This window comes from Manduca sexta, chromosome 8 (assembly GCF_014839805.1).
Source record: "Manduca sexta isolate Smith_Timp_Sample1 chromosome 8, JHU_Msex_v1.0, whole genome shotgun sequence".
NCBI lineage: Eukaryota > Metazoa > Arthropoda > Insecta > Lepidoptera > Sphingidae > Manduca > Manduca sexta.
The window spans coordinates 8370702-8496829 of record NC_051122.1 but is presented as its reverse complement, the minus strand read 5'-3'; the positions used below and the strand labels follow the sequence as shown (position 1 = coordinate 8496829).

General features: G+C 38.2%; 5 protein-coding genes and 1 long non-coding RNA gene across 18 annotated transcripts in view; 4 read left to right on the top strand and 2 right to left on the bottom strand.

The window, feature by feature from the left end:
• Positions 1-8048: 8048 nt before the first annotated feature.
• LOC115440075 (protein groucho) lies at positions 8049-65491 on the top strand. 2 transcript variants are annotated; one of them, XM_030164232.2, is made up of 16 exons: positions 8049-8296; positions 15596-15693; positions 17704-17767; positions 18534-18578; positions 37123-37260; positions 44438-44636; positions 47908-47933; positions 60250-60351; positions 60464-60585; positions 61333-61626; positions 61838-62084; positions 62265-62444; positions 62898-63058; positions 63776-63858; positions 64485-64684; positions 65080-65491. In XM_030164232.2, the coding sequence occupies exons 1-16, from the start codon at positions 8228-8230 to the stop codon at positions 65185-65187; spliced, it is 2136 nt and encodes a 711-aa protein (XP_030020092.1). In that variant the 5' UTR covers positions 8049-8227; the 3' UTR covers positions 65188-65491. The 2 variants fall into 2 exon arrangements, with proteins under 2 accessions (XP_030020092.1, XP_030020091.1); XM_030164231.2 differs by having other exon boundaries at positions 47893-47933.
• A 530-nt stretch (positions 65492-66021) lies between these two features.
• LOC115440076 lies at positions 66022-67830 on the top strand. Its single transcript, XR_003938331.2, has 4 exons — positions 66022-66332; positions 66668-66755; positions 66896-67003; positions 67109-67830. It is a non-coding gene; the product is annotated as an uncharacterized LOC115440076 (long non-coding RNA).
• Positions 67831-76144: 8314 nt separating this feature from the next.
• On the top strand, positions 76145-78155 carry LOC115440130 (zinc finger protein 675). The gene is made up of 2 exons (XM_030164316.2): positions 76145-76461; positions 76541-78155. The coding sequence occupies exons 1-2, from the start codon at positions 76274-76276 to the stop codon at positions 77361-77363; spliced, it is 1011 nt and encodes a 336-aa protein (XP_030020176.1). The 5' UTR covers positions 76145-76273; the 3' UTR covers positions 77364-78155.
• Positions 78156-81267: 3112 nt separating this feature from the next.
• Positions 81268-113404, top strand: LOC115440100 (unconventional myosin-IXa). 6 transcript variants are annotated; one of them, XM_037436451.1, is made up of 33 exons: positions 81268-82133; positions 84115-84258; positions 85353-85468; positions 86531-87444; positions 90624-90804; positions 91856-91995; positions 92334-92580; positions 92932-93067; positions 93539-93687; positions 93884-93991; positions 95440-95655; positions 96427-96621; positions 97009-97256; positions 97624-97795; positions 98145-98346; positions 98786-98871; positions 99218-99289; positions 99417-99527; positions 99624-99765; positions 100524-100648; positions 100899-101020; positions 102713-102923; positions 103263-103397; positions 103518-103926; positions 105280-105549; positions 105759-105920; positions 106097-106201; positions 106498-106635; positions 106929-107111; positions 107771-107886; positions 108212-108353; positions 108707-108891; positions 109208-113404. In XM_037436451.1, exons 1-33 carry the CDS (start codon positions 82098-82100, stop codon positions 109353-109355), a joined length of 6066 nt encoding a protein of 2021 aa, XP_037292348.1. In that variant the 5' UTR covers positions 81268-82097; the 3' UTR covers positions 109356-113404. The 6 variants fall into 6 exon arrangements, with proteins under 6 accessions (XP_037292348.1, XP_037292347.1, XP_037292346.1 ...); XM_037436450.1 differs by having other exon boundaries at positions 98786-98874; positions 100527-100648; XM_037436449.1 differs by having other exon boundaries at positions 98786-98874.
• LOC115440114 lies at positions 113390-116033 on the bottom strand. Its single transcript, XM_030164283.2, has 2 exons — positions 114870-116033; positions 113390-113964 (listed from the first exon to the last, which is right to left on the bottom strand). The coding sequence occupies exons 1-2, from the start codon at positions 115937-115939 to the stop codon at positions 113424-113426; spliced, it is 1611 nt and encodes a 536-aa protein (XP_030020143.2). The 5' UTR covers positions 115940-116033; the 3' UTR covers positions 113390-113423.
• A 2522-nt stretch (positions 116034-118555) lies between these two features.
• LOC115440101 (probable phospholipid-transporting ATPase IM) overlaps positions 118556-126128 on the bottom strand; it is a 49607-nt gene continuing 42034 nt past the window's right edge. For 3 of the 7 annotated variants that reach the window (XM_037436528.1, XM_037436529.1, XM_037436522.1), the window contains 14 exons: positions 126090-126128; positions 125522-125632; positions 125270-125443; positions 124826-124997; positions 124511-124615; positions 124231-124383; positions 123835-123994; positions 122471-122635; positions 121970-122121; positions 121484-121707; positions 121077-121302; positions 120449-120552; positions 120199-120372; positions 118556-120027 (listed from right to left, as the gene is read on the bottom strand). The exon at positions 126090-126128 is cut by the window's right edge and continues 141 nt beyond it. In XM_037436528.1, coding sequence (XP_037292425.1) covers positions 119632-120027; positions 120199-120372; positions 120449-120552; positions 121077-121302; positions 121484-121707; positions 121970-122121; positions 122471-122635; positions 123835-123994; positions 124231-124383; positions 124511-124615; positions 124826-124997; positions 125270-125443; positions 125522-125632; positions 126090-126128 — 2355 coding nt within the window. In that variant the 3' untranslated portion in view covers positions 118556-119631. The remainder of the gene's footprint in view (positions 120028-120198; positions 120373-120448; positions 120553-121076; positions 121303-121483; positions 121708-121969; positions 122122-122470; positions 122636-123834; positions 123995-124230; positions 124384-124510; positions 124616-124825; positions 124998-125269; positions 125444-125521; positions 125633-126089) is intronic. The other 4 variants (XM_037436523.1, XM_037436524.1, XM_037436525.1 and 1 more) reach the window with 4 other exon arrangements.

Genomic DNA, 126128 nt, shown 5'->3' with positions numbered 1-126128 from the left:
GACAAATCAATAAGGCAGTCGATAGCTAGCGAGCGAGTTTAATAGAGTGAGCGAGCCGAGTCGAGCGCCCTCATTACCCCCGCAATTAGCGCACGGCGCGCTCCCGACGACGACGCACCCCGCGCGAAAAACGAATAAAAAGAGCTGCCCTCAAAATGGCCGCCGCCTCCCCCCCGACCCACCGGCCCGACCCCCGCGCCGCTTCGTGATTGCATCCCCGCAGCTCTTATAAATATGGCCGTATTCCTCCCGCCTTTACTGATTGCCCGTATACCCCCCGGCCTCCCCCCGCGACCGCGCCGCCGGCGTCTGAATAGATAAACGAGTCCACGTGGACTAGCGCTCTTATAAAAATCCACTCGACCAATGGAACGCTTCTAGCGCACGACTCCGACCAACCGCGGCGCGAAAACGCGTGTAACTCCACCCTTAATAAGCGATCTCGTCGTTTGGACCAATCCGGCGCACGGATTCACAGAATCGTGCTCGCCGACAACGAAGCGGTCCACGTGGACTCACGCACACAGACGCGAGTGTATAATGCCTCGAGTGGAAATAGCTATGACGGCGAAATGTGCGACAGCGAAAAAATAAAATGCGGTCGGTCGGTGCGGCGCGGCGGCGGCGGCGGCGGCGAGCGCGGTGCGAGCGAGTGGGTGTAAACAGGGGATATTTCGGTGCGGCTCGTTCATTATTATTGAATGCGCGCCGCTAATGGCGAGGCGCGGGTCGCGCTCTGCTCTACATGTGGCTCTGCACGGCGCTGCCCGCTGCACGCTCAGCGCTGCAACCTACACGCTGCACGGCACTCGTTTCCTACTCGATATGCTGCGCTAATTTTCTAATGACATCTGACGGTCAATTTACATAAGTAGTGAACGAATAGTACAATACCTGCCCATCTCGCGAACAAAGATTTACTTAGAAGCGCAATTGGATACGATCTGAATTCTAAAAACTATGCGGGCGTGCCAAAATGTGACATGAAAAAGGGCGAGTGAAGCAGGTAGAATTACCTAGGGCAGTGGTTGTGCGGATGGTCGTCGGTCGCGGCGGGCTGTCGGCCTCCATCCGATAAGGCGCTTGTCCGGTAGCCGCGAGTCGCCATTCAACACACTTCTTGCCTTCTTGTGTAAAAAAAGAGCGTACATAAGCCCGTATCGCGGCCCGCACTGCCCTCACTTGTCTGTACTGATATAAATTAACGGGGATTGTCTCTACTTTAAGACTTCTTTTATCGAGTATATCCAACTTAAAATATATTTTTTATCTACTTGATTTGTTCAAACATGAAGCAGAAACCCCAGTGTCATATCAAATAGGATTTAAGACTATAATATACAATATTAGTTTTATTTATTTTTCAATTATTGCGATAGGATTAAGTCTTTGTTAAAGTATGATCACTCGAAAGGTTGAGGACGCTCTAGGGGCTTTAAAGGGCCAATTGAATAACCTAGAGTGTAAGTCGTGGTAGAGCAAAACTAGTCTTTTATTTATTAACAACATAATACCGTCCTATAAACTTGGCAGTGTATCAATGTTTATAAAGATGTAATTATCTAGTATTTATATTCCTTAAGTCTAGATTAGCCACATGTAATATAAGAATAATTTGAATACTTATATATTTAAGTTGTATTTATAATATTAAAAATATTTTAACTATGTTTTGATGAGTTACATTTTTTCTTTGTTGTCATTCTTGGCTCGTTTGTCGGTAAAATTATATAACATGTCTATTATATGTGTCATTAATGTTTAACTTAAATTTTGGTGGTTTTATTTTGTTTTAAATATTTGTTTGAAGACAAAATATTTTCTTATTACAATGTTTTCGTTTTCATTAAGATAGGTAGGTAAATCATGCCAACTCTTATAAAATGTAATAAATGTCCCATCATTAGACTTGCATAACTAATTTTACATTTTTTACAAACAAATATGTTAATTCTGTCCTCGTTTGTTTGAATTCTAGTTCCAGAATGTTCCAATCATCCATACGATTTCTGACTTGCCTCAATTATTCTTTGACGAGAATTGAAACTGACGGTTAAAGGCTCTGAGGCTCGTGGACTTCGTAATTTCGACCGCAAACCTAACATCAAACATCATTCGAATCCGGGATTCAAATTCAAACTAATTCGATTTACAGAAGTCTGTAATCTCTAGTACATAACAACTACTTACAACATTCCTGCCCATATTTGGGAATTAAAAAAAAAACACAGACTTATAAATTATCTATATAAGGCACCATTCAATTTAAGACTTTGTATCTGTATTTAATGCCGAAATGCTACTCGCCCACGGTTAGAATACTATTGCTGCCAGCGGTATAATACCCTAACTATATCATTTTTACTTTCATCTATTAGCAACTTAACTTAAATTAACTGTAGACTAACGAGAGATTAAACAAAACACAACAAAATTAAAACCTTTCTCAAATAAGTGTTAGGCTTTCTATTACTTAACATTTTTATTTATTCATTGCAACCTTTAGGTTTTTACAAAAGAATTCCAAACTATAGAATTGATTTCACTCTTATTTCTCAGTTTAATTTGCCTCTATTCAAAGCGAAATGTATTATAAAATTAGCAATAACTAACGAGTGACAACGTAATCGATGCCACTTATTGTGACGGCTACAAATTGCTTTGTGAATGTGATTTGCGCTAGTTTAGTGATGTTCATTGTCAACAACAGTTTACGCCTCTATTACTTTACAAATTAGTTTAATGATTTCATAATTATCATATTTATCTTCTTGGTCAAAAGGGTATAAAGGTTCTTATGTCTATGATATTTTCTATTTTAAGTTTAGTCCACTAATTGATTTAAATAAATAATTGAATAATAGTTGCATTTGCTAAAGTACAGGCACTTAAGTCTCTAAGATAAGATTAAACTAAAAATATTTGTAAATCGAACGAGACAATGTTGATGTTTAAAACGTTTTATAGTTTCCATTTATGTTTACGTATCTGTAAATAGTGTATACATGTTTAATCACCAATAAAAACAAACAAGTTGTCGATATGTAAACGTCGTCTTATCCTAATTGTTGGCAGCGGATTGGTTTATGACGTCTGTGGAACAGCCGCCGCGCCGCACCGCTGTACCACTCGGTGCACGTCCCACTCTACGACTGTACTCCACACATTGCGTAACGCATAATAAACAGTTTTATTTCATTGTACAATACATCGGCACTCAACATCGAGTGGCGTATCAACAAGCGCGGTACCTCCACTCAGATAATGTCGATGAACCACTCACAATTAAAACGCGTCACCTAATCAAACGCTTATCGCTGCACGGTGCACGCTGCACGCCGCACGCTCTATACAAACACTCCGCTCTCCGTGTCAACAGACGGAATCTCCGCGTCGAGCGAGCCGCAAAAGTAAATAAAGCGTGATATCTAAAGCGCCCATCGCGTGCAGCTCTAACTGCAGCGCCATTAAATATTAATTTCCGAGCAAAAAACCTTCGACTCGAGACTCTACAACGACAGAATCCGAGAGCGCGCCGAGGCGGCGAGCCTTCTGGGAAACGGGCTTTTAAAAAAATAGTCGCTTTTACGCGACACAATGGGAGGTTATACAACTAATTGTTCGCGCCGGTTAATTATGCAGGTTGTTTTGTTTGCGGAGTTTGTTTGCAGCCGGTGCTCCGCGGTGGCCGAGGCGGTCGGGGCAGGCGCGCCCGCCGCAGATAACGCGCCGTCGCTCTGTCGCGCTGACCGCTCGCTTTCCAATTAATCGCTTGTTATTTATGTTGGCGCGATACTTAAGTAAATGATCTTTAACACCGCTTTATGCAAATAACCACTCGTTATTGTACATACACGTTAATTAACATACGTAATCTGATCAGCGCGCACTGGGAAACATTTTTAATTATGCATGTAAACTCTCTACGTTTACAATCATAGCCAACGGCAGCGTCGACTAGACGGTAATGCACCACCGCCTCCGCGGGTCTCGTCGTCTCGAGTAAATTTCATCGTCAAATAAAACTTTTAAATTAGGCAATCTCGATGTAGGTGTTTATAACAGTCATCAACTGTGTAAGTTAAACGGATAAGAAAATAAAGGGTCGATTAAACCGGCCTACCTAATTAATTAAAGCTTATCTTGCGGCGCGGCGCACGGATACGATCGACGCGAACGCGATGGGATCGTAAAAATTTTGTTTCACTCAGGTAGGTAGATAAATGTTGAAGTGCGGAGGCGTGCGGCGGAGAGCGGCGGAGAACGGCGGTGCGGCGGCGGTGGCTCACGGTGTCGCGCAGTGTGGACCGATGTCGTGGCGATATCGTGTGATTGTTATTTACGCGTTATCGCGCCGATCGGCCGCGAGACCGCCTGCGCAGGGAGCCACTATTACTGTACCTATCACGCCGATCTCCTCCCTGCTACATAAATAACAGACTTGTCCCTTAACAGCCTGTTAGCCGGATAGTTTATTTTTTAATAGTAAATAGGAGAAATGTCTACGCAACCTCAGCGTTTAATAGACGATCGTTTAAACGCAATTTTATTAAGTACGCGCGGCCGTAATGCGTTTTGAGCACTATTTATTGTGAAGAAGTTTGTTTGGTGTTATTTCATGAGTATAATAGTTTCATTGTCAATTCGGAGAAACAAATTACGGGATTGGAGTTTCAAAAGGACGGTTCGGTTGAAAAATTTATCGTGAATACAAGTCGCGTAACAAGTCTTTAAAGAATGAAATAACTTTAGTACAGGTAAATCCATTAAATTATACCGCATCCATTGTGACGTCGGGTCCCCCACATCGGTGCGCGCGACATGTGGCCATCATCGAGCAAAACGGCTGCATCGTACAAAACAAGAATTATAAATAAACGGTCAAGCGTGCTCGCTCAGCATTAACGGGTTCTGTAGAAGTGCGCTTATACAATCTCCATTATTTACATTTGTTAATAATAAAAATAACAAGCATCTGTAAAAGCATATAACTTTGACAATTTTTATGATAGGTCAACTAGCCAGATGAAGTTTTAACCCATTGTAAATACATCTCAGGAATCAACCATGACCGTGCAGGTGTTTATTCCCCCCGAGGTGATAATACAGTTTCAATATAAGCCATTTATATAAGGTTGTAAAATATATTCGGAGTAACAATTTTAATATCATAAAGATCGCGCTATTGTTTGAAAATAAAATATTTTTCGTTTCAAACCATATTTGCCTCCATTAACTCAATATTTAGATTAAAATCGGATTACGTAAATGTTGACACAAAGGTCCTTATTATCTTTGGATCTTTAACAGGTATGAACGTATATTTACCGAGCATGTAAATATATGTTCATCTAATAATGACTGAGCTATAAATTATGGACATTTTTGAAAGTCAATTCCACTCAAACTAACATAAGTCGACATCAAACTTATTCTATTAACCCGAGCAAATACCGTTCCCCTTCGCGGAACCACAAAAATAAAACATAAAAGAAACGAAACGAACAAGCGTCGTCGACTGCGTGGTTTTTTGTCGCGGCTCGTTACCTCCTCCGCTCGTGAATACTGCGTAAATTACACTGGAGACACTGTGAGTGCATGCACTCAGATGACGCGCTAACTTGCCGAGTTACTGCCGCAGCCCGCTCTGACACGAATCTGAACGAGCTTCCGAGGAAGCGAATTCGTTAATACTTGTGACTATAAATTCCCACATAATTAATTAATAGCTGCCAGATATTTTAGGTGGGTAGAGCACATCGCTATTTGCATCCTGAGATGACGTGCTCACTCGCCGAATTGCAGCCGGGCTGACGTGAAATAACTGAAGATGTGAGATACTGTTCGAACTAAAAGAAATAATAAATCGATGAACTAATACATTTCGTCACGATTAATTGAAAAGTATAATGCTTGACAAATACCTAAACCGCTTATAAATGTTAAACATCAAAGGGGTGTGAAGCGATTGACATTTCCGTCGTGAATTCTTGAAATATGTTTTAATTTAATAAAATTATGCATTCGCCCGCTCCTTAACAAAAACCGCGCCTGCACCGCAACGCGTCGAATGAATACATTTTATAGCGACTTTACTGTCGCCCTGTGACTTCGTTTGGTGAATACGAAACAGTATGTTAAAATGGCCGTGTATGTTACATTTTGGAGGCCAAATCGATTGAAGGAATTAGTTCGATCAGTGTAATATTAACAATAAAATCTAGTTATGGAACTATTTACCTATATGCTACATAGTTTTGTTTTTAGGCCTGTTACTGCTAATAAAAATTTTCATCGACCTTTAACATACCTTTTCAGTATAAACTTTAATATTTTTATGTATTCATACATACACCTCTTAAACATTACTGCATGTGTAATAGTATAAAAAAAACCTTAAAAACGTTTCATGAAAGCTGAAAGCGTTCCCTAAAATTTTTAAATATTATCAGCATTATTACAATTGAATTCAAGTGCAGATGAACGGACCTGTGTAACTTTTTGTATTGTTGGCGTAATACGGATTACTTTTTCATACAATGTATTAAACATAAGACTTTTTCATACATAAAACGCCGACAATATGCCATTGTGTGCCATGAAGTGACTCCGTCGGATTAATTAGCAACTTTAGAGGTTATTTTTTGCTTCATTTTGTGTTAATAATAACTTTTATTTATTTATTTTAATGATAGTATTACTCATTAATAATTCATTATCAATTAATAACTATTTCGTGATCGGGTTATTAAATCGATGCCTAAATGTATACGAGAGTGAGTAGGGGGCAGCACAGATGTTATTTTTATTATAAAATTTTTGACGGAGTTTTATAACCGAGCCTAAATTCTTAAGAGTGCAGTTAAAATCGGGTAAGGAGGCGAGTTGGTATCGCAAACATGGTACTTGTACATAATGTCAATATGAAGCGGCAGGCGCCGTGTTGTTGACACTGATAACAGTTTACGGAACTCAGCAGTCGCCAGCAAGTCACGCACGACCCGAATTTTTTATATGTCTCCACATATCCGTTATATTTAGTGTTCAGTGTACACTGGATGACTGTACATTGTACACTAACCGCGTGTTAGTGCCGAGCTAACAACGCGGTGCCGTCTCCGTAATGGCATCTCGGGCACTAAGTGCAATTATCGCAGAACACGTGAGTAAATAGATTGAACACGGACATGAGCCAGTTTGGTCTCATTAAACAGGGCGCCGGTGGCCGGTGTGCACCCTCTCCCCCCTCCAGCCCCCGCCGACGTCCCGCACGCCTCCTCCCACCACTACACCTAAGCCCATCGGTATCAATTACCCGCAGTTGACCTGCCCCATTGCGGATTACCGAATTAACCACCCACATTAATATTTTAATCTGCCGCCACAGATGCCGCGCGCCCCGGTCCTTTTAATAACAATACATTTTTGGGATAAATGTTGTGTAATTAAGTAAAGACGCTCTCGTTATCTGTTTACCTGTTCGTATAATGAATGTTGGTAGTGCGTTGGGTGTTAATAAATGTGTGTGTCGGCGTGTCGGTGCTCGGCAAGTCCCAACTCTTACAGTCGCGCTCGGCGCTCACGGCACATGGCGTGGTGATGACATCGTTACTGAAACAATAAGCTCGTTAACTGTGGAACTGCGCTGTGCGGAGGAGCGTAAACTTGTTATAAGTTATTAGTTTTATCGTACATCTGTGACACAAGCTGCACAACCTCTAAACACCCAACCCGATTATCCCCCTCAGCCCGGTTAAAGTAGGTTACATAGTTAAAATTGTATATTGTTTGCCAAAATAACACGACACAAGTCGGACGGGCACCGCGGCGGAACGTCACCCCGCCACCCTCGCACAAAATCCCCAGATAATACGTATCTATTAGAGCGTATATCTCCGATTCGACTAAAGTATTCCTCAAACATGAAGATAGTCGACGAAAAATTCGAGTGGAGAAAATATGTACGGCAGCGGCAATCGGCATGCGAGGGGTCGCTGGGTTTGGACGGGGGTCGGGGCGGGCGCGCGGGGCGCGGCGGCCCCCGCGGAGCCGCGCGCGGTAGTTCGCTCGTTGCGCCCGCCGCTGCTGGACGTGTGTTACGGGTCGTTGGAGAGTGCGCGCGTGCGACCGACCGCGTGGATACGTGCTGCTGTGTTATTGTGTGCAGTGTGTGCTGTGTTTTTACTTATAAGTGTGAAGACGATGACCGTCTGTGTTTGACGTGGGGATGTATCCGAACGCGGGCGCGATGAACGCCGCCGCCGCCGCTGCTGCCGTGGCGGCCGCCAGGCATCCGGTGAGCTTCACTACATACTACACAACGACAATCAACACTCGACACCACAATTCACGCATCCAATTGCATAAATCGGCGACAATCATCTCCGCCGCGCGCCGTCCGCTGGCCTGTCATCCGCCGCGACCCGCGTACGATACGACACGAGAGAAAGTGTCGGTTTCTCGACAATTACGAACTTAATTATATTCAAATTTTATGCAATTATACGCCTTACAGTGTATAACAAGGGAAAACTTAATGCTATCAAACAAAGTAGTAGTTAAACTCTTTGTTTATGCTAATATTTTTTGTTAATGTTCGTGAGATGCCATTAACGATAAGCGCGTTGAAGTCTTTTCTACTTAACTCATAAATAAAAAATGGGACTTACAAATATAACGTTATTTATTATTATTTGTTACAATAGATTTAAAGAAAGATGCGGACTCACAATAAAAGCGTAAAAGTAATAATAAACAGCTGAATGGGGCAAACAAATGGGTGAGGACGCGCGAGCGAGAACCACTGCCCCCTCGCCCCGTGCCCGGCACCCCGCCGGCGATCATTGTCAGCCACTCAATTACCCGTGAAATTGCCTGCAAAGGATTTTATCATACTCCACATCTGAGGGACGATTTGCTTTTGACAAACCTTTGGCACTTCGTCTGAGAAAATAAAAAAGCTTGGGAATATTACCATCAAAGATGATCATTTACTCGACTACTTAGGGAACTTATCCATATTACTCACTTAGATTCTATGTATGGCTACAAATGTAATTTACGCCTGTTAGAAGTTAAAAAAATTATAATACAGACACCGTGTTATGGGGAATGGGTTGGTCATACATTTTGAGGCAGCACTCTATTTTTATAGAGCACTGGCCGGTTTAAAAATGTATACAAATATTCAAAATAATTTGTCAAAGAGAATCGGAAAATTATTATTTTTACATTTTATTCATTATATTTTCTGCAATTGTGTACGGACGTTTTATTTAATGTGGGAAATATCTTCCCACAGTATCTTAAGAACGAACACAAACTTATAGTAACTGAAATAATCGTGTGATGTAACTTACGGGTGTACGTAGTAGTAGTACGTATGCTGTATATTTTAAACGGTTTGTATAAAGCTTTGTTTAATTGAGAGCGTGTTGCCATGTGGTGGCCACAAGCCGCAGCGCATCTGTCGCCTCGCCGCTCGCCGCGCTTGCCGTCGGACACCTAACCGCACTCAAAGAACTGTTCAAATGAAATTCTTTCATACATTTATATGTTTATTACACAAATTAGGGACTTGTAAGGCCCATTTCTATAAGTCGGCAATGTACCGACGATTTCTTCAGTTACTCTTACTGCTTACTTGTTTGTTTACCTGCTTACCTATGAAAAAAATAAAATCGCTAATGTTGTTCATACATGAAACAAAAATAAACATTCCAAATTTAAAAAGCATTAACGAACTGTTCTATTAAATGACTAACATAAATATAATCGGCAAATCTATAGATAAAAACGTTGTAATTAGTTATATCGTTCGAGATTTAAAATCTGAAACGTTCGCCGATTGATTCGGAGATAGTTAAAACACGATTACCTCGTTAAATGCAAAGGAAATTTTCGGTAGTAATTCGTCATATCTGATTACCGATATCAGATCCGGTAGAATTGGTATGATGATAAAAAACGTCGTGTATATCAACTACCGTGTCTGAATGACGTGAAAATACGTCTGTATTAGCGGATAAAGGTTAATTAGATTGTTGTCGTTTGAATAAGGAACAATGTCTATAAAAAGCAGGTCTCGAATAAGAATGCTCGCGAACGCGGTTTAATGAAGACGAATGAATGGAGTTTTATCACCTGTTCATTTTTGCTTCGTAAATTGTGTTGAAGCTATTGAATACATTGTGTCACGTAACACTATATTTATTGGAAGGCGTTGCATTGTTATTGGCTTGTCTATAAAATATGCTTTAATTAGCTTGACTAGCTTTTTACTAACAGCGTGTACCTCATTGGCAAAGCGTCCATACAATCCGATTCTTACCGGCTTCCTTTTAGGTTCATTTATGTTTGTCTTAGTTATTGTTTATCAGTTAAATTGGCCGCGATATGTAGACTAAAGCAAGCTATTTTGCCTCCGGTTGCCTTTTGAACAATTACACTCTTCGCCACTGGTGTATCTATAACAGAAATGTATTGAATATGAGTAAGTTACATGTAAAGATTGTCATATTTGGATAATAATAAAATAGGTAGTCTCAATTGTGACGTTTAAGGGAATGATAACATCTAATTTGATAAAGACTTTAATTAACGCATGCGAAGTGTGAAAGGATGCTCATCATTCTAATTTTATTATACAAAATCCATCCATAATTATAATAAATATAATCAAAAGCATACCTTACAAATCACGCAATACATTAAAATAAATAGACCGTCGAATGGGTTCCCTATTTCTCTTCTTTTCTCGTGCTTAAATACATTTGGGAGTCACATTGCAGCGGATACAGGATGTAGCGTATCGCGACGAATTCTTAATTGATGCGCTACTAAAGAAATGCCTACCTCTTTAACACGTAGCGCTTCTTACTTTTCGCTCTCTTAAGAAAATAATGACCTATTCCAAAATAGTTAATTTGTGGGAATCGTCAAAGAAACGAAATTATTTGCGACCTTTTTTTAGCGTTGCTATAAAATTGAACTTATTAAAGATAGGTCAAAAATGATACCTATGGCGTGAAAAAAAGGAAGAAAAAGTAAAAGTCGCCAATAGAAATTAGTTTTTAGACGATTCCCACAAATTAACAATTTTGGTATAGGTCATTATTTTTTTAAAAGAGCGTTATTAAACAGATATAATTTTCACAATGCGTGTACAGTAACGTGTTATTACGCAAACTATATTCGTTTTATTTTACGCTCTGGAAAAAAAGTATATTACATGTCAATCTTGTTCAGTCGATGTCATAATTGGCTCAATGCGCAGTTAAATTGTAACGTGTTTTAAATCAAAATGAAATTCTTTTTATCGAAAAAATAAATCATATTGACCTATGTTGCGCGATAATTGACAGCTTACTGCTTACTGTCTTGTTTTCTTATTTCAATAAAAGATAATTAACAAATAGCTGTGTAATGTTAAAAGTTATCACATGTTTCGCCGTGGGTAAGTCTCAGCTACTCATGAGATTAGCGTGGCCTGTCGTGCGGTTCTCCCTAATTTATCCTAGTTTACACAGCGCTTTGATAATGATCGCCTTTTTATAAAATTTTGTGGTAATCTAAACAAACCATAAATAAACGATGGGTTGAGGGAGAAAGATTTTAATCAATGAATAAAGTCCCCGTCTGTTTTGAACCCACATCACTCCAGCAGTGGCACGAAATGCGTGATAGATACCATTTGAACTCTGAGCCCGCAATAAAACGTAATTGTTATTATCGCTACCAACATTAAACCGTCCACATTTTAATAATTAAACATCCAGTTAACTATACACATATTCCCCGTAACCTATCTAAATAAACACGAAAACGTTACATATCAAACAATATTATCGTATTTTTATCATCCGAACTCGCATTTTCTCATGTTGACTATGTATGAAACGCAAGAATTTTCTTTTACGACGGCGAGTCACTTCGGTTTTATGAGTGCGCGGGGCTGAAGGGGGGCGGGAGGGGGCCGCGGTGGTGTTAATGTGAATGCCTATTTGTATGTTTGTACAAAATCCGTGTCGCGTTCTACCAAGTCAATATTTGAATGACTGAAATTACCGCTACGAGCAAACGAGACACTCAAACACACGTTCAAAGATTTCCAGAATTAATAAATCTATGTCAATGTCGATTGTTGTGATACAGTGCTCTAGTGTGGCGTGCCTTGTCTGGATTATCAACTTTGATAAGTGGAGTGCCTTGAGTCAGTGTTCACCTAAAATAATTGTCGACATTCGTACCAGATAAAGCGGTATCAGTTTGCACAAACACGACATTTGGAGTATGCAAACAATGCTTCGTCATGATCAAGATTCCGTCGGGCTGCCATAGAGGACGGGGGGGGGGGTACAAATATTACAAACACATCTTCTGATACGTTTTGTTATGTAACACGATTTATGAACATAAATATGAAGAATACAACATAGAATGTCGAAAGTAAATAACCATGCAACGACATAATAGAGTTAGTAGCAAAAACCTAATTAACACCTATATTATGCTACGACGTGACAGTGCGTACGCTAAGCCGATCTTCCACGTTCTTTAATTAAACCTCTATTCTTAGAACAGTCGATATTTAAACGAGCGACCAAGCATTACCCACACTACACCTCGGGTGGCGGTCGGTGTTGTGTTTCTGAGAAAATAAAATCAGCTTTTCGATCCCTGCGCTACCATATTAGTTTACTAGCATTTTTTGTTTTTTATTTGGCGTGAAAGGCAATAAACCCGCCGCCGTATATAGCTTTTATCGACTCTAAAGTGATCGAAATAGGGCGTAGTTTGGCTCGACTCGTTCTGACATTGGAACATTACGTTACAAAGCCAATCTCGATGTTCAAATATTTGTCTATGCTTGTTTGGTTTGTAAGTGCGAATGGTGTTTAGATGTTTGCCGAGCCGCTGAACTTGTGTACGCACTCCGCGCAGCGGCATACGTTCTACTATTTCTCATAAACATTACATCCGTCTGCGTTTAACAAATCGTATCCATCAATATGACATTCTTTATTTAAAGTCTAGATCAAGAAAAACACATTACCAATTCTAAACCTGGCCGAATCCATTCAGCCGTTTCGAAATTCTAATTCCAAAAAAAGAAATAATCTCCGAAGTTGTACAGCAGGTAGACGTGGGCAGACAGACGTATTCAATAATTTGAAATAAGAACACGTATTTCTTTTTATATCCGTTTAAACGCATTCTGTTTAGTTTTGTTTTTGTGAGCGGTTGCCGCTGGATGCGGGCCTTTCATCCGGGCCCTCTACACAATACTGCCACTCAAAAACTGTTCATTGTATTTTAATTTGACCTTTTCGGCGATAATTTATGGGAATCTTTTTTTTCTGTGAAGGGGAACGTTTACTCAGTCTATTATTGCCGGGGATCATTTACGTTTCTTTTGTGATCGACTTTAAGTTTAGATCGATCACGGAACCATTAGTTATTGAAGGGAGAATTTGGGAAATTCGTGGGAACAAATTTATTAAATGCGCAAACAAATCTCAAATGAACATTTAAACGTTACTCAATGTTTATTCAATTAATATTACTTGTATTCAGTTAAATTAACTTTTTAATCGCTTGCACCAAATCGATAGATATTTACGTGTTTAATTATATAGTAAAATTTTATTGATCAAGTACACGTATTTAATTTCATTTACGTAACCGTGTAATACTATTGATAAAATAAATAAAAACCACAAACGATTACGATTTACGACGGACAGTGTACGAACGGACGCACCGATTGCCATGTTAAACAATTTTATAACAAAGGTATTCAATTCAGTCGTAACATTATTTAATACGGTGATATAATCGAGATCATAAAACACTTACCTATAATACCATAACAGCGTGTCGTTCCTGTCCGCCGTGAAATAACAGAATACCAATAAAACAACACGGCTCGCATTAGCGGCCGCAGATAAACCAAGATAAAGCCGAGTAAAACAAATAATTAAAACTGCGCGACGCCGTAACTTATTGACGAAGATAAAGCCGACCGCCGCGCCTTGGGCCGCGTGCACACGCACACGCGACAACATATTTTTAAGTAATTTATTTTTATGTTCCAAGCTTTTAAACAACTCGATAATATGTTAGAAAAATATGATAATCGAAATTTAATTCGATGTAAATTTTAATGGAATTAGTGCCGTTTTGCATATTAATGTTATGTTTGTGAAACTAAATACGTGCGGGGAAAACGCGTAGTCGAATGTGAAGGCTTTATTATGACGCACAAAAAATTATTCGATATAAGGTGCGTATTATCGTGAGTGCCGCGGAGCCAGTTTCGCGCGAATAATAATTGTCATGCATACCACACGCGATTGGTTGCACCGACCGACACCGCTACTGTCAGCGACGTTTTGCTCCTGCCTTCTCAGAACATACGTTACGTTAGCTCGTAACTTACAATTCCTTTTTTTATTTTTCGATTCGACGATATGAACACGGATAAGTAATTGCTCGAGTCAATACACATCTCAAACTAAAGTGCTTTCAGCGGTGTTCCATTTTATTGCTTTAATATCCTCTTCTTAAAACAATTTGCGGTTGCTGCTGAATCATTGATTCACTTATTAATATAAATGTAAAGATTAAGTGTGCTAAACGCGTCAATAAAATGGTTTCTAAATTAGTTTTCTTACTTGATTTTTCTAATTATAATAATATCCAATATTGTGAATGTATGTAAGCATTGATCAAACCTTATGTTGCGCGAGTGAGTGACATTTGATGTGCGTGGTGGTAGTTCGGCAGTGCGGTGGTGTGGTAGCGAGCAGGCGCGGGGCTGCGGTTGTATTATCCCGACGTAGTATCTATTACGTTATTAAGTGCGATAGCCCATTACAGCATCAGACAGCGGCGCGGAGTGGCGGCGTGGCGGAGCGGCGAAGGCACCGAGGCGCGCGACCGCAAGGCTATCTCCCCGGCGGTTACATTCACTAAATTCCCGGCCACATTTTTCCCGAGCCCGATTGTCCGCAGCTCCATTTACAACGTCTACACGCCGCGCCAGTTCCTTTTACGCTTTTATTTACGCTCCTTTTATTATTTTTAAAGTCCGTTTGTTCCTCGCGCCGGCTCCGAGCGGCTGTTATTTATTTTTTGCTGTCGGCCTCCCGGCGACCGTGTGTTGTTGTGTCCCTCGCTTTATTTTTATTTTCGTGCTTCTTATTATGGAGTTAGTTTTTTTTCTTTATTATTACGTGCTCGCGTGTTCGCGTTACTTTATTTTTGTGTTAAGAGGCGAGCGCCCGCCGTTGTTTTTTTTATTAATCGAGACTCACACCGAATTATGGTCATTAAAGGATAATTTGTATTATGGTAATTTGGGATGCGTGTAATTTTTGTTTCGTGATAGGAATGTTTTTGTGCCGGGACTGAGATTGATGACTCGTATTTTGTACGCTTAATATTTCAAACTTTGCGTGTCGAGCTAAACGTTTCTAAACGATTTGTGAAAACGTTAAATCTTACTCGACTCGATTGTTTAGATTTTTTCTTGGAAGTATTTATTTCAAAATCGATTACGTGACGACTAAATCAATGTTTTGTTTGACTGCAGGGTCCACCGCAACCTGGGCAACCGATCAAGTTCACCGTGGGTGAATCCTGCGACCGGATCAAGGAGGAATTTAATTTTTTACAAGCCCAATATCACAAGTGAGTATCGAATCATCTTTTTCTTCTCATCATTTACATTAATGAATAGACATCTTTAGATTATGACTTATTGTCGATTAATAACTCGCTTCCGGCTAAGATAAAATGAGTGCTCGAGATTTTTTGTTACGATTATGAGCGCGGCTAAAAAATAAAATACGAACGACTTAATACTAACATATTAAGGTCTTATTTCAAAAAATACATTGAAAAAATCTTACTAGAACGAAAGAACCCTCTCGATGTACTTTTACACAATGTCAATAAGCGTTTAAACATGGAAACGGAGATGACCACGAGTGATAAACAAGCTGGTACTTACAAGGAAAACATCTAAAGGGATCATCCCGGCTCGGCCCGTCACCGGGAATCAGTGGAATCATCCCCTACCTGCCCCTCAGAACAAGGACCTTTTTTATCAGACCTTTTGTCATTTCACTTCATTGTTATCTTATCTTTAAAATGGATACAATACTTTTCTTTTTATTTAATATGATTTTTTGTTAGTTAAACGTGGAAAAAAGAAAACATAAATTTTTTATTGCCCGTTTTACGTGTTTCTGGTTTTAGGTTCGTAATAAATACAATATTATACTCTGAATATAATCTGGTTTCGATAAGTGTCAATAAAATCTAAATTAAATTTCGTTCATTGTAAGTCAGATTTATGCAAATATCCGATACTTAATCTCATGTTACTGTACGATACTATTCCGTATATTTAATAAGGTAACATAAATATAATGAATTTCAATGTCGGATTATAACGTATTGGTTTCCACTCCAGCTCAATTATGACATATTTAAATATGTATAACGTATTATACAAAATAAAAACGTAATAAACTGTGTTTTAGTATCACAAACGACTCTTTTTATTTGAAACAATATTTTATTGAGTCTATAGATACTCCATATCCGGCATATTCAACCCGCGGTCTGGAGAGCTTTTGCAAATCGCCCATCCGTCAATAAATTCACTAAAACAAAAAAATCTTCCCAATATTCACCTTAGCTGTATGATAACTCAGAGAATAAATTCATTCACCTAATTGTGAATATTATTATTTAGTAAATAATATTTTATTAATTACGGTAATTTTCATAGGTAGGTCAAATAACTTTGTGGCGCAAAGCATTATAATAGAGACGTCTTCGCGGCCCGTATAAAAAAATCTACCGGTTCATGTCTAATATTAGTCATTAATAATTGAAATACCACCGATTTAAAGCGCTCAACTTCGTCTATTGACTATTACCTAGCTACTAAAATTATTATGTCGTAAACCCTTATCGCTTATCGTATCGTTTTCAATATGAACGTTAAGTATGTAGGTACATGAAAGCAATAATCTAGAATTGAAATTGAACTGGCCAGTTATGCGACGATAAAAAACTTAAGCGTAACAAGTGCGACCTACTATACACACGATAACAGCTGTAAAACAAGCTGTTTATTATAAATACCTTATCTTAACATTATTGCAAGTACTCCTTATGTAGAGCGTTAAGTGCGATACAATATTTTACAGTAAGGGTTATTTAACTATTTAGATACGGATGTTATAACAACTACGTCCTTGTTTCGTACGAGACAGTGCTCTTCGTGTGTGTTATTATCAGTAAAATTGTGGTCGAGTGTTTGAGAGTAAAAAACATTTTTAAAGAAGGAAATTTCTTTGACAAAGGAAGCTTTTACATTATAAAATTGTTTTATAATGACTTCCATACTAAGCTTAGCCGTTATAGGATAATGATTTACAGAATGTATTGTTTTAAGATAAACAAAAAGCAATAGGACAGAAACGTAATTCTAAGAATATTTTGTGAAAAATGCTAATCTAAATAAAACATGATTTGACATTTTATTTTAAAGAATTTTGAAAAGTGATATAATAATTCTTGTCATAGTTATTTTTATATTAAAACTAATATATTACAATGTATTTATACGTATGTCGCGTAACAAAAAATTATAAAAATAATAACTCTACGTCTCTATTGTTTCAGTTTAAAATTAGAATGCGAAAAGTTGGCTAGTGAAAAAATTGAAATACAGAGGCATTATGTTATGGTGAGTAAATTGTTTGTGTTGTATTTGACATCGTAAAACCCCATTTTATTTGGAAAAGGCACAACTGACAAATTTAATGGTCGACAAGATGTTTATCACCCATGATGTTTGTTGGCGTGTGAAATCTATAAATGTGTTCCCTTTGTTCGACGCCCGCATATCGCTTATTATTTTTCTATTGGATTGATTGCGTCGCTTAATGTGGGCATTTATTTATGAAGTAATTGTCCATGGAGGTCGATTATCTTTATAGAATTGTTTGCGTAGCCACAATGTATCGCACACGCATCAAGTAATTTAGGAGGCAGGTTATATCCACCGTATTATTTGAATGGAAATGTGAGATAAGAGCGAGCGGCGGGCGCCATCAATCACACAGCCAACCGTTCTGTCAGAAGCATGCGTGTGTAAACATATTAGCGTCCCGCGCACCAACAGACTATATATTTTAAACGAACAGATATTTTGGCATGCCTTAATCCCCGCATGTTCGCTCCATTCAGATATGAATCACAATTAAGTGTTGCCAAATCGCTCGCAATTTATTTTAATACGCTCGGGAGGAAATTTTCGCGAGAAATTTTTATGTGTCGGAAACACTTCTGGCGGCGGTCCAAACTGCGCCGCTGCGGATGTTTAGTCATCCGACTCCTATAATTTGAGGAAGCTAATCTGTGCCAAAAGCTTTCCGTGTCACACTACGCACGTTACATTTTCGCGCATAAACTCTAATCGCTTTTACTAAACTGTTCTATTTATGTTTCAGTATTATGAAATGTCGTACGGACTCAATGTGGAAATGCACAAGCAGGTACGTGTTCACAATATTCTTTATTTATAATTCAAGTTAACATTATGTTTATCCCACCCCTTTGTTTATGTCCAAACTGAATGAAGTTATGAAGTACAAAGCGAGGTGCTTATTATAATTTAATTACTCGAGGCGAAAATGCTATAAATCGAAATAATGTTTCCACGTTCCATCGTATAACGCTTAAACACGAGATGAAAGGGAAATGGCTATATTTTACAAAGCAGCGGTGGCCGGGATTGGCGCACGGGGAAATGTTGTAAAAGTAAAAAATATGTTATTGCGCTGCGCTCGCTTGTTGGATAAACGTTGTTTGACAGCGAGGCCCGGGGCCGGGGGGAGGGGGGGGGGGGGGCTATTGTTCGGTGGGGGCGAGGGGCCACGGCGCGGTCAAACCACTTTGTTGACATTTCGGTTTTTAATTTTCACCAACTTTGCAAAGTTAATTACTTTCTGTTTTGCTGTAAAAATGCTTATAAATTTACACTTCGTTACGAATTTTAAAGAAACAACAACTAAATAGTGCATCGTACGTAAGTGAAGCTGTGACTTTGTCAGTATTTCAATACATCATTACAGCTTCATAATAGACGGAAGGGGATTAAAAATTGGCCGACCTCTACTTCTCCGGACCCTCTAATGTATACGAATGAAACGGCGAAAATATTATAATATCTATAAATTAGAGGCTTAGCAAGATTCACAAAACAGGGACCCTCTTAGGGTTGATGCAACAAGATTTGAAGGGATTTATTTTTTATAATTTAATCATGAAGTTGCAATTTGTTGCTTCTTTGATCAAGTGGAAATCTATATGGGCTGTGGACCTGGATGACCAAGGTTTGAATCCGGATTAGAAGACTAATTTAAAGGCTGATGGATTTAAAAAGACAATTACTACAATTATTTTTGTCTATATTTAAGCTTCACTTCAATAACGGACCCAATTAATAAACTACGAGCGTAACACCGCTGTTGAAACATAATAAAGGCCATTAAAACACACATAATATTAATTTCTGTTTTGTGAACACGAATGGAAACTATTGTGACGTTTGTTGCCAGCCCTGGCACAATAGCTATCCCAACAAATAAGTGTACATTATGCACCGGGGGTTACTTATGCCGAGGGCTATCCACGGGGGGTTTCATGGTAATCTGTTGATTTTCCGCTCGCCAGCCCGTCGCGCCGCGCCGTCCGTAGCTTAATGAAAATTTAACAAAAACTTACTTTAAATATCTCTGGAGGACCTTTCGATCTTTTTAATTATGATCATTTTTATTTAATGTTCCTGTATTTGTGATGAGTAATGAAAAAGTAACGCGATTAAATCATAGAACCCATTGATTCATAAGCGTTTTTTTTATTAAAGTTATTTATAGATACGAATTCATGGCATTATTACTGACTACAGTTAAATATGTAAGCAAAATCAACTTAACTATTATAAGTTATTTAATGGTTGCTTTTAAATATAAGTTTCTTTTTAAAAATGCAAAATGCATATCTCGTTACAAAAATACTTAGATAACAACAAACTAAATGTTGCATTAGACTCCTCATATTGTTCACAATTGCCTATAATAGAGTATTTACTTCGAAATCACGACAAAACAAAATCATAAAATGCAGATAGATACATTCAATAAAACTTGTACGATAATCGTTTAAATCCATGGAGCTCGGAATACATTAAACTCAGCGGTAGTAAGCAATATTTGTTTAGGGTCTGGAAAACTAGTGGCGAGGGGTGATTGCGGAGGGTCGCATTGTTTGCCAGCGCGGAGCGGCGCGGCGGACAGATGGCGGGCTCGCGAGCTCAAAGCTTGAATGCGCTATTTAGCGTACACTGGCGCGCTTCATTGTAATGGATTATTACATTAGCACTTAACACGCTCAGTCGAGCGAGAACCAGAAACGTACCCCTCGCACTTTGTTAAGCTTTTATTGCACCGGCAAGCGTAATACAATAACAACTTATGTTTTCATGTTTTTTGTTCGCCAACTTGCTTGTTGTCTATGTTGCATGACGGTCGTCCACGTTAAACAATCAATTTAATCTGTGCCCGTTGTTTCGATACAGCTTCGAATACATTTTTTATAGCATTACATTGAACTTGTGACGTTTCAAGGCCGACTGCGGGCTGCGACGGCGGTTATGTCCGAAGCTCTAAATGCACAGCACAGAGCGCTCGATTCATAAAGTCGAATTTGTCGGGAAGAGTTGGTCGTGACCGCGACTAACGCGCGTTTTCCGCTCTTTCTGACGACGACTAATTGCTTAGATTTTCTTTTGTTAGTCGCGGGGCCAGACCGTAGAGAGACCGTGCCGAATCACACCTACTTACGCCGTGAATTGATTGTTTCGTCTTTGTGTGGCTGTATCGACACGGAGACTTATTGTTCTGTGCTTCGAGTCATTATTCACGGCTGAACTGACTTTCACGCTGCTGATTATCGCAACGGTTTCCTTGCTCAAAAATTACAAGTAGACTTTATTGTGAGAACAAATGTTTTGCACTAGGGTGAAAGTAATGGCGTACATATAACGCTAGTGTAGTGATTCCATGAAGTGTCACCGATGTCGATAGACAATAAGGTCGTGCACTCGCCCGACGGGATGTCGATAAAATACTTTGTCGAGGTTTACGAGCGTCGACACCCCTGCAGAGTTCGCTTCGCTGCGTGCATTCGCCACCCTCCAGTAACATTCGCTTGTTTTGAAATTAAATATCAATAGCGCTGACTCGGCGCTTCGCTGAACATTCCCGCTGTGTACACAGCGACCGTGCCTTCCACCTACTGCCTATGTGCCACCAACTAATGTGTTGTGTTTTATAAGGATTTATAGTAAATATTTTGTGTGGGGTTAGAGACGTAAAAGTTACTTAATTTATTGTTCGATTGGATAAAATAATTGGGACCATTTGGTAATGTATTTTTTATTTAAGTTGCTTTACTTTTAAAGGTTTTTGCGTGAGAAAATTTTATTATTACTTTACCATAATTATTGGAATTATTTTATCATCATTATTAAATCGCCCGTCACTTATTGCCTAAAAGTGTGATAACGGTCCTCATGTGAAAATAAATGACCACCGATAAATCGTTTACCAAATAAATTCACAATCTAATTGGAAAAAAAACCATTTCAACAGTTTCCAGTACGTTGGCGTGTAATTTAATAATCTACGGGTTATTGCAATTCTGTCCCTCGCCCTTGACACAAAATAAGTGCGTCGTCGTGCGACAGAAGGGTCGCAACAAAAAGCGACACACACAACCGCCTTAATTGGGATTCATTTGGCGAGGGTTTAATTGAGGACTTCAGTGGCCCTTCTGTATTCTGGTTAGGTTATTTTTTGTCTGTGACACGGTAGAATTATTCATGCGTGGGGCGTAGGATTGTTTGCCCTTGCATTAGGGCGGCCGCGCCGAGCCGCCGGCTCTCGCAGATAAAAGCATTGCACGTGCCAGATCCGCTTACCCAATGTTTATATCGCACGGTCTCCGGCTAATATTTTTAATTTTGTTTGTCTCCGGCTTTAGTTGGCACGGCGCTGCCCGCGGTTTCTGTTATATTTATCAATTCGTCGAACTGATAAAGATTACAGGCCTACCGTGTTAATCGTTGATCAATTACTTTTTTGTGAAGTGTATAAGTTTTTCACGGAACACTTAAATCCTATTCTGTATTTGTTGAGTTCGTTCTAATAGCTCTGCTATATTTACGTATCAAGTTAATACATTTTTCAATTCGAGTGTAGAACGCCTTGACTAATGCCATTTGTGTCATAAAAATCAAAGTAATGATTCACTGCAAAAGAGGTATATTAATTCATAAAATGTTACACATAATAACAATAAGCGTTCAATTCAAAATAACGACTCGATATAATGAGTAGATACTCATATCGCGTAGCGGCTCGGCGCGGCGTGCCTTATCAAATTATAAGTATTGAGTATTCACATGAACATGCAGGTAGTCGTTAGGGTCCGTGCACAATGGCCGCGCTATCTCACACATCTACAGGCGGATACGGCGGATACAGCGCTGTGAATTGTCTAAACGAACTCAACAACTCACAATGAACGCTCCGCCGCGCCGCTCTCTTCGCCCCCCCAGTATAAAAGCGGAATTATCTCTCGTCGAACGACGTACGTACAGGGTGCGTCGCGCAGCAGATGGCGCTTGCAATAAAACCACTAAACGCGATATCGCCGTTCGCTGCCCCTCCGTACGCTTTATTATTTGATCGGGGAGCCAAATTAAAGGATTTGCCATAACCCCTCGGCAGCGACCCTCGCTCGCCAACAATCACCTCTGTATTAAGTCTAATTGTGTTTTCAAATTCGGCCCCTATAATGCCGGGGGACCCGGTATGACGTACCACGTGAAAAAATAGGGCGTACGCACCCTCGGAGCTTTATTAAATTCACTCTCACCCTCGACGTACGGCGCGTATAAAATGTAATGTTTCGTTTATAAAAAGAATATAAGTAAATTACTGGAATCAATGTTCATGCGCTGTGTTCCCCCGTGTAATGCGGCCGTGAACACTCGTGACTAATAAACACGGTTTTATGGCCCGCCTAAACCACGCAATGAAACATGTCTAATAACGTGTGTAGCACTTAGTAGACGCTCGAGGCGCAATATCTCACTAATACACACATTAATCCCTCTATCTTGTTCTTGTTCGTGTCGTGATACATTATTCTAGTGTTGTAATAATTACGACACATCGTAATTGATCGTACCATTACAAACACGGACAACGTGTAAGTAATTAAGTTCATATTAACAATGGCACAGTTTTATACCGTCGCTAACGTTCGGCCGCGCATCGGGATCGGCTTGTATATTATGTCGGCCAGAGGGCGCAATAAGCTCTCGACGCGCCTCACGTTATTCGTATACGTAAAGCGTTTCTCGTTTATTTATCGCCCCTCGGCGTCGGCAGCAGCGACGGTGTGAAACTAATTACAGTGAATACGGCCCCCGTTCCACGGGCCACCTTAATTGCACTGATTGAGACACGGATATTGATTTGGAAACAGTTTGCGTTGATGCCGATGCGGTGCGGCGCGAAGCAGCGCTGTCCGTGGTCGCACGTGAAACGGCCCTCATGAATAATGGACGCCTTGTTCGCTCCTTGACTTTTCATTTAAAACAGACGATTTCTATTCGACTCGTAAACTACACGCCTATGACTCACTCATTTCCCATTCAATGTAATAACCCGTAAAACTGCAGCTTGGGCGATGAAAGAATTTTAAGAAGCCGCGTTTTTACTTTGCATACTAAACAACTTAGAATATTTGAATAACATGAAATATTTTTTGTTTTTCCAATTCACCGCCCATATGTTTGTAGAGTTACGGCATTGGATTTTCAATGAGTATAATATGATGATTAGGCTAAATTCAAAATAAAGTTGACAATGTAGTTTCTATGCATTTTAGAAGCAAAAGAGATTTTAATCTCATGCACAATTAAATTCATGAAACTTAAGATTTATAGATCAGTTAAGAGTCGTTAAAAATTTACACCTAACCCTTTTCCGTATTTTAATCTAACGATATATTTAAATGTTTATTTGGCGGTTTGTTTACTTTACTTGCTAATTGGCCTGATATAAAATATTGATTATCACTAAAAAGATCGGCATCCTTTATGATAGATAATGGTTTTACGACACTCTAGCCCAGTATATTACTGATCAAAATTGTGATACTACATAATATTGTCGTAATAAGTAAATAGCCAGTATGCACGGAAACAATTTAAAACTTATAACATCAAAATCTTTAGTTATCAATATAAATTATCAGATTGAAAATAACAAGTTTGTGTACTTACCAAAAATAGAATTTAAATCATTTTATACATGATAGGTACAAAGGTGCACATTATCGCTTATCATTAACGGATAATGAGATAAGCAATGCGCATTATAACCATATTACTTTAATAATACACGTACTAAGTAATAAGTGATCTAAAGCCCGGTCGCATAGCAACGTTCGTACATAGATCGTATCATTAAATCTGGCTTACATTATCATGAAAACGGTAACAGTTGTACGATGTTGGGAGCCGCGTCTATTCAAATACTGAAACAATGCAAACAAGGCGAAGGGGTTACAATGGGGGGCGGCGACCCCCGCCGCTATTGACGACCCTCACAAGCTGACAGTGTGCACTGCACAATACACTTGCGGGGTTACCATTAAAGTGCACTTTGCGTCTGTTACTGAGTGTCGCGTTCAAATTTAATGTATTAATTTGATAAATATTTACTGTAGTTAATGTTAAATATTTGAGTTTTTTTTTTATTCTGGGATGATATAGGTTATTTTATTTTTTTTAAAGTTTTTTTTGCCAGACTTAAATATAAAAATACAAAATCTAAATTCTAAAGAAATCTAACGTCATGCTCAAACTATAAATATATATAATTGTTATCTCTACGTCATTATCTTTTAATAAACGTTATCATGCGTATTAATCTATTTTAATATGTAAATAATATCACGCTAAACTCACCGCAAGTTTTATTTAACGCTTTTCAAAACAGCCGGATCCCTTTATTTGTATTGCAAGGTTCATCTTAAGAAATCAACGGACCGTCAACCCAACTTTATGACAGTTTAGGGGAGCGTGGGGACGTGTGGAGTATGTGTTGCATGTATTAAATGAGACATGGCGAATACAACAGATTGAAATTTATAGCTCTATAAAAACATCGTATCATAATCTACCAAATTGTACTTTGAACATCGCTACCGGACATTTAGGAACATTGGTCCGTTTAAATAACAAAGTTAATGTAAAAATAAATGTGCTTTATAAAACCAATCATCCACGTGTCTTTGTGTGTATACTAAATTTAAATAATTTTTGTAAAATACTCGGTAGCGTAGTTCTATTGCGTGCTCGGTACGACCACTGCTCTGAGGTCCTGGGTTCGAATCCCGGATCGGGCAAAGTGATACTTTAGTTTTACTGCTCACTATCAGCCCAGAATAACGAGTCAAGAATTTATGCCCTATATGGCAATAGACTTGCCCCATATTACGTGTGTTTAAGAACTTTTATTTTTTAGTTATTTTTATCAATTCAACATAACAGGTAATTACGTATTCGATTCTAAAACAGTCAAGTCATAGAGTTTTTTAAGGCAGCATTTAATGAACTGCGCGTAAACCATTTATGGACACAAACGGAATACTCATTAACTCGTTAACTGCGACGCGGTCAGCATTATTAATAAACATCACATATCGACGATTAAACTAATCATATATTATAGCTATACTAGTTTATTACCACAAATAGGTTGCATATGCTTATAAATATTAATACAGGATATCTTGCGACAATAATTGCATCAGACGTCTACTGAATCATAAATATCTTGGCCTAATGGTAGTACGCCGCGCCGTCTCCAATGTAAAACTGTCTATGGATTATTACTAAACTGGCATAATGCATTGCACATATTTATTAGCTCTGGATAATTTACCTTTAAGCCAAAAATGCATTAAAGAATGTAGGTGTTGCCCAAAACCGTATAGAAATACATATATTCATGCATTAACCGCTGATTTAATAAATTCTTCTACATATTATGAATATGTAATATATGTATCCGGTTCGAATAAATATTCGTGGCTACCAGGAATTCAAATATATTCAATATGTGAATGCCTTTTCTTTTGGTTCGCGGTATCCGGCTGAATGTAAATATTTGCACATAAAATATTTTACTTTTATGTAACTATTAATCCTTTGATATTTTATTGTACTTTATCATATGGTACTTTTGTACTTTAAATTATCTTACGATTTGTAATGTTACCGATACCGTAATTAGGGTTTTATGGCATAAACACTGATATTAATTGGTACATCTAAATCCTCAAATAATATAATCCGGTTAGATCGTCCTGCTAAGTCTTTTGATAAACAATTTATATCTATTGAGAATGTTAAGTATTAACTAATCTCTATTAAGGATATTTCTCATGGGTTTGGTATGTTGTTGATTTTACTTCCACGTGTTTCCTCTTTGATTGCTGTCAATTCCGGTTATGGTACAGGTGGTCAAAACGCTTCGCTGCTTTGCAAATCGTAAAATTCCATTGCGTATTATTGCGTATTATTCCAGTATACGCATACTAAATAAATACCTCTATTTAATTCTTTATTTTAAGCCACAAAGTACTGCGTAATAAATCATTACATTAATATACAAAAATATTTCTGGACTTCATTTATAAAATGAATAAGTACAATATTAATTGATTTTGTTATTATTATATATTAGCTTGTATAATGTTTTGCGTTAGTATTATGGCCTCTTGTGAAATAAAGATTATTGTAAAAGCCTTAGACATTAATCTACGACACACGATCATCTACCAGCTGTAAGTGATTTAAATAACATTTATAACTGCACTGTAGTACTTAAATTATACCATCATGATAAAGAGCCTTGTATTATCATTAAATGTTCTCAGAATTTATCGTTACATAAAAATGGAAAACAAAAACACACAATAAACATATTTCAGCATGTTTACACTTCAGTGTGTTCGTAACATTCTCTCTTGTAACTCGTAAAGAAGTTATCGAGGCCTGAGGGCGTAATGTCCCATTTTCCACTTAGTTTAATGTTTATAAAAGTATAAAAAAGCGATGGCCCGACGCCTTTTAATTAGCCAGTCATCGTACAAGTTTAACATGTTATAGCGTGCACCAGTATTCAAACTAACCGTTTACGAGGTTGCTTTCTTTATATACCACGGCTGTACGACCGCAACCGTAGGGCTGTCAAAAGCGTTCACAACTATAAAATGTGTGGTTTCGGCAAAACTATGAGTTAAACCTGATCTACCTAAAACCTAACCTAACCTAAGTTACATATATGAGTATGGTGTTTCGTGTAAATACGATGTAATTAATGTCTATTGTTAGACGGGTTTAAAATAAACTTCTAGGTATTGCTATTTTTCCCTGTACATACAAGTGCACCGTATTCTAAATCAAAGTATTGTACAGTTAACTTTCCTGTTCATAAATAATTACGGTTTCGTGTGAACTCGATCATTGCATATACCTAATGTATTACAAAGACTAAGCCAATTAACTAGCGATTAAAAATGTTAAGTCATAATAGCAGCCAGTCCACGAAATAATTAATAAAGAGTTTGATTGTTTTTCTTGGACAAACTGAACGTGATACGTTAGCTGTAGCGACCGATCGCGTGCGGCGCCAAGTGTCGTTATTTCAACAAACATCGACGATACACACGCGATACGCCGCACGATTATAATTTCGCCCACTAATAACTAATTAAATGGTGTGAGCCGACAAATCCCCTGAATGTTATAATTTATAAATTAATTAGTTATTTATTCATGTCGCATTTACTGTCTGTTTGTACACCGTTACGCTGAGTTTGAAATTTTTTGAACGGCTTCCGACTTTGAATTTCGAATCTCGTAACAATGGCCTATATGGGATCTTAAATAATCTTATCTTACCTATTAATCAAAATTATATGTAATACATAATATATGTAATTATAATATGTAATACATAATTATTATAATGAATACTGTCTAAAATTTACTTTAAGTTACTTCACTTTTACGTATAAAAGTACGTCTAGCATGGTAAAACATGTCCACTATGTTTTCTTGTTACATTAATTTGAATTTCCAATGTATAATGACCTACACATTTTTGACACATAAATGCATATTGTATCGTGTAAATAGGTTGAGGTAGCGGCGTACCTGTTACAGTTTTACAAGTACAATAATTAGGTGCGTTTAATAAACTGACCAAATATTTTTAATTAAGGCCCTTAATCCTTACAAAGTTGTACAGACGAGGGGCACGTCCAGCTTAACATGAAAGCGGCGTGGGGGCCAGGGGCGGTGTGCGGCTGGACCGCGGTACACCGCCACGCTGCGGTCGCGCGGTTGCCGTCCGCCGCGTCGTCCACCGCGCCGCCACCGCCCGCGCCCCTTTTCACTTGCTACGCTGAAGCTACTCGCGTGTTTATCTCGAATTTCTACGATGTAAATACGTTTAAGTAGGCATTATCGCATAGTAATTTTTCTGGGAACATATTTTTTTTATGGTTGAAATTCCCAATTGACTTACATACATTCTCACTTTTGACATTCAATATGTATGTCCTAATTACAAAGGAACCCCCACGGATTAATTTCTCGCTTAATAAACGATTCAACTCAACCTTTGTTGGCTTAACGATCATTTTGTTGCAGTAAACGGCCAAGTTAAATCAACTAAGTTATTCCAGGCATCGACGGAGGAATTCCGTGAACGCTGCTTATTTCCAAGAAGCGTGAAATTTTACTTAGTGTGTATAACTCTCGAGCGGTCGCCGAGACCCGGCACTCGGCGCATCTACCAGATTAAACAATATTCATAGGCCACGATATGGGCTCGGTGCAGACTACAGACGCTCACAATAAGCATCGAGCTCGCAAACAGGTTGTGTAAACACAGGCTGTGTAAACTCCACTCGCAAACTCTATCCCTCCACTCTTGCTCCGTTGCGACTACGCACAAATACTTCTTATGTGTGCTTAAATATTTAACACGCCATTCTTATTTTGCTATAGTTAAATATATTTTTTCCTTGTACATACGTTGACGTGTTTTATGTTAAATTATATAAGCGAGGACGGTTTAAATACATGTATTTTGCTGTAAATTTATCGCATAGCGTAATTCAATAAGAGACTATGTGCAGTCAGCGCAAGTGAGTAAACAACTGCAGACTGCATCCGTAAATAAGTACGGTTCTATCTTGGAAGTGGACGTCAAAACGGAGCCAGTGAACGTGGCCGTCTGTAGGTACACGATACATTGTTATTGAGTGCTATCTGTAACATTGCTATACAATGTTACTCATATCACATTTAATGCTTTATGGTACACGCAACTTGTACTCTTTATCTGACAACACTAACTTATAAATCATTTTTCCCTGTCCAAGCAGATTAACTGGCAGACTAGCTGATATTTCTTCTTATATCAAATGTTTATCACGAGTTAACACGTCCGTTATCATGCATTCTTATCGCCAGCTTTACTAACCATACAAAAATAATGCATACAGATAAATGAGTACATACATATTTATCGCGGTCTTTTCCTAATCAGCTCAATCAATTTTAGTACGAAATCCGTGATAAACACTATCGCGCCTGAACAAAAGCAAGACAGCTCAGTATGAAAATCATACGAGATAAAGCCGAGTCGATAACGTTATTTATAATGATAACAATCGAATTTTAGGATGAACTTATCGAGGTATTAAGTGTTGTTATTCCGTATAAGCGGCTGATATGAGACTTGTTAATAATCCGTGATAGCGTACAGGTAATCTGCATTGCGACACAAAAATAAGTCGTTTAGTAAATATGTGCAATGCACGAACAACAATTATCGCAGGCATACATATTCAAATTAAAAAAACGTTTCAGCAGACACTTATTTACATTTAAACATTATTATAATGATGAGCTGCTAGGTCCTAACGGTGCGTGACAAATGTGGCTATAGTGCGAGCTCGCTTCTGTCACTCCACTTGTCAAGTTTTTTTTAGGGTTCTATAGATAATGCAAATGATTAAGTTCCGGCTCGTTCATTCGTATATTTTACGAATCTATAATCGTCTATTTAAATTCGGTAATTACTTAATAGGATCAGTAGAATAAACCTCGATAGATAGCCATAATGTTTACCTAATAAACATCGTTAAACTAATTTAAGCTTGTAGTACGTGGCACGGAGTCTTGAGCTCACGTGTAGCGCGCACTTGTCCGTTTTTTATTGCAATTTGCATGTATCAACTGCTGGCCTCATTAGCGTGTGACCGTTTGTCTTACACGTACAGACGCGTGTGTGAGTCTCGGAGCCTCTGTCTGCTCTGTAGACTACTGTCCGTTGTATATTGCATTAATTAGGATTGTATTAACAGCGCTAATTGCGCTCCTATAACACCGTTCTATACACTTGTATTTGTGTTAGCAACCTGAATTGTGCTTTTCTACAATAGCAATACGATCCACACAAACCGCCAGAATCGCATCGTCATTATCAGCATAAAAGGCTCGTTAATACTTGCAAAAAATCTTCGCGTGCAGTAATGATTGATTCGTCTATAGAAACCGCTTGTGAAACTGTCTAGTGTGTACAAATTGGTCAATTCATGTGCGCCAAGAAACTTGTTTGTGTTTCTTTATCACGTGAGTGCCGCTGCGGTTTCACCACGAATAAACTATGATTTTGCGCGCAGGTTTGTTTATCTGTGGCTTTTGCTAGTGTTTTTTAATAACATTATCATGTAATGCGCAACCTTTTGAGCTGCGCTGTTCCATTGCAACGTCAAGTAATGTACACGTTTATAAACGCTCTCGTAAAAAGTGCCGAGTCAAAAAGGCTTCACGCTTTGCCAAGAGGTAAGATACACAAAGGGCAATAAACGTTTGGCGTGGACCTAAACAAACAGGGGTAGCTAGGAAGCTGGCTCTTTGTTTGGCGAGAAACATACGTGTCAACATTGGCCGTTTCACTCGTACCCGCACGCCGGCGTGCCCGCTGCCGCACGACCCCCCACCCTCCCGGTTTATGGAATCGTGTGTCGCGACCTCTCGTCATAACGTTGTGTCGAAACTAATCTGTCAATCTGACCGCTCGGCCATGATCCCATCGCCTTAAATCGAACTCAATTTATTAGTTTGGCGATGCCAATGAATAGATTAGCCGTAACGTGATACCGTCAAACCCCTTCATATTGATTCGAGATTAATCGGATAATTGACATCGGATTTGAATGGGACTCATTCATTAGTGAGTGCCCTATAGCTTTATTCGCAATGGTTTCTTTCTTATTAATTGTGTATATTTATGAAAAAAAAAATAAGGTTTATTACATCCAAAACAAATGAAGTTTTTTCGTGTGTTTATTGGCGGTGCCATTTTTTTATTTTTACACAATAACACGTAGGCACTCGATTATATATGCGTTGTTTAAATAAATAAACTAAACCAGATTTCCACCAACATTTTATTAAAAATAAACTTGGCGTATGATTGGTCATTACGGTTGTTTAATTTATAGCTGCGATTGTTAAATTTAAAATTAAACATGTTTATTTTGGTTTCGTTTGGTTTACAACGCAAGCATCAAAATTTTATATAGTTTTAATACGATCCAAACAAAGATGCGGCTCGGTGTAGTTCGGCAGCCGAAGTGTTCACTGTTCATGTTTATTATATCTCGGTTGGGAGTTACGTGCTTTAAATTGACAGGTGGTGCTTATTCGAGCGTGGCTGCTCTCGATCGCGCAATTACAATCTGATTACGAGGTGACACCGGCACGGCGGCACCGGTTCGACACGATATCGAGATAACGACGTGTCCCGCACTACACACCCACTCCACGACTCTCCAATCGACTTGTTCTTGCCGAGTAATTATATCCATTTGTTTATAATGAATATTAATGATGCGCCTCCCCGTCAGCGTACAATTCTGTTTATTATAAGTATCGATGCTCGAGAACCGGAGCAATTATTTTAAGTAAGGGCAATTATATTCATTCGCCACTTCACTTCACTGTCCACGTAACACACGTGTGTATTTTAAACGTCACGCTCGTAACCCTGTTCCAGTTTTCGTTCGTGTCGTTTATAAACGTCAAAAAAATCGAGTCACATTCTCTCTGGCACTCGCACGAATCGCACTAACATTCGCACTCGCCACTCGACAATTAGAAAGCTAACAAGACCAGGAGAGGCGAGCGCGACAACGTGCGCGCACTTAACGCTGCATTATCGATGTGCCAGCCGCTAATGTTCCACAGCAGACTATGTTTAAACAATTATTACTCCGCCGATGCGATACGAATGGATGATAATGTTGGCCTCTGTCTACTGCAATAATAGCCCATTTATCGACTCGACTGCCATTTCGCCTTAGGAATTATTTATTGTCGCGCCATAAGAGCGACGTGGCTTTCTATACAATGGCGGCCTTTCGATTGGCGAGTGTTTTGCTTAATATAGTGGAAACTACGCTCGAGTGCTGTGGGTAAGATATGTATGCATGCGGTTGCGCTCATAAATCATTCAAAAGAGTTGGTAGTCACTAATGAACGCCAAACCGCAACACAAGTGCGGTGTGAATTCGTCCGGTTTTTTAGTTAGAGTAATTGCGATACGAGGTGGAAAAAGTTGGCGAGTAGATGTGTTGGGAACGTGACGCTAATGCCGTAGTGAAAACAAACACGTAGCAGGCCGACGTTATTATGTCGTACACGTCTATAAAAGTGTTGTAAAGAATGTTGTATATTCTGTATACTACGCCTTGTTTGACATAAAATCGCCTTCAAAGGCTATCTATTTACATGGAAGCGCACGAACGTTTAGCAATACCGCATCACCTTCGAACGTAGGTTAGTATTCATTTCGCTACCGCTGTTGTCCACACCGTGTACGCAACCGCAAACGTGAACATTCTACGAGACAGAGACAATAAATTGCGGCGTGCGACCACGACCGCGGCCGCATTTAGGTCACCGCCTTATGCAGCTTATGCACTCCCCACACGAAGAGCGATTACCACTGTATGGCCCTTCTCCGTGCCCCTGCCATTTCACTTGTAATTGTTGTTTACGATTCCAATGTACATGGACAGGGAAAACAAAGCAATTTAAACTTATTTGGCGCTTGTTTAATTAGTTCTACACGAAAAGCTTTCATATGAAATATTGTTGAATCGTTCTCATATACCTATAACCTACATTAGTTCGTGGAATAAAACACGTACAAAATTCCACCAAATGCTACCTGGAAATTGTGTACAATATTTTACGGTAAGCTGAAGCACAAAATGTAGAGCGTTTTTTAAGACAAACGGTCATCAACGGTAATATTTTAATGGTGCATGAATAAAACCGACGACGCCACACTAGAGATACGGGAACAAATGGAGCGTTACAGTTGGCAAGATGCAGGCTCAGATTAAAAGCTCCACCGACTAAACCACGTGAAAATCGTGCAAAAAGAGGAGTCACCCGCGGCATTAGCGGATGAGTGTCGGAGTCATTAGTGCATCCCCCTGGTTGCCCCCTTCTCCCCGTCCCCTATAGTCTCCAGCTCACCCCGAAACCCGACGTTCCTCTTTTATTTCTCGCGCGGGGATGAACTCCTTAATGACAAACCGTACTATATCTTTTGTGGAGAGCTCGCAAAAGTTCGTATTTTGCGGCCCTTTTGTACGCTCGCTTTTTATTTCCCTGTAGCTACTGCTTTATACGTACGTATGCGGTGAGCAGATGGGACAAGAATTATTCGACGCCCGGCGGTTACAATAAAATTCGCTTCTATCACCAGTCGACAATTTGAGTTTTTATTCATTTTATGTCATGTTAATGTACTGTTGTAGTTCCAGAAAAGTTTTTGCCTTCATAATTGAATAGGTGTGTGGATGCTATTGTTATGTTAATTCAAACAATAAAACAGAAAGTTGGCGTTTAAAAATGAGCAAACATTACGTAACCTTTGTAAAGAGTACGAGACAGTGTTTCGATGTTTAAAGATGAACAATGATGAATTTTGAGTGTCCGTGCATATTACGTAGCTACTTTGCCGCGTATTACCAAAATATATATTTTTATTAGTATATGTTTTTTTTAGTTTCCATATAAATATGGAAACTAAAAAAACATAACAACTTAGGCACAATACTGGTAACTTTTAAACCTGCGGCTCGTAACGTAATTTACTTTGTATTAGTTTTTGTAAAAAAAAATCTATTAGTACAAGTTCACTAAATAACAAATCACTCCATTATAACAAAGCCAACCGGCAGAAAAGTAAAATCTCTTTGGACAACAAAAAACATAAAATGTAGAGGCGGTATTTTCCGGTGTGGTAGTAAATTTTCACAATAACCGCGGGCGGCGGGAGGCGCCGAATGAAAATGTAATTTGCGGTTAGTCGGGCGCGTCGCGGCTCTGTGGCGCGCGGCTTGCTCGCCTCACTACCCCGTGTCGGTTTACAACCTACAAATTCATCCATATGTTTGCATTTTACCATATTTTGTTAGCTATTTCTGAACATCTGCACATTTTTACGTATATTTGTAGTTATGTGCACACCTGTTTATTATAGTGTTTAGTATATTATTCGTCTTGGTTTATGTTTTATTTTTACGTTTACTCAAGCGGATAGATGGATAGTTATTTACGATATTTGTGTTTCAACGCTTAATATTTTATATAGTTTAAAAAATTTAATATAACCTTTACGTATAATTATTCCAATATCCATTACTAAAGGCGTTTTTTCCGCGCAGTGTTTCCCGTTGTCGTTAAGATTTTACACGTAATTACTTCCTCAAACCCGACAGCGAGTACAAACCATTATCATCGCATTAGCCAACACAATTTGTCTACCGGCTTATTATTTTACGAAGCCGTACATTACAAAATCTAAATCGGCGTGTACAATTGATGATTTGCCGTCACTCTTCAAAAGAACGAGACGATGAGTTATTGGCGCGCCGTATTGGCATGACGGGATTGGAAATAGGTATGCAATTACTAATATCCCACCGCCAACCGCTAGTCACGAACTTAGATGTTTATCTAAATAACGGAGATTCTTTGTCTTGATCACAAATATCATCCGCTGTTCTGTAATGTTACCAGTTGAGTTGTACATTGCTTTATCTTAACCAACTGGGATGGCTAGTGTCATTAAATAAATGTGGGTTTGCAGTTCGTCGACACTAGGTCTGTCGGTCTGAGCGGGAGCCAAATTTATCGTCCTATGACTAAAGAATAACTACGTCACATATCAAGAGTGTTACGACTTACCGATTAGTTACATTGTTTGTGAATCTACTGAGTATAGAATATAGGTGGTTTAAATAGCCAACATACTTGAGCCAATCTATCATTATCGGCGCAACTAATAGGAATAAGTCCCTAGTCTACCAAAAGTTGTTACCCTTTCCTACAAGTACGTTAAATGATGAGGAGGATTGTAAATCTTTGTGTTAAAATACTAACAACAATTAAAAGTTAAATTTGTTATTTGACATATAAACAGCTAATTTAGAATGTACATGTTTTTCTATTTGACGTAGAATACACAACAAGACATCATTTTGTAACATTTATAAATACAAATTTATTTAACAAACTATAATTTTGAGACGATAAATACACCAGGCCTGACGTTAAAACATCGAATACCAAGGTTTACATTTGAGGCAGAATTATAAACATTCGGGAGACATAATTGCGTAATAAATTCGAACATAAAAATATCTGCTATTTAATTGGTTGGTTAATTTGTATGTAATATTTCTTGCGGTTGTCTTATAGTTTGCCAAAAAGCAATTACATAATTGTTATATACACTGCAAGTTGGAACGTAGGCGTAGAGCTTTGCAACAGCAATAGGCAATCTCAGAACCGTCTCGTAATTTGGCACTGAAGCACAAATATTTCTACTAACTATTGTAACCGAGTATTTATTAGGCCATAAATGTCAATGTAAAATCAACTATTACTTGATAAATAGGCTTATAAGATCAATATTATGACTGTAGGAAACAGACGGCGTTGTAGAATTGGCAAGAATTTGTGTTCACTACAAAGTCTTATATTATGTATATTACATTGTTTTCGTGTTCATATAAAACACAATATTCATCGTATAAGTGCTTCCATCTTGTACTTTGATTTAAGTTCGCCGGCTCACATCATTAGTTTGCGTGAAGCCGCGAGGAAACAATTTTGTATAAACCACTTGGTTGAACAACAATTAATTACCTTTGCCAATACGGCAAGTTCAATAATTTAACTAAATAAAACTGTAGCCGTCCAATTGTTTTATGTTACAATTGACAGGAGCCGATATAATAATACACTCAATTATGTTAATTCGTCGTCGATTCAGTGTGAATCTGCGAATAAAATTAATGTGCATTTAAACGTAAAATACGAACAAAGCCAATAAATACGAACGGCTCGGTAACGCGGTGGCGATTTATCATTTCATTCGACCGCTTGCATTATTGTTTATCGTGTTAATTTTATTTGTTGCTCTCCGACCGGCTTATCAACTAATTATAAATGTTGTTATTGAATTTAATCTGTATCGGAATGTGGAAACATTTTCGGTTGTCTATTTGTATGTAAAACGGCTCGCCACAGTTAGCGGTCGGTTGTTTCGTTTTATGGCCGACTTTATTTTAATATTAATGTTGATTTTATTCAAAGATGTTGATTGCTGAACTTTAATTATTCATTACATCGTCTTCATATAACCGTTATCTATGTTAGTGTGAGCACTGACATTATAAATTGGTATCGCCGTGACATTTGGGGGCGATGCTTTATCTTTATGGTTTTATTGATACACTTTGCACTCTCGCTTTTAGTATCTGTTAAATAATATCTTTGTATCTTTGCAGACGGAAATAGCAAAAAGGTTAAATGCGATAATAGCGCAGATTTTACCGTTCCTGTCTCAAGAGCACCAGCAGCAGGTGGCGTCGGCCGTCGAGAGGGCGAAGCAGGTCACCATGACTGAACTCAACGCCATCATCGGGGTAAATATTTGTATATTTTTCCTTGAAACATTAATAATATATTTTTATCGCCCAATTTAAAGATACTAAGCTGGCAGTAATATATTTTGAATGAAATTCCGTGTTTTATATTAATCTCGTTTCAATGTAACAGTTAGGACGCGGTCCAACAACAAACACGAAAAATAAATATAAATTCTCAAAGCGTTATTATCAAATTCTTTTGGCTTCGTGGAACGTGTACAAAATTTTCGTTTGAGAAAATTAATTTGTTCGGCGCGTAGATAATATTTCACGTGAAGACGATTTGAACACGTGTTTTGTTTACACAGTAGAGAAGATGTTTTTTAATTCCGCTTGACTCCTGATACAGGTTGTCGATTTAGCCTTATGATTCCAAAGTTCTAGGATTTTCTAAGATACTAAAGTTAGATAGAATTTTTTTTCTAATGCTTTTTGCGACATCGTGGCAAAAGTGAACACAGACTTCGAATTCTTGTAAAATATCATAAATGTACGTACTCTATTCTTTTTGACCAACTTTTAGTATTAATCAACCGACAACTAACCTCATTTTTTGCTTCCAAATTCCCGTAAACGCAGAGTAGAGACAATAGCATTTCACGTGTAGACATTCACGTTCCCGGAATCTCGTGATTGATAATCCCGCGATTGTAATGTGCACGGTACGCGGAGCGGCCCAGCGGGCGTGTGTGTGGCATCTGTCCAAACATTTGGCGGCTCGCCGTGACGCCTGTCATTGCTAAGTTATTCGACTGCTGGACGACTACTAAACGGTTGGAAGGTCGCTCAAGCCCACATATCATCTTGTTTATTCACTCTGCAACGATATGTTAAATAGCTGTATAATTTTACATGGCCGCACTATATTTTAAATTTTACTGTTTTAATTTTGCACTCAGATGTCTGCTTAATAAGACAATATTAATGCATAATGTCCAACTTAATTAACATGAAATCGTTATTCAAAAGTTAAAGGAATATACTTATTTTAAACAAGCAGCTCTACGTGTAAATTAAGTTGATTCTCTAAAAGCACAGCTTTCAACAGGTCGAAAGTTCGACGCTCGTTAATTAAACGATCTAAGCCGCGCAAGACGAGTTGGCCGTGATCCAATGCTGGGCTATTGATAAAATTGCTACAAACTAGAAACATTTCAGAAAATAATTTTATTACACGACGGTCTGGCACGTTCACTGGTATTACTGTCTTTGATAATTGGAAGCGTCTGTTTTTCGCCAACGCGTGCGCATCGTCCATCCGTTCCGATTCCTGTGATGTCCGCCACACATCCACAATTACTATAATTTACATAAGTGATGTACGTTAACACCTCCAACGCTACGAATTAGGATCTGTCCTCAAATAGCATCTCTAACTAATTTCACAATACTCTAATATTTTTTTTTTGCCAACACTAAGAGACTTCGTGAGGACTTCATTGCCGTCTATTATTTCAATAGGCTCATTTGCAGTCTGATGCCAAGTCGTTAGTGTGACCTATTCTCGCTATGTGCTAACGGTTGCCGTTCGGAATTCGTGAGTAGAACCGCGACGAAAATAAATCACTTTAAACGTAATGAGGGCGAAGAATAAACCCGTGGAACTCAATCGTCGCTCATCTGTCTGCGGCCGATAGTCTCGTGGAGCGTGCGATGCTGGCGACCGGCCAACTCGAACACGTCGCATGTAACGACAATGTTGCCGCCTCCGCCACCGACTCAAATCACAACTCAAACACTAAACGTTACGTGAACAAAATTATCACGCGCCTAAAACTATCCACGTTCATCTGTCAAACGACCGCGTCAACACACATACTATAACAACTCTGGACTTACAAAATCACACAAGCGAGGTGTTAACATCAACGGCATTGGATAACAAAAAGCATTCTTTATTAGTCCTTTCATTGAATGGTTCGGGGCGCGAGGCACGAAAATCATTACTTTGTTGAACAACATAAGAACCTTTTATTATAGAACGGAAACACCCGGAGAATAAAGGAAATACCTTAAGATCTCAAAGTAGTATTGGGGGTTCACCGAACTCGCACCCGGCAGCGCGAGGATTTACGTACGTGTGCGCTTATAGCTTACCGAACAGCCTCTGAGACACCGGCAAAACGCAATATCACCCTCCCTCTATAAAACACTCTAATTTAAATAAAAAAGCGGTGCCACCTTCCGTATGTCGGACCTTTTTTATTACGAACCTTTTTTATTTTCGGGTCAGCTGGGGATCAAAAGGGCTCTCCCTTGAGAGTAGCCTGCGCCGCCCGCTCCCTCACTCCGTCTGATTTGCGACGATCCAGCCACGCGACGATTTGTGAAGAGGGAATACTCCTCGAATTGGGGACTGTTTGCCCGCCTATTAAAATCACTTAACATACAAAATGATCCTTTAAAACACAAACATTCATGCCCAATGTCAAATTTTTAAGTTTTTGATATCACGTGATTTTAATATCTACAAATGTAATTTATGATATTAGAAAATCTGGAGCCCAAAAACAAAAACTTACTCTCGCTCCGGTGAACTAAACACAAATAACGAGCCCCATAAAATCACGGCTTCGTGGGGGACACATAACGTGACAAAATAATTCTCTATTGTGTTAGAGAAGTGTGCGTAGTCGTCAATAAACGTAAAACCCGGGAGAGGCGAGTTGTCGCGACGATATCTGCGGGTAAATTATTTCTCTTTGCTCCGATTTTATTTCCGCGTCACCGAACTTAAGGGTGAGCTCTAACCACCACAATTGATATCAGAAATTCTCATTTTAGACTTAAAGAAAATAATGAAGTATAAAATATAACGAACGTGCATTATGACAAAACTGTACGACTCAATCAGACATTTACCACTAATTCTAACTCTAAAATATAAATCAGAGACATAACAGCGACTTAAACAAGTTCATAATGTGTGTAAAGTTTATGCAACATTATCTCTCGAGATAGGTGTGCAAACACGAGCATTCGTCGTGTAAATAGAGCGTACCTATCTGTTTCCTCGTCGATGGCTTTATAAACAAGCGACTCGTGAAAACATTTCTATCTAGTTTACGCCGGGTCTCGCGCCCCTTGATAAAAATTACGAGCAGAATAAATCGGCGAACGGTGCGGGGCGCGTCGGCGGGTGACATGAATTTGTCATTTTTTCCCCGACACGTTCGCGGGTGGGTGATAAATATTGCATTGCAAGCCCTCGGCGTTTCTTGCGACTTAGAGACGTGGCGGGCGCGCGACGCCTCGCATTAACTTTTCTCTCGTCGCTTAGCCGGTCCATGTTTTTCAACGCGGGAAGTCAGTTAGGGACCGCTCTGTCGACGCCTTCAATGAAATTACGTAATCACTTTTACAACAGCTATACCGGTTTTCATAGACTTCCCCTAATTAAAATTACGGCGTTGGGGATCGTTACGCTGTCATTATATATCGAATAATAAACATTGCCTTTAAATAAAGTGTATCAATGTCTCCTTAACAATTGGCAATGGTTTTACCAAATCGTATTCATTGATGTTTTTGTCTGTGTTTAAGTTGAATAATATATGATTAGAAGCAATTATGTTGAAAGTGTAACACGTGTAGGATCGCGTGTCGAGCCGGCGGACGGAGACTGTTCCCTCCGCCGCCGCTCCCCGCACACCCCCGGCTAATGGTGCGTGAGACCCTCCTTATCCCTCACCCCCTAATCTGTCTCGATAAACTTCCCTCTTGCTTACGTCGTTTGATACCTGCCAGCGGCGGGTAAACGGGTTTATGTGCATTCTAATGTAAATTATTGCCAACTGCTAACTTTAAGTTATTAACACGATACGGCTTGTTTTGTGTGAAAACTTGAAAGTTTACTCAAAATATATTATATTAAGAAAAGTTTATAAATGAAAATGTTTCTTAATGCGTTTGGTAGTTAACAATACCTAAATAAAGAAACGACAAAGAAATGAAAATAGATTATTCAGATACTATTGTATAAGGTATTACCGATTTATAGAATATAATAATCCAAACCCACCAGACAAGGCTCTAAGGCAATTGCCTCATAATAGCACTTTAATGTTCCTCATACCGCCAATTAACTGACTCTTAATTATTTAACCGTGTTACTGTGGAACTTTCCTTCTCCCAATACCTAAGTACTATTAAACATAAATAATTGCGCGTTAAGTCGAAATTACACGTTACTTAAGTTATTATTAGTTAAACGCCCAAACTATTAGAGATCGTTTTTTAATACGTTCATTGATTGTTTAAACTGTTTTTTAATGTTATTGCGTTTGTAAGACTGATTAAAAAGCCAATGACCTGTTATTTATTCTATGGTTGGCTTTGGTAAAACGTATTAAGGGTTTTTATTGTCCGTACAAAATATTATTTTTACTATTATTGCATTATTAATCCTGAAACAAATAAAACTTGAATAATCCTGTTTACTTCCCCTATTCACATAAGGGCGGTTAGCCCCTTCGAAGGTCATAATTTGGGGGATTCTTTCAATTGAAAATTACTGGTATGAAATTCCCTTTGGTTTTGTTGGCTCTTAAATTTTGTAATGCGCGCAATATTTCTTAATTTAAACTAATATAATAAATAGAAATTATTTGTGTTTTGTTTGTTTGTTTATAATAAATTAATTCAAAAAATACTAACGTAACTGATTTAGATTTTTTTTCGCTACATTACACATGGGTCCTATGGCTTCATTTTATCATAGTCTTGAAACGCGAGCAGAGCTACGGGCAAAAATTAGTATTCATATATAAGGTTTTATCGCCGTGATCATTACATTATTATGTAAGGGTATTTGCAAAATATACAAAAAACATTTGGCTGTTGAAATTTATGCTCAAAAATGTTTGCGGTTGACGTAGCCGATTCATTTATAAATGTTAAATATAATCCCATGTATAGACCGTGGTTAATGTGCCGCGAAAACCCTAACGCGGTGAAGCATTTTTCTAGTGACAAAAGCTTCTTGGAGCCTCGTCTGTTACTCAGACACACCCACACAAACAATTTAACACTTTCAACTAACCTCTACTGACATACTTTAACATATCATGATGACAATTTAATTGCCATTAAAATACGTCCAATTATAACTTTATTGTTAAAGTCATTTCGAGTAATTTAAAAATGTAATTATCGACTATTAAATTACAATCAATTCTCGTGATACGTATTATATCTAATTAAATTATAATACGTCTAGAATAGTCTGTCATACAAAGAAATGAATACATTCGTGCATAGATACATACAAAAAAATACTCCCTTGTTCACCACGAAACTTAATCAAACTTTAATTCTGCGGTTAATGTAAACACCAAAGTTCGTCGGGAGATAAGTAAACGGATGGGAAAGTCGTTAGGGGAGCGAGTTTTAATCCCGGTGAAACCCTATCGACGTCATTTAATCACGTCTAAATATGTACGCCGGAAAAAATATCTGCCAGCCACCGCGGCATTGTCATTCATAACAGGCGGGAGGGAGGGTGAGACAGAGGTGTTAGCAGTGTTGCCAGATTCAAGGATTTTATCCTTTGCGTTGGTCTTTAATGTTTAAATATTATAAGGTTTCTATTGGCTTTATTAGTCTAATGGAAATATTTGAATTAAGAACGTTTAAATGTGTTGTCAGTTTATTAATCTTAGGATTAATAATACCACGCTATCGTCTAGGCGGAAATTAATATTTATTAAACATATCGTTATTTATTTATCGACAATGTTTAGTGGAACATTACCCATTTAACTAGAGCATATTTTTTATCGCATTTTATTAATCAAGACTTATTCTGGAAATACTTACCGTATTCGTCCTCTTTGTTCATTATCTCCACTACACTTACTGTACGTTATCTAGCGTTGTTTTATTTATATTATTTTATTGTGCTATAATAGAGATAAAAAAAAATATATAAACTTTCTTCATAGTTTTTATTATATAGATTTTTAATTTGTTTGCCGCTGGTAACACTGGGCGGAGGCGTGTGGCGTGAGCCGTGTGAGCACTCGAAAGCGATATGTGATCACGATTCACGACGTAACCAGGGAATACCGTCACCGTAATGTCTGAAGATATGTCGCGACTTGCCGCACGCTTTATGTGTTTTTCTTTCGCGACGGATCAACTGTGATGCCTGTGTTGTATGGTAATGTGTATTGGGATCTGTTGGATGTATGATAGTAATATCGATTATGGGTTTTAGTTGATGGTTTATGTTGATTTTTAGTTTTAGATGGTCAGCATGTTCCAATAACATTGTGGTTTTAGAGGTATTTTCAGCAAAGGTTGAAAATATAATAATTCCAATTTCAAAACCTAGAAATAAAAGATCAATAGAACACTTAAAATATTATGTAATTCAAATTTTAAAACTAACGAAGGTATAAAATAAAAAACAAAATATGTATAAATCGTATGTCGTATAAACAATCCAATCACTAATACACGCCTTAATTGTACTACTTCGTCAAAACGCACAAACACTCGAATGGGAATGATTAAAATTAAAATAGCGTGTTTTGTAAAAAAAGCTCTCGCAACTAAGTGGCGCTCGCCACCTTTTGACACACAATAAATCACAGCCGTGAGCGGCCAATAAAAAATATGTTCCACCCTCGGCGAAAATCCAATTAATTTTCGGCGGCTAAAAAAAGAACGTGCCCATCCGAGCGGAAAAAGCTTGGCAGAGCGGCGCGAGCGAGAAGCGGCAGCGAGTCCATGAGCGGAGCGAGCGGCGGGCCCCCTGCTGCGTATATAATAATAATATAGGAACGGCAAGTGCGCGAAAACGAGAAAAGTGGAAAAAGGGGAATAATGGAGAAGGAGTAATCAATTTCGTTCAGTCGCCGCTGCCACCGGCAAAGCTCTCATTTAAAATTTAAAATATCGCGACGCGCAGGGGCCCCGTGGCGTGGAGGACTTTTTAATTTGGCTCCGCTTCGGTTTAAAAATGCACAGAGCTCCGCGGTGACACACCAATCCACTTTGAATGTCGACACTCGAAACTAAAAAGCATTGCTTTATTTAGTAGCATGTACAATTTTCGTTAAAATTGTGCTGCACTTTCAATTATTCACTCTCGAAAGTAGCGTGTAATGAAATATTATCTGCGGTGATTTGTAAATTGTTTTGTAGGACCAACATTGTTTGTTGTCTACAGCAACAGAGGCCCGACCTGCCGCGGCTTCTGCAGCAGATGCATGCGGCTCACCTGCCCGCGCACGGCGCGCCGCCGCTGCCGCTGCTGGGCCAGGGCGCGCTCCCTCCCGCGGGCCTGCTGGGCCTCGGCGTGCCCCATCATCCTCTGTCAGTACTAGCCAAGCCACCTGACCTCCACCGACCTGACGATAAAGGAAACGGTATGTATTCAATATTCACTTTAAGTATAATAGTACCTATCATGTTGTAAATATGTCGTCAGTCTGTAGGGAAATGAACGATATTTTTATGTATGTAGCAGCAAATCACATTTAAGCAAACCGGCGCGGTGGCTGTTCGATACGTAGATGAATATTTTAAGAGACTGTCGTGTGTTTGTGTATTCGTCTTGTTTGCCGTGTGCCACTGGAGACTATTAGTGCCCCCCGCCTTCGCCGACTAGGCTGCGCCGCCCACGCCGCGGCTGACGTCTCCGATCCCACTTCTGTTTCAATATTTACCGACTTCGAGAGGCTTTTTGAACTCGCTGTTTGCGTGTTTTCGGATCGCTGACGGCTCCGACTCCGATATTGCTTTGAGAGTATGAATAAGTCAATTCTCCGGATTTGCGCTTATCTGGGCATAGATACAAATGTAAAAAGGAAGTTCCGGTTCTGACTCTTTCAAAGTAATGTTCGAGAGGCTTTATAAATGGCTGATTTATAATTGGTGATATACATAACATAATTATTCCTAGCAAACAACGGGTGGGTTTTCTGTTTCACGGCAGCGCGAGTAATCCCTGCGCGACGCGGGCACGAGCGAGCCACAAATGAAAATGTAACACAGAAATGGATTTGGAAGCCGCCCGTCGCTCCGGTTAATTACAAAAGCAAGCGGTAATCTGCGCTCCGGGATGTTCCGGCTTAGCGCCCCCCGAACCACCCCGCGGCCCGGCGTCCCGGCGCCCTGGCGCGCGCCCGCCACTTCCCCGGCTAATTTGTGCCATTATCGGTGTACTGATGTAAGAGTTACCGCGCAGATGGCCCCCTCCTCCCACCTAGCCCTCACCTTACCCGCGCTCTATTAATTATTCCTTGCCGGTGTGAGCGTCGCGTGTTTCAGTCAATTAGTAACGTAATTTTGCGGGTGACTTGAGTGTGTGCGGTCGCGGGCCGACACACGAGTCGCGTTTTAATGTTCGCTAAATTACATTCCAACATTGCATTAAAATAACGTACGCCTGAACGCTTCGAGCGTCGACGAAAGCCCCTCAGCACCCTCGGAACGATCACGTCCCATCTATGAATAATAATAAAGTGCAAAGTAGTAACGAAACGTTAATTAGTCGGTTATGACGTGATTGTAATTGTTTCCGAGCGATGTGTGCACAGCGGTGCATTCATGCGTGTAGCGGACGACGCGCTGTGCGCACTACAGCTGAATAGCCGGTCAATGATTGGGGCTATTGCATTTAAATTAATTGTGGCAATGCATGCAGCGCTAATAAACCGTCTGCTCGCATGTGCAGTACATATGTACAGCTCGTGAATAGTAATAGGATTGGCTGCGACTACATACGGAGCGGAGACGACAACGGAACAACCCAACCAGATAACGCCTGTTGACGTATGCAATTGTACGCGTGCACACTGCACACTGAACATGTACTCAGATAAGAATGCGATGTATAGTTTGTTTCGCATCTGCATCACTTTCTTGTTATTGTGCGCTGGTCTATTTATGTACTATTCTTGAAATTTTGATCAGTTTCTCTCTGTTGGATTGTGCATGGCGTTGTCACTCACTGGCTGTCGACCGCAAATGAGCAAAAAGCATTTGCTGATCCTCGTGACGTGACGAGGCGACGTTAATTCCGTCGTGACGTCACTGACGTTGACGTGAAGGTGGTGTAGGCATTACATCAAATATGTACACAACGCGTTCCAGCCAATACCTTTCCGAGAAATATTGGTAAAGGCTGTTTTCGGAAACCAGTAATTTTAAACAGAATTTATTTTGTTTCAATATTGGTCCAATGCTTAAATAAACATTTACAAACGTGTAATTTTCGAAATATACCGCCATAACAAGTTATCAAAATTATAATATTCTAAACAAACAATTTAATTTGTTTTATAAGTATTAACCAAAGAAATTGACGCATTGTTACCATTCCGGATGTGTATTGTAACTAAACCAATATATCACCTTTTAATATCACCAGCTCATAACAAATCAAACATAGTTTTACCCATAACGTGATAATCCGTGAACTATTTCATACGGAAATGATAATGGAGTGTAGGCAGGGTGTAACAAATTACATCGTATGAGACGCGCGACCGCGTGGGCGTCGTGACGCGGTGTAAAATATTCATCTATCACTTTAAACGCGGTACTCCGCGGTGCTCGGCCCACTGCTCAATTATGCCGCCGTCTGTTACCCACTTGGGGACTTTTAGCAATACTATACAATCACACACAAACACAATATACTCACGCATTTAATCCATGAACTTTGTGCTGTGCGTATTTAGTCCCATGATGTGATAGGACAAACGAAGCCAAGCTAAAGCAAATAAATAATTTATTAGAGAAGCCTTTCATTAAAGTGCAACATATCACTACATATTATGAAAATTAATAATGAAAGAAGTAAAAAAAATGTCTTTGCACTACAACACTAAAAAAAAATAGCAAAAACATGGACGTAGAGCCTTGTTAAGAACAGGCCCTTCTTCGTTCATACAGTACAATAATATCTGCAATACAATGTGCTCAGGTATTGACGCATCTACCTCGCCGGTATTGAAACAACTGTAAAGTGGAAACACAAATCGACAAGTATTTTATATTGACGCTCGGAAGAGCGCGAGCGGAAATTGTTTCTAAAGATGTCTTCGAACATTTCAAAATTTAAATCATAGTGAATGTGACCGAATATGTTTATTTGCTTTTATTCCAAAGGTTATACCATAATATTAATTATTATAACTACAAATATTTGTGAAGATATTTGAATGTTTGTTAGAAGGAACCCCTGAACACATTTCGATGAATTTTAGCACACGAATAGATCATGTTCTAGGTTGTTATACTTATTATAAGCATAGCCATTTATCTCCGAAAAATACACAAGTGAACAGAGCCGTGAGCAACATCTAGTACCGCAGTGCATTACTTCATAGTTCATTATTTATCTCATAATACCTGCCGCGATAGAGTAATATGACACTTGCTCTTTTAAAACTTACCAGATGGAAACAATTATAACCACAAAGACCTGTGTGGTCTGCACAGTGTACTTGACACGTTGTGGTCAGCTCTTCAGTTTAATAAGTTTATCGAACATAGAAATTAGTACTTATCTGTTACATACAAACTTAGAAATGTTTATTATGATGGCACATTGAATATCAATTATATATTTGACATTAAAAATAAAGGAAATGAATGTAACTATATCTAATGTAGTTTATTTTGTTTCAGGTATCAGTTCAGCGGAAGAGCGACATGTAAGTACTAAGTTATATTGGCAATATTGTAAGAGTTAAAATAATGACGTTGAAAAGTTCGCTTTGAAAAATGTTGGCAACAAGCGGCGAGCGGAGCGCACCTACCTTTCCATTTGGGAATACGAACATGAACGTGGAGTGCAGTGTTACGCTCGAACACGTTGATTTCATAACACGCTCCTGACTGAAACAAGTGGGTGGTGCAAGTGGCACCCCGTGCTTCAGGGCTGTCACGCGCCAACCAGCATTAAATATTATGTGTTGACGTTAATCATTTTACCAGGTTTCTGATAATTGAGTGTAAAATGTTTGTTTAAGCGTATGATAAATTTTATGTGAAGTAGGAAATATTAGCGTGTAGCTGTTTATTAAATGGGTGTGATTTCGTTTTTCTTGGAAATGTAGATATAGATATAACCGTTGAATTTACTAGGTATTTGCTAATTGATTTTATAAATTGTGCGTATTTTCACAACACAACTACGAATCAATAAAAAGTCCCTTTGTTTTTTATCGCAATGATTTGCTCATCAACTACTGCAGAGTCATTCACCTTTATTTGACATTACTATTAAGCAGACAGACGCGTGACATCACTATTAAGATGATTGATTAGACTTATTTCAGTTTAGATAGACTGAAATAAGTTAAATATTGTGATCCGGTCGTTCGTACCAATCAGTGCATATGTTAATACATAATTTACGAGTCGTAAAACAAAATGTGACAAAATAGTAGTTGAGGACAGCCCTATGCAGAAGTGCGCTCGCGAGCGGAGTGCGTCGTTCGCGAGGTGTTGCGAATGTCGGCTATCGTGGCAGCGGTGCCGGCGGTGGTGCGGCGGTGGTGGCGTGGTGTGGGCGGGTGGCGCCCCCTTGTTGTGCTCGGCTGAACGCAGCGGCGCACCGCACAGATGTGCCGCCGTCGTCGCTCTCCCTACTCAAATGCATACGAATCGATACCTGCCCCCGCTACTTTATAGCGTTGTCTTTGTTGCTTTAACCTACTTCTCTGCGTTTGTTTTACGAACATATTTTTTTGTCTTTTTATCACAGATTTATGCTGGATAAATAGTTTAAGCGTGTTTATTTTGCAATTTGTCTTTAAATGTTTGCTATTCATAAATTAGTCTTAGCAGTCTCATTCCTCAGTCGAAAGTATTCGTTTTAAAATAGCGCTGTCTCTATAATGGCTTTTCTCACATGACGTCAGCTCTCATGTTGCTCACATCCTCTTCTACTATATTAATTGGCAAAATTATTTACGTATATGAACATTTTATTAAAAAAAAAAAAAAGATATTTACCAAATATTTATGTGTCACAAATTTTAAGTTCTAAGCAACAATAAAACTACATTTTTATTTTTAACATGCCACAATCTCACCATTCAATCCGTTTAACAAATGTCGAATCGTAGAGCAATTGAAGTGTCGGAGCAAGGGGCGGAGTGCAATGCAAGCAAGCGTATAAGTATGGCACGTAAAGAGTTTATCTTGGAGCGTGACCTCGATATGATGCGGCAGTGTTCGTGAGCTCGGCAGCTCGGCAGTCCGCTCACGGCGCTGTCGATCTGTGCAAACTGCAAACACGCGGCGAGCTGAGTAATGCTCTGGCGCGCCTTACAATTTGAAACGAGGGACCGGGAGGGTGTCGGGCGCGCATCGCACTGCACTCAGTAATAAAGTTTACATAAACCGAACGCGTCTTGGATGCGACCTAGCTCAGCGCTCGAGGGGGGTCACCTTACAGCTCCGCTCCTTGCTTCGCCCGTGCCTCGCCGTGCCTCTGTGCCGTTTGTCCGAGCTTTTACTGCGAATCACACAGTTGCAACCGGCTCGTTGTTTATTTGCAAACATCCAACGGCGTGTGTTTGATTTTCCGATACATCAGTCCAATGTTTATTTTGCTATGTTGAGAAATTCTGTTGCTGTTTCAATACACGAATATTTTTAAATCGTGGAATACGTTGTTACCTTTTCCTCGAATACTTTTTTGTGTTCAATATTCGCTAGACTTCTGCAAGCTACCTGTGTGCACTACATTTCAAAATGGTAAAGGCCAAAGTTAAATTATTAAATATGTTTTATACCTAAACTATCCAAGCATATAACTCACTACCGCTGTATAAATTCAGTGAAACATAACTTATTTTCTAGACGGCTGCCTAAATTCCGCTGAAATAACCGAGTTTACGACCGCCAATTTACACCGCCGCGAAATTGAGCAGCGACTCTAAGCCTAACAGAGCGAGCCCTTCCACAATCTCGTTTGTGTAACATAATAACCGCGGATTTATTTCAGCCGCCCGCTCATTCGCTCTCAAATCGCGCCTAATATTCAATTTAGGCACCCGAACCACACAAAAACTGCTCGGGAGTCGGTTCATTACGCCGCGCATCTCGCCTCTTCATCCTCCTTACCTTATCTAAGCCACTCTGAATAACACCCCCATGTCGCTCCCTCCCGTGACACCGCCCGCCGGGGTCGCGCCCGCACACCACTTCAAGTGGAAAACTCGCAGGGCGAGGGCCGCTCAACCTTGTTTAGCATTCTCCTCGACTTCTTTATTTAATAGATGCCGAAAAAACTCCGGTCAGAATAAATTTGCGTTTGTTCTCCGATACACTCGGGCTCGTTGCGTTTTTAAAGGTGTGCTCCTTCAATTAAGGTGGCAGCGTAGTGTGTAAATAAGTATTGTGTTTGTGAAGGCAAAGTAAGAACGCTTTATTAGACATTAAAAAAGAGCCGGTTTGTTTTGTTCGACGCCGCGCCTCGCCTGAGACGGCAGTGGCAGCCCTAGCGCGGCGTGTTTACGCGCGGTGTAACAACGCTCAGCTGGGTTCGCACCCGCGACAGCCCTCGCAATTTATAGCTCGAGACTTTTCTTAATTGGAAAGAATGGCCACTTGTAATTATTAAGACGCCCTAAAGTGAAACAGATTGCGCGGTACACGTTCTCTTTGCGATTTTCCTTTTTTATTTCAACGTTTTGACGTAATTTTCTTAACATTCAAAGTGGTAAGGTGTTTCAAAATGTTTTGTGGTTTGTTCCACATACGAGCCAAACGTTTATTCATTACAGCCCTAACATAAGGTGCATATATGAATACATTGCTATACAGTTAATAATATTCACCTATGTATATTGCCAAAGCAAGCCCATACGCCTTCCATTGTTACCATATCCCCTGGCATACATGTGAATCTGTTTAATACGTATCGAATGGTATACAGTAGTTAATCTCCTTACACTCCCCTGCCTCTTGATAGGGTATAACACAAGATAATCTTATATTATGTCGCTGCATCCACATTACTCCAGACGGATTACGTGTCTTGTCATGTAGTCATGGCCTCTGTTTCTCTAGATTTATAATCCCCGTTGAGAATTAATCGCGACTCGACTTAAATGGCCTATGCGAATGAGCAAACATTCCGTCCGTTACCCCCTATTCGAAATATGAATTTATTTTCTTAATTCCTTATGCGTCAAAAGAAAAACGGTGAGCTGGTCTGCCATCAATTACGTTTACAATAATAAATAAAGGTCACACTTTATTGATTGCATTTTAATAAAGCTATTAGCTATACTGCAATCTTCATAAAAACACCTCGATTCTTATACGGAGGAAATAAATGTTATTTATCGTTTCCTTTTATAAACGGGTTTACGTTTAAAAACGCAATGCAATATATTAAAAGGACAATTTATAAAGATGAACGTGGTTCATTTACGGCCGGTCTCAATAACTTGTTAATATTTAACTGGAGTTTGCTATCTTAACTTGACAGTAAAACGGTAAATGTTACTGCTGCTTCAATATCACAAACTTTGAATACTTAACTGTGATCAGAGAGATAACACCCGTAACTCTTGTGAGTGCACCGAAACGTTTTATTTTTCCACCGAGTACTTACTAGTAATGTTTTTTTTTTAATATAATTGTATTCAATATATTTATCTACTATTTTACGTAAAACAATTTTAAATAACATACCGCATAGATTATCATTATAATAATTGATAGTTGTTGAAAAAAACAAAAAACGCCTCCATGACAATAATCATATTCGACTCTCTGAACATACCTATGTACGTAAGACTAGGCAGTATGGTCAAAAGAATAGTCTTTTGACCATATAGATATAGCCTATCTTCTGGACGTACAAAAAAAACTCGACCCTCAGATAGAAAGGATAAGGTATTCTTATCCATTAGTTTATAGAAGCACAAATAACCAACAAAAGCAAGCATTTTTTCTGTATGTAACATAAGTAAAATATTGAGACCGGCTGTTGCTCTACTTGTGAAATAATTTATATTTTTATAACACCTTTTACTAACATATCCGTTTTTTAATTTAATTACGTTAGTAACAATCAGTCTTACTTATAAACTCGTCTTGTTTGAATCAATTGCTTTGCCACCGATTACCAAAAAAAATACTTACAACTTTGTTTTAGCGTTAAGAGGTGGTTAAGCATTGCTTAAATAGCTGTCCAAATTAAAAACCTCCGGTGATTAAAAGTTTGAGAGCAGTAAGACGTAAATAAACATAGCTTTGCGAATTTTTTATAAGTAAAACTGTAAACGACAAGGTAACGTTAATAAACGTCGATTACAGTGGAATTAATAACAAGACAAACACGAATCCTTACACGTGTATTTTCATATGAAATTAATTACAATATCTCTTCAATTGTTCATGGATGAGTGACTATGATACATTGAAATTGGAAACTTCGATATCGGCAATTCGAAATAGGGGTAGTGAGTTACTATATGTAGGTAGACAAGAATATTCCCGGAGCGGCGCTGGCTTGCGGCTTTGTTCTCAAATCCGGGTGTATCGCATCGATTTATGCAAGCTTGATCGAATCTCCTGCACCCATCTATCTTCCCCTATTCATATCAATACCTGACTACGTTCAGATCAACACGGACTACCGGTTTCACTAAAGTTATTATAATATTAAATTACCCATTCATTAGTTTAATAGCCAGTTGTGTTACATATCAATTTTTGCAACACTACCACAAATATAAGTGAGGAAATCTAGATTGAAGTGATTTAATTAACAAAAAAACTATTAGTCTTTTTTTAATAAAAATCCGTAGCGAATTTTTCCATCTGAACAGATTTTTTTAAAATTAAGCGATTGTGGATACGATTAAATGACTGCACGCTGAATTATGAATACATTGCCGTTTTATTACTATTGTGATTGCGATCGTGGCTCATAGATTCAATGTTTCGATACAGTCCGACATCGCATCGGCCGACGGTTCGTGTTTTACCTGCGTAACGAATAACGGCGGCTCACGCTCCCACAGATTCAATAATCCAAATGAAATATTCAATACGTATTGCATCCGACGATTCGTATCGGGAATGCTGTTTTATGCGATACGCCTAGGGATGCGCCGAGCTGTGAGCCCTGTGTGATGTATTACAGTATTTTTGTATGCACGGTTGTGTTGTATGTAACATAGGGTGGAGCGCAGCGTGTCGTAAACACTACGTATATGGATGTCACGTAACCGCAGGGCTGACGAGCCTGCATCGCGTAGCTTCACCCTGCGGTCGCCACACACGCTCCTATGTTGCGGTCGCAGCCACTATCGGCCGTGCGCCTCTGGCCGCCGCTCGCCGCTCGCCGCTCGCCAGGCGACGCGACGTGTGTGGTCTTCCCGCATCGCTACACCTCCACCTTTGACGCAACACATTCTACCTTATTTATTGAACACGTTTCAATCCGATTTTATTATACTTATAACCGCTGGGGTTTTATTACATTGAAGCGCCGCCAAACAGCATTTATACGACGAGTTGTTACGCGGGTTAATTACTATTAAATTGCCACAAACTTATTCGACGTCGATTAGTAAAACAAAAACAAACAGCTAAGCGAGCAAAAAACCCGGGCGTGCGAGCGGTTAATTGAAATCGCTGCATGTTGCTAGCACACAGCAGGTATGTTGGTGCGATAGCTCGCGGCCGTGCTGGGTGCACGTCTTCATAATTTATCTCAATTAGTCGCCGGCGTAATGAGCGGAAGGGCGGCAGACGCGCCGCTTCGCGCTCATAAGAACGCGTTTCGAAAATAGTTGATGAGTTTATTTTATTTGCACCGTACTGTGCGCCAGAGCGTTTTATACATCAAAATCATATCGTTAACATCTTGTTTTATACATTTTTACGCCCACGAAATTATACGTTTTACAATTTTATTTAAAGAAATAAACTGCTGAATGTTGTTTATAACTGCACCATGCGAGTGCGTAGTGTGTACTCAGGATTAGATGTCCATAATACATAGGCGGTGTAGACACGGTGCTCCGCGGTCGCCGGTCGCCATGTTTAACAATGCGGGCATCGTGTGCCATGCGGCGCAGAGTTGTCGCGTTGTCACCGTGTAGCACCGGCGCTGCATGGTAGTACAAGCCGCACAAGCAGCGCCTCAACACGCTCGCACCGGCGCCGCAGCCCACCGCCACCGACCTGCCATGCACCGCACGTCTCTCCTTGCTCCCTTCGCGCTTATCACATATTTACATATGCTTCGTTCACTCACTGCCGTGTACGAGCAACGAAAATGTTTCATGAATAAATTTGTAATCCAATTTGGTCGTTAACTTCTGATTCGACTAACATGTCGACATCAATTCTCTTCCAACGAAAACAAACACATTAGGTGCGGAAAAAAGCAAAGGAAATCCAATTAAATATTTTTCGCTTCTCGTGAAGCGATTAATCACAAAAAGTATGCGGATCGGGCCCTTTTTCGAGTTTCCTCGTTACGGACTAAGACGAGAATCATTAGGAATTAAATTTCCCCTTTCATTAGTCCCTCAACCCTCGTATAATTCTGGACGCGGAGCAATAACAATATAAATCCCCCGTCGCGTCGAGCGGGGGATTACGGCTTGTCTCGACCCTAATTTAGGGCTGCCCCTGGCCCGGATTAACGAAGTGGCGGAATCCGCTAGGGTTGTCGCTACGCATAAACTTGTTACGTGTTTAATGTTTTATTGACGGGTGGCGAGGGGTTCCCATTTAAACAACGGCTTGCTACCGCCTCGGTTGCGAACCCTGCCGCCATTCACTACTCGACACTCGCACGGCTGACCGTCTCTCGCGCTAATTATACCAAATTAAAAATCCTCACTTTGTCTTCGGTAAATACAATTTGTCAACTGACACTGGCTTTGTTAATAATTATTTAGATATTTAAGAAGTAATATACAATTTGTGTTAACGTAAGATTTTTTACGAATTTTGGTCTTGAACAGCAGATAAAAGTCCATGTGCATGTAAAATGTCCATGCCATTTGATTGTCTGTATAATATTGCCTCCAGTGATAAGACTGCCAATTGTACTCTATTAATTATAAGTGGATATACTATGTCTTTAACTCTTGTAAATGTGTACAATAAAGAATTAAATAAATAAAATAAAAAATAAAAGAGGTAAGATAATTTCTAATAAAATTTTACCGCTCTGTTATGTGATTTCCTGGTATAGAAACAAACACTGCTTTGGGTGGACTTACCGATCAGATTAAAAAATAAAAAATTTTCCAGTGCAATTCGTCTTTGTAATCCGTTCTCATTTCGGCGCATTAGTAAACACGCAGCACGTCAATGTGGGGTTTTTTATTACTTGAACTAATTCTTTTTGCTCCGTTTATTTGACGTACATAATAACATTTCAACGCGCAAACAGAAATGTTATTCTTTACATTTTAATTCATGTTTTTCTTACGAATTTCATTTCGCACTACATGATTAATAGTCGGCCAATGTAATTTTATCTTTGCATGACGGGATAGCAAAAATGTCCGCAAAACATGGTTTGTAAGTTCATTAGTAAAGTGAAGCGTTTAATGAAGTTATCGCTCTCGTATGTGTAACACAGTTAACACAATCGGCCGCGGCGGCTCGCAGCCACAAGGCGGCAGCTAATTATTTAAGACGTTATTTTAAAAGGTCGGCCAGCAACCTTTACAAATTAATTTTTATTACTATTACGTTGTTAAATCGAATAGTTCGTTAACACGAAACGAATTGTTTATAGCGGACATTAACACGGGAGTGTCGACAATAGCTTTCAGAGAAAGGAATACCTCGGATTAACACGAGAACATTGTAGTCAATTAAGCTTTGTCAAAACCAAATAGATTAATGGCCACTGTTCATTATTTCTCACAAGTGTTTAAGAATATTTGAATTTAAAAGAATCACTTTGTTTTTGTTTCCTCCGTACTCGATAATTAGGGATAACAAGACGCTTGGTGGCAATTTTCGCTTCAGTTATGAACCATACTATTTCTTTAATAACAATTTTCCGAACGAGTTGTCAGCACAGCGTCGAAACTCAATTCGTAGCAATTTATTTAAGTTAATTTCACAAAGCGAAGCCGCGTACACCATATTAAAATTTGCCTCGGAACCGCAAAGTAGACGCAAACACAAAATTAAAGTCGTCGACACTTAAGGGCTTCGTAGTTTCGAGGGGAGTTTCCGTGAAATTTCTCTCGGAATGTCGAAATGGCGGATGAGTTTCGCAAGTCAACTCAATTATCGTTTTAATTAAGGCGTCGTGCCACGTGACATTTGTTTGCGTGCGTGAAAGCGATCGCGCCCCTCCGCGCCCCTGAGCGCTCGGCTCGCCGCGTCGCTCCCTCCGCTCCGGCGCGGCGCGCTCTCGCCCGCTCCTGTTAATTGTGCTAATTACTCCTGTAATGGAGTGAGGGGGCGGCGTGAGATTGCTTATCGACGACTTCCCCGGAATTTACTCGATGCGATACAACTGTCCGTGAGTTTAGCGTTAATTTGATTTAATTTGTAGCGCGGTCGGCCGTGGCGGCGTCGTGTGGTGCCCTGTTTAGACATCTGTTTCGAATTAGAGACGCGTCGCTCGAACGCGTGCACGGAGCGTTCAAAAGCGAGAGCTCGGTTAAGTGCAGGTTTAACGGCGAGCAGTAATGAACATCAATTGTATTGGGCAAGTTTCCAAGCGTATTTTGCGAGTGGTGCAGGCGCACGGCAGAGTTTCCGCGAAGAGCGCTCATAATGTAGAGTGGCGGAGGCGGAATGGCGGCATAATGGCATGCACTCCCGAACAGATTGTCGGCGGCGAGCTGCGAGCGGCGAGCGGCGGCGAGCACGCCAGCTCCACAACGAGTACCAGGCAATTTGGTTATTTGGGGTCGGCCATAAACCGATAGCGAGCGCAGTAAACGCAATCCTCCACTCGCGACTATAAACTTTACGAGTCACGTAAAAACGCGCTCGAAACGCCGACTCGCTACTATAAATTTATGCTAATGTATTCTTTATAGGAGTTTAATGTGTATTCAGAAATTCCTCCATTATTTATGTATACGAATGAACCGGTAAAGTTAATTTTAAAGTCGCGCTGCGCCCCGCAGTTTACGCTCTCGCAGTCGTTTATTTTTTTAAACTCTTTGTGGGCCACGTTTCCGACTAACGTCGGTTCCTGTTTCATAGTGATTATTATCGTTTTGGTTTACAGCCTCTGTAACGACTCATTTAATTATACACATTACGTATAAACTGGCCTTCAATATTGACGATAGCATCGATGCGCACGCATGAAACATCCTACAAGTAACAAATGTAATGGAACTTAAAGTGAAATGTGCGCAATAAAACTTTTCGATGACAGTATCATAAAACCGAGCCGTATAAAATGGGTGGTCCCGATAACAGCTGAAAACGTCGCGTGTAAATCACCTAACTTTTCAAAACTATTATGCCTGAAATATAGTCCGAACTCAATCCGAACATTTCCGAGCGGCGGGCGGTCTATTTATCTATTTCCCCTCTTCCGCCCCCGAGCGTCCGGTTAACCGCCCCCCTTCCGGTTAACCGGGCGGCGGCGGTGGTGGCGGCGGCGCGGCGCGCGCGGCTAAACGGCTCGTCGCGTGACCGCAGACAATAAGCCCGGGCGGCGTTAACAGCGCGCTTGTATGTTGCCACTTTATATGTTACGTCACAAAGCAGCCCAGCTTCTGTCTCACTCTGCGCTACCGGCCCACCGCCTCACACACGCGCCGCCGGCACGGTACTCCACTGCTACTGCTGCACGAGTTTGTACTTCAACTACTGCTTATTTAGCATCAGAGTCGCGCCGGATAACTCCGCGCGGTGTTATACGCGCCGCTTCGTAGTTCGCCCTTTACACAATTGCTTTTTCTTGAGGTCAAACATAATAGGATAAAGTGAAGATTAGCTCTGTTCACTTTTCTGTTCTAAATGAAGAACTCTGAGAATACCTTCGTAATACGCAATATTACAATTTGTAAGTCAATTACATTTAGTCCGTACCTCATGGACAATAACATTTACCAGTATCCTTTTGCAATAAATGTTTTTAACAAGTCGACGATAAGTGAAACTGCGAAGTGGTATCATTATTATTTAAAGAAAATGTTGACAAAAAATGTATTCCACCAATACATTTATTATATTAATCCCAATTCTCACAATAAGTGCATCGATGCATTTGTGACATAATTAAATACTTGATATACAACCACAAATCATAGTGTCGAATGAACTACACATTTGTACGTGCGGGCAACATAAAATCCATCCAATCGAATCCGACACGTCACATTAGGGCGCGCTGCGGCTCTCTCCAAATGGCCTCACTTGAAATTCGATGTCGAACGCTCCTGTCGAGATCGAGCGCTCGTAAAATTAGGACTTCAATACTCCGACCGTATCGGAAACCCTAGTACATGACTATTTTATAACATTCACCCGCGCTAGTGTGCGCTTTTTAGCTTCGAGGTTTGATTCCATTTACATTTTAGATGTTATTTCGGCTTAGATGTTTCACATATTTATCGTGATATTGGTACCGCCGAAAACTCGTGTCAAATGTACTTAATATCTCTTCAACTTGGGATAAATGTTGTAGTTTTATATTGATTTTTGATTCTTGTTTCCAAGAATTTGTTTCTTTATTCTATAAACACAACAATGACGAGCATATCAATACAGGTTGGAATGGTACCGGTATGTGTCAATCGATTGTTGATGTTCTAAAAATACATTTTTATAGATAGCCTGTCAACTATCAGCAACCGGAATAATATGAATTAGTTTGTTACACGTCAAGTGCTCATGTCGTAGATAAGCGCATCTTAACAACGTAAACGGTTGTATAATATTATCAAGGAGCTACTTGACGATTATACAATGTTAGTGTTGTATGAAATTGAGTCTGTCAGGCTGTAAGTCACGGCGGGCGCGGCGGCGACAGGTCACCGGCCCGTGGCGTCGAGAGCAAATTAACAGCCTCTTGCCACTCGCCTCTAACTTAGTGCCTCGTAAAATGAGGCCCGACACTCCCCTCAAGACTTTACCGAGCGATGCCTACCCGACCCACGCGAAACGACGGATTCAATCGGACCTATTTCTCATTCGGGCTCAATTACGGTCGCAATTTCATTTCCGAAAATCCCGTTGAAAACATATAATAAACGCAAATATCTAAAAGCTCCAATGGCTACGTTTACACGTGGTGATATAATTCCACGTAGAGATGCGAAATTGCAATATTCTATATCGAATACCTATGTCGGATAGCCATTTCGCTCGAATTGCCGCTCTCACGGTTGCGTGCGTGCACTTGAAATAGCATCTGTCTGACACACAACTCGCTGTGAGCACTCGACCGAATATTGATAATCCGTATATTCGGTACCACCGCGCGTCGCAACATTTATGTCTGGTATTCAGTTCAGCGGGCGTTCGGTAAAGGATGCCATCCTTTTGGATTTGCGACGTATAGATATCAATACAGGCGGGCGCGATGGGGAGATGCGGATAGTTTACCTACCGGCGTGTGGCGAGCGCTGAGCATGTGTAAACGCAAGGGGATGGCGGGATGCATGCCGATCGTTCGTCACGTTTATGATTATTTCATTAGTGCGTATTTGCGCGCTCATCCAAATGTTGCGGTCGTGGCCACCCCCTCGCCTCCCCGCCCTCCCCCTGTGGAGCCGGCGAGGGGCGATGACCACTCCCGGAGCTAATCATGCGGTCAGTTTGTTCTGCCTCAGCGTGTTTTGATATTGATATTGACTGTAGCGCTCGCCTCGCTGCGCGCCGATTTATTTGCGAACAATGATCGATTGATTGCTATAGGTACGTAAGCTTGCCGTAAACGTTTTGATTATGTTTGCCCACTCGTATTTGTTAAGCCAACAGCGTACGATACCGCCTGTTTTCAATTATCTTTATTTTAGTGTTCACACTTGTGTTTTATTGTTACAGAGAAATTCCATATCACCCGGCGAGAGGGAAAAGTATAGGACGCGGAGTCCCGCAGAGCCAGACCACAAGAAATTAAAGAAAGAAGAAAAGGATATGGGCCATGTAAGTCTCACCTACTTGTAAAATTGTATTCGACGAATACCTTTGAAACTACTACGTTCTGAATTCGGTATAGTGACTTTTTGCAGCTTATTATAATTTGTCAAATCTTCAGGAATTAGTGGTAGATGACGCGAGTGAGGAGCCAACATCGCCACACAACGGTGCGCCCTCACCACGAGAAAATGGACTCGACAAATTGCAGCCCAAGAAGGAGCACCCGCCCCACAGCCCTAGGTAACGCTATCAAAACATTCTTAATTAAACATTACAGAATATTAAAGACAGAAGGTACGGGACGCTAACTAGCCGTACCAATGTTTTGTCATAATGAGATTAACGGCATTATGTAAAGCTTTACCGACAAATCCGTGTACACGTTGCTAACCTACTATAAACAGGTCAACACCTGTTATATCGAAGCCTTTTTAGCACCTCACGTGTCGCTTTCAACCGGCTAAGCTTGTGTACGCGCGTTAATTCTTGATAATCGCTCTATCCCTTCAATAGAAACCCTAGTGTGTAAACTGCTTGTCGGACGACAAGAAGGTCATTGTACTTACACGGAGCAAGTTGGCCGAGTCGAAAGTTAATCCGCTTCAGCGAATCAATTACGGAATACGGACACTCAGGCTCAGTGTTGGACTCTGGTTAGTCCCATTAACAACAATGAGATTAGATGCCTTGATGAATTGATGTAACCATGGATTATCTCCACACTAATTTGTCAACAAATTACTGCTCTGTGGAAAATTCTTGATCTAATTTGCGACCTTTAAGTTTAAGCTTTGTTTTAATTGCGGTTTTAGCTGGAACTATTTTGCATTCGAAATAGGTATGCTATGGTTCTGTTAGCATTTATTCTACATATATTAGAATAAATTATAACAAAATTTAAAATCAAGCAAATTAATTGCAATATGTTTTCTGACATGAATTACAATCATTTATTGTTGCATTTATTCTACATGATACCTTTTTCAGATCTGGCACATCAAGCAACGCGTCAACGCCATCGGCAAAGAAACTGGACGAGAAGCCGAGCACGCCAATCTCGAAGCCGGTGACGCCGACGTCGGGCGCGAGCGGAGCGGGCTCGGCGGGCGCGCCGCTCAAGGCAGCGGTGAAGCCGCCGGCGCTGCAGTACCCGTACCTAGGGAACGGCGCGCACGACGCGTACGGCCTGGCGGGGTACTCCGCGCGGGCGGCGCTCGCGTATGAGCCGCTGCGCCCGCCTATTGGGCCGGCGTCACTAGCACCCATACCGGGTGGCAAGCCGTAAGTAACAGCCTTCTTTAACTCATATTTTAAACTGATCTGATGATGAGGTCTGATAATTTTGTTCTTTGGTATTCGACAATTTCATTGTGATTAATCTTTTCAATAAATTCATTATATTAATTCTAAAGATGCTATATATCATAGTTTACAATAAAAATGTAATTACCCCAAAATGTAACAAACTAATGATAATCCAAACAATTTGCAGTGCGTATTCATTCCACGTGTCGGCGGAGGGCCAGATGCAGCCGGTGCCCTTTCCGCCAGACGCGCTGATGGGTCCCGGCATTCCCCGTCACGCGCGTCAAGTGTCTGCCCTGGCGCACGGCGAGGTCGTTTGCGCCGTCACTGTCTCCTCGCCCACAAAGTACGTGTACACCGGCGGCAAGGGCTGCGTCAAGGTGTGGGACATCAGCCAGCCGAGCAAGGCGCCCGTCAGTCAGCTCGACTGTTTGGTGAGTGGGTAACTGTCCGCGTGTCTTTTGGATTTGTATTTTTCAATTCAATGTATTAAATTTAAAAATTAGTTCTACAATACAATATCTCAAAATAATTGTATGTTCCATAAATCTTAATCTTTTTCAAACGATAAGTAGACACATTTCTCTAATATTAATTGTTACAATTAATTGCAGCAAAGAGACAACTACATACGATCGGTTAAGTTGCTGCCGGACGGGCGCACGCTGATCGTGGGCGGCGAGGCGTCCAACCTGTCCATCTGGGACCTGGCGTCGCCCACGCCGCGCATCAAGGCGGAGCTCACCTCCTCCGCGCCCGCCTGCTATGCACTCGCTATTAGTCCAGATTCTAAGGTAACATATTTGGTCAACGCATCTTATCTTTTCAAGGCACAGAACAGGACTTCTTACTTGTGTAAAATAAAGATTATTAAGACCGTCTAATGGTAATTTTTATACGTATGGGCCAATCCTTGAAATACAACTGATTGAAATCTTCTGTGTGGCCAAACGTTGGCTGGTAAGAAGGTAGCAGATGAGTTTTATACCAAACTATCGTAATATTTGATCAGCAGTTCTACGAGGACAAAGACAGGCTGGCAAAATTCTGGGGACCGATAGTAAACAGCCTTTTGTATGTTAAACAGTGTAAACATAACCTACCACCTTGTCAAATTAATCGGTTTACTGGTAGTATACTATGTCTTAGTTTAAAATAAAACGTTATGCCGGTCATAGACTGATATTAAAATAACTCAGGTAATCTTAGTCATCAACAATCTAACAATTCGTTACATTGTTCAACAGGTGTGCTTCAGTTGTTGTTCTGACGGTAACATCGCCGTGTGGGACTTGCACAATCAGACTCTGGTGCGGCAGTTCCAGGGACACACAGACGGCGCGTCCTGTATAGACATTTCCGCCGACGGCACCAAGCTTTGGACCGGGGGACTCGACAATACTGTGCGGTAAGTCATATGCGTGTTGTAACCAAGGGCCCAGGTACTAAGAAAAATTGTCCACTTTGACCCAGTGTGACTAATAAGTGGTCTTACTCGGTGTTATGAGTGCCTGTGCGGGAGACAAAAAAGGTCTTGATGTTTTGTTAGTTTCACAATGTTGATCGAAAAAAAAGGTTCTTTAAGTGTGGACTTGCTTTAGTTATATACTGGTCTAGGGTCTACTACAACTTCTAGCTCTATGGTAGCTTAGCCCCTGCTAATATTTTGTATAGGCATCTAAAAATCTTCTATTTTGTTATCATTATCACTTAAATCTGGGATCGGTGGAACACGCTTTACGATTCTACTTCAAGACCGACACGCTGTGTGCCGTCATCTCTGGAGAATATATATAATTTCATATTCATCTATAAAAACCTTCAGGAGACTAGAATAATTTAGTGATATTATTTTTTATTTAACGAGTGTTCATTCTCTGGAAAATCCAAGAATAAATTACAATAAATAATAATATTTTTAACTACAGCAAATGAAAATTTAACATGGCGTAATTTTAAGACGTCTTTTTTTAATACGCTATAATTTAAATATACAGTTCCCGCTAAATAATTATTATTTTAAACAAATCAGTTTTGACATTTGTATTTATGAACCACTTACTTATATAAAACAGTTTTTGATGCACAAACTTTAATACTAAAATTTAATTTCATTTGTTTACAGATCTTGGGACTTGAGGGAAGGCAGACAATTGCAACAGCATGACTTCAGTTCCCAGATATTCTCATTAGGATATTGTCCAACAGGTAATTTTTATGCAATATTTTACCATGACGTTAGCTCAAGTTAATTGCCCAGAGTGCGTAGGCAAATACAGATGACTACAATTGACCTATTGTACGTATGTCCGCATTAAAAACAAAATTATAGAGCAAGTTTCGTTAATGCGACTTGCGTTGAGAAAGCAAAATGGCGTCCCGATAAAACGTCTATGTAGAGACAGCAAATAATTCTATTTAATCCACTTACAAGAGTAACGGATAGCAATGATGCACAGTAAACAATCATAGCCTGTAATCAGATTAAATGTTTGTGACACTCTTTTTAAATCTAAGAGAGAAGTTAACCTAGATTATCTAGCTTTAAAACGTAAGATAAAATTTTATTTCGTAAAATGACCTCACATTATTTGCTCTAAAATTTTTAGCCAGTGTAACTACTGGACATAATAAGACTTAACATCTCATGTCTTAGGATGGCGAGCGCAGTAGAATACTAAACAATACTGTAATTCATAATGTTGAATGGTTGTCTACTGTTTAAGGGAGGTCGTATCGCTTACCATCAGGCGAACGGCAAGCTCGTCTCGTCAAAGCAATAAAAAAAAATTACCATACTTTTATTTATCAATAAATATTATCTTTTCTACCAGGCGAATGGCTAGCAGTGGGCATGGAGAACAGTAACGTGGAGGTGCTGCACGCGGTGAAGCCGGACAAGTACCAGCTGCACCTGCACGAGTCGTGCGTGCTGTCGCTGCGGTTCGCGTCGTGCGGCAAGTGGTTCGTGTCCACCGGCAAGGACAACCTGCTCAACGCCTGGCGCACGCCTTATGGCGCCAGTATATTCCAGGTCAGTTGATTATTCTTTTTTTTTCTCTTTCACCCGGCCTTATCTCGCTCCACATTAAGGTCGACATAGCATAATTTTTCAAGCTTGTTTCTGAATTGTTTAGACTCGTTTTAACTACTCTCCATATCCATTAACTATCTTGGATAGAGGTAGCGTAGATGGGTTTAGATATGTGTGCTAATAAATACTCACAGTGCCCGAGAAATTGTGGGCATTGGTGTGAGAAGGGATGGGAATGTTGGTGAAGAAATTTATTGAATTCACAGCAGTCTAGCTTAGTGAAAATTAAAAACGATACAATTTCAAATATTTTTTTTTATAAGGCTAAGACTATCTGGGACAATATAAGTAATACCCTTGAAATTATGTTGACTAACATAGTTTTTTGTTTACAGTCAAAAGAATCATCATCGGTGCTCAGCTGCGATATATCATCGGATGACAAATACATAGTGACAGGCTCCGGCGACAAGAAGGCCACAGTCTACGAGGTGATTTACTAGTGACACAAATACGGACAAACAAGCGAACAAACAAACAAGATCAAGTGACTGTGTGTTAGTGATTGACGAACGTTCAGGGAACGTAGAGTGGCGATCGGTGATATACTTAGCTTTAGTGAATGTATAGATGATAATCGGGAAGCCTGTATGTACTTATGCGTCATGTTTATATAGATTAGTGTGCGCGATTTATGTTTATTTGTTGAGCGCCCGTAGTGTATGTTGGCAGCAGATCTCAAAATGATGATTTCGTTTCAATATTGTTGTAAAATGCTCGTATTAAAGAAAAGATATGCGCAACATGTCTGTGTGTCTTATTTGCCGTTAAACCTGTATATTTACAGTCAGTTTTAGAAAGCTGACTGCGAGATTAATAGATAAGTCTAACCCACTTTTTTAGACGCAGAGAAAAAAGTAATATCGCAATGTAAGTTGATAATGTGGTAGTTTTTTTTAAATGGTAAATATATTGAATTAAGTACTTAAGGCTGCTATTTCAAAAAAATGCCGAATATGCGTGCAGTTGAAACCACTTTTTGTCGATATTTATGAAGCGAACACTTAAAAAAAAACAGGCTGTATCTTTAGGATATGAGAAGTGATTTTATTATTTTCTTTTTTTCTTTCAATATAAGATAGTGTGAAAAAAAATCAGCAAAACTCCTCTAACTTTGACAGGTAAAACCATGTTAATCACTTAATTTATAAAAAAAAACAGCACTAAAATTTATTCACGTGTTAATAATATTATTTGCAATGATATTATTTTGTTACTTTACAAAAATATGTTGAATTTCGTTTGTAATAAATTAAAAATTAATCTTACTAAGAATTCGATCAGTGGCATCCCCGCATTCGCCCATAAAGTCAGTGCGGGGCGAGTCGTGTTGCTAGATGAACCTATATCACTTAGCTCAGCGCATCAAATAATTTTTGTTAATATTACCGTACGAATATTCAAATTTTGGCAGCTTTAGTGTACAATAGTATTGTGACGTATAGGTAGTAGGTACTTAGTTAGTATATTATTTTATTAGTGGTATTCAAAAATAGACAAATTAGTTTACTCGAAATGGGAAGTAAACAGAGGCGGAAGAAACGTGGTCTGAAAAAACTATTCAAACTTAGGGGTTACAAATAAGCAAGTAAGTACTAATAATTTCTTATGTACTTATATGTTATATTTTGTAAGATTAACTATTTATAAAGAGATTGGTAGTCAAACGCAGTTTTATAGCTAATTAAAAAAGTTGAAAAAATACAGCAAATTCCTCATATAGTTATTTCTAAAGTCATAAGCTGATGACCAGCTTACTTACATTTTTATATCTAGCGCTAGTTTGTCAGGCACCGATGCCACAGAGTAGATAATTGTCAGAGTCGAACTACGCAAAAGTGTGTAGGTACCGAACATAACCTTTGTTTTTGGGTATTTTATGTATATTTGTTTGTATGTTTTATTTTATTTTTTCTATTACAGATCCAATAATCGTTCGAATAGTTTAAATATAGAGGAAAATTCTGAAAATGTTAACCGAGAAGTAGACCACGACAAATGTGCTTTAGATGTAAGTTTTCTCCTCTTTGGCAAAATCACATCATGACATAACAAAATAATATTGCCACAAAAATTCCATAATTGAGTAGTTGACACAAAAACAAAGTTCTATAAAGTGTTATTTATTCCTAATTTTAGTATTTATTTTAGAAACAAGTCGGTGAGAAAATCGCAAAGAATACTTCACTATCTCTGTCGACCCCCATACGCGACGAGTGCCCTAGTGAACAAATCGAAGATAGTTCTACTCTCTACGAAGTGAGTTTATATTTCGGCAATTTACTGTGAATAATAATTGATTGTAAGCTTGTTATAATATTTAAATGCTAGGTAGTATTATAATAATATGTTATTTATTCACAGACAGAAAAAGCTAAGTCTTCTCCTGAAGCGTGTCAACTTGAAGGACGACGAATCCTCAACCTAAAAACATTTTACACAAAACTCCAAGAAATAGCAATATAGCAAGAAATAGAAATAGCAAATAGAAGAAAATGAAAATGTTCGACCGCCCAAACGAAGAAAAATATTGTATGAAAAGAAATTAAATTTTAGTGAATTTTAAATCGTTATCACTATAAACAATTCGATTATAATATCTTAATACATAAATAAATTAAATAAATTCGTTTAAATAAAACTGTTTAAAACTAGTAGGTACCTCTATTAATTTTATATCTGTCTATAAAACCACTGTTGTTGCTGTCCCTTATTGTATTTTATTCTTTGAATAAGTAGATATCTTATAGTAACAAAATATTAAACCATAGATAAATAAAATATTTTACAGATTTGTCTCATAATTGTATGAATTACTTATAAAATTTACAAATGTGCAAAATCGCGAGTACAATCGCAGGACGAATATCGACAGATAATTAGTAAAGAATTTAGATAATTTATTATAATACTTAAACTACTCTGTAAATTTTCAACTCAGTGTCATTAGCATAAGCGGCCCGTGACTGATACGCGGTCAGCGCGGGCGGCCGCGCATTACGATCTTTTGGTGCGGGGGTGCGGTGAAGCGCGGGAAGAAGTTTCTAGCTCCGCCCCATTCTTCAAGGCCATTGGCTTCATCTCAAGCCTTAATTGTCAAACACAAACTTCTTAGAAGTACAAAGCATATTAATCTATACTAGCATACTATTTATTTTTGATAATTTACAGTAACATCAAAAATAAAACATTATTTAAAAGCGATCTTGATGGTAGATAGAATACGATTTATTCCAATCTCCCGTAAATCATAAAGTTATCTATACTATTATATAAAGCTGAAGAGTTTGTTTGTTTGTTTGTTTGAACGCGCTAATCTCAGGAACTACCGGTTCAAATTGAAAAAATATTTTTGTGTTGGATAGCCCTTTGTTCGTGGAGTGCTATAGGCTATATATCATCACGCTGTGACCAATAGGAGCGGAGCAGTAATGAAACATGTTGCTAAAACGGGGAAAATTTATTAGTTTTGAGAGCTCCCGTTGCGTGCGCTGCGTAAACGGTTAAAGTTATGCAACAATGATGTATGACGGGATTGTTCTCTTAAAAAGTTTTACAAAAATATAAAACAAAGTCCCCTGCTGCATCTGTCTGCCTGAACGTGTTAAACTCATTAGGTATAAAAACCTCAGAAAAAACTATTAACAGTAGGGAGTTAGAACACATTAATCCACAATCACAAATAAACAACCATTTTCCAAAAATGTATAAAAATAAAACTACAACTTAAACCTGTTTAAGGAAATACAAAGAAGCCTGGACATAAAAAACAAATTTAACCGATCTTACGTCGTGTCAATGCTAGGACGTTCATTTATTTCCACAAGGATAGTTCACACAATTTACACCGGAACAAAGATTTTATCTCATAATTGCACACGATACTTAGATCACCGGTGTTAAGTTAGGTGACGGTAAGTAACGAAAACCTTGACTAAAAGGACTCTAATTCAACGGATTAAAGACCTTTTTATTATATTTTTATGTAGAGTTTAGTTACCATAACTTTAGTTTAGGTAATAAACCCTAGTTTATTTATAAGTATTTAGGTATTATAAATTTGAATTCCTCCAACTTAATATTAACTTTCAATTAACAAATTTATTAAATTTATAACTTAACTTGTAGGTACTAAGTCTAAAGGTCAATCGGAATAAATAAAATACATATAACTGATATTTCCACATTACATATGAAAAAAATGTGTTCCATAAATAGCTGAAATTTAAAACCGGTTTATCGACTCAAATTTGCCGTTTTATTGAACTGACTAACATGACACCATGTGTTTAGTAATGACTGTGTTATCTAAATGCCATTACAATGTCCCGTGTTCCAGATTACTCTCAATAACAATTCAATGGAATTTTTGCGAACGACTGTGGCGAGTGACGAGAGCCATTGAATGAACAGATACGAAATATGCCGGTCTTTAGTAATAAACATATCAATTCTTGTTTTTAATCATTTTAGCTATGTTAAAGTTTATAAAAGAAGTTCAAATATTTACAGCGCACGATTTACGGGTAGGAATATGCAAAGACTAAATAATAATATTTTTTAAAATATAATCGATCTTTTTTGAAAATTTTAAGCTACCATAGAGTCTAACTAATAGTGTTATAAAAAAAAATATAAAAAAATTAAACAACAAAAGTAATAACATATTGTTGAAATATGATGTTAGTTTTTTTTTCTATATGCACTATAAATTTGGAATAGCAGCTTCTAAAAGTACCGTTAGGGCGCCGTTTTGCTGGGGCGCACTGCCTTAAGAAGCAGACGTTTAAAGTAAATAATAATCTCTAGATTTGGTCTGAGAGACTGTAAGTACTTAAGTACCTACTTAGTAATTACTAAAATTAATTACTTACCTATTTGAACATAAGTTGAATGTAAGTTTTATTGCAACGAACAATAACTACGTAAGAGATGTATGTGCGGCCAATTATAATGTCTTAAGATTTTATGAGAAACGGCAATCTTACTTCTTACTCATACTATCATTAAAAATACACAAGTTTTGGGAAGATATGTTTGCCTAAAGTAAACGCAGAAATTACTTAATGGATTGACGAAATCAAACACACGGATAAACCATACCTAATCATAAACAGTATGCTTTTTATCCCGGAAAAGTATATAATAATACTTTTATTTCGGGCAAAAGTCTTCTACAACGTAGAACAAGAAACTAAGGACTAGCAAGTTTACTCTAGCCAATATATACCTAAATAATTCTATTCACTTGCGACAAGCTCCAATTCCTGCAAGTTTCATCGCAGAATTCATGTTGCCGTGACTATTAATTCGGTATAAAATACTTGCGGAAGTCGACTTTGCAAGTTTTCTTGCTAATGCAAACCCCGTTTCAGATTAAGCTACATTTTACTGACGGTTTAGAAATGTAATCTGACATAATTTTAATTGAGCCACATAATACTGAACGTCAATATCGAAGTGGATCCTTTACACGGCCAGGATTAAAAATATAAATATAAAAAGCTAAAACATTACACATGTCGTCGGATATCAGTTGGCCGGAGCAGACATTGGTACTACCAGCCACCGCGCCGATTGTTATCTCTACAATAATTGTTGTATTATTTAAATATATAATACTTATGCACTTATATGTTAAATAGAATTATTTATTTTGATATTGTATTACAAAACCGTAGATTCAAAACGAATTATGTACAGTCAGCCACAAAAATAGCAGTACAAATTCAAAATTTCAAATCGCCTTTAAAGTCTTATGTTCTTATCAGCGATCGTTTTTCTTAATTATAGTAATCTTTAAAGAGTTAAATTCACTTTAAATAAATAAAAAAGGATATTTCGATTGAAAGTAATTAGTTGTAGCGTTTTATAGCTTTCGAGTTTGGTCAGAGAAATTCCAAAATTTAGCAAAATGTTTGGAGGTGTATTAGAAGTAAGTAAACGCAGAAACAACGGAACGGATTTGGAAGAATTGACATATGGATAGACAATGCCCCACATAGGCTACTTTTTATCCCGATAATTTATTCCCATGGGAAATAATAGATTTTTTAAATAGATGACGATGTGTTCTTACGAGTATAATATTTTTTGAGGGACTTTTGTAGCGAGAAAGGCTTTTTATGGAGGCCAAGCCACTAACAAAACCTAATAGAAACTGTTAATAAAATTTTCATTAGCTAACTTTTACTCGTGTCTTCGCCCGTATAAGAATGGATGAGCAGTCACGCACTTTCAATTTTCCCAAGATATAAAGTACCTTAATATGCTTCTTTCTAATCCCCTCAAAAAACTGGTTTTATTCCTAACTTTAAAAGTTTTTTTATTGGAGAGCAACTTAATTATTTGCCGTAAATATATTCTTAATACCATATTAAGTTGCCTGCCAGTAAATGCCTTATCAAAACAGTCCCAATATTTTCGGAGATGATGTGGAATAAATAGACAAGGAATTTTAAAAAATCATTTTTTATGTTAAGCTATATAAATTTTCTTTTACATCTCATTTGAATATGCGATTATTTTTTCAGGTGTGAATAAATGTATGAAGTTATGTCACCAGCGATAACATTAGGTCGGCGCCGCCAAATCCCCTGTAACTTGTAGAACTAGTTGTAGTGTAGTTGTATGTACTTACATTAAATTTTACGAATAATCTTATTTCCAGGCTATTTTTTGTCACTTCTTTTTTGGGGGCACGCTAATTCTCGACAGTTGTAACCTAATAATTTCTTGTACCCCCTCCCAACCTTTTAATGGGAATAAATTCGTTTTTTTCCAAATTTCCTTTGGGGGTACTGCGTGCCCCGATGTGCCCCCACGAAACAAGGCCTGCTTATTTATATCATCAGTTCAATAAAAGTTGTCTAAACTGTACACGAAATATGTTATTTTTATGATTTACTTGGGGCCTGTATAAATTAAGAAATTTAATTCAAATGCAATTTATTAAAAGTTGTGTTGATGTATAAAACTGCTTGTGAAATATTGCGCAATATATGTATTATTTGAAATATTTTTTTGAAAGAAATTCTATAACAATTCAATATATTTGTGCAGCACAATAGACTCTGATGTATCTTGTCGAAAGATAGACCGCCTACTGATGTCATATTAGCGTTATTAGAGGGCACTTTAGCGTTACGACTTAAGACTGCTCAAAAGAGGCAACACTACTCCGAACTTTGAATTATGAACTTGTACATACATGACACTAAAGAGTGCTCGCCATCTTGAGAGATTCGACATACTCTTACATCGTAATGCACAGTAATAATCTTGACTACAAAGCCTACCAAACAAGTTATGCTACTTGCATTATTGATCGATAGCAAAACTAGACAAAGCTATGGGACCGAGTCCCAAACGAGTTTTGCATACCACAGCTATACAATATAAATTGAAGACAGATAGATAACATTCTACGATCATCTCCTGTTTATACTAACCCAAGAAATCTTGTAAAAGCTGTAAACCAGATACCAAGAAACACTACTGCAACTGACAGTTTCTGAAACAATAATTGTCACTATTAATAAAGTATTAGTATTCTCAATTCTCAAGCAACAAGTTGACAGTGTCCGCGCGAAGCTTAAACGATGCAATGTAAAGGATAATATAGCTTACATATAGTAAACCCCGCAGTTTCCATCCAGGTAATACATTTTATTATTATTATGTTAGTGGCTCTAACACATTGTCTGGGCATTGCCTTTTTATATAAACAGATTATAAAATAAGTAAATAAATAATCCAAAGCTTGTTTACGTAAAACACTTTATTATAAACGCACGTATTACTTAGTTCTGCGAAAAATATTATGCAAATTATTATCATCTTAATTATATATTTTTTTTATTGCTTTGAATGACGAGACAAGCTTGGCGTTCGCCTGATGGTGAGCGATATGACCGCCCATAAATAGTAGAAACACAATCCAACAGCTTGAATTGCAAAGTATTGTTTGGTATTCCATTGCGCTCGCCATCCGGAAACATGAGATGTTAAGTCTTATTATGTCCAGTAGTTACACTGGCTACAATGTCCTTCAAACCGTAACACAACAGTGACTACACACTGCTGCTTGGCGGCAGAAACAGACATTGCGGTGGTACCTTCCCAGGCGGTCTCACACATATGAGAGACCTACCACCAGTAAATATCATATTTTACTTTTTCCATAATAAGCAGCCTATTTTCATCAAACTAATTTAACGTTTGTATACAAATATAATTCTCAAACAGCTAGGACTTATATTTTACTTCACTTAGAGCCTTTTTATTAAAGTGATAAATGCAAAGACGAGCATCTAGCCAGGTATCCTATTGGGTACAGGGACGCTGAGGGCCCGCTTTACTTAATTTAAAACTGGAACTTAATTTATTTATAAAATGCTGTTCGAAAGTACAGTCGAAGTTTAAATATAAAAACCTATGTACTTAAAAAAAATTGTTTTGACTAGAATTATACGCTAGGTCCAAAGTCAACTGCCCAGGTGTTAAGACTATATCTAACGGTCTTCAAGCTAATCTAACATGGGTACTTCCATAAACCTTCCATACTAATCATAAACCACACTATAAAAAATATTCACGCATAACGAGGATGCCAGTGTAATACGAGCTGGGGTACACAGTACACGGTCGCGCTGTGCCAGATGTTGGCGGTGCCAGCCACCGCCGCCGCACCGATATCGCTGGCTAGACGCACAGTGTGACGCAGTTCGAAACAATCTGCCTCGTACCTTGATAATTTTTCCCCTGTACGTTATTCGTTTGCTGTAAATTCCATTGCGCACGTGTTAATAATTAATATTGCTGTGACGACCAGATTATTAAAATATTAGCCTTTTTTTATATGAACGTCGCAGTTTCGCTACATATTCACTTTCCGTTGGATTTAAGCAATTTAAGTAAAATTTCCACAGTAAAAAGATCCAGCCATCCAGTAATAATCGATTTTATATGGCATTCGAATAAGAGCAATTAAATTCTTTATATGATTTAATTTCATAGTAGTTACTTCATACTATCATATTAATTCATCCTTATAGTGATAAAAGGGCCTGTATTTTGCCTTAATATTTATTTCTTTATTATAATTTATACACATAGTATAACACATAACATTTATAGTAATAAAGCGATGTTTAAGCGATGGAAAACATGGACTAGTTTAGTACGTCACGCCGTCTCTACCTAGAGAACAGGGATCGAGATCGGAGATTACTCAATTTTCTAGTTTCTTTATCTAGTCGAAATTAACTTGCAAAGATAATAAATTTTCCCAACAATGTCTTTTTTAGGTCGAATAGTGATATCTATTTCACCAAAGCAATCGATTACATCGCGACTGCTATGATGAATTAGTTACTTTGGAGTTTGAAACAACTGATAATATTTATGCGTAACAACTTTAATTATTATAATAACACTAAATACTGACTGACTAGTCCTTATGAGATGTTACTGTCAAATTATAAAAAAAAATCGCTTCCGAATTCATTCATAAAATATTAAAACAATAATTCCTTAATTGAATGTGATTAATTTAAGTTTATAATATCATTACACATTAATCAATAATGTTTACCAAAATCAAGATTTTTTATTTTTCGCGAAGAAATAATATTTCTTTATTATTTATATTAGTCATAATTCACAACGTTCATGGCATAGTTTCGAAGACGCAGGAGAAACGTTGAAATGCAGTTTAAATATTGGTAGTAAACATTTATCTCCAGTTCATAGTAATTATTAGAAAAATGCTATCTATCTAAATATAGGTAGGTACCTATATTTGAAAATGGTTTTAGAAAACATTAAAGTGATACCGTTTACACATAAAGACGTATAGTAATTTAGTAATGTGTAAAAAACATTTTCGAGACGCGCTAGCCCATATTTTTAAAGCATAGGCTGGCAAACGAGAAAATTGATCAGCTGATGATAATTATCACCACCTCAAGAAACACCCATAGAATCATAAATGCGCTGCATTTGAAGGAAACTTTAAAGGAAAGTCTTACAGAAGTGAGACGAGTGCGAAGCCTCCAAAAACCTTACTCATAAGAAACGAAACAGTCAGTTATTACTTCCTCCTTTACTTCAGTTTTCTATAAGATAGAAAATAGTAGTTATTACCTCAGTCCAGCCAATATTTGTAAGAGAAATATCTCGACAGCATGGCTCTTTGAACTTTAAACTTCTATTTTTTAGTAGTTATTGCTCTAGAATCTAGAAATGTTAATACATTATTCAAGGTCTAGATATTGTTTTAAACATAATCGACATTTAAAATACATTACGGTTTTATGTTACGTATCCAATAATTGTCGCCTTTTGGACTGGTAGAGCCTATGAATAGTTCAAAGTGATTCCTGATTCATTCATTTATTCAGACATAAAACTTGCTACTTTTGATTAATGACGTTGTATAGTTCGATAGACCGATAGATACTCCATATAATATAGTATTCAGTGAATGAATGCAGTTTTTGTTTTCCGGTCACAATCGTGTGTGACGTGTTCGATAGTGAATCACGCGTAAAGTGTACGTCGCAACGCATCGCATAATAACTACAACGTGCTTGCACTTACTGTTTTTCCACCTAACACAAAACTTTGTACTGCAGTTATCGTCTAGGTCGCACGTGTCTAATCTACTAAAACCTCTCCGAAGATGTGTTTATATAAATAAACGAATTTAATACGGTGAGTTGTGAGATCTGTGTAGATATTTTTTTACAAACATTTTAATAATTTTTTACAAACATTTTGATAATTAGATATCGATTGATAAAAAAAATTTAACTTAACATTTTTTTACCTACGTGTATCATGGTAAATTATGAGTAGTGGGTTTTGTTTGTTTCCTATTACTCACCATCGAAAATTGTTATCGTTGTTCATTATCAAGGGATGTAAATTTTGCGTAAAATTCAATTGTTATTGTAATAATAGTTTTTGAATGACAAAATGGGGATCCGTGCAAATCCTTATAATCCTGTAAGTCTGGAACTTAATAAAACATTGTTTACTCTAGATTCTGTCAAGGATATTGACCTTTAAATGTTATTTGTAAAAATAAACTTATTTTTATTGAGCAGGTAGGTACATACTTCTTACTGAGTTATTATAAAACATAGGAAAAAGAGTTATTGGATAGCTTGGGGTAAATAACTGATAATGCTAAATAGACGGTCCATGTCTCAATTATATGCAATAAATAGCTTTGTTAATTAATATTTTCTTCTGGTTTATCTATTTAACTGCACATAGTGTTCAAATGTTGACAAAAACAAACACAATACATCAATGTAATGTACATAATGACGTCGTTGTGTTGGGTACGCGCACTACAAATTGATAGGTCAGTAATATAGTATTGTTATAGACGCCGATTGTCGACAGTCGAGAAGCGACAACAGTCAGCGAGCAGCGCTGCAGTACCAACGTACAGCGTGTGATGATCTCGTGGCGGCTGGTGGTGTAAGCGAGCGTGCATGGATCCCTCGATAATCGCCGATGGTCGTTATCGCGCGTCCGTCGCGGTGTCCGGCACAGCGGGCTGCGGCCGATCACATTCATTTCTACCCCGGGACTCGCGCCAGTCGGCTGTCCACTGCTTATCCCGAACTGATATCCACGCACTTGTATTATCGTCGAACGACGGATAAACAAACTGGCGGCACTACCGCACGCGCGTCATACACGTTAGTAACGTTTTTCATTCATATAAATGCGTGCGTGATCGTTGGCTATTAACTTAAATATAATTAATTACACTTTCAGATCAAAAATGTTTTGCGACGGGATTCCTATACTCGAAGACGCTCTGCTGAACGATCAACTTTTGTTTGAGTATTCACCGGCGGAAAGTTTGATAAACTTCGAGCTGCCGTCTTTGGATTCCGACAGCAGCGAGTGGCAACTAAGTGATTTGGACCTCAATTGTGACAGTTTCGTAATCGGTGCCAGTGATACAAACAAGGAAGAGTGCAATCTCGTCGATGATTTGCCCGTTTTTGATTTTGAAGACTTAGATAAAAGCATAATAGACGAATGTCTATTGGAAACTTTTAACTGTGATATTACCAAAGATACACCATTACCTGCCGCGGACGTTTCATACAGCACTAATTCCATATGTGCGCTAGAGACACATGATTACATTTCAATGAAGAACGAGTGGGAGAAGCCGGTGCAAACAACAAATGCCCACGTTAAAGTTCGTTCTTGGGGTGAACCTAAGTTTTTTCCTGAGCTGGGAGCGTTTCGTTGTCCAGTAGAAGATTGCGGTAAGTTATACGCAAAAGCTTCACATGTGCGAGCACATTTGCGAAGACATAGTGGTGAAAAACCGTACCGTTGTACGTGGACAGGCTGCTCGTGGCGGTTCGCGCGATCCGACGAGCTAGCGCGCCATCGACGCAGCCACTCCGGCGACAAACCCTACAGATGCAAGGAATGTGGCAAACGATTTGCAAGGTCTGATCATCTTGCGAAACATGGGCGCGTGCACGCGAGGCGCGCTGCCGCCGCCGCGGCTGCTGCCAGGCGAGCATCAGCCAGCGTCACCCATCGGAGGTCCACAAGGAGCTTGTTACTAATGTGAATGGAACTTGTAACGCAAAGACTCTATATTGCCATTGACTCATAAACGTGACTGAAAATAGCCATATTGCCTATTATGTAAATATTTTAATAATGTAGATAGGTATGTTTAAGTTGTTGTGTTTTAATTAAGTTTTTTTTATTATTAATATTTTTCGTTATAATATGAGTGTACCTATTTGTTAAATATAATTTTTATCTAGATCTATGATTTACAAAATATGCGCAAAGAACATACAATAAAAAATTCGTAATATTTAACTATGTGCATTTTAAATTAAGTGAATATCATAATATGGCTTGCACATTTTGCATAACCTTTAAAATACCAGTAAACTTTCAATTTATTTCAGTATTTCAGAATTAGGTAAAAATGTATCTAGGTAATCTTAGTATATTAATTCTCTAAAACCATACTAACTTTAACATGTTCCAAAACTTTGTTCTTGATAAAACTTCTTTTCTTCTAGAGATAGGTAATTGATGTTCCTTGCACATTAGTTGTAAATTATCTAATTTTATTTATTTTCAAATTAGAGAATGTCGAAACTAGGATGATACTTTTGTTTATTATTTTAAGAGACGATTATCAAAATATAAAAAAAAAAATTGGAACAAACTTTAATTCTAAATATTTTTAAATTGCTAGAATATTATATTGTTGGTAGGTATATATTAATAACTATAGGTGTGTAGTGTATATCTACTGATAGTTTTATGCGATACTTAGATATGTACTACATTGTTTGAAAATAAAATAGCAGGATGTAAGTTATCTGCAACTGCGTTCAAACTTGTTTCTTAATAAAAATAATAATAACAGGATATGCACATGTAATATATCAGACGCAGTCAGTATCTATACTAATATTTTCAATAAAAAATAATATTACATTCTCAGTACTTCACAGTGCAATAGCACATAATAGCCAAAATTTTACGTACAACTGCTTGGTATATGAAAATTTAAACTGTACAAAAAATTTAATCCCAATATATAAGAAAAATATTGAAGAATGCAGTTGAAAGTCGCTGCATGGGAGGCACCGCAAAGATTTAAATCAACCTAATGTCGACAAAGAAGCGTCGATCGCATGGCTCGGTCGTGGCGAGGTGTTTGGAGACTGAAGGTTTCATGATAAGAATACAGGACCAAATAATCGAAACACGCTACTCTAAATAACATATAATAAAAATATCTAGTTTACCCTCAGATTTTTGTAGAAAATGCAATAACAGTTCAGAATCTACACATTACAGGTGTCTTTAGATCAATAGCCGAGACCGACTACAATTTCAGACACGATTAATTGGCAAACACAATTTACCAAAAGATAGCCACAAAATAGCACCAAAAACACCCATTCCATACTATAAATATATCCTAGAAACAGTACTAGAAAATAGTAACCTTAAACTCTACCATGATAAAGCCATCTTAATTGACCAGACTGTATATTAAAATAGACCCGATATCGCTCTAGTTGATAAAAAAAGTATATCCGCGTTTCTCATCGTCATAGCTTTACCTAATACCCACAATCTCCAAAACACAATAGCCGAAATACTCACACTCACTAAAAGATGAAGAATCACAAATGTCGCACTTACAAAAAGTATCCCATAGAGCCAATAGTATTATTCACAACTAGATTTATCCCCAAACAGTTAGCAAACTGCTTTATAATTTTACAGTTGTCACCACAGACTTTTATATAAAAAACAAACGAACAAACATCACGCATTTATCCCTAAAGGAGTATTATGCAGAGGCGTAACCAAGGCACCCCACATTTTTCGCCAAGTATGTTTCGTCCGATGATGTGATATCTATCTATCGCCATATCGAGTACAAGTCCCAGATTCCGGGCTGATACTGAGCATAAAAAACCCAAATATCACTTTGCCTGACCCGGGATTTAAACCCAGGACTTCAGAGCGCTGCCGTTCCGCGAATGTAGTACAACTATGCCACCGAGAGCTTTTATACAACTGCAAAAAGCAGTGATTTTAAATACGTGCAGAATTTTCGGCATTCTTTAGGGCAGTCATGTCCCTAAAAAACCCATAATACATCGTCGAACTCTGACCCACCCAACCCTAATATTTAGCTTAAGCCCATGAATACTAGCACTTACCTATCTTACGGAACTATCAATGAAAATATAAAAATAAAATAATTTTATATAATAACACTAACCCTGCATTATACTTTTCCGCCCCCCGAGGCAATTCTTGTACGCTTGGTCTCCACACCAAAGGCACGCCCATGCATGGGGGCATATTTGTCGCGACCCTAGGCACACAGATCGTGTGTATATCTCATGGTTGCTAACTTCACAGTGAGGTCTATAAGGATTCGTGAACATTTCCCTTCCCTTTCCCTTCCAACCATCCTATTAACTCCTACTTCTTCCTCTTCTCTTCCTTCCCTTAATCCCCCCCCTTCTTCCTCCCGGCCCTAAGACCGTGTAACTGCAGGCTGTCAGCGAACCTTCAGCTGGCGCCTCCAGTGACCCCCGGTGAAAACCACGGCAGTTCCCAAAAAAAAACCCTGTATTATACCTATATACTCACCACTGCTGATAACGCGAGATCTCTACTACGGAGGGAGTTTTTTTTAGGGGGAAACCGCACAGGTTACAAGCCTTCCCCCTGCTAGCCAACGCACGACCCCAGTGTAGAGTGGGGAAGGAAATGGTCGAAGGAAGAGTAAGAGAAGAATAGGAACTTCTTAGGATGAGCGAAGGGGGCTCGCGGGCCTTTTTAGGCCTCAGTGTGTTCTGCAGCCAAGAGGTATACATGCTGCACTATGTGTCTTGGTCCGCGTTAAATGTCCTCCCTTTCGGTGTGAAGAACGAGCGCACAAAAGTTTTCTGCGGGTTGTACTGAGAGGGTTTAGGCCTTCCACTACACTGGCCTGGTGCGAGTTGGAAGACTTCACATACCATCGAAATTCGGATAAAGAATTCTCATGAAGGTTTACTCACTGTTTTTATGTTTTCCTTCACCGTTAAAGCAATTATAATTGATATATATATACAATATACACGTATCTTTAAAAAGTGAGTGTGTGTGCCTTGGATTAGAAACTATGGACTTTGCAGTTCGTTCTATATAAAACTAGGCTATCCTGAACTCAAATTTCAGTTGCGTACTTATATTATAATTCTTATTTTCGTGTAGGGCCGTAAGCAAAAGTGAATGTTAATAAAATGCTTCTTATTTCATATGTATTTTTTTTTATTTCTTAATAATGCATGATTATAATTTAGACAGGCCATACACGTTGCGACTCAACCAAATTAGCTTTTTTTAGAATTGTTGGTTTTCTTATTAGTTATAGTTGAATTGTATTTTTTTTATTCTAAGTTATATACTTAGAATTAAAAAAAAAATGATAACCCTAACTTTCAATGCGTAGGTTCGTTATTACCCTTGAGACTGTGTAGCCAAACGTTTCTAAAGTCTATCGTAACTACGAAAAAATATTTTGAATCTTGTAAAAAATATTTATTTTTACTGGTATATATTCAATCAATTAATACTTGAATATTTCTAGCATGAAATACTCGTAAAGTATAAAAAATGTGATTCTCTAATAAAAGCCATACAATAAGAGTTTATATGATTTGGATATTTTCATTTACCGTTAATTTAAAATTTATGATGACACATAGATAACTGCAATAATATTATGGACGTTTCAATTTGCAATACATTCCGTTACATGTTATTTTTTTTATATTTTATATGTTAGAAAGTTAACTGAACAGTTTTGTTCCTTAGTGTCTAAACAACAAAAAACCACAACAATCAAAGACAAAGGATCAAAAGTTTTATTCATTTGTCTATGATATAATACGACCAAGTTGAACAGTCTGCTACTTTTGCGCTTCTGTGTGTGTTTTTATAGCATTTTTATTTGATGATTCTCCCTTGATACACGATTCAAGTCGGACACAAATAAAAATGGTGGTTCAATAGATTAGATTTCTCTGAACACTTTGTTTATTAAAATAAGACTCGAACAGAAATAAGGGTGGATAATAATAAGAAAACATTTTTATTACTTTATTAAATAATAAAATACAACGAGTGCGATAACGTGGTGCGTCCGGGAGAGTTGTGTTTGACAAATAACAGGTTGTCGGAGACACCGATTTCGCTACAGTTTTGAGTTGAATGTGTTGTTTTTTAACTGTAATAAGTTGATACATTGTGGAGGATTTCAAAACGAGAAGTGAATGAAAAGTTTCTAGAATATTATGTTGAGTAATACGCAAAGTAAGCGATGTAAAGCTTAATTATAAGCTCTGCCTCTACCATCCAATCAGCATGTGACCCACATCTTAGATTTCTCTTCTTTGTGTTTCACTTGTAATTTGTCATTCAGAAACTAAGAAGCACAAAGCTACAGCATAGGATCGTTGGAACTGTTAAGCAAATCGAAGAGTGTGTGTAGTGGCATGATATTTCACAAAATTGTTACGGTTGACTACCTGCCAGTCTCTGTGGGGGTCAGGTGCAGATCATAGGAGCACTATATGCTGAACAATAATTGCTGATCATCTAAACACTGAAGAGTGCAATAGATAATCAGAACTCTTTACAAGTGAGGGCATAATGAATGCAACCATACATCTGAGGAGAAGTGTATATAAAAGTGTAACAAAATGAAGATAACACATGTTCATACCCAACAATGCATCAAGGAGTAGGGCAATGATGCAAGATGGCACATTCTGAGAATCAAAGACACATTGTGCAGGTGAGTACACAAGAGAAATATGTAAATAAATAGGAATGAGTAATAGCCAATGAATGTGCATGTCTTAAAAGCTTGAGATAAATTAGCCATTAGTGAAGTAAAGAATGCCACATACAAATTAAATATAAACTTAGTGTGTCAACTGTTTGTTGTTATGACATGTTGCTATCAACATAAAATTGTTACATTGTGCCAAATGATGTCTGTAAGTCTGACTTTTAATTAAATTAGGTTGATCTCATTATGATTATTTGAAACATAACTTTTGTGTATTCACTCTGACTGATAAGCTCATAAAAAACAACTAATCTGTGGAAGTATAACACATATTAATTTATTATTCAACTTGTCTTTTCTGTTTGAATTTTGTTATATTTTTTAAGTTAAGCTAACTACTAACAACTTGACATGTTATTTTGGCATCCCCCTATGCACTTTATTTGATTTTATCAAGAGAGTATATTAACTATTATTTTGAGAAAAACAACAATGAAAACTAAATGATTTAAGTGATTTCATTATGAGCATAAGTAAAAATTCACAAGTATAAAATACATACTATCACACATTTTTAAGGATAAGTAGAAATATTATTACATGAATCTAAAGCAGCTATGTTAATTCCATATAATTGAAGGCAAGTCTATAGTTATGAACTGGGCACAATTATGGGTTCCTGACTGATACTGACCTGGAAGATTTAATGTGATTATATTTCCCCAATATTTAATGTGTAAAATGTACTAAAAATATATCCTTGTTTGCCGAAGTGATGTAAATGTTTTAAGGTTCTCAGATAGTTGTTACTCCTGGGAGATATCTAAAGCTTTGAAGGGAAGTTCCTATGTATGGCCAATAAAAATCAAAGAAAATTAATTTATTAATGCTTTGACAGATCATTCATCATTTAAATTAGAAAACAACATTGACAAAGGAAAATAGCAGAAATAAATTGTGTTATATTGCAAAAATTTATGTCTATGCATATGAAATGAAAAAAAATAAACCCACCAAAAAGGATATCTTTCAGTGTTTATTATATTACGAAAAACACAAAAGAATGTCCATATGAAATAAGTTGTATTTATCAAAAGTGTTTAAACACAAATATATATCAACATTCTTATCAATTATGTCTAGCCAGTCTTTTACCAGTAATGTAAAGATAATATATCTTCATCAATATTATGATTATATATTTATTGTGATTCTGTAACTTTTGTTTTAATTCATAGTGTAATGCAACAGAAAACTCCTATGCATGCTATACTGAACAGGGACAGAAATAAGAAATCCCAAAAAGACTTATGATACACTAAGTATCTTTAGTTGTAAACCTTACTATCACAAAAAGCGGCATATTTATGCTATTATTAAGTAGTAATTAGTTATAATTGAATTAATCAAAATTTTGTCGAAAACACATCCTTGCCTATCAAAAACAAAGTCCCTTGCCATGTTTGTTTGTTTGAATGTGATAAATTTAAAAACTATCATATGGCTTTCAATGAAATATGCTATGAATACAATTTAAGTCCCTGGGAAGGACATAATTTCCTTTTTATGCCATGAAAATATAAGTTAAAACTCAAATCTCATTTTATTGTATTTTATTTCATATTTCTATTATAGAGAAGAGTATATTATAAGTTATAACTATACCTTATAACTGTATGTTGGTTACAAACAGGAAAATTCATTCATCCTATTGAATATTTCATTAATATTGACTTAAAATTCAATTATAACATGCTATAACAACAAGCAGAATTTAAATGAAATTTAGCACTAACAACTGTAGTAGTAGTACAAAATATTCAAATTTTAATAGAAAATACTTTACTTATTATGATTACTGCATACATTACATAGGCAACATTAAAGACATTATGAAATTATTAGTTTACAAGACCCATAAGTGACAGATTTAGTGAAAGTTTTACAAAGACTTCCCTAAGCTATAACTGTTTCCCCAATACAGGTATATGTGGGAGCACTCTCGCCCCACTATGAAGCCCTGTCTGTCGAAGCTTCTAAGCAGACAAGTTCAGAAGAAATAGTCACTTGCATCACAGAGAAACTCAGTTTGAACGATGGAACAGGAGGGCCGTACGAACTTGCCGAGGTATGTTTAGACTAAAGTTTACTACTAAACTACTGGACATAATAAGACTTCACAACATCTCATGTCTCAGGATGGCAAGCGCAGTGGAATACCAAACAATACTTTGTAATTTAATGTGTTGGATTGTTTATGAGCAGTCGTATCGCTTACCATCAGGAAAATGGCAAGCTCTTCCCGTCATTCAAATTACAGGATAATGTTAGTGAAGACTAACATCATCAGACAATGATACCAGCCAGTCAAGCAGGCCTATACAAGGTTAACTTTAACATGCGCTCTTAATAAAGTTCACACATTTGGATAGTAGTAAAAATACATACATTTTATGATTTCCTAAATATGTAGAGCTAAGGTCAACAAAGTAATTAAATCAATGAGGTAAAAAAATATTTCAGGAAGCAATCAAATGGTATGAGAAAAATTATATTATTATTTCTTTTTAAATTCTTGTCAACTCTGATGGGCGAGAGTGGTGATACATAATTTAAAATTAATCTTAACACAGTGCAAAAGTGATTATTCTTGCACATACTGACGAGTATGTCGCGAACAGATTTTTTCATTTGCAACTGGATGAGTCACCTTCGTTTTTTGTTAAGGCTAATTTGATATTTCCTTAAGTTAATTATAAAATAAGACTTCTATATGCTTCTGAACATAGGTTCTTAATAATTGTAATTTTTTTTATGTTTGGAGGTATTATTTATTACTCAAATATGTTAATATTTTGAAAATATTTAATGTAACATTATGTACACACTATCTCACTATAATGTATCATATTGAGCTTCTAAATATGTCATAAAGGAAACATTATAATTACTAATGTGCAATAAATTATATGACAACAAAAAAATATGTTTTTCCGTGTTATATACAATTCTATATGTATGAAACTAATATTAGAATCTATGCCGACCTATATTATATATACATAAAAAATATGTAATTCAACACGCTTCAATGATACGGCTAGTACTACTGTCAATGTAGGAAGTAAACCCACAACACTATTTCAATGCTAATGAATATTTATATCGTAATGACTGCGATAATTACGGTTACTATGTACACTAAACTTTACAAATATATAGGTGGTTGGAGACAGTGTCAGCGGCGAATGTAAGGAGAGGCGACTCGGTCCCAATGAGTCCCCCGTGGCTGTCATGCTTCTTTGGCCGATAAACAAATCCACTATCCAATACAACAGGTATGAATATTTGCATAAATATACTATCAACATCTAGGTTTAATTGTATCTTACTGTACAGATCAGCGATGGATACCTAAAAATAATAGGTAAGACACAGGCAGGAACCAACATTATCATATTATATTAGAATATACTATGGTTCTATGTTTATGGTGTTCATTAAATATTAATCAAATGGTTTATCATTAACTTATATCTAGAACACTATTAAATCATACATCAATGTAATAGTCTGTATTTCTTTCGACGATTGTATGAACAATACACAAGTAAAAAAACCTGCCGCCTTTAAGGTTTTTGCGTTGGTCGTTATTTTTTTCTAAGTAAACAGTAGTTGATAAAAGTTGAACCATGCTAAATCAGGTCTAGCCGTGTAATTATCTCATTCCAGTCATTATGTACTGCTGGAGATACCTTTAACCTTGTGTACACACCTGTGCCGCTGCGTCGCTCGCGCTGTATTTATCTACAAGCGCTGCAGCCGCACGCTCTTATACGTGTCCTGTCACCGCAATGCTATTTGCAAACTATTTCTACAATGTTCCGACGAAGCGATGATTCATTTTAATTGTCGCATGTCCAATGTTGTGTCCAATAATTATGGACATTTTGACATGTTGTATCCTTATAAGTTTACAAATGAACAAATGTAGTATTTATTTGGCGTGCGGCAGGATCGGTAGATTCTATGTAAATAGTAGTCTCGTTATCTGCAAGTGATCGTACATCGTGCATAGTTAAACAAAATTAGCACGTTGTTTACAATAAGTTGTTCAATATAGGGCTACAGCAGTGATTGAGGATAATGTACCAGCGCTGTGGCAATGAGTCATCACTCTTCCTGCCTCACTCGCGTGATAACGTCGTCTCCATCCTGCCAATCAAACTGAAACATTGCTGCGCGATTAAACATGGAAGCTAAAACTATAACGACGCGCGCAAACTTTTAATTAGCCACAATCATCTTATAAATATGACTCAAAAGTAAATTATTCTTAGATCTCTATTGGGTACAGTTTGAAATAATATTTTTTATTGACATCCGTGTTTGTTTTTCAGATTCTATCTCCGTGAAAAAATTCCAGACGAACCATGGATGGAGAACTTTTCCGTGGATCCGCAGCTGATCAAGGATTACTTCCAGCGGTTTCTGTATCAGCCGAAAGACCGGGAGTACCCCGACCTGTGTCAGCTGCCCGAGCTCAACGAGCAGACGCTGTTAGATAACTTGAGGGCGAGGTTCGCCGCCGGCTACATATACACATACGTCGGATCCATACTGATAGCTCTCAACCCGTTCAAGTTCTATCCGATTTACAACCCGAAGTATGTGAAACTTTATCAAAACAAACGGATCGGCTTGAGCCTCCCGCCGCATATATTTGCGGTGGCCGACGCGGCTTACCACTGCATGCTGCGAGAGAGGACTAACCAATGCATAGTGATTAGCGGCGAAAGCGGATCCGGCAAGACGGAGAGCACGAACTTCTTACTGCATCACTTGACGGCATTGAGTCAGAAAGGATCTCACGGCAGCGGAGTGGAGCAGACGATACTGAGCGCGGGACCCGTGCTCGAGGCGTTCGGCAACGCGAAGACAGCTCACAACAACAACTCCAGCAGGTTCGGCAAGTTCATACAAGTGAATTACAAAGAAAATGGAATGGTGCACGGTGCTGTGGTACAAAAATATCTACTCGAAAAGTCGCGAATTTGCAGTCAGGGACGTAACGAGAGGAACTATCATGTGTTTTACTATTTGTTGGCGGGTGCGTCGGAGCAGGAGAAGGAACAGTTGCATTTGCTCAGTGTGGACAAGTACAATTATCTGTCGAGGACTGGGTGTAGTGATGTGCCCGGCACCGACGAGCAGTACGAATTCTCGCGGCTGAAGCAGTCGATGGAGATGGTGGGCTTCACGCTGGACAAGCAGCGGAGGCTATTCGCGGTGCTCTCGGCGGTGCTGCTGTTGGGTGAGTCACCGCCAATCTTCAAACTATAAGTGGTTTATAAGTACACGTGGTTTATAAGTAAAGTGCCTATCCACTTATCGATAGATAAGTTTTAGGCACTAATTTATATGATAACGTAACATTATCATAGACACTTGTAATGACTAAAATTATGTACAGATAATGAAAAAGGCAATGCATTTCGCCTCAATTCGGTTTAAATCGTACATAGTAACAGAAAAAACACAATATTGCTCATTTAATATTCTGTTATTGTTTTCCTCTTGTTATATTTAAACTTGTTAATATTCCGTTATTAGGAGTTATTTTCCCTAAAGAGTTTACATTAGTAATTCTTTTGTGTCGGTTTCAATGATGGATTTACTGTAAAATATGCAATTGGGTGTGGTATGAATACATTCAATGATCCATAATACAGATCTTAGGTAGGATTCCATGCCTAGTCGTAAGTTACACAGGAAACTGATCATTGACTTAACTTGACACGAATACATAAAGGCCATACAAGTAATATTAATATGCACATAGAATATGTGATTAAATTTTTAAACTAAAGCAGAAAATATGTATTTTATTGCAAAAAAATATGTTACTAACATATTATAAACCAAGTATATTTAATATAGGTAGTTCTTCATATGTAGAATTCATGATAGTCTTAAAACTTTATCACACTTCACATGTATGCTGGTCTGGATACCAGCCTAATATTTATTTCTGCCATCGAACAGCACCGTGGGAGCATTCTTGTGTTCGAATTGAAGAAGATATTTTAGTGTAATTATTTAACATGACAAGGTTTTACATCTAATGTCTCACGATGGACCAGTATCACGCAATACTTTACAATTCAAAGTTCGGGTGGTATATGGGTAGTCGTTACGCGTACCATCGTCATCAGCTGTTTATAATAAAAACACATATAGGCTGTTAAAAAAAAAAACAATTTAAATCATAACCTTGTTTATTTCTCTTTGTTATTGCTATCAAACTTGACCCTTTTCCACGATATATTGTATCTAAATATTCATGCTTATATAACATTAATTTGTGCATTAGCATTGCAATTATCGTGAACCGGATGACGTTCATTATTGCATATAAACCTCTCCCGATGATTTGTATAATCTGCGGATATTATACCGCGCACATAAACGTACGTACCTATTGTCTCATCTACTTCAGTTTCTAAATAATCCAGTCAGTAGTTTTACTGGTGGTAGGTCTCTCATATATGAGAGTCCGCCGGGGTAGGTACCACCGCAATGTCTATTTCCGCCGCCAAGCAGCAGTGAGTAGTCACTGTTGTGTTCCGGTTTGAAGGACATTGTAGCCAGTGTAACTACTGGACATAATAAGTTTTAAACACTCATGTCTCAGGATGGCCAGCGGAGTAGAATACCTAAGAATATTTTGTAATTTAAGATATTGGATGGTGTTAGAAACACGGTCGTATCGCATACCATTAGGCGAACGGCAAGCTCCTCGCGTCATTGAATGCAATAAAAAAACAAAGTCAGATGAACGGCGATACAAAATCTCGAAAAAATGGCGCTGATCATTGTTAAATAATACATGTATTTAATTTTCGGTTATATGTAAGTCAATGATAAAGTTCAAATGTATCATGACTATACGCAGTTACTCGCGTACACAATCGAACTTACTACTTCTAGAATGCTCGATATATCAAGGGCTTTTCTCGTATTTAGAATATTTGGGAGATATCGCATTAACATCGTCGTTTGATTCGGCAACACTTACCGCCAACGCAACAAGCCCGTGCCAAGTCATACGAAAACAATTGAATTCGGGAGTACACAAACACGAGTAAATGAAACGTAAATTATTTAGTTGATAAGCCGTAAATTCATTTGATAGTTTTATATGTTTGTGGCACCAGACATCTCATTGGTCTAATCCATACACCAATCCACATTCAGAGCGTTTTGGACTCCAGCCCAAAATGTTCTGAGAATGTGCTACCCACACACGTGTTATTATAACTTGTAACCCAGGGTTGATAGAGTCATGCATTTAGATGAGTCCAGGTTCTTCCAAAAACTGTATAAACCGCGCATCTTAATACGTATTTATTTAGTCAATACATACTATCAAAGATTATTAAATGCGGAGTATGTTATGCTAGTTTTAAGGTCAGGCTGTAATTTTAAAATAAAAATAAAAATAGTTAATTTTTTCTCATCTACACTTCGGTTAACAGTATGTCGATGTCTCGGAACGAAGTAATATTTTTAAAAAATACATACATAGCTTCTATACACCTTATATACACCATACGTTTTTTAATTACAATTGAAAGACAAGATGAGCATACCGACGATACGATATGACCGCCCATAAACAGTAGCAACACTATACAGACCATTGATTGACCATTGACAGACTGCTGCTTGGTGGTCGAATAGACATTGTCTTGGTACTTACCTACACGGGCCCTTGTGTACGAGAGATCTACCACCAGCAAATATAGCGTAATAAATAAATAAGATCCATTGAGGGATTCCTATGGATAAAAGAAAAACTGATAGATGGCTACTATCTACACAGCAAGGCTTGTCTTATATGTGGTTAAATCATCCGTGAATCATATTTGGTGCAGTCCACATACATTTATGTATATTATAGGGAGAAGGAACAAATATAATATGTTTACCCATTTTTCATATCTTTATCATGTTAAGTAAAAATGACAGGTCTGAATAATGGCATTATTTTATAAGACCATACCATTTGTTTAAGTTAATCCTTACTTGAATGTGGCAAAATTGTTATAATAACGTTATGAATAAAACTATCTATAGGCCTGCTGTAAGCTGGCTGTCTGTCAGGAAAAAATATACATTTTATTTCAAGCTAAAAAAATACATATTTAATCAAGCTGTGTTTATTTTGTCACTTTTAAATGTGCTACAGTTACATGGTGAAACTATAGTTACTTTAACTGAACTACTAAAAACTGAATTATCATTTGTATCAGCTATTAGTTGGGAGTCTTGTATTCTATGCTCATGCCCTATTACATAGAACTTAGGATCTAATGTAACTGGTGATCTGTATGTCATACTACCTCTGGCCACCTTTGAAATGGGAATAAGGCGTGTTGGTTGTGTTGATGTATGTAAACGTAGTTATAAATGTATGTACGTACGTTGCAGGCAACGTGGAGTTCCAGCCGCAGCGCAAGTCGTACCACCACGACGAGGCGGTGGGCGTGCGCAACCCGGAGGTGGTGTCGCTGATCTCGTCGCTGCTGCGCGTGAAGCAGGAGACGCTGCTCGCCGCGCTCACGTCCAAGCGCGCGCGCGCCTCCGGCGAGACGCTCGTCATCAACTACAGGTCCCTGCGCACTACTCACCTGCACACCTTCTGCTCACTTTACACTACACATTTTCGTAAATTTTATTAGTTTTCCAACGTTTTTGCCATGTCCATTATTGGAATCAAATGTAACAGTACATTTAATAGAATGGTTTCATTAAATTTGTAACTGTAGTTCTTGACAATTGGCGTTTTTAGTTGTAAACGTCCTTATACTTAAGGTTAAAATGTTCTCTGTTCTCTCTAGTTCATTATTTTGTTTCCTGCTTTGCTATGGAGGAAATTAATATTTCCAAGTCTCTATCTTTCTATTTGATTCATTTCATTGTGGGATAAAGACAGATTAGTGTCTCTAAGACTTGCCGAGCTTCACCGCTCGGTGTAATAAAATGTGTGCCACTGCTGATACTGGCTTACAGGAATTGTAGGGGTGTAAGGGCGAAATAGTCTCTAACAATTTTCGCAAAAATAGATTATTGTCCAAAAACTTTCAGATGCATTTACACTAATATTGCCAATATTTAAATAATTCTATACGTTAATTTATTTCTTAATTTAGGATAATCGCATAAATATCGGTCTAGGTAAACGTCATCGTCTAGAACTGAAGTAATTGAGATAAATGGACATTTTAATGTTAATAAATCAACTGCAATTTAACAAGCTAACATCCTAGAATGTTTCTCGTATGATATAATTTGTGAGATGACACGCGACCACCAACGCAGCCATTTGCTATCTTTAAGATATTTCAATCTACCGTTTAAAATTTATTTACCAAAATTGTTTTGCAAAAACAGTAGCTTTTCTAAAAGATTCATTCATAGAAAACTATTAATTATAATGTTGTCTTCATTGTTTTTATTTTGATTTTTTTCTTCCCATACTGTGTCGTTATGTTACGATTCCTGATTAATTATTGACAATCAGCGCAATGACATACATAACGCTTTGACACAATATGCTTTTATCAATATTGCCTAAAACTCAGTGCCTGGAAATATTCCTTTTAATAAAAAATACTTTTTATCTTTAATAAATATTAACTATAATTCAATATTTAACGCAGGTTGCCAGAAGCGATAGCGACTCGGGACGCAATGGCGAAGTGCTTGTACGGTGCTCTGTTTGACTGGATAGTGATGCAGGTCAACCACGCGCTGCTCTCCAAGAAGGACACGCTCAGGGAACATCAGGGAAACAGTATCGGTCAGTATAATATCACTAATAAGATATGTTAAGAATCAAGATGTTCGATAGAATTATATCCGCCTGCCTCATGCCTACTATATTTACAATAACTGATTCCGGAATCCGATTTTCAGGAAATTTATTGTAGCTGGTTTTAAAAGTATAATTAGGTCACTATCAGAGTCGGATACAAGATTTGCAGATCGATATTCTTCTTATAATTCAATATGCTCGATATCATGTTTAGTTAAGTCACATTGCCTTATCATAATTACATAAACATTCATTAACATATATCACCTTCTAATAATCTAATTCTTCGACAAATTATCATCTGAACTATCGATATGCCCCAGGCGTTCTCGATATTTTCGGCTTCGAAGACTTCGGGCTGAGCAACAGCTTCGAGCAACTATGCATCAACTACGCGAACGAGCACCTGCAGTACTATTTCAACCAGCACGTGTTCAAATACGAGCAAGAGGAGTACAGACGTGAGGGGATTCGGTGGACGGATATCGGCTTCTCGGATAATACAGGATGTTTGCAACTTATCGAGGGGAAACTTAACGGGCTGCTGTCGCTACTGGACGATCAGTGCAAGTGAGTATGAGAAATATAGTTTATAATATACTTGTGTAGGTTGGGCTTTATTTGGAGGTAATTTAACTATGAAATTTTGAGTTTTTGTGTTCGAATAACTTTGATGATAATGTGTTCTACCCTTAAGTAATTATGTGGCACGCTGAGTCGTACTGGCAAATTATGTAAATTAAAATTACCTCACTATTCAAGTATTAATAATCTCCAACAGTTGACGATGTTTAAATCATCTATAATAGATGTAATAGACCAATGATTGAATTGATTAAACTATATTACTTGCAATAAAAAAGTATTCATAACAATATATCACCTCTGTAGAATAACATCTCAACTATATCTTTTTTCCAGTTTCCCCTGGGCGACAAACGAAACGCTATTACAGAAGTTCAACTCCGTGCACGAAAACAATCCTTTCTACGAGAAACCGCAAAGGCGGGAACCGGCCTTCGTCGTACGACACTACGCCGGCAGGGTCAAGTATCAGGTATGCTCTGCTTAGATATAAATAGAACTCATTGGTATTATTTAAAAGGAAAATATTATTGATTAAAATTATTTTATATTATACGGATTTCAATAGGAATTCCGTGACAACATTTCATTAAGAACTGAAACATTCGGATGCGGATTTTGTAAAATCTGTATCTAAAGTAAACCATTGTCTACAATGTTACGGCAAGCCCCTAAGCGATCTCACAAACGTTTTCAATAAACGATCCCAATCTCAATCTTCAAGCTGATCCCGAGAATGAAACTATCAAAATAACTCATTTGTAAGCTTGTAAAAAACGACTTTGTTCATATTGATCCATTTGTGAGGTACATCGAAGCAAGCGATTGGGACCTTTTATTGAAAATGACGGTTGGACTGCCTGACGACACAGGCATGCCTAGTGTGGGACTAGACAAAGCATTTTTATGAATAACCTTTGTTAATAAACTTATAAATCTGTAGGTGACGGCCATGCGTGAGAAGAACTTAGATCTAATGCGGCAGGACATAGTAAGCGTGCTGAAGAACTCGTCGCTCGCGTTCGTGCGGGAGCTGGTGGGCGTGGACCCCGTCGCAGTGTTCCGGTGGGCGATCGTACGCGCGTTTTTCAGGTAAAACACATTTTATTATAATTTAATACATACCCACGCCTTTTATCCTCGAAGGGGTAAGCAGAGGCGGAGCGAATGCTCTAAATTTTCGCCGTGTGTTATTTACTTTAATTAAACTTAGTTATTGTATTCACAAGTTACTCAGTGTAGTACTAGTGAGTGGTGTACCAGATGAGTAACTGTGCGGTGTGTGCAGGGGGTACTTCGCGTTCATGGAGGCGGGGCGGCGCCACCGCGTGCAGCGCGCCGACGGGGCGCGGCACCCGCGCGCCTCCATACACGCGCACAACGACAACATCATCAGGTCAGCCACGCACGCGCACACACACCACTACATACATACATACATACATTACCTGCAATAGACAGCGCTGAGGCACGGACTTACTGTCATGAATTAATATCAGCCACTGTGTCTCCGGCATGTCATTTTATTAATGATCAATTAATTATACTTTATACCGAACGCATGGGTTCACGAGGTAGTTTAGCCAGTGTGAATATACTTTCAGAATAAATGTTTAAACATTGTCTCAAACGCAACTGACCTATAAAGATAACAATCTGCACCATACGATCGATTTAAACGCGACATATCAAATTGTTTTCTCTCTTTTCCCAATTAGCGCTTACTTATTAGTTGAAATCAAATGAATAATCGCTATCTATTGCAGGTAACCTTTGTGTCCAATATTGTAATATTATGATTAACTTAGCATGAACATACTTCCCCGACAAACTCACAGATGAACATGTCAAAATTCCAATGTTCGATAGTCGTTTCGCCGCAAGTGCTAACTCCACAAGTGCTAGAATTGTATTAACAAACAATTGAAAGTCGTTAATGTGCTATTGTGTTAATTTCACACGTCTTTATATGAATGTAAGCGATTTGTGTATTAGCATTCCACGCTATGTTTTCTTACAGCTCGTTCATAATGTATGATAATTAACTTACGTGTAACAGAATCCGTGTGTTCTGACTTGATACAATTAGTTGCGGTTTGTTAAATGTTACGTAAACATTTATTGCGGCCGCATTCTTCCGTCTTATTACCTTTTTTATGAAGCTTATTCTTGTAATATAAAACTGTAACACAATAAATGCATGTGCAAATAAACAATTAATATTTTTCACAAATAATATCACCTATCAAATAATTTTATTTTGAGTCTAATAATTGCATTTTAATAATATATCCGACAAGTCGATACAAATATCTTGTTCACTCGCCAATACGTTTACGAGCACTTGCGGCGAAATCACGACGAATTGATAATGTTCCCGTACACACAATCTATAGAAGCTTACGCCGGCAAGTGAAGTGACGTAATGAAATGTGTCTTGTTGCTCAGCCAACTGGTGACAGTATCGTCAATCAATCTCGCAATCAACCGCATTGCGTAAGTCACCGTGTTTACGGCATGCTTACTGTATGTTTATGTGCACCCAAAGCATGGACTTCGATGTTTAGTCATTCTTATCACCCTTATGTTGCGTCTGTATGGGATTTGATTAGAATTTCCTTAAACATTTGTCTGTAATCAATGTGCGTCTGCAGCCTTAACGTAGCCCTCGACCTTCAGACTTATCTGAACCAGTCACTAATAAGTTAGTCTTCAGGGCCGTGACCAGCATTCGGAACTCGCTCGCGAACGCATGCGTATCACCCTTACATTATAATATCATTTGGTTTATCGTTTTTGTTTTTGTTGTATTAATTTTGTAATTCCACCCCCGTGCGAACCAAGAACACCACACAGAGCGGCGAGTAAAGTCCGCGACACGGCCGCGCGTCCCGCCAACGATACTAGAGGGAAAGAGACGGGCGGCTTGGCGCGCGTCGGCGGGAAAGGGACAAAGCATTACAGGCTCGCCGAGACGCGCACGCGCCGCGCCGACCGCGACCGCGACGAGCGCGCCCTGCACGACGCCGACGTGCTGCAGCGCGCCGAGCAGATCGTCATGTACGCGCCTCACTCACCTCGCGAGCTCTCATCCGCTCTCATCGAACAACCTGTCGCCACTACACATATTCTATTCGCATGTATTGACTTCAAGCGCTTGTTTTTCCGAAAAAAATTAAATGGCGAATAAAATTCATGTTGCGGTAAAGGTTTTGTTCGATGAATCAGCGTGTTTCGGTTGGGGTCACTTCTTTCGGCTATATCGGTGATGGACTTGGGTTTTCCTGCCTTGCTACTGCTGTTTTACGTTCTCACTGCAGCTGTGTTATTTTATTATTTAGCCACTGGTGTTAATTTTATTGCACACATAGCCGTATCGTATTTATATTTGTACATAGTATACTAGTTTTAGAGCTTTGAATTTCTGGAATAGATATCCGCTTTAGCTGTAATATATTGCAAATTTGGCAAAGTAAAAAATTTTTATACTGGCACAACACAAATGTTTAAATACAACAAGACTATTAGCATCTTAAAATGGAAAACTAAAGCATGTTATTTTTAAAGCACACCATGCAGCATTTAGGTGGCCGGTGGACAAAAGCTACTCTTTAAGATATCATAGTTATACTTCTACATTATACTTAGGATTGCCGTATATGTAGTAGAATTTATTTATAAAACAATTGACACAATCAATCGATGAACAGGCTGATCGATCCGTGCAACAAAAATCGATACATGCAACATAAAGTTCATACACTATGATGTCTTAAAGTATTGTTTCTTATTAAACATTGCCTTACAATAAACACAATACAATTTTCACAGGAAAAACAAATCGTTCAGGCCTCGTGAGCGAGCGAAAAAAGGCCTTAAGAACTTACAAAGTGTAAAGACGTTAGCGGGGAGGATCGCGGTGCCCACCGGCAAACGGAAGCAGCCGATGACTGTCGCCGCGCAGTTCCAGCACTCGCTCGCCGCGCTCATGGAGACTCTCAATCAAGCGAATCCGTTCTTTATCAGGTATATAATATTGTTCAAAGTGCTGTGAATAACATTAATAAGGAATTATAAGGCGCTGTTCACACAATATGGCAATAACTTGCCTGTGCCGTAAAATATGAATACCTAACCTGCCCTTTAACTAGTTCTTATAGCCTGGTCATTCTGTCTTGAAAGCCCCATTTTAGCTTTTTCGTTAGAAGGGTAATGGTCAGTCCAAAAAATATGTTCCAAATTTTACCGGAACACAGCGAGGTTTTTTATTATCCTGGTCAGGCTATAATTATTTTTGACGCTTCTTTACATTTGTATTTGTTGATGTAATTACTGCGTAGACATACGCTGTATCCATATAATGTAACTAATAAATATATTTATTCTAACTTTAAAAAAAAAACTTCGTTCCAGATGTATAAAATCAAACAGCGAAAAAGTGCCGCACGCTTTCGACGACGAGACGGTGCAAAGACAGCTGCGGTACACCGGCATGTTGGAAACCGTCCGGATCAGACAGGCCGGGTACAACGTGCGGCTCACGTACGAAGAGTTCATACAAGTGTACAGGATACTGTTGCCCAAGGGGTTGTTGAGCTCGCAGACCGACGTGCGGCACTTCCTGGCCACGTTGAACTTGGACAGGGATAACTATCAGCTTGGTAAGTGGATAACGGTTACCAGCTTTTGATAAGGGTAGACGTTTTATCGCTTTATTTTCTTATATATATTTTTCATATTACCTTTTATTGTTCGAAAAATTACTAACGAGTAACATTGCGTCCATCAATGGTCGCCAGAATTATGACTGGCTATTTCACTGTCTGGACAAACAGCTGTGTAGTGTGCCGTACCGTGTAAAGAAAATTAATGCAGACTTCAATTTCCATCAATCTACTACCCCATTACTGATAGTCTTTGCATACGCCTGCATAGTTTTATCTTCGGATTTTAAATGACATTTAACGTCAGAAGCGAGACAAACAATATTCAACTACTAAATATCGACATGATATCTGTTGTGTTTAGGCATGACGAAGATCTTCATGCGCGAGAGTGAGCAGACGAACCTGGAATACCGTCTGCATCAGCAGATCATGGCGTCCATCATCACCATCCAGCGCTGGTTCCGCGCGGTGCTGGAGCGGCGTCGGTTCCTCGCGCTGAGACGTGCCTCCATCGTGCTCCAGTACTACTGCAGGTATGTTACGTCATCAACAGTGTTGTATCGAGGCTAAAGTCGATAAAATATACCATCACGTAGTGCTTTATTTAACAACGACAAAATGATTAATTTATATTTGAGCAAAACTGTCAAAATCGATTCAAGTACGCTCTAAAATTTGTAGGGTCTTTGTTGAAAAAATATGCAATGTGGATAAATAGACCTAGAGATGTAACTAAGTGGAGTACATTATATGAGCCTGAGTCCAGTTGTATATATGAATTAAATTATTTCGTCTTAAACTATGTTTTGAGACTATTTTTCATAAATAATAATGCAAATTGTCAATGGTTTATAATTCATGCGATTTATGAAACTTAACCAGGCAATGGTTGACGGCACGTCACGAAGCGGCGACGAAGGTACAATCTTGGTTACGAGGCTCAAAAATCAGACGATGGTACTTGCGGTTCTGTAAGGGCATCGTAGTATTCCAAGCGGCCTCTCGCGGCTTCCTGCTGAGGAAAACCTTGCCAGCATTGAGGAAACGACTCCCACCGCCAAAGGAGATAAAGGAGAATTCGGAGGTATTTATATATGTAACGCATGAACGTTATGCAATGCTGTTTGATGTAGTGAATGGATAGCGCTCTGTGATGAATGTTCAGTCACTGTACTCACCATCCAGTTACGTGATGCATTTTTACTCCCGAAAAGAGCCGAGTATAACGACTGTTGTAATACTACAAAAATTTAACCATTCAATATTATGTTCAACAATGTATCAAGTGTAAATCAAAGTACACATTTACTTATAATTATTTGTTGTCAATCTTCAACAACTAAGCAATATTTGTAAGTTTTGAACGGTCGTTATAATTTCGCCATTGGAAGGAACATGAACAAATGAAACTGTCATAATGTATATAAACACTTCTAACTAGTGAAAGTGACGCGTGCCCACTAACTATAACAAATCACACACGATTGTATATACAATGTCGTGGTTGGTGTCTGTGTTGACAGCATGACGGTAAAGCGGCCGCCGTGTCGAACGCCGAATACAAGCGAGAGTCTTACAATAAGAAATACAAGACTGATATCGATAAACAGTTGTGAGTATCGAAAACAATTCTATCGCATGTGTGTATAATATGTTCTATGCATTCCACATTATTTTCTCATTACGTTTTGTCTACAGAGCAACGCCTTTTTTATATGCCAAGTTTACATTTATATAATAAAAGATTGGTATCGATATATTCAATCCATATTGATAGTAATGGTTGTTTATTATGCTTTATATAATATTTTTTAAACAAAAAATTTAGTTTTGAACATTAATTTGAAATATCCGAAATTATTTATACAAAACAATGATATTTTTTATTATTCTAGTATCCTTCATAAAAGATTTATTAATATCAGCCTATACGAATAGTAAATTTAACATTTTAGAGACATGATATTACAACTGGATGCAGAGAAGACGAGATTACTGCGGGCAACGCAGTCTCTACCCATACAAAGGTGATAATTTTTATATGGATAATAAATATTAACATACGTAATATTGTGTGTAATCGTAATTTCGTTTATATTTCTTCTACTTGTTGATTGTTATTTTAGGTAATCAATTTTTTATATCTTTTTATAGCTTGGAGAAAAACCGAGATATCGTGTCGATAGCGGAAGTTCCAAGCATACCTCCAGTGCGGCAAGTACCAAGAAGACAATTGGTCGAGAACGATTCAAAGGATTTTGAAAGGTATTGTGATATTCTGAAGTTCATTTAATATTGATAATTAAAATTGTATAATCGAAAAAATTAAAGGCTATAAATCGATTTTTTTTTTTGTTATAGAATTGTGGAGGTAGAAAACAAAGCACCCACGGGCGACAAATGGAGGTACACACAAGTGTCTCTACCAAATAAGATCACACCCGAAGATCTGGCGAACGAAATGCTTTGGCTCAGGATAGACCAAAACTTCATGGCGAAACAGGTATGCCGTATATAGCTATGGTTTCACATACTCTTGAACTCGCTCTTCAAAGTTCTTTTAAACTTTCCCTCACGGTGCTTGTTCGCTATCGGTCTCGCGGTAATATTTAGCCTTAGATGGAGTTTACCACCCCTTATATTATACACTATATTATAGAGATTAACCCCCTTATTCATAGACGTTTGTTATCTAACGACCGAGTAAGGCTGTGATAACAAGTCTGTTTCTCAGTGCTGACGCCATGGCAGTCTTCGCAGTGCGTAGACGTAGGGCCGATATGATTGGCTAATATTGAAATACAACAATAATAACCAATCACAATGGCCCTATGTCTATTTCTCAGTGCCGTTGGGCACTGAGAAACAGGCTTGTTATCACAGCTTTACTCCGTCCTTAGATAAAAAACGTTTATGAATAAGGGGGTAAGTTTATGTCGAATAAGAATTAAAATTATATATAACCAGTGTAATCGAATCGTTTTGTATTTAAAAAAAACATTCAATAACCGCCACATTTATCGTTTTTATTTATAACTAGCGACCCGCCCCGGCTTCGCACGGGTGCAATTCTGACTATTAATTGAATGTTATTATTATACATATAAACCTTCCTCTTGAATCACTCTATCTATTAAAAAAAAACCGCATCAAAATCTGTTGCGTAGTTTTAAAGATTTAAGCTCACATAGGGACAGAGAAAGCGACTTTGTTTTATACTATGTAGAGATAATAGACGTCTAATACCATATTTCTTTTTAGAAGAAAGAAAAGGAGTTATACGAAATGGTGGAATCTATGACAAGTAGTAGTGAAGAATACTTACGGCAGATCGGCAACTGGTCCACGGCGGAGTCCGACAGCAGTAGTCGGAGTAGCTTGTTGAGGTACACTCTTTGTAATATTGTGAATACTCTAAGGTTAAGAAGCCTAGACTTGCGATTGAATATGCATGTCGACAATCAACTATCGATGGTACTTCTTTATACATCCAGGGCATAGTCATGGAGCCCGATAGTAAATTAAATGGCGTCCAGGGAAAAAGTATTGCTCGTCTTTCAAATTATATCGATATGTCGTAACGCTACGTGTTTGTGTACATAACTGTTATTATATCGATACGGTGCGTGTGCGCAGACGCGGGTCGTCCCTGGTGGCGCCGGTGTACCAGCGCAGCCTGTCGAGCAGCACGCTGTCGCCGACGGGCAGCGCGGCGCCCGCGCCCGCGCCCAGCGCCGCGCCCGCCGCCACGCCCATCCGTACGTACTTACACCACTTATTACAACTGCACTTGACCTGGTGAGGAATCTCATTTGCGAAGATGTGACTAATTATAATTTATTTGTATGTGTCTGAAGTGAGCAGCATTGTTGTGCAGGCATTTTCGCGATGGATCTAAAAAACTATTAAGATCGTTTATGAAAGTCGGGGCGGCAGGAAATAAATCCTTATATTGAAAAACAATATTGACCTTACGGCGCGCTTTTATTTTTACTAGGCTACGTAGTTATATCGGTAACAGAAATTAATATAAACACACTCTCTAACTACAAGGTATACGTAATGTTATCGAAATTGTCATATATAACAAAAGAGTTGTAAAGTTATATAGAACAGACAGACATTGGGAAGATTGTCATACAAAAATTTTACATTTATGCGATAGTTACTCAATCTAGCATGAAATAGCAAAACGGCAATATAAAAAACTTACTTAATATTATATCCATATCGTGATTTGGGTATCCTATGTCCGGTCTATAAACAACTATACTTTTTAATGTTTTATATATAACACACGAATAACAATAACACGTAACACAACTTCACAGGGCAAACACGCGTTGGTCGCGATTGCGCGCTCACCAAACAATTCAAATTAATTTGCTATATAATGCAAGATTTGTGCTCCGAATTATTTAAACTAATGAAGTAATCTGTTGGTATACGTGACAATTGTGAGAAGGTTGTTATTAACTCGAGGGTTGTTTTGCAATTAATTACGCTTTCACTAATGTAAACCAATCTCGAACTCATTAGCAACAATAGCCTGTTATTTTCGTTGTAATGTCGAGACCATTTTGCAAGTAGATAACGGTTTAATATTCCTTAATTAGTTGGGAAGTAAACAACATTCCCAGTAAATATTATTACGAGAGATTTGTGTTTTCATTCGTGTTTCGTGTCCTTTCGAGGCATAATGTCTCTGCTGTCCAGTATAATTTATAAAGGACAGAGTGAAGAGAGTTTGGTTTGTTTTGTCGGAATCACCATAGTGTTAGCTGTGATGGGTTATGTTCAAGTGTGTTTGAAGTTGTTTTTTTATTATTGCGGTGAGTGGAATTGACTACAAAATCTTTCAACATGCATAATATCCTCGCAAATAACTACATGTATTTATACTCTTTATCTTGTTTACAATTTATTTGCATAATTATTGCTTTTAGTTTTAAAAATTACTACATTGTAAGATTAATTGAATAAATGAACTGATAATAAAATAAATGTGTACTCCCTCATGAGGTTTGAAGTAAATTGTAAATATCTGTTTATGTAAGTTACTTCAAAGTAACACCAAAGTGTTTATTTTTCATAAATATAATATTTTCAATTACTGTTTTATGTGTATAGTTTTAGGATAGAAAGGTGCATGTTTGCGGAAAATTATTTAGCAAACATATTCACTACAAGAACTATATACGAGTATTGATAATGATTCCGGTAGCTTAATACTTTATTCCAATGCATGCCGCATTGGAATATAGTACTAAGCTACCGGAACAACGCGATTTTTAACTCGCCCGAATAATTGAAATAAATAGGAAGAATTGAAACTATAAATTGACTATTTAGTCATATTTATATAGAAACGAAAATTATACTTAGGCATGAGTAGATCATAGTATTGGTTGTTGAAAAGCAGTAATGTTAATGGAGTCGTGTTCCCGCAGCGTGTTCCGTGGCGCAGCGGTCGCTGGAGCCAGCCGCGGCGGCGGCCCCCGGGCCCGCGCCGCCCGCCGCCCCCTCCCCCGCCGCCGCCAGCGCACCGCCCGCGCCCCCCGCACGCGCACCTCGACGCTCGCCCCGCCGCTCCCCGCGACGACCGCCGCCCGACATCATCGTCGACGCTTCGCTCTCGTTGCAAGATCATCATGCTGAACGGTACAATCATGAAAAGCTTTATTCACTTTAATTCCACAATGTTTAAACCCGACGTACAACCGTTTTCAATAAACTATCCTAATCTCAATCTTCAATCCAATTCCAAGAATGAACCAATCGAAATAACTCATTTGTAAGCATGTCAAAAGAAACTGTGTAGTGATTGGTTAATTTTTAAGATAGATCGAAAAAGGCGTTTAGGATTTTTTATTGAAAATGGCGGTTAGTTATGTATTGTCATTTTTTGTGCACATTATATAAAACTCGACAAGTTTTTTATTTAACACAATTAGTTCCGAGTGTACATTATGCTGTAACGATGTGTCATGTTGTTTTTAGCGGCGTGTCTGCGGGCGAGGCGTTGCGCCGACGCAACTCGGACCCCGCGCCGGGCGAGCCGCGCGGCGCCGACCCGCGCTCCACCGACTACATCGGACAGACCGGCAACGGACTCTTTCGCATCGCCGGACACAGGTCACTCACAATTAAATATTGTAACAATGACAATTACCACATATTCATGCAGATAATATTTTAAAATCATTATCTTCTTTTCCATAAACTTTGTAACTCATCCAAGGTATTTGATTTCAGGTTTCGCAAAGGCACGCGCTTCGCGAAAGGAGATAAATGCGTGTACTGCCTCCAAGCGATCGACGCATTCGTCACACAGGGCCAGAGATGTATCGACTGCAAGGAGCTGTACCACACCAAGTGTATTCAGAACAAGGGCGTGATAAAGATGCCTTGTACGAGCCCCGTCGCTGTACCAACCAGAGGGCGGCACAAAAACAGAAAGAGAATGATATCCAACTCAAATTACAGCTTGCTCGCTGATCCTAAAGGGTCCGTTCCGTCGAATTTCAGCTTGACCGGAACGTCAGAATTTATGGACAGAGCCGACAAAATTATATCAGACGCGAACGAGTTGCAGGCCATGCAGAATTTCATCACTGAGAAAATCTATAAAATGGAGTCTAATGAAAATAATAAACAATCGGAAGTAAGTGATATATAATTATTAACCTAGTTCTCTTATATCGGTTACTAGCTTTTGCCCGCGGCTCCGCCCGCATTATAAAGTTTTTCAGGCTAAAGTTTTCCGTTTTAAAAGTAGTAGTTTCCCGGGAGCCTCTCAAACTGTTTCCATACCAAATTTCATCTTAATACGTTGGGTAGTTTTTGAGTTTAACACGTTCAAGCAGACAGATGCAGCGGGGGACTTGTTTTATAATATATTTTTTAGAACTTTTTAAGAGGAATAATACCGTCATACATCATTGTTGCATAACTTTAATCGTTTACGCAGCGCACGCAACGGAAGCTCTCAAAACTAATAATTTTTCCCCGTTTTTGCAACATGTTTCATTACTGCTCCGCTCCGATTGGTCATAGCGTGATGATATATAGCCTATAGCACTCCAGGAACAAAGGGCTATCCAACACAAAAAGATTTTTTCAGTTCAAACCGGTAGTTCCTGAGATTAGCCATTACTGCTCCGCTCCTATTGGTCATAGCGTGATGATATATAGCTTATAGCGGTCCACAAATAAAGGGCTATCCAACACAAAACGAATTTTTCAGTTGAAACCGGTAGTTCCTGAGATTAGCCATTACTGCTCCGCTCCTATTGGTCATAGCGTGATGATATATAACTTTGAGCACTCCACAAACAAAGGACTATTCAACACAAAAATATTTTTCAGTTCGAATCGGTAGTTCCTGAGATTAGCCATTACTGCTCCGCTCCTATTGAATATAGCGTGATGATATATAGCCTATAGCTCTCCACGAACAAAGTGCTATCCAACGCAAAAATATTTTTTCAGTTTGGACCGGTAGTTCCTGAGATTAGCCATTACTGCCCCGCTCCTATTGGGTATAGCGTGATGATATATAGCCTATAGCACTCCACGAATAAAGGGCTATCCAACGCAAAAAGAATTTTTCAGTTTGGACCGGTAGTTCCTGAGATTAGCCATTACTGCCCCGCTCCTTTTGGGTATAGCGTGATGATATATAGCCTATAGCACTCCACGAACAAAGGGCTATCCAACGCAAAAAGAATTTTTCAGTTTGGACCGGTAGTTCCTGAGATTAGCGCGTTCAAACAAACAAACAAACAAACAAACAAACAAACAAACTCTTCAGCTTTATATAATAGTATAGATTAAACATTAAAAAAATACTTTTTAATAGTTTTAAACTTTGTTTTAACCCTTGTAATGTTAAGTATGAGATTTCAATTTGTGCTCTTATTGATTACAAATATTACGCGAATTACTGTTAGACCTCTATTGTCCAATTCAATGTCAACTCAATAAGAACATACCTAAAATACAATTTCCCATTCAGGTGGACAGGGTATTCAAACACGCTCTACTAGAGTTCAAAGACAACTTGGTAGCGACGTACAGCATCTTCGAGACTCGCGGCTCGGCGCTCAAGTACAAGGATCTGATCGCGAACTTCCTGCACGTGATGGAGACGGTGTGCGCGCGCGAGGGCTCCACGCTGTCCATCACCATGGGCGTCAACGCGTTCCGAGGGTTCATGGACGAGTTCATGAGCCAGCACGACACCGAGAAGTCTAGGACGAAACGGAAAAAGGATAAGAAGCGGAAGGTTTGTGTTATGTTGTACTAATTTTTGTTCGTGGCTTCGCGCGCGTGAAGAAGTTTTCCGGGATAAAAGTCCCGCTATATATTTCCTTGTGATAGATAGTAGACTATAAGCTTCACAGGGTCTTAAACTATCTCTAATTTAATAACACATTTAATCGTCATGAGTATGATATATACCGTCATCATTATGAAGCATTTTTTTTTCTACAGGTTGACGACCCCATACAATACAAAGGCCATAACTTCGTGTTGTCCATGATCAACATCCCAACGGAGTGCGAGATTTGCAAGACTTTCTTTATGTGGCCGATAGAACGGTCGCTCATATGTCAGACCTGCAAACTGGCATCACACAAGAAATGTTACACAAAGGTAAACAGGCTTAATACCATGAATTATTTCTTTAAAAATGTAATAAAGATTTTTATTAATTATCCATTTGGATACAATTCAGGTATCCTATATCAGCCTTCGGAGACAACCAGGACAAATAAATCAATTTCTTGTTATTAAAAAACAATTTATAAAGCTGGGTTTATTTCTTACAGGTATCAACGCTTTGTCGAAAAGACGGTGTCATGCCATCGGCGGCGATAGTGGGCGCCGTGGATGCGGGCGGCCACGAGCAAATGGGCGTCGTTAAACGTGGCAAGGTAATATTTATTAATCATTAGTCGGCCGGGTACTACTCATTGGTGATCACAGATTATGGTTAATGCGTTACTGTTTTTTTTTTCTGCACATTAACAATTATGGCTGTCGTAATTCAGTTTGGCTGGTCGGAAGTTGGCTAAAAGGATTGACGATAACAACACGTCAACGTTAATAGGCAAGACTATGACATTTGGAACATTGAAAACTAAGTTTGCGTTTTGTTAGTCAATTGTTACCAGATTAGTTAACAAAAAAATAATAATTGTGATATCTATATAATGCATTGTTGTTGTAGGTGTTTGGTATGCCACTAAGCGAGCTACCGACGGGAGAAACTAATATACCAGTGGTAGTAGACAGACTCATCACCACAATAGAGATGACGGGGTTATACACAGAAGGACTTTACAGGAAAAGCGGTCTAAGTTCTAAGGTAATTTATCTATGATTTTTTATTTCCTTTTTATCCAGACATTGCTAAGTGACTCACTCCAGTTGATGGTAAGTGGAGTGGTGTCCAGATGGAGTTTCGATTGACGAGAGATGTTCGCCAGTCGCCCTTGCCAGTCGAATTATGCCGCTTTTTTGATATTGACAATACGCTGAAGGCCTGGAGCGCGAGCATATCTTTATATTGGTATCATTGTATTGTTACGTCCGTATTCCATAAGATTTCTTGGAGATCACACGCGAAGTGTATATAATGTGCTATATGCGCGTGCGCAGGTGCGCGAGCTGCGGCGGCTGCTGGACGAGCGGCCGGAGGAGGGCGTGGAGCGACTCGACGTGTTCGCGGTGCACGTGCGCGCCTCCGTGCTCAAGAGCTTCTTCCGCGAGCTGCCCGAACCGCTGCTCACCTTCGACCTCTACGACGACTTCATGCTCGCCGCGCAGATAACCGACCCACAGGTACTTTATACGCGACATTCGGTGGTAGAGGGGCTAGGCTACGAAATTGTCGCTTTAAACGGCGGCTCAGTGTGGCGTGGTAAGCGGCAACAAGTGTATAGGGGACTATGAAGCTCACCACGAATCGCCGCCCAGTTTTCTGCCACGCGGCAGCAACGAGCGAGCGAAACAGATGTACGTAATAATACGAAGGATGCCCGACAAAGAGCAGAGCGCTAGCGGCGTCGCTACAGCGTACATGACGTCTAAACCACGGTGCCATACCGCTTGCCGCCAAGTACATTTTCGTGTCTAAGCTGTAAAATGCTATGTACCATTAAGGTGTTGTAACATAGAAGTTCCACGTGTAAGCCCTCAGCACTGTGTCAGACTGCATTATGTCTGGCGTCGATTTAAGTTTAATCAATATCCGCAGAATTGAACCGTATATATTTAGTATGCGCGGTATTTCACGACAACGCGCCACAATGAGTATGTTAATTAAAATTTGTTGAGAATTAATGTGAATAGTTTCTATTCGACTTGACGCGTATAGTCGACGCTGGTCATTGTATCTATTATAAAGAATATTATTAGATGCAATTTAATATAGTAAAATATTTATCATAGGTGCAATTTGTTATCCGCTTAGCCTTTTTAATTAAATTAATTTGTTCTAGGAACGAGTATCCACTATATTCACGATATTAAGAAAGCTGCCCAAACCTAACTTTGATCTGGTGGAGCGGTTGATATTCCATTTAGCAAGAGTGGCTCTCCGGGAAGACCACAACAGGTAAAATTATTAGTTTATTACATTAAAAACAAAAATACCTTACTTAGTTAATGTATTAAGTTTATTTTTGATTGACCAAAATTCCACAAATATATATATTTTTTCATGCACAGTAAGTACTATTACATAATATTGCACAAAAATTTAAATTCCAATAAACACCCATAAGCGAATATATTAGTTGAATTCTCCTATTCTCAGCATATCACATAATACGTGCTATGATAATTTAAAACCAACATTTGCCACTTTTATCACCTCAGTGTGGCCAGTGAGTAGGCATAATGTATGTAAAATGTATTCACTGAACGTGTTGTGCCGTCAGGATGGGTCCGAACGCGCTGGCGATAGTGTTCGCGCCGTGCATCCTGCGCACGCACAAGGTGCAGCCCGCGCAGGACTCGCTGCACGACATCGCGCGCCAGACCGCCTGTCTCGAGGCCATACTCGTCGACAAAATGCGCACGGTACACACACTCACTTTATTCAAAATAAATGGCCTAAAATGGAGATTGACTAATCGACGCTTTCAATAAACGATGCTAATCACTTCCTTCGATCTGTCGCCAAAAAGAACAGATTTTCTACTTGCTTTTAATTAATGACACATTTTGATTGGTTTTGTCTCGGGGTCGATCGGATTGAAGATTTAGATCGTTCATTGCAATCAGACAAGCACATGGTGCTTTCTGCAATTTTTATATTTCAATATGTGGTAATAATCATTATTCATTGATTGTATTTTAAAATGTTAGTTATAATACATATAGATCCTTGTTTATTTTATAATATATGTTAATACTGAAACTGACTTGTGTAGACGCGCGGCATGCTGCAAGACATCGCGACGCTGGAGACGGCGTGCCACACCGCCACCAACCGGCTTTCCACCCTGCGCTCGCACGCACAGCCGCCGCGCACCGAAGAGCAGTTCCTCGTGGGACACATACACGACATACAGAAGGAGAAAGCCATACTCACATCGCACCTGCCCACCCTCATCAGGTACAGTTGTTGTTTCTGTACTGCCTCTTCACGTTAGCCAATGCGTGTGTCAAGGATTAGCTAAGGGGATACGGCGGTCATAATTACGCAAACACGTCGCCAATACCCTTCAACTTGTGTTGAAAAGTCAAAATTAAACGGCTTGGAGACAAAATGTGGACTAACTACTCGAATACTTACCAACGTGACCACAAATTCTTCTCATACGCAAACTATAATATGTTTCCACACTTATTGGCAATTTAACGTAGTAGCCATCGAGCGAATTATCTAGCATTTACAAAATATCAATCATAACCATTTATTATCCACGCAGGGCAACATCGGATGACGATTTACTATCAACAACAGACCACGACGGCGAGCTGGGCAGCACCGACGACCTGAGCACGGGCGCCAGCTCGCTCCGATCGCAGCGGCTGCTCCATCGGCAGTTGTCCTCCGACGATCCCATCATGGTCTAGACGCTAGGTACACGCCGTCGGGTTCGCCTCTCCACTAGTGTTCACAGGACGCATGCGCAAGCCTCTTGCCTGAGAAGAGCTACAGAATATGTTGAAGTCGCAGCACACGTATGCCATCAAATCAATACAGGATTGTTTAATAAAATATAGATTTGCGGCATCAAGCTCACTATTGTAATAAATGCATTTATGTTACACATATCTTTACGCTAAAAACACATTGGAATTGTCTATTTTGTTGTGTGTACCTGATATCAATTATAATGTGTAGAAAAAAATTGTGTGCTATTTAAAATACAGGACGCATACCATTTTTTTTGAGTGATCTATTTCTTTTCAAATGATCGACTTTCAAAACAGTTTATTAGAAGTGATAAGCATTGAATTACTGGAAAGCATTTTGTAATATAATATAATATTTTATATAAGTTTTCCAAACAATATGAATGTATTTATGATAACAGTATTTATGTGAAATATTATCTACTTTTACTGTCGCCAGTATACGATAAATTTAAACGTACTGTTATTGAAGAGAAACCATATTACCTGGACATTTTTACGGGTTGTGGGATTTTATAGAAACCAAACTAATGTGAATGTTGCAAGCATTGCATTATATTAGTGTGTTGTAGAGAGTTAGGTTGTGTGTTTAGTACGTTTGTCGTCTATACACTCATAATTATACAGTAAATATATATATAAATTTCAAAATAGTAACCTTCATTCCGATGTATAGTAATACTATCTTTTATTTTACTGAGGGCATAATCTTATTAATTTTATAATTGTGGAACTTGTAGTTGTTACTCTATTACGTAAAACACCTGAATCAATCTGAATACTAGACTATTGAATAGTTTGTGTCTTAAAGTATTTTTTACACAAATAGCTTGTTCAGTTACTAATTCAGATTTGATATCCCGAAAATGGGTGCCTCCATGAGGCACGTAATATGACTTCTTAGAATACGTAATAACATATTAAATTAGATGTACAACTTGTCAGAGAAAGTTATCGAGGATAGATATTTTTGATCGATGTATGGCCATAATCTATTCATTCTGACCACTTTTTAATTTTGGAAATAAACAAATTAAAAAAGCACTTGCAGGCATGTCCTTCGGTGTCCTCTGATTGGTGATCAATCTAAAGATAGCGATTGTGATCGCTAATACATTTAAACCGACGGATAACCTCAATTTGATATCCAATTAGAGTTTTGTAAAGATTTGAGTCTAACAATATTTAAAATGGTAATCTCGAACGGTGCCGATTGAAATGTAGAAAAATGGTTTTTAGATTCTCTACTTTCATACACTGTTAAACTGGATTGGCCTTTATTTTTTACTGTCTCTACAATCGCGGAGCTTATTTTAGAAAATTATCTATCAAATCAGTTATTGTTAATCAGCTGTACTTTAATGGTGCATACCATTGGCGTTACTAGAGATTTAAACTAGGTCAGCCAGCCAGCGCGGCAGGAGCAAAAAGAGGTCTCCGATTTTATACACCACGCGAACCTCTCGTAAAAATTCCGAGGGTTTTTTCTAGAGTACAAACGTGTCTAGGGTGTGCTCAGCCCACACTTTCCCCCCACGTAACTACGCCTATGGTGCCGTATGCAGATTTATGTTAGAAACAAAATATTTAATAAAATTGCAGTGAAAACAGAGCGTCTCCGTGCGGTAGGACGCTGTACGATAAAAAAATGTTTTAACCAACCTTGCGTTCATGGATTAAACTGCTGCATGTCGCGTAACTAATATGCAACATGTTTAATATTTAATAAGCGTGTAGACAGCAAAATTTATTTACACTACACATATTGTGTTTTACTGTTTAATTTGGTTTTTATTATTTTCACTGCAATGTGTCTAAGCATTATTCATTATTCTCAGGATTCTCCGAGAGATTATGTTTTATGATTTATTTTTGCGAAATTGTTACTATAAATAAAATTTGAAACATCAAAGGCTCGACAAAGTTCATTGTTAATTGGTCGGTCTTCAATTGTCGGTACTATTTTCTACTTTTTTTTATATAATATAAACACGAAACGAATTTAATAAAACTTAATATTTTTAGTTCTTTAATCATTTTGTATAATTTTCCTAAAACTGTGCTGTTTCGTTGATATAAAAACCCTGGTGTTGATCATTTAGAGATGAACATCTAAAAAAAAGAACAATATATACATTTGTTGTTCTCAATGTTGTGTTTAATTAACACTCCATAGTATATGGCTCATTTTATTACTTGTAAATATGTTAAGTCTTGTCTCATTGTGATTTTTAACTTGGCAATATGTTTTTGTTACATTTATCACAAGAATGATAATGTGTTAATATTATATTTGTAAGAAATTTAAGTGTTCTATCTCTACTAAATTCTTGGCTATGTAATTTATTCCGTAAGTGTTACATGTTTTGAATTTAAGTTTTCTAAAAGTTAAAAGGTTATCAGACTTTTATATAAATTGAATTTAAAAAGTACTTACTACGATAATTTTTAACACTGTAGCGATAAAACCAAGAAAGGAATATCGTACGAAGGTTTTAATAAATATCACAAACAGTTGTTACCTACTATCACAAATACATTGACAAGATTCTAAATATTAATGTGTACTAAAATAATGGGACTTACTTGCCTCTGCGCTTTCATGTTCTAAAAAAGACTGTCTATTAATAAGCTACGGAATTTATTGTTAAGTCACAAAATATATTTTACCACTTTTAATTAGTTTATAATTATTTACAACGAATTATTCTGTGAAATCTTTGATTGATTCTAAGCCTCCTGATGTTTACTGTGGAGGAGTTTTATAGCTCAATTTTGACGGCTTGAACTATCCTATGATGTACCTACGTATTCATCTAGGTTTACTGGTCATTTGTAATGCCATAAAATACTTGAATCTCAAAACGAACGTTAAGAAAATTTTGTAAAATGTACACTTTATAACGTTCCTTCGCATATTATATAGACAATGTAAATCGATATAGTTATTCTTGGAGTTATTTGCACTTGTTGAAAAGAAAAAAATAAACGTTTGTCGAAGTACCGAACAAATACTGTATTTTTATGTAAAGTATGTTGTTTTTTATTGGGGTTGTGTCGCAGTAATGAACTGTATTTTCCGTGCCTTCGACTAGTTTGCTTTCAGCAGTCCATGTCTAGCCTGAACGCGTCTGAAAGTTAGGTGTACTGTTGATGTTTACATAGTGTTAGCGTTACTTGTATCATTAAACCATTGTTAGCCACGTGTGTGCATTCTCAGATATTAACTTCATTCTCTTAAAGAGTGGTCTGTAAAAGCTAATCAGTGACATACTCATAACTAATTAAATATAAATTATTTTGTATAAAGATGTATGAATGTGCAATGTGGCCACATGTAGTAATATGGACACTTTAGAAGTGTATATAGTTACTGTATCTGTTCTATGTAAGAATGTGTAAATATTTAGATAGTATACAGTTTTAGAAAGTACTGCTCTACACTACAAAACTATTGTCTGCTGATGTTGAATGTATAAAAGTGCCTCAAAACAGCCCATCATTTTTGTTTATTCATTAAAATGAGACACTTCAATAAGATTAGATGTGTTATGTTTAAAAAAATTATGTTAATATTACTTCTCACAATTGCCCTCTATCTGAGTTTAATCTAAATTGTTATGTGAATGTTTCGAAGACGGAAATGTTGCTTTTAGCATGTTTTGTTACAAGATTAGTACAGATGCTGATCCAATTTTATGATATTACATGAATATTTGTTAATTCTGGATATTTCCCATAGTAAATGTGTTTACTAGACATGTAGTCTTATTTGCTAAGGACCAATAAATACTGAACTGGTAACACATGGTCATTTTATGTAACTGTATGCTGTTGTCTGTGAAGCTCTATCTATAATAAATTTTGTATCATAAACATGTATATTGTCCGCGATATTGTAAGGAGTGCTTTATTTTAGTCAATGTAAGCAAAATGTAACCAAAACCTTATACAAAATATGAATAAAAATGTTCAGTGGAAAAAAATATTTATTTTTTTGCTTGACTACATATCCACACAGTTTTGTTCAGTTTTTTGTTCATTAATAACTGTCCATGGCAGCTGGCCTATAGGAGTGGTGTCCCAACTGTAGTTCTTTGAAGCCAGTTTCCACACACCATATAAGTTTACTTCTACATCTGCACACTCGGTTGGTAATGGGACTGCTTCATCATCAATGTCCATCTGTTCTGTTAAATCAACATGATCAGGCAGTTTTAAATCATCCACTGTATATATCTTTGAGGTTTTACCAGACTTTTGAACTGTGCCCGATATGACTTTGGCCAAGTTACATATTTTAGAGAAGACTCCAGTAGGTAGAGCTGGTTCAACAAAATCCAGTAAATTTTTCACAAAGTATGTAAGGTAAGGATTGTATTCTGAAATGATTGGCTGAATAAAGATTATATCTGTTAGTTCTGATGGCACACCCTTTTGCAAATCAAGCAGGAGAATGTTATCAATATTTTCATTTGGAAACCAATGATGATACAGTGTTTTTAATTCTTTTCTTGTCTTAGACATAATATCTTCAGAATTCATCCTGCAAAAGAAATCACTTAATTAATTTAGAAGTAAATACAATTTTAAATATGTACTTATTTTTATATAAAATTAAGCATGGTTTTAAAAAAATAGAGGGTAAATGAATTAATAGGGTTTGAAGTATTGAATATTATTTTGTTTGTTTTCAGTTATCTAACTTTGTACTATGTCACCTAGCTAATAATATAAATACCCAAGTTTGTGAAAATGGTTGAATTTTGTCAAGAAGTAAACTCAGACACAGCTAAACTTATTTGAATTTTGAATGTAATTTGACATACACATACACCATTTTCTGTATTAATACTTAGGCACTTAATACTTAGGTAATTACCTGCCATAGGAAAAATGTTTTGTTAAATACACAGTGCTGGTGTTCTAGTAGCTCTAGTATTTTAGAGATTTTTATCATAGGAAAAACTTTTCAAATGTACAAAGCCGCAAGCAACTCCTAATCTATACATATTATAAAACTAAGTCCCCTTTTCTGTCTATCTGTATGTTATTGATTTTCTGGAAATCTACTGAATGGATTTATATGAAATTTCGCATGGAGATAATTTAAGACCCTGGGAAGGTTATAGGCTACTTTCTATTCCAAAAAATATATATAGCAGGACTTCTATCCCTAAAAACTCATTCACGCTGGTGATGTCACGATCTGTTCAGTAGTTTTTTTGTGAAAGAGGAACAAACATACATCCATCCTCACAAACTTTTGCATTTATAAGTATAATACCCTGACTTAGAAGAAAAAAATTGAACTTTTACAATATTTAACTATTTCAAACTCTGTGATCCATTGGCAAAGATAAAAAATAATTAATTGACAATGGGTGTTAAAGGATTTGATATGACAGTTACAAGTAAGTTAAACCTCACACAAGCAATTACAATACTTACATTTTTGTTTTAGTTATAAATTTTTTACACCTCTGTAAGGCAGCCAGAATATTTTTAAGCCACAGCGCAGCAATTAGTGCCTTGTGATTACTATTTTCATCTTGACTTCTAGTTATTTTTATTAACTCTAATATAAAATCAATGAGTAAATTATTAGTATGAAGAAAAGTGAGCAGCAACTCAAAGCACTGCACATAATTATCATTGAAATCTTTTTTTCTTATTAAATTAACAGGTCCCATGAAAGTGATCAGTTCCTTTGAGAGGAACAGTGAATTGCTGCCCAGCAGTAGTTTATTCATGTGATTTATCATATCTTTACTGTGGAATAACTCTTTAGCTAAATCATCCAGGTTTTTAACAATATTCGCTATTGTAACAGTTTTTAATTTAGATAAATTAATATTGCCTCTGAATACATATTGGAGATCATCTACAATTGATTGCCTCATTGTAGGATTAGGTATCTCTGCTAAATTTTTTATCCTACATTTAGAATGAGCACAAATACTCAGTGTTGAAAATATATTCATGAGAACTTCAATTCTTTCCTGGACACCTACACTTATAACTTTTACGCCTGTAACAAAATCTTGAATCTGGGTCTTTTGTTTATCCCAATAGTTATTTCGAAGCCAATCAAATCCAAAAAGAGTGGCCTCTCTAAACAACTCTAGCGTAGGGAGATTGTTTCCATGAGCAGTATCGTGTCGCAAGTCCACTATCCAATCCGGAATACCTAAATATTTTGCCGCATTATAAAGACTTTGACCTTTCATAGTTTGAGAATCAAACATATGATTGACGAACCGCATAATTGCAGATGAATAGGCCAATCTAATAATACGTTCCGAAGCAGAATCATCATGGCTATTCACATCTTGTACGTATACTTGTAGTAATATTAACGTTGATTCGACACCGGAGGGAAGAAATGGACTTCTCGCTTTCCAGATGAGAAGAAGGTTAAGCGCTTCATTTAAATCCGATGGTTCTGAATATATGTAATTGTAGGCGCGAAACCATTCTTCGGTATTGTACCACGCCGAAATACGATGATATTCTGTCATATTTAATATTTAAAGGGCACATAAAGATTAAATATTAAAAAGTAAATAAACTCATGTGTTCTCGTTCTGACGTTTATATTTTTTTTCTTTTAATTCATTCCACAGAGAACCGGCTAAGGTCAAAGACCATGCTGCCATGTCATAAGTAAATTTAATGTTGTCACACTGAGCATTCCTGAGGGTTCTTGGGCCCCTTTTTAATTTTTTATTTCTTTTTTACTTTTGCAATTATATTGTTTGGTTGACCTAGCGATTAATTATTTTTAGCACGAATAAGAAGAAAACAGTTTTAGGGTTGTTAATTTTTAATTTGGAATCGATTGTTAAACGAATCATATAGAACCGATTGTATCATATTCAAAATGTATGACCTTATTCATCTAAGGGATAGGGGACCGGACAGGTATTACCAAAAAATCTGAAATTCAGTTTAAAGTAAAGTTTGTAATATTAAAAATATTATCTCATATTTGTTTTTGTAAAAGAGTTGTGATTTGTATTTTTAAATCAATAAATAAAATACAATAATTATAATATTTTTAGTCTATTCTTTGCGGCAAATGAAACACCAATCACGGCGCATGACGTCACACGTGGGTAAAATGTAAACAAACAGACGTCATCTGGATGTCATACCGCGTTGTGTTATTTTAATGCTTTAAAGGTGTTTTCTGACACAGAACTGCTCTAATAATTAATATTAATTTATACGGGACGTTGTTATTATCTTCCAACTTAACGTTTACAGATTGTTTAATCGTTAATCATAATGGACCGCAAAAAATATCGTTGGTGCGTCGTACCTGAATGTAATAATACTTCTATATCTTTACCAAACAAATTATTTATTGATGTACCACGAAAAGCAGATATACGAATAAAGTGGTTGCAGTTAGCAAGACGAACCTACGACGGAATGTCTGCAGACTCACCGATTTAGTTTTGTGAGGATCACTTTGATGTAAGTAAATAAAAAATAGTGTTTCGGTTTAAAATAAATCGATGAATATTTCAATTAATTAAATCATTTGTACACCCAGGGAGGTTATGGTTATGAGAAGTATTTATTTATGTTTTAGCTGCCACATGATATGGAATAGAATATTTATTTATATAGAATTCTGGTTGTTACACAGTAACCTGAGATTGCCTGAGATTAACACGGTCTATGCAGTGTTGCCAGATCATAATTTCTCTTTACCCCAGGATTATTTGGAATTTAAAATTTTACCCTTAAGGTGGTAGCTCAAGGTCCATTTTCATACATTTTGTTTCGGCTTTAATCTGGGTAACTAAACAAGTATTGGCAAGTAAAGAATTTAAATTCACATCTAGTTAGTGATTAGTTCTCGCAGTTGAAAGAAAAATGTAAAAATAATTAATAATCATGGATATTTCTGCCTTTAAAATTTCGTCATATTAAATTTAAACCTTAAACCAATCATAAATAATTCGGTACTTTTTTTTCTATATCCTTATCTATGCAGACGCCACTTCTTTCTTCACTTCCACTTCAATAATTATTAATTTAATTATCTCATTTTATTAGGAACAACTAGCTGTACACGAAAATAAAAAAATACCCTGCTGATTCAGTTTTACCCTAAATCTAGGGTAAATAACCCTAATCTGGCATTATTGAATCACTGTTCGAATGACAAGACTTGTCAAGTTGCTTTATCCACGTATGACGTCACACGAGACGAAATGACATAATGTAGCGTTTGCGCGGGAATTATAGCTATTTAACATTTAGGCATGGTTTTATGTACTTTTTAAGCTTTATTTGTGCAAAATACTATTTTTCTTGGCTATTTATATCCACAATGATCAATTTAAAACACCTTCTGAAAATTTGTCCGGTCCCCTAATATGAATATACTAAATTAACTAAAATAAAATTACATATTAGAACAACATTATCGGTTAACAAACGTTATCGGTCCGTTCAGTACAATTTTTTTACGTATATTTTTAAGAACGTGTTTGATGTAGATTACTATATGTGTCGCATTTAAAACGCGACTCATATGACATAAAAACACATACTACTAACTAAAAAGTTTTGTGTAGACGTTTAAAAAACCTCAAATCGACCTTCGGTAATATCTTGCACGCTGGCCAAAAATATTTAACGGCCGTTTTCTAGCGATCTTTTCTAGAGCTTCGTTTAAGGTATATGTGACAAATATGTATGAAAATTTCTATCAAAATTTTCCGGAGAGCTTTCTTTCTTTTCTTTTTAGGTCTCAGTACTATTATTTTCGTTTGGAAAGCCACATTCTAGATCGAAACTTAAAAATACACCTTAACTGGCAAAAACCGATATAAATTATTTACCAATTATAAAAATCACGAATACACTATGAATTCCCATATAAGTTACCAATTTCTTGGTAATTTACTACCGGAGTTGAACTTTTAGAACAGATGGCTTTTGCTTCTTACAGGTAGCGCAACGGATAGATAATGATCTAGGGACTTTGTAGCAGAAAACACATTTCATACGGGTGAAGCCGCGAGGTTCGGTAAACTATAGATAATCGATGCTAAAAGTTGCGTAGCGAGTGCGGAATTTCAGAAAATAACAAAAAGGCAATAATTAAAAAACTTATAATAAGAATTATATTTTTATTATAAAATCGATTCCAAAGCAAATGTTGTTCGTAATAATATTCACATGCAGTGAAAACGCAACATTATCAATAGCTTTGTTTCATAATTTGTACATTTCTAGTATGTAATTTCTATTTTTATAAAATTAACACAATTTGATAACCACGATTTCACAGTGTTCACTTTCAGTAATGTCAATATACTCCATTAGAAAACTATTTTTTATATTATAATACTTAAAGTGCAAACTCTGACCGGTCTAGCCCAGTAAGTGATACAATATGTAGGGCGCCGCAAAAAAGGTAATACTTTGAACTCCAACTTCACTATTGAATATAAAATGTAATAAATATGATTCCAGAATAATCTAAAACAATAACATCAGTTGAAAGATTGTTCTTTTATTACGTGTCACCTTTGGCACTAATATCTACAAAATCAATCAAACACTTTCGAGTATGTGGCGTTTTTACTGCCGGCGATATTGTCAGTTTTAAATGCACGTTTCCTAGGATTTCGGTTTTGGACACAGACGACAGTAAGGCTTCGTGCACATAAACGCGGGCGGCGTCATGGATCGGCAATGCCATGCCACGTTGGCCAGATCGTGCCGTGCCACGCCGGCCGGATCGTGCTGGGTGTGCAGGCGGGCAGTGCCGGATTTGTCGACTTTCTTGTTTACTTCTCCCATGTAGAAGTAACGCTCGGTCTTTCGAGATCAAAGCGGGTAACGAGACCATATAAATACGTTATACGTTTAAAACTTAATTCATCATACTTTTCGTATACCTTAAACTTTAGGAGATCGGTCATGATTTTCTCCTGTCGGTATAATACCGGTTCCGAGACATCGATGGGTGCACTCGTCAGGAAACATAATTCAGTAGCGGTCGGCACACTGAGAGATCACCGCCGCTCGCGTTCAACACACGGTGCCGTGACGTTCAACCGATAGTGAAAAAATAAGGGTAAAAAATCTAGTCATCTAAAACTTCGACGAAGTCATCGGTAACAATTCCTAATTAACACGTCCCTGGCGGCGGCGGGCGGCGGGCGGTGTCGCAGTCCAGTGTCGGCTACAGGTCCAGCGCGTCCAGCGTCTGCGTGGGGGCGCGCGCCGGCGCCGCGGGCACGGCGGCGGGCGCGGCGGGCGCGTCGTGCGGCGGCGTGCGCGGCGGCGAGGCGGGCCGCGCGTGGAACTTACCCGGCAGCGACGCCAGCGCGGACAGCGCGGCGTCGGCGTGCGGGATGCGGCGCATGATCTTGCCCGAGGTGATGAGGCGGCCGAAGCCCTCCTGGTGCGCGAAGGCGTACCCCGAGCGCACGGAGCGGCGCGCGGCGCGCGGCGTGCGCGGCGCGGGCGCGGCCGCCGCGCGCCACCGCTGCCGCGCGCGCAGCCGCTCCGCCAGCGTCGGCCGCCAGCGCGACCACGCCAGCCGCCACGACACCACCGGCACCATCAGGATCATCGTCTGACGACACAACGTAACATTCACTCGACATACCAATTACAAATATCACTTCCATTTAACTAGTAACGCAAAAAAACCTTAGAAGCCCAAACAATATGAGTACAACTAAAGGTGTTTCCCCGTTAAATATATTAATATTCTTTTTCTACAAAAATGCTATTGAATACTCACGGTGAGCACGGCAGTGAACCAGAAGGTGGCCTGCGTCAACGCCACCGTCAGCGAACCCACGTAAGGCCCGCCTATCACGTAATTGTAGAAGTAGTCTAATACGAAGTACGACACGAGAGAGCCCCATATCGTTATGTGGTTGAACACCGTCCAATAGGTAGTGTCCAGAGCGATCTACAAGAAAACAGAAAATTCGATAAAAATCAAATTTCACTAAGCATTATGAGGAAAAATATTGTGCGACAAGTACCTGTGTTGTATTGTCTATGATTAATATGGTAGCCACTACTGTTCCGAGTAACATGTGATCTGATAATATTTTTCCGTCAGGTGCCAAACCGTCCTTGTAAGTACCTGAAACACAAGATATATTTAATAATGAATTCTTATGTTTACGCGAATTTTAGACATTAAACTTAAACTATTTTTCGGATTTTATTGCGGTTTTAATAATTTCGTTTTCTCTCGACGTTTCGAAGACTTTGCAGCCTTCATGGTCACGTGGGGGACTGAGGTCTCAGTTCCCTCAGATCAGATTAGATCAGACCGCGATAAAATCCGAAAAATAGTTTAATTTTAACATATTTAATAACTTTAAAAATAAACATCTGTGCTAAGAGTAGACTTCGTAACGATAAGTTGCGGGTTCGACTCTCACATTGACATAACCTATAAACATTTGTTTCAAGTTAGGGTGTTATAGAATCGATAGTTTCTCGTAAAGAAAAAAAAGTATATAAGAGATCGAACCAAAACATAAACCAATAAAATAAGTTAAATATGAGCATACTGATCAAGTTATTCTTTTCTAATTGATCGACTTTCGCGATCACGCACGGTGTACCTATCTATTTGCGAGATGAACGTTCGACACTAACCATATGGTATGAGAAACAGCACGAGCGATGTGAAACAGCCATGCAGCGTGGACTTGATGAACTCGGTCTTGTTGAAGAGCTGCGAGGTGTGTCCCGGCGCGTACAGCTTCGGAAACTGCAGTGACGTGGCGTCCGACACGTCCTGCTCGAATACGCCCAGCGCCAGCACCGGCAGCGACGTGTAGAACAAGTTGTATACCGAGATGAACATCTCGTCGAACACCGTCTGAAATACAAACATTTGTTCAGTTAAAATGTGGTTTTGTGTTGTAGAATAAGTATTAATTTAGCATAAAATTATAATGCAATTAGAAGATCATTTTCGATATTTAAAATATCGATAAATTGAATAAGTTTACAACATAAATTCATGTATGTTATATTAATATAATTTAACAAACACTCACTTGCGCACTGAATCCGCAAAAGAACGCGAACCAAAAATGGCATACGGTGAACGCGAAATTTTTATAGAAAAAATATCGCAAGAATTTGCACATTCTGTAGTACGACCACCGTCCGTGTACCAACAACAACCGCTGCAGGAAACGGAACTGTGCTATCGAGTAGTCGGACGCCAGCACCGCCTGCATGCCTTCCTGTCCGGATATGCCGACGCCTATGTGCGCCGCTGTGGAATAAATAAGTCTTTTATACCTGATATGATACGTGTTTAAACTAATGTTTTTCTTTTGTTTTAAATATGTTATAGAATAAATATGGTCAAAATTTACATTTGTATTATGTAGTGTAAATTATTTATTAAAAGTATGCTGATAAATACATGGTAATTATTTCATAGAAATTTATTCTAAATCCATAAGATAAATACTATGTGTTCTAATTATATATATTCATAAATTGGCAATATTATAAAGCTCATATAATCATACCTTTGATCATAGAAACGTCATTGGCGCCGTCACCTATCGCGAGTGTGACAGCTTTTCTGCTCTTTTTGATCAGTTCCACGACCATCGCCTTCTGCAGCGGCGTCACACGACAGCATATCACCGATCGACATTGTAACACTACGTCTAGAAACCTGGAATCACCACACGAAATTTTATATTTAACTTTCTCATATTTATATCATTTGACGAGAAATAAACTACATAAACATTCAGTATGAATAAATAACAGCTATAAATAGAATAAACTTAACAAATTCAAATTGAAATCAGTCTCAAAACTTTTAAATAAAAAGCAACATAATACTATTAATATATATTATTCTAGCATGGCGAAATGCCTTCACTGCACCTATTAACGAAGTGAACCCTAGAGCAAAAAATTACCAAAAAGATATGTTTATACCTTGATGGCGCGATTATGCCGGCTTAAACACCATAATTTACAGTAAATTGTCGCGTTCCTTAAAATATAATACTCACTTCTCCTCCAGTTTAGGATGCAAACAGTGAACGAGCGAGTGTCCGTTGACTACGATCGCGAAACCGTTGGAGTCGTCGTTGGTGTGGTCGTGCGAGTCCGTCGAGTAGGGCCCGCCGCCCGACACGTACTCGTTGCTACAACATATCGACACGGTTCCACCACTGCTACATATTATTTACAGGTCAATAGAGGTTTAATTCGTAATCATATCGATAAATTATCTAGGGAATTTCTTCGACAAACATGGGGCAATTTTTAATTTTTAACAATTATAATTTTACTATCTTTCAATATTAAATATACAGTGGTTCTATTTGCAAAAAAAAACTTTTTATCTCGAATATAGGACTTGGAGTTTATCAATATAATTTTAGAAGCAAAAATATTTAAGCAATTTCAGCGATAAGTATCACATATGAACAAAAAATAGCCATAAACATAACTAAAGCTAAGATAACAAAATACAATAACTTTTTGGCGTCATAGCTACATTACGCTGAAATCGCGACGGCCATGGATTTTAGCTGAAGTTATTTAGGTATACCACATAAAACAAAGAACTAAGACTTAACTACAGAGATAAAGAATGGATTGAGCGTTTCCAAAAGTGTGAGAAAGTCAAAACAATAATACGGCTATTAGTTCTTTTCATAGAATTCTAGACTCAACACGTCACGGGATTACTGTAATCACTAATCATTCCTCGTCACTGAAGATTTACTGGAGAGCTATAGTTATTCCCCGCACAATTGTTTTGCCACAATATAGTTTTAAATTTTTAAGGTGGTTGCTCAGAACATTCTTTATGTCTATGTATCTATAGTATAGTTTTACAGGACAATAAATTTACAAGTAGAATTCACAAATATAGGGTGTGATTAATTTACGGTGTGTACAGTATGAATTTGAAAGTGTGGGTGTTAGAAGAAGTTTATAGCCGGAAAAGGCCTTTTGGCTCGGTGCGTGACTGTTGTAAAGTATAGAGAAAAACAGAAGTTAGTAAGGACGCAATGTAATTGCAGAAAATATTACACAGGATAGGTATTTGAAGATAATTGCATTCTTGAATAGGGATGGTTTCTTTTATGCGTACAAAATGCTTTTCTTTTATTCATTTCATTTTAAATTAATTATGAAAAAATGTTTCATTAATAATAATACTCATTAATGAACCAAACAATTTATAACTTTTGACGCACAAGTTGTAACAGACATTAATTCTGATATAACGGGCATGTTTACATGGAGGGAGACAAGGCAGACGGCACACGGACAAGCCACTCAGTTGCAGATGCGCGGTGCGGCTGCGAGGCGGAGGCAGAGCGACGGCACAGAGAGCTGCATAGTGTAGTGTGGTGTCTACCTGCGTGCTAGTGTGCTAGTTTCCCACCTAAAAGTGACGACGGACACGGCGGGCGCGTTGAGCTTGACGTTGGCGGGCCGCGCCGCGCCGTTCGCGCCCTCCGCGCTCGCCGCGCCCGCGCCCGCCGCGCCGCTGCCGCCGCGCCGCCGCGACGGGGACCCTGCGCACGTGTACACAACGTCGTTATTCCTGTGCAATTTATAAACAATAACAAGCCACAACAATTATGCCTCCTCAGACAACGCTAAAAAATTACATTTAAACTGTAGTCAATGCTTGGTCAAAATGTTTACGGAGCATTTATGTTGTAACAGGATATAATAATGAAGGTCGATGCAATAATCCACCTCGTACTTATTTTTTTGGTCCTTCGAGCCGGATGCTAATAAAACTCACCATGTGGTAGAAATGTGTTGACGACCCGTATCGAGTCTCGGCACTTGGCCAGCTGCCGATCGACGTCGTCGTACGAGGCGCCGTCGATCACGAACACCTCCGCCATGTCGTCTGTCAGCAACTGACATGAGTATCCGATGTTTATTGCCGTTTCTGACAACATAAAATAGATATACATAGTTATAATTCATAAGTAGTTGCAATTTATACGAATAGATATTAAATTCTGTATTTTATTGAAAATGGGTTTTTTTCTTTAATTGTTATTTTTATTATTTACCCTGCTTGTCTCCAGTTAAAACCCAGATTTTGATGCCTGCCATACTGAGATTCGCTATCGTTTCCGGAACCCCATCTTGTAACTTATCTTCTATCGCCGTTACACCTGTAAACAAAAAATATACTCTTACAATCGATTTGCTTTTTTATTGAACTTATATTTTCCAGTGTCTGTCTTTGCATAGGTAATCATTTTGGATCGATTATGAAAATTTACCAATCAGAATAAAGTTTGATCAGAACGCCCATGTATTGCCTAATTCGCCCGACACATGTATGCAGTGAATGTAGCGACAGGTGTGGGTGTGGTGCGTACCCATGAGCAGCAGGTCGGTCTCGATCTCCTCGTAGATGGCGTCGAGCTGCTCGTCGCGGTCGCGCAGCGCGAGCGCGGCGGCCTGGTGGCGGCGCTTCCACTCCACGAAGCCGCGCTCCTCCAGCGGCCGCCACGCCAGCGCCAGCGTGCGCAGACCCTCGCCGGCGAACTTCTGCCGGAACACACACACACACACACACATATACATCACATTCATGTTCAATTACAAAATAATCTAAACAGTGTCACGACTACAGGAGTGTCGGAATAGCTATTTGTCACTTCACTCGCATCCTTGCCGACCAAAAGCGTCCAGCTGTCGAGCCACAAGGGATATTTTTTTTGTTAAACTTATAATTCAAGGCGCATGTGAAAGGAACCCTTTGTGCCTCAATATTTTAACTAAATATAAAAGCATAAAAAATATAAAAAAATAGTACTTACATTTAAATGCTCTTGAGTTTTTGACCTTACTTCTGCTTGGTTTCCTTTTAATCTGTCATATATTACATTATCAGCACCTTTTGTATATAACCTAATTTCACCATCCTTTCTCAATATCACGGACATTCTTTTTCTAACATTATTAAAATCTAATATACATAACAATTCATACACCTAAAACAAACATAAAATTCAGTTTAATATTATAATACAGTTGATGTAATAAATATTCAAAATATTCAGTTAATTTACCTCTGTGTTACCCATTACTTCTATTGTAATACTATTAGGCGAGCGTTCTCTGAACACGAAACCGAAATTTCTGGCTGCGGACACCAGCGCCGCCTCATCTGGCGACTGCGCCTGGAACATACATAATTGTTTTCATTAAAAAAACGTATCGAATGAAAAATATGTAACATCAGTCCAGCTCAAGGTTTTTTAGCAACCATTTTGTAACGACCGAGACCAAATATCAAACGCTTTTATCTAAATTGAGTCCAGACAGATGATGCGACTACGATGAGATTGACGCGATGATACATTTTATTTACCCTAGCGTAAATCGCATATGCACCACTAGGTATTAGTTACCATTTTTTTAAATGCGCTGTTATCAGCTGCCGATCCTAAATACATATTTGACAAAAAAAAATGTCAAAATTAAATCATCAAAATAAGTTACGTTGATTCATAATTCCGGTTTTCTAACTTTCATTAGTCAATTCATAAAATTGCCATTTTGAAAACCACCGTATATGGAAGACATAAAGTAGAGTTTCATTTGAACAGTGCACTTACACTAAGTTTATTTGATTACCTGGTATTCGAGCCGTCCATTCTTCTGCTCCGGCATGAC

Excerpts from the sequence above, each read along its gene's own strand:
- LOC115440114 (XM_030164283.2), bottom strand. The coding sequence starts at position 115,939 with ATGACAGAATATCATCGTATTTCGGCGTGGTACAATACCGAAGAATGG. Across the intron at positions 113,965-114,869 it reads TTTATAACTAAAACAAAAAT|GATGAATTCTGAAGATATTA; the intron begins GTAAGTATTGTA and ends TTTCTTTTGCAG.
- LOC115440075 (XM_030164231.2), top strand. The coding sequence starts at position 8,228 with ATGTATCCGAACGCGGGCGCGATGAACGCCGCCGCCGCCGCTGCTGCC. Across the intron at positions 8,297-15,595 it reads TGGCGGCCGCCAGGCATCCG|GGTCCACCGCAACCTGGGCA; the intron begins GTGAGCTTCACT and ends GTTTGACTGCAG. Across the intron at positions 62,445-62,897 it reads CTATTAGTCCAGATTCTAAG|GTGTGCTTCAGTTGTTGTTC; the intron begins GTAACATATTTG and ends ATTGTTCAACAG.
- LOC115440130 (XM_030164316.2), top strand. The coding sequence starts at position 76,274 with ATGGTCGTTATCGCGCGTCCGTCGCGGTGTCCGGCACAGCGGGCTGCG. Across the intron at positions 76,462-76,540 it reads ACCGCACGCGCGTCATACAC|ATCAAAAATGTTTTGCGACG; the intron begins GTTAGTAACGTT and ends TTACACTTTCAG.
- LOC115440100 (XM_037436449.1), top strand. The coding sequence starts at position 82,098 with ATGGCACATTCTGAGAATCAAAGACACATTGTGCAG. Across the intron at positions 106,202-106,497 it reads GCGTCGTTAAACGTGGCAAG|GTGTTTGGTATGCCACTAAG; the intron begins GTAATATTTATT and ends TTGTTGTTGTAG. Across the intron at positions 107,887-108,211 it reads CTCCGGGAAGACCACAACAG|GATGGGTCCGAACGCGCTGG; the intron begins GTAAAATTATTA and ends TTGTGCCGTCAG.